Consider the following 121,896-nt stretch of genomic DNA (forward strand, 5'->3'; position numbering starts at 1 on the left):
GGCTGCACCCACCTGTAATCCCATATAATGTTAAGTAGGTTCACAAAATATACCTATATTAAAAACTACCCTGCAAATGTATGTATCATCCATAGACAATAAGACGAGTAACTTGTTTTTCCACATACAACAGTAACAAAACATCTCTATTTAAACAAGGAATTTCAAAATAAAATCAAGCATTGAGAAACACAGTTAACTCTTTTACTTTTTCATAAACGAAGCATAAGGAAAGTACTGTAATTGTCCAAAGATCCATTGTCGAGATTTTGATGAATCTCAACGTTTTAGACCTCAGAATCACAGTAATATTTTTACTTTTTCATAAACGAAGCATAGGGAAAGTACTGTAATTGTCCAAAGATTCGTTGTCGAGATTTTGATGAATCTCAACATTTTAGACCTCTCTGACTTTCTTGTATACGAAGTATAGGGAAAGTATTGGAATCCTCCAAAAATTCCATTTCGAGATTTTGATGAATCTCAACGTTTTAGACCTGAGTCCAAAAATACCATCTCTGGAATTATGTCTGTCTGTGTGTGTGCATGTAAACACTATAACTTCAGTACACTTTCACTTAGATCAACCAAATTTTGCATACAAGTATTAGGAACAAAACGTATATTTCTATTAACTTTAGGGCTATTTCCGTTAACGAGAAGTGGTACTTTACCTTTTATTCATGCAGCTGCGAAGTTCAATATATTCAGCTTTACTTTAAAAAAAATTGTTTCATATATTATTAATTTGAATTATTGTTGATGGTTCTTTAATGTACACAATATAAAACTAAAATTATCATCTTGCGGTTTACTCCTCAAATATCCATCCCCAATTCTGAGTATTCAAGAAAGTCTAGGGGAGTTCACTTCCGATTTATTATTTTCTATGGGGCTGTCAAAGTCCAGTCTTCCAGAATCAATGTTCAATGATCGTCATTACCGTTTTCTCAACTAACCATAGCATTTTCTTATCTATGTTTGAAAGAATGGTGCTAAAATGTAACGTATATCCGGAATACAGTCAAATAATTGCCCAGTTCAAAATAATGTAAATTAGTACAATTTATCTAAAAACTGACAAACAGTAAACCAAACAATGAAGGGGATAATTTGTATGTCTGCATAATTTAGAGGAGAAAATATTTACGATTTGAATTCCATTCGTTTTAGAGTTTAACTTGTGTACAATTCAGATATTACGCATCAAAGAGTCGAATGAATTCTGCATCACGAGCATCAAATGACAGGTGCCACGTACATCTAACTACTTACCCAGTAAAGCACCTTGCGCACCTGCAGTGTCTCCTGCGAAGGTGTGTTCACAGGAATGCAGGCGTGGGGAGGCACAGTCTCAACACACCCAGCAGCATTATTCTTTCGGTCTTAAAGCTATTACAATTTGATGTGACATTTAAACCCAAAAGTAACTGAAAATGTACTGTACTTTTTACAGTAACTGCCGTTTCCTAAAAACTGTATTTCAGGTTCTTGAATTTAGACGAATAACTCCAAAGTGCCCAGAACGGCTAGCGTACCGGAAAAGCACGCGGAGTGTCATTAGCAGCTAAGTTCATTTGTGAATAACAATTTATTTTCAAACCACACATTGCACGGACGCCGCTTCGTTTCTGCATAAACCCTTAACGTCCGTCAAAACATATTTGCTCAACATGACCACTATTGCCTCTGTATACAGATTCGCGTAAGAAAGTCTTAGATTATCTCGTCGATTCGTATTGTTTTCATTACTTAGTTCGTTAGTTCGATGTTCTTTTAATCGTACTAGGCTCCGCGTTTGCGAGGCCGAAATTCTCCAGGATATCTCACTTCTCGTTTTTTCTCGCTCTCTTCCGAACGCTGAAGGTTAAACTTGGCGGCTAAGGAGACTAGTTTCTCTTCACTGCCCCCTCCACAAGCTACCCGCACTATGTCCTACCTGCAGGTGCTCCTGGAAGCGGATGGGAAGTATCTGGGCCATCGTGGCGTCCACTGCTTCTACTCTCAGATGGTTCCTACGGCGACTTCTTCAAACGGGTCCAAAACCCACTGCTTCGGAAAGGTCTTGCTTAGCGTCCAAGAATGGCTGTAGGGGCTGTTTAATGAAGAGGGGGTTTCCTTTGAATTAATATGCTTTATTTCTCTTACAAAGAAACAAAAACAAAAAAAGACGAATATGATAAACTACTCTACTCTACCCGCCCTATGCTTTATTTTTAATTTATGGTTTTCCTCAATGAAAAAAAGCAGTGGCCGCAACCCCGAACTCTGGAAACCTGCAATGGCGGCGGAAACAGCTTCAGCAGAGGAACAATCCGGAAACGACTCTGAACCGGGACTCTGCGGAGGGATACTTTACTCTCGTGCTCGAAGAATACATATCTTTGTCAACCTGTATGGTATCATAATTTTAGTTTTGACATATTTTGAATTCACATTGTTTCTATATGTATAAAAAGTTAAACTCTCCCAGTAGATGTTCTGTTCGTGCTATACTAGTTAACTTTCGGGGTACTATTTTTTTTCTGAATCACCTTCTGATTTTTTGCCACATCATGCGTCCTCGTGAAAGTACGTCATTTCCTGATTGGCGCTTGTCCGTTCAACGACCGTGCCTGTAGGGAGTTGTCACTTTAAGGGGCGGCTGTACATTTCCTGGGAAGTATGTGTAGTCTAAGCAATTGAATCCCGAACCGAACATATAAGAAATTTGCTACTCCGATATCTGTTTACAGCGTTTTGTCTGCAATTATCTCACCATTACATTAATTTATTTTGTATATGTGTATGTGACAGAAGTCAAACAAAAATCAGTATTAGCCGCTCTAAAATACTTAATGAAAATGGTGTACGCTCCGTTAGAGTTTGTACATTCGCTTCTTGGTTTGCCTTGCTGTCACCCATCCATTCATTTTCTGAACCGGTGTATTCCAAAACTGAGTTGTGGGGAGTCTGTCTTGACATTATCGGGTGGACGGCAAGAACAACACCAATTATGAGTGTTTCGGTCTTAAATGTTTTATGGCATTTTTCTGTGTACAGTTTACATGTTCTTAACATTCCTACAGGGGTTTGCTCCCATTTCCCACAGACGGGCAGATTACTTCTTCTTCCTCCTCATTTTTTTTCCCCAACTTCTGTGTGGGGTCGATGTGCTTGATCAACCGCATCTCCAAACAGCTCGGTCCTGCACCTCCTTGCCAGTCAAGCCCTTTCCCTTCAGATCTTTAACTTTATCCATCCACCTACGCTTTGGCCTCCATCGCCTCCTCTTCCCGTGTTATTTCCATTCCTATCACTCTTTTGCCCAGATCTTCATTGCGTCTCTGGTAACTGTAAATCGTGATTTTTGCCGTCCATGGCTGATTCTATCCCAACAGAATCGGCAAGAAACAACCCTGATTATGATTATCCATGTTCATCAGAATAGATCATTATTGCATTTGGAATTTCCATTAGTGCACTTGGTGCAACATACATAAAAAGTGGAAAAATGCGAAAACAAACATTCCTAAGACACTGTTAAGTGAATTAACATATCAACAGGACCCATCCATATTCATATACTGCAGTGTCGAAAAATTTCTTCTTGTGTCCAGAGGTTTTTGTCATAATAGACCACATTCTCTTGCCAGAAGGAATTGTCCAAAGTAGTCCATATGAAGGATGGTTATTGTCAGCTATGATTTTGCTTACCTGACAATACTGATAGCATGTAAATCCTGCAATGATACCAACTGGCAGCCAATCATTTTCTCTGCATTTTGCATGATACACTGCCATCTGACCTTTTCTTTGATTATGGCAACAGCATACTAGACTGTGATGGGGGAAGTGAGAATGAACTCAATGATGGCAGTGTAAAAATGCTCCATCATTGTCTCTGTCAGGTCAGTTGCTGCAAAAAAGCATCCTCTGCTGAGCTTTCTTAATGAGCAAACTGATGTTTAGCTCCCACTTGAGATCCTGAGCAACAAGACTGTCAATGAAGTGGAAACACTCCAGTGCATCTACTGGCAAATTGCACAGTGTTGTATAGTTCAGTGCAGTTGGATTACTCCTGAACTCTATTAATATCTCTGCTCTGTTTTGTGCATTGCTTCAGACTGTACTGATTGCACCAAAACACTAACTACACACTGACCTAAGAGCACCCCCACCACTTAATTTTGCTATATATTGCCTTTGATTCTTGTATGTCTAAGCATTTTCCTCTGATGACAGCTCCTGACAGTGCATCCGGAAAGTATTCACAGCGCATCACTTTTTCCACATTTTGTTATGTTGCAGCCTTATTCCAAAATGGATTAAATTCATTTTTTTCCTCAGAATTCTACACACAACACCCCATAATGACAACGTGAAAAAAATTTACTTGAGGTTTTTGCAAATTTATTAAAAATAAAAAAACTGAGAAAGCACATGTACGTAAGTATTCACAGCCTTTGCTCAATAATTTGTCGATGCACCTTTGGCAGCAATTACAGCCTCAAGTCATTTTGAATATGATGCCACAAACTTGGCACACCTATCCTTGGCCAGTTTCGCCCATTCCTCTTTGCAGCACCTCTCAAGCTCCATCAGGTTGGATGGGAAGCGTCGGTGCACAGCCATTTTAAGATCTCTCCAGAGATGTTCAATCGGATTCAAGTCTGGGCTCTGGCTGGGCCACTCAAGGACATTCACAGAGTTGTCCTGAAACCACTCCTTTGATATCTTGGCTGTGTGCTTAGGGTCGTTGTCCTGCTGAAAGATGAACCGTCGCCCCAGTCTGAGGTCAAGAGCGCTCTGGAGCAGGTTTTCATCCACGATGTCTCTGTACATTGCTGCAGTCATCTTTCCCTTTATCCTGACTAGTCTCCCAGTCCCTGCCGCTGAAAAACATCCCCACAGAATGATGCTGCCACCACCATGCTTCACTGTAGGGATGGTATTGGCCTGGTGATGAGCGGTGCCTGGCATTCACACCAAAGAGTTCAATCTTTGTCTCATCAGACCAGAGAATTTTCTTTCTCATGGTCTGAGAGTCTTTCAGGTGCCTTTTGGCAAACTCCAGGTGGGCTGCCATGTGCCGTTTACTAAGGAGTGGCTTCCGTCTGGCCACTCTACCATACAGGCCTGATTGGTGAATTGCTGCAGAAATGATTGTCCTTCTGAAAGGTTCTCCTCTCTCCACAGAGGACCTCTGGAGCTCTGACAGAGTGACCATTGGGTTCTTGGTCACCTCCCTGACTAAGGCTCTTCTCCCCCGATTGCTCAGTTTAGATGGCCAGCCAGCTCTAGGAAGATTCCTGGTGGTTTCAAACTTCTTCCATTTACGGATGATGGAGGCCACTGCTCATTGAGACCTTCAAAGCAGCAGAAATTTTTCTGTAACCTTCCCCAGATTTGTGCCTCAAGACAATCCTGTCTCGGAGGTCTACAGACAATTCCTTTGACTTCATGCTTGGTTTGTGCTCTGACATGTACTGTCAACTGTGGGACCTTATATAGACAGGTGTGTGCCTTTCCAAATCATGTCCAATCAACTGAATTTATCACAGATGGACTCCAATTGAGCTGCAGAAACATCTCAAGGATGATCAGGGGAAACAGGATGCACCTGAGCTCAATTTTGAGCTTCATGGCAAAGGCTGTGAATACTTATGTACATGTGCTTTCTCAATTTTTTTTATTTTTAATAAATTTGCAAAAACCTCAAGTAAACTTTTTTCACATTGTCATTAAGGGGTGTTGTATGTAGAATTCTGAGGAAAAAATGAATTTAATCCATTCTGGAATAAGACTTCAGTCAAACCACTGAATCTAACTTTCCTTCTAGCAACAAGAGTCCAAATATAATGTAATGGTGGGTTTTGTCACAGTTTACAGTTGATTACCATCATCAACTCCTCCTTTTGACAAAAGTCAACATCAGCCCTGAAAGAGTTAATAAACTCCTGGGTTGCTTTGGCTGTATATTTTGGGCCATTGTCCATCTGTATCATGAAACGCCGCCCAATCAATTTGACTGCATTTAGCTGGATTTGAGCAGACAGTATGTCTCTGAACACCTCAGACTTCATTCGGCTGCTTCTGTCCTGTGTCACATCATCAATAAATACTAGTGTCCCAGTGCCACTGGCAGCCATGCACGCCCAAGCCATCACACTGCCTCCACCGTGTTTTACAGATGATGTGGTATGCTTTGGATAATGAGCTGTTCCATGCCTTCTCCATACTTTTTTCCTGCCATTATTCTGGTAGAGGTTGATCTTGGTTTCATCTGTCCAAAGAATGTTTTTTCCAGAACTGTACTGGCTTTTTTAGATGTTCTTTAGCCAGTCCAATCTAGCCTTTCTATTCTTGAGGCTTATGAGTGTCTTACACCTTGCAGTGCACCCTCTGTATTTACTTTCATGCAGTCTTCTCTTTATGGTAGACTTGGATATCGATACGCCTACCCCCTGGAGAGTGTTGTTCACTTGGTTGGCTGTTGTGAAGGGGTTTCTCTTCACCATGGAAATGATTCTGCGATCATCCACCACTGTTGTCTTCCGTGGTAGTCCAGGTCTTTTTGCGTTGCTGAGTTCACCAGTGCTTGTTTTCTTTCTCAGGATGTACCAAACAGTAGATTTTGCCACTCGTAATATTGTAGCAATTTCTCGGATGGGTTTTTTCTGTTTTCGCAGCTTAAGGATGGCTTTTTTAACTTGCATGGAGAGCTCCTTTGACTGCATGTTGTCTGTTCAAAGCAAAATCTTCCACATGCAAGCACCACACCTCAAATCAACTCCAGGCCTTTTATCTGCTTAATTGATAATGACATAACGACGGACTTGCCCACACCTGCCCATGAAATAGCCTTTGAGTCAATTGTCCAATTACTTTTGAGCCCCTGAAATGAAGGGATTGTGTTAAAAAATGCTTTAGTTACCTCACATTTTTATGCAATTGTTTTGTTCACCCCACTGAATTAAAGCTGAAAGTCTGCACTTCAACTGCATCCGAGTTGTTTAATTTAAAATTCATTGTGGTAATGTACAGAACCAAAATTAGAAAAAAGTTGTCTCTGTCCAAATATTTACGGACCTAACTGTATATAATATATATATATATATATATATATATATATATATATATATATATATATATATATATATATATATATATATATATATACAGGTATATTTATATATATATATATAGTGAGACATCCCGGACACCACCAGTCGGAATCCACATCTTTATAAAAAGCACACGTTTATTCGTCCTTAATAAACACAGTGTCACACAGCACACAATGCACACAGCAATAATCACCCCAAATACTCTCTATCTCAGTCCTTTGCCGCCTCTACTCTCCTCCTGGGAGCTTTGTCCTTCTCCCACTCCTGACTCTGGCTCCTCGACTGTAAGGAGGCGGCCCCTTTTATTCCTGCCCGGATGTGCTCCAGGTGACTGATGACGTCCATCCGGCAGCACTTCCTGGTGTGGCGGAAGTGCTGCCCTTTGCCCCGGAAGCCCTCCGTGCGTCCCTGGCAAGTTCCTCCGCCATCTTGCAGAGTGCGGCGAAAGTAACAATATCCGGGTCCCACGAGGTTTAAAGCGCCCTCTGGCGGTGGCCACAGGTCCCAACGAGTTCGAAACTTCTCTCTCTTTTCCCGTGGTCCTCTCCTGCTCCATGGCGGTTGCCCCCTTGTGGCCCGGAAGCTATTCCCACCACCTTCCGGTCCTTTTAGGAGTCCCAGCCAGGTAATGACCCCGGCCATCTGCAACAATATATATATATATATAGTGATTCTTTGGGAGTGTGAAACTTTGCTGGAATTACATAATTCAGTCAGTTAATTTCACATATTCATCGATATCTAGTTGTGTAAGCTGACACAGTCTTGCGAGTGTGTAACTCAGTTGTCAAGGCTGATATCCCATCTGACTAGAAGTCATGTAATGTGGCATCAGCTTAACGCTTGTGAAAGAATACCCTTGAGAAACTGGTCTAACTGTAATTCAGAGTTGACTTCCATGATGGTTTGCATAAAAAACTAAGATAACCCCAGTGGAACCTTGTTTATTATTGAGCACCTGGTGACTCATTGACTATTTCAGTCTTGTATGGCTTGGCCCAAACAAGTGATGGTCGCCACTGCATGGGTTTCCTATCTCTAAGGGTAAAGGTGGGAGTGTGGTCCAACACCCTTCAGGCGATGGACATACAAAAGACTCTTTCTCCATAGTTGCTTCATGTCAAAGCATTGAAATGGCTGTGTGCTGAATATTTGGTGTTATGGTGGACAGAAGAGTATGCTTTTAAGTCGCAAGAAGGAAAATGTCAACTGTTGATTACAAATTTCAAATGATTTACCAGTCTTAGAAAGGTGGTGCATTGTTTAATAGGATGTTTCCAATTCTTATTGTTCTTAAGTCCTCAGCATCTTGTGTTCAAGGTCAACCGTGGCCTTAGTTGTCAAACCAATGGATTTGTGGCTGTGTGTTGTGGCTATTGAGGTAAACAGAAGTGCTGAACAGCCAACTAATCTGCCCTTGTTTATAAGTTAGCTAAGACAAACACTTGACTTCATGGGCAATGAAGTCAAGAATCCAGGAAAATGTCTAAGAAGAGTCACTGCTGCTCCTCCATTTCAGAGGAGGGAGTGTTCCTTGGATTACTTCCATGTAGGTGTTCTAGGCACAGTTTTTTCAGAAGTGACATGCTGGAAGGACAACCTGGGAGTCTCTGGGAATTCCCTCTATAGAGACAGAGATTGTTGCTGGGAAAAAGAAAGTCTAATCTGTGGTCAGATATGGAGCATATGAAATTATTTATCATGACTTTCTGAAAGCATTTGATAAGGTGCCGTGTGAGAGGTTGGGCCTCAAACTTAACAAAGTGGGAGTTCAGGGTGTTGTTCATAGATTGGATCAGACACAGGAAGCAGAGGGTCAGGATGTGAGGAACCTTATCAGAATCTGGTGATGTTAAGAATGGTGTCCCTCAGGGGTCAGTGCTAGAGCTGCTGCTATTTTTAATATATATAAAGGATTTGGGTAGGAATATAAGAAATAAAATGGTTAAGTTTGTAGATGATACCAAGCAAAGTGCATTGGCAGATAATCTAGAATCAGTTGAATCGTTACAGTAGGAATTGGATAGCATACAGGCTTAGGTAGATTTGTGGCAGATGAAATTTAATGTCAGTAAATGTAAAGTTTTACATGTAGGAAGTAGAAATGTTAGGTATGAATACAAAACGGGAGGTCTGAAAATCGAAAATACACCTCATGAAAAGGATTTAGGAGTCGTAGTGGACTCCATACTATTAACTACCAGACTGTGTTCAGAAGCCATTAAGAAGGCAAACAGAATGTTAGGTTATATAGCACAATGTGTGGAGTACAAGACCAAGGAGGTTATGCTGAAGCTGCATAAAGCACTCTTGTGGCCTCATCTGGAGTACTGTGTGCAGTTTTGGTCTTCAGTCTAAAAAAAAAAGACATAGCAGCATTGAAAAAATTTCTAGAGAAGAGTGACTAGGCTGATTCCAGAACTACACAGGATTAGTTCTGAGGACAGATTAAAAAAGCAAAGCCTTTTCAGTTTAAGAAAAGGAGATTAAGAGAAGACATGATTGAAGTGTTTAAAATTATGAAGGGAATTAGTATAGTGGATCGAGACTGTTACTTTAAAATGAGTTCATCAAGAACACGGGGACACAGCTGGAAACTTGTTAAAGGTAAAATTTGCACAAACATTAGGAAGTTTTTCTTACACACAGAAAATCATAGACACTTGGAATAAGTTAACAAGTAGTGCGGTAGTCAGTAGGACTTTAGGAACCTTCAGAACTAGACATGATATTATTTTAGAAGAATTAAGTTGATTAAGAATTGAGATCCATTCTATTCAGATGTCAATTGCTAAGCACAATCAGTTCAGTGCAGAGTCACAGTGAAGGAAAGAATGAATATAATGATATATAAATGAAAAAGAATAAATATTTTGTTTAAGATCATCACAATTAAAATGCATTAAATGTCAATTTGTTCTCTCATATATGTTGAGAAAAACAGGATTATTGTTTGTAAGAAGGTCATACTTGAAGTAATGTTCATTTTATGATTCTGTACTGATATACTGTAAATAAGAAGTTGTCATTCAAATCCTATGTTTACATCTCTACTAAATTGCCATGCCAATTCGTACATTTACGTTACTGTTCTGTGATTCTGAAGGATCCCTCACAGTTGACACTTGCTATGATTGTGCATAAACAGCAATGCTTTCCCACATTGGCAGCCTCATTTCTCTGACTGTCTCCCATCAATTCTTTGTAAAGAGCTTGTTGATTTTTTATTTGTTGCTCTCAGCAGAGATAGTCTGCAGATGATCACTGCAGGGTTGATTGGCAATGTCTGTTTATCTGTCTTTAATGTTACTTGTTCCATTATAACACATCATGTAACATCCATGCAGGCATTGTCACTGATATGTTGAAGTTGTCTGTGAATGTTGGTTATGGGGGATTTTGTCCTACACATAAGAATCAGTCACCTTGTTTTCAACACAACATGTCCTTGTCAGCTGTTACATGAACTGAAATCCGATCACATAACTGATGCAGGTCACTCACTTGTAAGATGATAGATTGAAATACAAGTTACAGTGCTGCTTATTTCAAATATATCAGGCATTCTTTTGTTCCCAATTTGCTCATTAGTTTTAGTACAGTCCTCATAAAAAGCTTTACTTTGGACAAACTCTGTTACCATCAAGTGGTTAGACTTGTAGATTAAAATTTCCACACACTTGGTACACCAATCAATAATCTTGAATTTGACAGTCTGAATTATTTGTAGGTAGTTTCTACATATATTAGAGTTTTGTTGTGATAGGTTCCTTGGGTGACCCTATTAATCCCTTTATACCATTCATTACATAGAATGGAACAAAATGCTCAGATCCCTGCCATAGCTCTCATGAGTTCCACTACCTTTTGTATCTATCCTCAGGCAACAAGATAGGTCATTAAAACAGGCAGGAGGGAAAGTTACACATTTACTCATCTATAAATTAACTTAAGGTTTGTAATTATGCCAAAATTGTAAAATGCGTGTTGGTAAAATAATACAATACAGTCATGTCTTGCTTAATGACGGCATATATTTTCAACCAGAGCGTCGTTAGTCGATTTTGTCATTAAGCGAGTTGATGTATGGCCGGGGGTGTGCCTCTGTGTCTGATGTCATTTTTGCCACGCTGACTTTGAACATAAGGCAGCTCATCTGCATTGCTGCATTCCATGCGCAGTTCACAGTAAAAACTTTGCTGCACCAGCAGCACACAGGGTTGTGCCCCTGTGTCATTTCATTTATTGTATCTCAATGGAAGCTCTGTCAATAAAGCCCAAAATCGTTAACCAGGACATTTTTCAATGAGTCATTACTGTACAACCTAAATAGCAGTTAATCTTACGTCCATATGCTTACTACCAAGTGGCTGTCTGTCTTTTTCTTTGCTACAGTGTGGCCTTTGAACAAAGAGAGAGAAATGGCCTGGCCTCATCTATGGATGGAGGAGTGTGGAGACCATTTCTCAGGATGGAAAATGGCAGAGAGAGTAGCCTGCCTTTACAGGCCTCATTCATCCAGTTATTGGAATAGTGAATATTTATGTTCCCAGTGACTCAACTCGGGCAGACCGATACACATAAGCATCCTCTCCAATTTGGGATAAACAAGAAAGGTGGGATATACACATCATTAAGTTGTAAACTGCCTTATTAAACCTGCCTTTCAGTTCTTCCCTGAGGGATGGGCTCATATGATAGAAACTGTTCCTGATTCTGCTGCTACAAATAGATTGATTCAAAGTCTTCAATCCCCAAGTTCAGCTGCCATTTAGTTCTTGTTTTGATATTTCAGATAGGAATCTAAATAACTGCATGCAAAATTTATCTGACCTTGTAAGTCATAAATATCTCCAAGCAAGGACTGCTAGTACAGTTTTCCTCAATATTAAGTTTAGATTGTAATTTTACCTTATATGACTCAGGCGCTGCCGAGAGTGGCAGCCTTTTCAGCAGCTCCGTGTATGACTTTATATTTCTACCTTTTTTCTCTTTCATTATTATTTTTTATTGATCACTCCTATCACTTTCTTTTATGTGGATTCGTTCCCTGGACACTTTTACTTTTATAACGTGGACATGGATTTTTATATGTCGAGACTCGTCTATTCAAGTAGTTGTGAATATCTATCTATCTATCTATCTAGATATTCTTAACTAATAACTTCCCCTCCACGTTATACATATTAAAATTTGACATTAATCAAAAAGTATTAATATATATGTTAGATATTATTCTCCATTACAATTTGTTATATAGTATATACAAAAATTAATAATAACAATAATTAATAGTTTTGCTCAAAGCAAAAACCTCACATTTGTAAATTAATTCTCTTCTTCCGGACCATTACATTTTCCATGTGTCCTTGTTTCTGTATTTTGTTTTACTAGAACTGCTGCAGTTGGAATAAAGGTAGATATTTCCGCTTGCTTAGTGCAGTGTCCTAGGAGAACCCTTTCGGCTACAATGTTTTTACTCCAACCACCTTCATTTTTTCAGTGGACTCTTAGATTAATTAAGCAAATTATTATTTTCCAATGTCTATGTTTTGGTGTTAATGCAGAAATGACAAAACTGGGTTTGCTAAATTTTTATTGGATTGCTTTACATGAGGATAACTTTTTATTTACTTTTTTTTTTATCATTTTCATCATCATTATGATTTTTATTTTACTTTTCCAGGTGTTCCAGTTATGTATGCTGTTATTTACCAATATGCACACCAATGGATGTTGACAATGAAGTAGCTATATCCTTTCAGCATTCAGGTTTTATTTTGCCCTGGTGTGTAGTCCAGTCATTTTTAGTTGTCCATATTAGGATACAATCAAAGTAACACATGTGAATGAATAGATCTAATTGAGCTTCTTCTCTCTCCTCTGTCCTTATCCTACTTAACCTTTCATCAGCTTTTGATATCATTATCTACTCCCTGCTTACCTCTTCTCTTGTTAAACCTTCATTTATTTAGTGGTTCTGCTTTGGATCGGTTGAAGTTCTACCTCTCGGAGTCTTTTTGTGTCTCCTGGACTAACTCCTTACTTTCTCCACAGGAACTTTCTACCGGTGTGACTCAAATATCAGCAGTGGGTCCACTTCTCTTTTTTCTCCTTGTTCCTTAGGCAATGTCATTTCTTCTCATGGCTTCTTCATCCAACTCAATGCTGATGATGTACAGATCTTCCTTTCACTTCCCTCTTACAACCCATAGGTTTCAGCTCAAATATTCAGCTGTCTCTCTTCCATCTCTTCAGGAATGAATGGCCATTACCTTAAACTTGACCTTTCAAAGTCAGATATCTCTTACTTGCCCTCTGATTCTCCATTCTCAGACGTGTCTCTAAAACTGTGCAAAGTTAGAAGAATATCAGTTAGATTAACAAAAAGTCATATATTGAAAGCTAACAGCATAGTAAAAGATAATAAATAAGTAAAATTATGTAAATAAAGTAGAATTAAGTGTTAAGGTGCAATAGTGTAGTAATTATTGTGCAAAACCAAAGTTAGACTGGTGCATAGTTAAATGAGGCAGTTTGTTTGTTTACGCTACTGTGATCTTTACTTTCTTTTTTTATATTTTCTAATTTTCCTACTTTCATATCCTTTAACTTTCTCCACATGTGTATAGTGCCGTTTTTTTTTTTGAGCCTTTCTAATTTCCCTGGTTTCATAGTCTCTAACCTGCTCTGCATGTGTTTAGCGCCAACGTTTGTAAACGTCTTTATGAAGTTCTACTTTCTTTTACTCATTGTCTTTTAATTCTGAGCTGGACTGGACATGCTTTTTTTTCAATTCCACTTGTTCTGGGCTGATAATTACTTTCCTTATTTTCTGAATTTGCACCTCGATTATTCTTTTTTGCTCTTTTTTCTGTCCAACGCATTTGAGTCTCTTTTCTTCGCGCTGCTTTCTTCTTCGCTTAGATGTTGACGTTTAATTTATAACATACTGTCCTTATATGCACTGAGAGCCCTGGATCTGTGTGTGCTCAAATCCTTCACAAGACTGAATGTTTTGCTGCCTATTGTCCTATTTGATAGATTGTAAGTAGGGCGTGTCTTTGGTCTCGCTGGTCTTTAAAATGTCTTCCGAAAAGATCACGTATCGTAAACTTGCCTTTTGCTTTCCAGGACAGGATTTCTTTTTATAATAGATAGACATACATCTTCAATGTCCCAATCATGTTGTTTCCTTTTTTTTATCATACTCAGAAGATTTGATGCTTCCCACTAAATATGCTAGACAACTCATTGTTCAGGCACTGGTTCTCCTTCAGCTGGACTACTATAACTCTCACCAGGCTGGACTTCCTTCAGTTGCTTTCAAAGCTGTCCAGCTCATGCAGAATGTAGCTAGTCAACTAGTGTTCTCGTTTTACTACTCTACTCTGACCTCTCCACTACCTTCCTATTACTGCAAAAATCCAGTTCAGAACTCATCTTAACCTTCGGTTCTATGAATGATTCTGCAACTTAATCTGTTCTCATGAAATTAAGTCTCCAATCTGCCTCTGCCTGTCTATTGACCATCCTCCCTCTTGCCAGACATCAAAAGACTGGAGAATGCTTCTCTGTTCTTGCTCCAATGCTGAAGAATGATTCCCTTTTTCTACTTGAACTACACCTAGTTTACTTGTGTTTAGGGCTCTTTTGAAAATATATCTTTTCATTAAACATTTTAGAACTCCGTAGTTTTCGCTCTTACAGGACAGCACTGTTGCACTGACAAGTGTATGGTACTGATTTTGGTCTTAGTCTAATTGCAGGTACTGTATGTAGTAGTCCTGTTTTCTTGTGCTGCCTTAAATTGTTTTCTGTTGCTTTTGATGCTTGCACCTTTGTTCTTGTATGTATTATAACCTGCTTTGTAAGCTACCTTGGATAAAGGCATCTGCTAAATGAATAAATAATATATAGAAGAACAGGAAAAACACAAAAGAGAATGAAACATCTATACTCATATTTCTAATTTTTTTAAACATAAACTTCACACTACTGTGTTTTTCTGAATGCAGAATAAGACAAGATAAAAAGACCAGCTAAGTAAATGAGATCAGTTGGAATTGAAAATGAGTCACTGATTTGTAAAACTGCTTGAAATTAACAACTGCAGCCATAGTGAGCTCCCAGGACTGAACTTAAGAAGTGTTGCTCCAGTGTTCAAGGAATGTTCATTTAGATCATACCCTTCAGGATCCACATATTACTTACTTCTAATCTATGGGACAAAACAAGAGATTTAGATGAACAATTATTGACTGCGTAAGCAGGAATACTTTACACATGTACTGTGGCCTACTCCAGTTCACTATGCGACTCTAGGCAAGTCTCCTTAACTGAGGAGTTCCCAAACTTTTTTAAGCCAAGGTCCACCAAAATGTTGTAATCTCTGGTCTGGGTCCCCCATTAATATGAACCTAATGCTGTGAAGTGGAGCATGATCTTGAATGTTGGTTACTGCTAACAGATGTTGCACTACATGATTTTGGATAATAGTACACCTATTAGTCAAAGCACATGCTTATAAACAGCAGACAAATGACGCATGTGTGATCAAATGTTGTGTGACATCCCTAGGCCAGGAGTTCTCAACCTTTTTCTTTTTTTGGTCAAAAATAGTTGATAGATAGATAGATACTTTATTAATCCCAAGGGGAAATTCACATACTCCAGCAGCACCTTACTGATACAAAAAACAATGTTAAATTAAAGATTGATAATAATGCAGGTAAAAACAGACAATAACTTTATATAATGTTAACGTTTACCCCCCCCGGGTGGAATTGAAGAGTTGCATAGTGTGGGGGAGGAACGATCTCCTCAGTCTATCAGTGGAGCAGGACAGTGACAGCAGTCTGTCGCTGAAGCTGCTCTTCTGTCTGGAGATGACACCGTTTAGTGGATGTTATGTTATGCCAGATTGTGTTTTCTCATCCATGTTTTTGTTTATATTTTTTGTGTCCCTTTTGTTCATATTTATTTTATGTTTATAGAATCCAATTTATGTATTATGGTGTTTCTATGTATAAATCTATGTTCTCCCCATGTCCCTTGTGTTTTGTGGGTGGTACCCAAAGGGGCAGGGCCATACTGATGTCATCATGCCTGAGCCCTCCCTTTGGCAATTTAGGTCAGAGGAGTAGGAAAGTTCGGGCATGACCAACTTAAGTCTATTGGAGTTGTGAGTATTGTTCTTTGTTTATGGATTTATTGGCTTTTTGATATTGTCTAGTGTGGAGGTCCAGCCCCGAACACAGACAGACACCAAATGTCCAAAATCACACATTTATTATTTTCACTCTAATATACAGCACCTCACAATGCTCTAACCAGCCAATCTCAGTCCCATTTTTCTCTCTCTCTCTTCTTCCCTTTCTACCGTCTTCACTCCTCCACACACAAGCTCCGTCCTCTTCCATCCATCCAGCTTGACTAATGGAGTGAGGTGGCCCCTTTTATAATGCCCCGGATGTGCTCCAGGTGCTTCTTGACGATCTTCCGGTGGCACTTCCTGGTGTGGCAGAAGTGCCGCATGAGCACCCGGAAGCACTCCGGATGTGTCTGGAATTTCTTCCAGCTGCACTTTAGAGTGTGGCGGAAGTGCTACAATCCAGGGCTCCACAATTCTTCAGGTGCCCCCTGGTGGTGGCCACGGGCCCCAACGGGGTTGAGCTTTTAAGCTCTGATCCTGTGGCCCCAATGCAGACCAGGGCAACTGCCCTCTTGTGGTCCAGGGGAGGTATTATCCCTCTCCCAGTCCTTCCAGACGTCCCGGCTTGGCAGTATCCCCAGCAGTCTGCCACACTTGGCATAACAGCTACAAAAACATTCTTAGCTTCTTCACTGGAAATCTAATGTTTCTATCTCCTCTGCATCTTAGCAAGCCTCATTTTTCAATCTTACTGTCCTAGAACTCTTAGCAGTAGAGATTAATGGGTCATCCCCTGCATATACTATAAAATGACATGCTCTAGTGGAAATTCTGAGGAGCCAGATGGTCAGTGGGGTCTGAGGTTTAGACCACGTTTCTCTCCTAGGTTTTGGTCAGGCTGTCTTCATTTTACAAGTTTAACAGGGCAAATTTTGTGGGTGAGTTTTACTGTTATTACCATCTTTACAATTGTTTAATGTTGACTGTTAATTTTATGAGAAACCTGTCAGTGGTAATTTTTCCATTGCTTTTTAATTTTATTTACACTTCAATAAAAAAAACAACTGTCAACATTCACTTTTGTTTCTCAGTGCATATTCTTCTGTATTAGTCTGACAGTTTCTAAACCTGTTCGGAAAATAGTGGTATGCCAAAAAGTGTCACCAAAAGTAAAAATATTGTAAAGGTGGTGGACCAGACTTAGGAGAAAAAAAATACAGAAAGATGGAATCACACTGCAACTATAAGCTGACAAAGGCAGCATGTGATGTGTCTAATTAAGACATTATTTTTGGCAAAAATCCATTGGTCTTGACATGTGGCTCAATCCTGTCATGGTTCGGCTCCAAGAGAGGACTGTGACCTAGGACCCACTGTGAGCAGCGGGTGGGAGAGGAGTCTTGCAGCAGGAGTACTGTGAGACAAAGCAGTGGAACTGAAATGCGGCAGAACATGGAGATGCAGGTTCAAATGTTGTGTATCCAGTGATCCTTTTAAAGGCCACTTTTTCACAGTCATTTATTTATTTGCTGTTTAGGTTATTGTGTTCCGTTGGTATCACCTGACAGTTGCTCATGTACAACTGAAGAGCATTTTGAATTTAATATATTAAAAAACTGCATGAAGCAATTTAAAGAATTGTTGTGGTGTGAAATTTTGCATATACGTTGATAAATAGATAATATTATATGTTACAAATAAAGACATACAAATGGTGAAGTGGTGGCTCTGAGGCTAGGGATTTGCACTGCAGGGAAAACTTGGGGGTGGGTGGCAGAATTGGCACGCCAGCCACCATAAAAAAAACTCACACTGTTCCATTACATCGAAACTAGTGTGGTGCTGAGGTATCACCCGTTGCATGGCTGCACTCGGGTCCTAATCTGGGATCCTAAGTTAATTTGTCATGTGGTGCGTGCTCCTCACCTCTATAACACTAATGTCTATTAATGATAAGAAGAGCAATGGTTAAGAACCCCTTTCCCCCTTTAAGGACTGAGTCTTTGTAATTGTATGACAGGGTTAGGGGAAGTTCCTCAAACCGGTCTGGCAAGTGATTCTCTGCAGGACTCTGTCAATCAACACAAACATGAAAGCCAGACTGCCTAGCTGGCAAGCTTCAGCTCAACACATGGTTTTGGGGGGCAGGTTTGAAGGTATTCTGTGCCCCATTGCTCTGAAGTATGGCTGTTTGAAATTGGCTTGTATCAGAAGCCTTTAAGTACCATGGCGCCCTATTGGCTGTAGGGTGTGGACAGAGAATCTATAAATTTGCTTGCTTTACTCCGTTCTCTCTCTCTCTCTCTTACAAACATCTAATGAAAGAGCATCTCACACACCATGAACTGAAAAGGACAACACAATGGAAAGCACAGCTCAGCAGCCATATTGAGACAGGCACACGGCCTGTTCTGAAGAAAGCTGACCAAAAATGAGGACTTAACTAGAGACATTTAAAGTAACTAACAAGTCTGTGTGCCGCCTGAAACTACACATCAGCATTTATCAGGTTGTATGGTTGCCAATATTCAAATGTACGTTGCATATTGTTATTATTTGTGAATATTATCAATAATATATTATTTATAGTGGGCGGCACAGTGGTGCAGTGGTAGCGCTGCTGCCTCGCAGTTAGGAGACCTGGGTTCGCTTCCTGGGTCCTTCCTGCGTGGAGTTTGCATGTTCTCCCCGTGTCTGCGTGGGTTTCCTCCCACAGTCCAAAGATATGCAGGTTAGGTGGATTAGAGATTCTAAATTGGCCCTGGTGTGTGGGTGTGTGTGTGTGTCCTGCGGTGGGTTGGCACCCTGCCCGGGATTGGTTCCTGCCTTGTGCCCTGTGTTGGCTGGGATTGGCTCCAGCAGACCCCCGTGACCCTGTGTTCAGATTCAGCGGGTTGGAAAATGGATGGATATTATTTAAAGTGTAACTTAACTCCTGCTTGTCTTTTATTACACCTAATTGCTGAAGGTTATTCATGTAGAAGGGAAGGGGGGGAGAAGTTATATGGTACAATACCTTATGAACAGTGGTAAGTCTATGAGATTTGAGGCATTCTGACAAAGGCTACATATTAATAATACAAAAGGGGAAAGTAGACTAATATATAGTATTACTCTACCAAGACAAAACAAGAATATATTTAAAATTGGAATTACATTCTTTTAAAACATCACACTGGCCAGGACTACTGTCTTAACCTGCTAGTGATTCCAACATGGAAGTATGGAAACAAATAAAATATTGTAAAACAGTTTGAATAGAGATATTGTGAAAATGTAAAAATGTACTGCACAATGGTGTACCAGTGCCTAATGCTCATGTTTAGTTGGCATCAATTTGCATTAATTTCATTAATGAACACTGGCTGCAAGGCAGGAACCAACAATGAATAAGCACTACCAGTTCACCACAGGACATACTTGCATCAAGTAATACCAAGCCAATTTGGTATCACCAATTAGATTGACCTATGCAACTTTTGGATGTGAGATGAAACATGAGAAAGCATACATACACAATGAGTGAACATAACATAACCGCACAGATGGGCGACTGTGTTTGAATTCAGACACAGGGTTCTGAGGTGAGGTGACCACTGCATGGCATTAATGTTGCCCAGGATATTGGCAGAACATACAGTGCACACCAGTAAATTTTACTTTGATTACCCAAAATTATATCAAATTAATTTGACAGTTCAACTGGGAGACAACTAAACAATGTGAAATAAATGTAAAAGGTAACTGGTAACTGCTGGTGAACATTAGCTTTTATTTAGTAGTAACAAAGTGCCAGCTTGGTATGTCTTCAGCCATGGAAAAATGGACAAAAAGTCACAATAACAAAGGTGTGATTTTATTAAAAAAAAAAAAAAAGAAACCGTGATGATCAAAGGAAAAATATATATTTTCAAACAAATTAATTAAAATGATAATCTGTTGATTCAGAGAGCATTTCTAAATGGGGGCTTACTTTCTTACCTTCCAGTACTATCACAATGATCAGTGCTTCCGTATCTCCTGGCTGTCTTCCCTTCCATATTTCCCAAATACTTGGCCACATTGCGTGACATTCAAGTCAAGTTTATTGTCTGTGTATATAGTACAATGAAATTCAAGCTTGCATGTCTCCTTACACAAAAATAAAATCTAAAAATAATCAACCTTAACATACAACATATACAGTGGCATGCAAAAGTTTGGGCACCCTTGCTTAAGATGTCTTACTGTGAATAGTTAAGTGAGCAGAAAATGAACTCAACACCATTATATTATGTAATTAGGGGCTTCACCCCCTGCTCGCTTTGTTCGCCAACCCCCCGGCCTGCCCTACATGCTAGCCTCTTTGTGGTTCTACCACTCGCGTATGGGGATTTACAATTTAAACAGATTTTTATTTTCATAGGAATTGTTACATATGAATCATTGCAACGTGATTGAATTTCATTTCTTTCTCTCTTTTAAATAAAACGACTTTTTCAAATGTTTGGTCAGAGATTTGTTAATTGTCTTTGCAAAAGCTATTCTAACGGGAAACTGTAAATATTTTAATACGAATGGCATATCAAGATCTCCTTTGTTGTCTAATGTTATCCACAGAAGATGTACTACATTACCTTTCTTGGATACATCCTTCTTTCAACAGTAATTCGTGCATTGTAAGACCGGGTCATTGTTAACGGTTGTGATATTCTTTGGGATATTGTAAGTTGTTGTTGTCATCTTCCGCACGATCATCACCAACTGTTTCAGCATAGTCTATTGATACGCATTTAACCAATTTGCTGTGTAACCGTTCGACATTTTTGGATGCATTTAACTAATTTGATGTGTAACCGATCAACATTTTTGGCGTTAATTCATTTGACTTCCTTGTTTCTCGGTGCTAGGATTGTGCATGTACTCATTTTTTATGTCGGTAACCCTTCATGTTGAAATTCTTCAATAAGATTTGGACATAATATGCCTTCTTTAATTGGGAACTTAAAGTGAGGAAAACGTTAAAACATATAAGAGCTGAGAGCGCAGGAAGTGTGTCTGACAAAAGCATTCACACAAATGAGAATTGAGGTCTTGTTTGAAAATGGAGAGGAGGGCGTGACTTGAAAAAATGTCAAGGCAAAAGTCTTGTCTCGTGGGACTTGAAAAAAATCTCTTTTCCAAAAAAGTCTGGTCTCCAAAAAGTCTTGTTGCGTCGATGGATTTTTTTTTATAATAGAGAGATATATACAATAAGAATTGGTGTTATGTATTTATACATTGTTTGTTATGTTACAATATTTGAATTGAGTGACCGTTCAGTAACCTTACAGCTTGTGGGTAGAAGCTGTTCCTGAATCTACTGGGAAGACTGTAAATGGCCTGGCACTGTATGCTAAAAGCAGCTGTACAGGATGGCTGCATCCTGCTTGCCTTTCGAAGGCAGTGAGGGTTGTACATCAACAGAAAGCAGCTTGGTGCTGGTAATGTTCTATGCCACCGTCACCACCCTCTGCAGTGCTTTACAGACTTGAGCTAAGAAGGGGCTGTACCAGGATGTTAAATTGCCATTGAGAAGGCACTTTCTTGAACACCTGTAGACGTTCATGAGAACAGATGGAGAAGCTCTAACTGCCCTTGGACATCTGAGGAAATAGAGGCACTAGTAAGCCTTTTTGACAAGAGCCAAAATGTGTTGTGCCCTTTACAGTTTGTCAGTTATAGTCATTCCAAAAAATGTAAAGCTAATCAACATCTCAACCCCATCTCCTTAAATGCAAATATCAGTGCGGTCTGCCTTTGATTTCCTGATGCCTATGACTGGTTCGTTGAGTTTGATAACTTTAAGCTGTAGATTGTTGTCCTGGCATCAAGTGAGCAGGAAAATGTCTTGTCCGTAAACAGGAAGAAGGGATATCAGTGTTCTAACTTATGGAAGGTCAGTGTGGAGGATGTGATGCTGCCAGTGCACACATGCTCAGGTCTGTTGGTTAGGAAGTCCAAAATTCAGTTTTAGCAGGTTGAACTAAGTCCTAAATTGAGAACTTTGCTGGTCACATTTGATGTTACAACTATGCAGACTCGGTAGGTTTCAAGCAGTTTGACAGGCTCTAATTTCCACTTACTGTATGGTTTGCTTGCAGTGAGGGCAGACTGCTAATGGTCTTTGGTGCCAATGCACCCCTGAATAGTCTTGGAAAGGCAGAAGATCCAAACCATCATATTTCCTGTCTTCTTAGAAAGGCCATTATGGTCCCATAAGGGACTGTGTGCTACCACCTGTCTGCAAGGAGGGACCTCCACAAGCCTTGTGACACCCAGGTGCCATTTCAACTCCAGCAAACCTCTGCCAGCTGTATAGCCCTTTACCTGTAACAGCTAATAATATCCTATTAGTCCTGTTTTTTCCATTTTTGGTTTAATTCTATTATCTTACTTTATGAATATCTCAGGGGCTGTTTTATACAGGTGAAATTAAATGTGTGAATAAGAGAACACTCTAGATTACGTATCAACACCATTATTTTGCTCAATTTCCAATTTCTAAAGATCTCTCCAAGCTTGTTTTCTGCTCTGTGCCCAGCCCTACAGACAGGCTCTGGCTCCCACAGCCTTGCATTGCATTAAATCAGGCACGGGAATTCGGAGCTGTGCTATTTTAAAAGTGTGTAAACCACCTAATATTTGAGTAGCTTAGATCTGTGTGAATCTCCAGTCCCTCAGAGCAATCGGATCGGTCAGGTTGGCTTTTGTGATGCAATGTCAAAAGAGAAAGTGTGAATATGAGACACATGAGGAGGAGTAAAAGCGCAGGAAAGCATGCTGAGAGTTGCCTTCAAAGGTGGGAAATTATAAAAGCAGACAGGAGGTGAGCAGGCTGCCAGGAAATTAGAGTCAGAGAAGCAGGCTTCACAGGAACATGCTCGGCAGAGAGAACTTCAGTCAAGACAGGCTTAGACACAGAGGAAAGAAGATGAAGGTACGACAACGGGCAAAAGATACTAAATATTCTTACATTTATACTATTACCTGTCTTTGGCAAGTCACATGGCTAGTCAATAACCGAACAAAAGCATTCTCATAATTTTCAGCACTAATATGCAACAGAGTATAAACTAAATGTGGAAAGAGTCCATTTTTAATGGCAACTGAAGAAAAATCAACTTTTTTTTTTTTTTTTTTTAAACCTGTACTTCATGCTTTATTTTGCTAGAATCACACTGCATACTAAAGTGGTTTAATGAACATTATTCTGGAATATCCCGATGATCCTGTTGCTCTCACACTCCCTTCCTCCATTTCCCAAGGTTCAGGGCACCGTTAATGGTGAGACCAAAGCCATCAACCACTATATCTAGCTATGTCTTTGACTTTGCCCCCTCTTCCTCCAAAGATATTCTTTTCATCCAAGCATTCAGTACCTCTTCACTCCCCCAGGTTCGTCCAGCTGTTTCTCTAACTAACCACATAAACCTACCACCTCTTCAACTATCTGTTCTCTAAACTTGGCAGCTTTCTTCTTCTGACTGACATATGAAGAAACAGAAAGAGAGTGGATGAAGAAAGCTTAAGTGCCGCTTATGAAATGCTAACTGCAACGTTTATACACTAAAAAAATACCACAATTTGGTTTGGATACTGTGCGAGTATAATTTAAAAAAACATTAGTACATTTAAAAGCAGGTTTCACAAGCCACACATCTGTTATTTGTTGCATGCTTAGGTACGTACCTGCAGCACATATTAAAATAACAGTTAACTTGCATTCTTTAATAGTGATTTTTATAATAATACAGCAATATAAGACTGTTCAATATCTATGATTAACAGACTGTGAAGACAGAATCTGACATAATTATAGTCAGTGTATTACTTAAGAATCAAAAATGCAGTCATATAGGTTTCTAGTAACAGTAAAGGGTTCCAAACCTGTAAGGTGACAAGGAAAGACAGCAGGGCCTGAAAAAGGTTTCTCAATTTTCAGTCATATCCTGACCAGTAAAGAATACACAAAATGATTTGTGCTTATTTCCTGTTTTACCTTATGATTTTACAAATATTTGATAAGCAGCCTGTCCTAAAAAACAGTCTCTGATACAGTTCTTAACCCAGCTTACACACTCTTCTCCATCTGTACAAATGTAAAAAAGGACAAAAATCATATACAAATATTTTAGATACAGAATGTAAACCAGTGCAGCTTTTTCAGAATTTGTACAATAATCATATTTGTTTGGAGAATATTTTTTTTAATTATATTCCTGGAAAGGTAGCCCAGTTGTGATCAGCCTGAATAAATTGCATGAAAGCTCTCCATCTTCAAAAGAAATTCAAGGAGTCATCTGTGAAGCCAGTGAAGTGACAGGCACTGATGGAACACATCCTGGCATACTAGACCTTGAAGATTATGGAATTGGAGAGTGATGATGTGTTGTATGTTGGACAGATATAAAAGTAACAATTTCACTATACTTGGTAAATGTCAGAATAACCTTGAAATTGAACATAAACCTCAGTGATGGAAACTGGCTCATGACATGTGTTATTTACATTTCCTAGTAAGAAAAAGGCTGGAGTTCATGGTAGAGGCATAAAACAAACTGTTCATTTAGACCAGGGGTAGGCAATGTCGGTCCTGGTGAGCCGCAGTGGCTACAGGTTTTCATTCCAACCCAATTGCTTAATTAGAAACCAATCATTGCCAATCTCAGACCTTATTTAATTTTATGGCTTGTTAGTCTGTGCAATGTAAGGCTCATATAGCGTAGATTTTTTTCCTTTCCAAGGATATCATCCAAATGATATGAAGCCTAAAACAGATCATTTTCAGTCTGTCACATTTTTCTATTAAGTGTTTTATTAAATCAAACAGTGCATGATGAGCACACACAGATGCAATTGGAAAAAAGCTAGCTGGAGAATTGCTGGCTGCTTTGTCTTTTACATCTTATTGCTAATAAGGAGCAATTAAAACACTGAATGCAGCAGTTTAAGATTGAAATAAGCAATTAAGGTTGGAGAACCTTAACAAGCGAGACCACTAAAATGAAGCATCAAAATGTCACTTAAGCAATATGTGCTTCATCAGCAATAATTGAGTTCTCGTTAAGGAACTGGGTTGGAACAAAAACCTGCACATACTGCGGCTCTCCAGGACCGACATTGCCCACCCCTGATTTAGACAGACTCACCTTTACACAATGCACTGGCTTTGAAAACAGACTTTTTGATCAAAGTTGATCCTTCTTATGCTAAAGATTCTCAACAGAAGAAACCCAAGTTTACAAGCCCCTGTTGTGGTGCAGCCTTAAGCTGTAGTGGAAATCTTTGATGGTTTTATTTTTAGTGTATGTTAATAACTATACACTGTATTTGGCCCTTTTAGGGATAATGAGTTTGGTTTTATGGGTGACATATTACAGAGACATCTAACACTAACAAGTGTGGAGGATTGCCGGCTTCCCAATCCGGCCCTCACCCCCAGGCCGCTAGGAGGAGCCCTCCGGACAGCATGATGGTGCCCCGAATGCCAGCAGGGCCTCATGGACTTTGTAGTTTATATACACAGCCCTGCTGGATACCTTGGGGGCCACCGGGAGTTGCTGTAGGGGGGCTAGTGGGCTCTTGCGTGCCCTATAACCCGGGAGTGCGTCACAGTCACGTGACCGGAAGAAATGACGTACTCCCGGGGTGAAGAAAAGGACCGTTTACCCTGACCCGGAAGGAAAACAGACTTGTGGGTTTTGCCAGGAACCATTTCCGGGTCAGGGGATATAAAAGGACTGTGGGAAGCCCAGTACACTGAGCTGAGCTGGGAGGTAGGGTGGCAAGTGTCTGGGCGAGGAGAAGAGAGAGTATTGAGAATTATAGTGTTTATGAATAGTGTGGTGTGGAGAGTGCTTTGTGCACAGTATAATAGTTGTAAAATAAATACTATTTATACTTTTACCTGGTGTTCAGAGTGGTACCTGAGGGTTCAAGAGGTGGACAAAGGGCTTATTTGCTACACAAGGGAAAAGAAAAAGATTTCCGGATAAGTGTGATTAGGAACAAGAGCATGACTAACCTGAATTGGAGTGGTCATATGTTATTAGATCTACAATAAATACCATGTTGAAACACAAAGTTACTTCTAAGTTCACCTGATACCAGAGTACATGGCACAATGTTCAAACTTTCAACTCAAGTAAAATGACTCACTGTTGGCAAAATCGTTTGGAACAAAAACCTGCAGGCACAGGGGTCCCCAGGACCTCTGCTCTACAGTAAGTTTTTATAATGTCACTGCCATAATTCAACAATATGATTACTTATATCAACCCTGAGGCAATCAATTGGTATTAAACACAGTGCACTATTGACTCTTGGGTTGTTTAGCACTCCCACCAAACAGGACACAGTCTTTTTAAGTACAGGTGCTGGTCATAAAATTAGAATATCATGACAAAGTTGATTTATTTCAGTAATTCCATTCAAAAAGTGAAACTTATATATTAGATTCATTCATTACACACAGACTGATGTATTTCAAATGTTTATTTCTTTTAATTTTGATGATTATAACTGACAACTAATGAAAGTCCCAAATTCAGTATCTCGGAAAATTAGAATATTGTGAAAAGGTTCAATATTGAAGACACCTGGTGCCACACTCTAATCAGCTAATTAACTCAAAACACCTGCAAAAGCCTTTAAATGGTCTCTCAGTCTAGTTCTGTAGGCTACACAATCATGAGGAAGACTGCTGACTTGACAGTTGTCCAAAAGACGACCATTGACACCTTGCACGAGGAGGGCAAGACACAGGGCAGAGTGGTGGCTCTGAGGCTAAGGATCTGCGCTGGTATCCTGAAGGTTGCCAGTTCGAATCCCCGTCACTGCCAAAAGGAGATCCTACTCTGCTGGGCCCTTGAGCAAGACCCTTAACCTGTAATTGCTCCAGGGGCGCTGTACAATGGCTGACCCTGCGCTCTGACCCCAAGGGGTATGTGAAAACTAACAAATTCCTAATACAAGAAATTGTATAAGGCGAAATAAGGAACAAAAAAAAAAAAAAAAAAAAGGTCATTGCTAAAGAGGCTGGCTGTTCACAGAGCTCTGTGTCCAAGCACATTAATAGAGAGGTGAAGGGAAGGACAAGATGTGGTAGAAAAAAGTGTACAAGCAATAGAGATAACCGCACCCTGGAGAGGATTGTGAAACAAAACCCATTCAAAAATGTGGGGGAGATTCACAAAGAGTGGACTGCAGCTGGAGTCAGTGCTTCAAGAACCACCGCGCACAGACGTATGCAAGACATGGGTTTCAGCTGTCACATTCCTTGTGTCAAGCCACTCTTGAGCAAGAGACAGCGTCTGGACTGCTGCTGAGTGGTCCAAAGTTATGTTCTCTGATGAAAGTAAATTTTACATTTCCTTTGGAAATCAAGGTCACAGAATCCACGTTGCTTGAGGTCCAGTGTAAAGTTTCCACAGTCAGTGATGGTTTGGGGTGCCATGTCATCTGCTGGTATTGGTCCATTGTGTTTTCTGAGGTCCAAGGTCAACGCAGCCGTCTACCAGGAAGTTTTAGAGCACTTCATGCTTCCTGCTGCTGACGAACTTTATGGAGATGCAGATTTCATTTTCCAACAGGACCTGGCACCTGCACACAGTGCCAAAGCTACCAGTACCTGGTTTAAGGACCATGGTATCCCTGTTTTTGATTGGCCAGCAAACTCACCTGACCTTAACCCCATAGAAAATCTATGGGGTATTGTGAAGAGGAAGATGCAATACGCCAGACCCAACAATTCAGAAGAGCTGAAGGCCACTATCAGAGCAACATGGGCTCTCATAACACCTGAGCAGTGCCACAGACTGATCGACTCTATGCCACGCCGCATTGCTGCAGTAATCCAGGCCAAAGGAGCCCCAACTAAATATTGAGTGCTGTACATGCTCATACTTTTCATGTTCATACCTTTCAGTTGGCCAACATTTCTAAAAATCCTGTTTTTGCATTGGTCTTAATTGATATTCTAATTTTCCGAAATACTGAATTTGGGACTTTCATTAGTTGTCAGTTATAATCATCAAAATTAAAAGAAATAAACATTTGAAATACATCAGTCTGTGTGTAATGAATGAATTTAATATACAAGTTTCACTTTTTAAATGGAATTACTGAAATAAATCAACTTTGTCATGATATTCTAATTTTAAACCAGCACCTGTATATGATTGTGTCAGTCATGAACAATGAGTATACTCATGTACAGTCAGGTCCGTAAGTATTTGGACAGTGACAATTTTCATAATTTTGGTTATGTACGCTACCACAATGGATTTGAAACAAAGCAATCAACATGTGATTAAAGTATAGATTTTTATAATTAACTAGCTGATTACCCAGTGGCTTCACTCAGTGAGTGCAAGGGAAAAAAATAAAATGTAGTCTGTAAGTTATTAAACAGTAAAACATTAACATTTAAGATGTAAAGATACATTGAGTACTACTGGAGTGGTTTCGGGTAAACTACATTTTATAGGCACTATAACAGAACAGGTAAGTAGTACTAACAGCAGGTAAAATGTATTTGGATCATTTCTCGGTAGTAGATCCCTTGTGAAAGGCACTACACAGAGGGTACTGACCTATAAATACCTGGGAGTGCAGCTGGATGATAAATTGGACTGGACTGCCAATACTGATTCTCTGTGCAAGAGAGGACAGAGCCGGCTATACTTCCTTAGAAGACTGGCGTCCTTCAACATCTGCAATAAGATGCTGCAGATGTTCTATCAGACGGTTGTGGCAAACGCCCTCTTCTACGCGGTGGTGTGCTGGGGAGGCAGCATTAAGAAGAAGGACGCCTCACGCCCGGACAAACCGGTGAGGAAAGCAGGCTCTATTGTAGGGATGGAGCTGGACAGTTTGACATCCGTGGCTGAGCGACGGGCACTGAGCAGGCTCCTATCAATTATGGAGAATCTACTGCATCCACTAAACAGTATCATCTCCAGACAGAGGAGCAGCTTCAGCGACAGACTGCTGTCACTGTCCTGCTCCACTGACAGACTGAGGAGATCATTCCTCTCCCAAACTATGCGACTCTTCAATTCCACCCGGGGTTGTAAATGTTAACATTATTCAAAGTTATTGTCTGTTTTTACCTGCATTTTTATTACTCTTTAATTTAATATTGTTTTTTGTATCAGTATACTGCTGCTGGAGTATGTGAATTTCCCCTTGGGATTAATAAAGTATTTATCTATCTATCTATCTACACGACCGCTGTGGTATAGAAATTACATGTTCTATGTGATCGTCCAAATTTCTGCCTGACAACCTTGCACTAAGTGCCTGTTATTTACTTCTTAAAATAATTCATCACAAAAGCAGCCTTGAAAGTTGCGGGGTTTTAGTGACCCAAACTCACCTTAAGGGACAGTAAGTAGTCGTGCAGGGCAATTTACAAACAGAGTCCTGCTTGGATGGCGCCGATTACACTCATTCGCAAAGATTTCCACTCTCCCAGGAGCCGAAGGGGCACTTGAAGTGTCACAAACAGTGCAAGAAGAGAGGACGCTGCCCAAAACTGCGAAGCTCTCGACCCGGCGGAACAGCCCGACATTCCATGCCTCCCAGCATCCACTTTGTTCTCATGACCCCTCGCAGCTGAACGCGGTCTCGTCTTCACATTGTTTACAGCTTGGAGCAGTTAAAAAGTAGAAAGACACAAAGCTGTTTTCCTCATCTCTTCTACTAAAAATGGCGTCCACAAACGAAGTGATTAGTTCCTGTATTATAATATGTTCTGTGCTCATACGTAATTTCCATATCGCGTGGTCATACATAATTTCCGTTTCATACGTAATTTCCATATTGCGTGGTCATACGTAATTTCCAGTCCAAACACGAAAAGAATTTTATATATATAGATTTGTTTACTAAAAATATTGTATGAGCTGTTTAGGAATGACAGACATTTTTCTGCATAGCCTCCCCATTCGCATGAGATCAAAAGTATTTGGACATTTGACTGACAAGCTATTAAATAGCCAGGTGGGAACAGGTTCAACAATATATAATTAAATACTGAGCATGTAAAAGGTCTGGAATTGATTCCAAGTATGGAATTAGCATTTGGAAGCTGTCACTGTGAACTGTCAATATGAGATCCAAACAGTTGTCCATGAAAGTAAAAACAGTTCATCATTAGGCTGAAAAAACAAAACAAACCCATCACAGAGATAGCAGAAACATGAGGAGTGCTCAAATCAATCATTTGGTGCATTCTTAAAAAGAAGTAATGGACTGGTGAGCTCAGCAACACAAGAAGGTCTGGAAAGCCACAGAAGACAACTATCCTTGGTAAAGAAGAACCCCTTCAAAACATTTAGCCAAAGCAAAAAAACTCTCCAGGAGGAAGACCTATCATTGCCAAAGTCTGTAATCAAGATAAGACTTCATGAAAGTAAAGACAGAGGGTTTACCACAAAATGTAAACCACTATTAAACCTCAAGCAAAAGAAGGGTAGATTAGACTTTGCCAGAAAACATATTTAAAAGCCTGTCCAGTTCTGGAACAATTTTCTTTGGGCAAATGAAACTTAAGATCAAAATATACCAGAATGTTGGAAAGAAAAGAGTATAGAGAAGAGAATAAACGGCTCATGATCCGATGAATACCACATCATCTGTGAAACATGGTGGAGGCAGTGTTATGGCATGGGCATGCATGACTGCTAATGGAAGTCTGTCACTAATGTTTATTGATGATATGACTGCTGGCAGAAGTGTATAGGGCTATACTATCTGCTTAGATTCAGCCAAATGCTGCAAAACTGATAGGACAGTGAGCCAAAACATACTGCAAAGCAAACCAAGTGCTTTCAATGGAAAGTAGTGGAATATTCTTCAACAGGCAAGTCAATCAACTAACCTCAACCCAATTGACCATGCATTTCATTTACTGAAGACAAAGTTGAAATCAGAAAGTCCAACGAATAAGCAGCACCTGAAGAAAGCTGCAGTAAAGGCCTGGTAAATTATCACTAGGATGAAAACCTAGCACTTGGAGATGGCCATGGGTTCCAGACTTCAAGCAGTATATTGAAAATGATCGATATATTCATGATTATATTAGGTTGTCCAAATACTTTTGAGCCCTTGAAAATAGAGGTGGGGAGAGAAGGGGCACATGCATAAAAATGTCAGCTCTTACAACATATTTGTCAAAACTCTTGAATTAAAGCTGAAAGTCTATACTTCAATCATATCTTGATTACTTTGTTTCAAATCCATTATGGTGGTGTACACAGCCAAAGTTATAAAAATTGTTTCACTGTCCAAATACTTATGGACCTGACTGTATGATGAAAAACAATGCTCAACCTATGAAAGATGTTTGTCTATTATTCTGACAACTATCATGGTGACCAGCTGGTTAGCATTGCTGGCTTCTAAAATCAGCATCCTGAGTAAATCTTGTACCCAACTGCTGTATATGTAGAGTTTTGCATGTTCTCATTGTATCTGTATGGGTGTTTATACAGGAAGGTACTCCAATGTTATTCATACATCTCAAAGATTTGCATGTTATGTAAATCTGAATTCTAAAGTGGCCTCATATGAATGTTGGTGCGTGCATTTTGCTTATCCTTATGAAACAACATATTTTACCATTCACCTCTGAGATTCTAAAAGACTTAGCAGGTCATATCGGGTGTAGATCTTTCAGTAACTTTATAAAATAAAACCAATTCTGTACAGCTAATCATCCATCTTCACACATTTAAATTTCTTTGAATACCTTAGACTAATACTTTATTTGCTACAAATTTGTATCAGCATGACCTTTTGTTTTCCTCTTTATTCTTTTTCCTTTTAATACTTTTTAGGTAATAATTATGTCTCCCTGTACATGTCAGTAACAACCTGTCATGACAAATTATATACTTTAAAAAAAATTGAATTAAACTTCCAGTCAGGTAGCTCAGGTATTACAAAATAGACTAAAATCTAATTTTGAACGTTATAATGTTTGATAATATAAAATGGTAAAGGCATTCAAAATACTGAAATGGATGTAATACTTTCTTTAAGTAAATACCTAACTCTAAAAATCTATGTAAAATCATCCAATGAATTGCTTAATCAGAAAACACAGGCAACCTTAGAAAATTGGACATCAGCCTAACGGAAAATAAATACTTAAATTATAGACAATATTTTTTAACCAGCTTACAAAGAACATTCAATTAAAAAAAAACTCACAACAGAAAACACTTTAGCATTCAAAGCTGCACAAAGCACAGTTGTTTGTTTAAAGCTTCCCTGAAATGATAAATGTATCCTTTTTCATAAAACTATGTGTTTCTCTGGAGCTGTAATATAAATGTAAGAGCGAAAAATATTAATAGCACCAAATAGGAATATAACATAACTAATCTGTGACTTTATTATTAACAGCACTGATAATATTTACTATTAGTCTGTTGCCCCATATATTTATTTTTCTAGGTAATTAAGATGTCAGATATGGCATGAGGTTCTTTTAATGCATTACAAGAAGAAATTAATGGTAGTATTGAAAATAAGTAATTTTCCACCCCTTGGAATGCTTCCAGCTTCAATTTTCCCTTAAGATGAAGGAAAAAAAAATCAAACTGAAAAGAATTAAATTTAAAATGAATTCACTTTACTAAAGGTTTGATAAAACTTTGGAAAGGGGTATAAAAATGTGTACACTGTCATATGCACAATGTACTCTATATACAGAAAGCTCTTAAAAGGAATATATATATATATATATACACACTATGTATTCATAAAAAAGAAATAAAAACAGCTTCATCTGAAGATTTATTTCAAGGTTCTTGATTTGCAGTTTCACTGCCCTTTTTCCTGATGCCTCTTCTCTGGAGATAACGTTCCCGAGCATCCATTATAGATCTGTCATCATTCCTTTTCTGCAGTTTCCCCCAGGCTCCCTCCTGTGAATCAGCTACAAAGTAAAATATATTACTTTGGGTGATACAACATTAATTATTTCTTTGTTCACTAGAGATGTATAAGACATATGAGGCACATCATGCTGATTACCATTACACTTCTAAAGTCTGGAGCGAACTGCACTTTTATTGAAACAGTGGGTTTATGATGAATTCACATAGCTGTAAATGGGATCAATGTAGCTGTTTTCACTAATAACTTACATAATTGCCAAGTGGTATTGTTGCCGCCTTAAACAAAAGAGGAAAAAAAACCAAAAAAAAAAAAAACGAGTCTTAACAAAGAAGCTAACTAAAATGAAAGAAATTTAATAGGCTGCACTGCAATTGTTACAGCTTTGGACTGTAAACAACAGAGATTCTACATCAGTTCTGATAGCTTATGTACTTTATAACATAATCCTGAGTGAACTGCTTCATTTGAAAGGACTTACACAGTGTTAAGTGTTAAGATCTGACACTGAAAATAAAGCAAGGTCAAGCTACGCCAGTGAAGTGACTGATATTTCACTAAGAAATCTGTTGGAATGTAAACTTGCATTCACAAACAGTCCCCAGTATCCTAAATTCTGAACTTTGTTCTTCATTAACAACATTTAACACTATCCAAAGTAAGTATACATCTATTGAAAATGTATTACATTGTTTCAAATTTATTACATTGTAAGCTGTATGGGGAGAATAAACATTTTTTTCAGGAAGAAAAAGTCATCTAGTAGTGTATGGAAGCCTTATAAGAAAAACACTTTTATTATTCCTCACCTGAATCTTTCCTTTCTGGAATTTCCAATTTCACCACCTCTTCTTCTGCCATTTCATGCCTGGCTACATTACTCAGGTCATAAACATCAATCTCATGCAGCTTAGGCAGTAAGTCCTTGACCCATTCATAGCGGATAGGGCACACAATGCGTACATAAACTTTGGAGGTCACTATCACCTCATGAAAGATAATCCAGTCCAGCTGGAATTCCTGCTCAAACAGCTAGAAGAAAATATTGATTTCAGTGAAGATGCACAATTCTTTGACTGAATGCAGGAATACTATGCTAATAAGATGCACTACAGAATCAGTTTGTAATAATTTAAAAAAAGAGAAAAGCCCTGAAAATATTTGTTATGCAGACTAACTTAGCATTCCCATAAGCAGTATTTCTATAAATTAACAGACACATAATTTCAGCACATAAACTATAAATCTTAGGTTGATACCAGCTTTGTTTAAAATATACTCAATATATTTTTTAAAAACCACAACATTACAATGTCATGCTACTCAAACAAACAAATGCTGTTGTAAGAAGGAAATGAGAGCGAATTATTATTTTGATTAGTCAAGACTTCAGGATGTAATCTAAGGGAAGGAAATGCGACTGTAATTTTTTACAAGTTAGTTTTTGTGTTTCTGCTGCTTAATAATGCAATTATACCTTCCTCCTTTAAATTTAAAAAACATACAAATGGAAAATAGTATTTTATTAACCTGAACACAATAATGTCAAAACAATTTGTCATTTATCTCTTACTGTAGATGATGGATGAATGTGAACCACTGATCCATGGCCATCCATTGTGCAGAAGACCTTGCCGGCAGATCTGTTAATAATGACACAATTAAAGATATTTGTAGAAAATCAATTAAACACACACTTAATTACATTAAAAGTTTTACCTTCTGGCAACATTCATGAAGTATCCTGAGCACAAGCACCTTCGCAGCAGTTCACTTCTGGAACCAGAAAACTGCTCAACTGGGAAATCTTTATTCTTTAAAGAATAGAAAAAAAAACACCAAAAAAATGATGATTTGGTCCAATGCAACAAAATATATTTGTTAGTAACCATAACCTTAAAGGATATCACAAAACTTAATTGCAATTAACACTCATTAAACATCTCTCATGTACCTTCACATCTTCAGCAATAGAAAAAAAAAGAAAAATAAGTGTGCTCATTTAATGACTGTTGTGAAAATAACTGTCTGCTTTCAAACATTCTAGTCATTAGGGTAAGCTGTGGCAAACAATGGAATTGTATCTTTTTAAATCTTAACTTTCTTTTATAAAATGGTTGTGGAGAGCCAGGGCCAATATTAGCATCACTAAAATAATGTCTTTAAAATATTTCCTTGTTATTTTCATCAGTGGTTACATGCAGGTAACATTGGTCACCCAAATCATAATATTCAGATACACCTCACTATTTTAGCAGTGTGACGGGTGCCAACAGTGAGGAGTCAGGATGCACACAGCAGGAATGTTCCTCTCATGCTGCAAGTTATACCTAGATTAGTTTGAAATCCTGTGCTGGCTAAGGCAGCTTAAATAAATGTCACTGTCATAAAGGCTCTTAAAAATGGCAAGTTGGTCATGGCAGAAAAGAACAGACATATGGCAGTTAATAAGAAAAGACCCTGCGTGCCGCTTGCTGTGGCACATGTTTAAATGTTTTCATAAAATAGCCATACGGCAGGCATCCCAGGGATAATGCATAACTTATAAACCTTGGTCAAAAGAAACTGGTGAATAAAAAAATATCAAAGCACCATAGAAAATGTGTGTTTTATTTGATTATTCAATCATATATCACAATGTCAGACAAAGGCTTTATTGACACAATATACAGAACTGGGAATTTCTAGGTCAATGCCACAACTTATCATATTCTTCAATGATATGTAAGCATGTCACTGAAAATGTGTGTTTGAATAGGTTATGAAAGTGTGAGTAACCTATGAACAACAATAGGAAGAAACCACACTTCTACTAGTCTATGCAGTCTCTATGTGGAAGTGTTGCTCTGACAATCGATATTTCAATGAAGAACTATCACAAAACCTCCTTTTTATTTGCTACTATTCACTACACAAATGACAATTTTGCATATATCCCCAACAGTGTTTTTTTTTTTTTTTGCAACAACACTTGCACCAAACACGTTAAAGATGAGAGATATTCAGTCTTTACTGCAATAGAAATTCAGAAATATTTCAAAATGATTTGGTCCTATGCAAGAAAATATATTTTGTTAGTAACCATAACCTTAAAGGGTATTACAAAACATAATTGCAATGAACACGCGTTAAACATCTCTCATGTACCTTCACATCTTCAGTAACAGAAAAAAAGAAAAACAAGTGGGCTCATTTAATAACTGATGTGAAAATAACTGTCTGCTTTCAAACATTCTAGTCATTAGGATAAGCTGTGGCAAACAATGGAATTGTATCTTTTTAAATATTAACTTTCTTTTATAAAATGGTTGGGGAGAGCCAGAGACAATATTAGCATGCATTGTCTCTAAAAGACACCACCCTATCATAATAAATTACGGGACAAAAAGACAAGTTACTATAGCTATAATCTCAGATTATTGAAGTGTTTAAAAAAAGACTCACTGACATAAGATGTACAATAATGTGCAAAAGTTTTAGGCAGGTGTGAAAAAATGCTGTAAACAAAGAATGCTTTCAGAAGTGTTAATCATCTATTTTCATCAATCAACAAAATGCAGTGAATGAACAAAAGTGAAATCTAAATCAAATCAATATTTGGTGTGACCACCCTTTGCCTTCAAAACAGCATCAATTCTTCTAGGTACACTTGCACCCAGTTTTTGAAGGAACTCGGCTGGTAGGTTGTTCCAAACATCTTGGAGAACTAATCACAGATCCTCTGTGGATGTAGGATTCCTCACATCCTTCTGTCTCTTCATGTAATCCCAGACACACTCGATGATGTTGAGATCAGGGCTCTGTGGGGGCCATACCATCACTTCCAGGACTTCTTGTTCTTCTTTACACTGAAGATAGTTCTTAATGACTTTGGCTGTATGTTTGGGGTCATTGTCCTGCTGTAGAACAAATTTGGGGCCAATCATACGCCTCCCTGATGGTATTGCATGATGGATAAGTATCTGCCTCTATTTCTCAGCATTGAGAACACCATTAATCCTGACCAAATCTCCAACTCCATTTGCAGAAATGCAGCCCCAAACGTTCAAGGAACCTCCACCATGCTTCACTGTTGTCTGCAGACGCTCATTATTGTACCGCTCTCCAGCCCTTCGATGAACAAACTGCCTTCTGCTACAGCCAAATATTTCAAATTTTGACTGCTGCCATTTTTCTGCACCCCAGTTCCTATGTTTTCGTGCATACTTGAGTCGCTTGGCCTTGTTTCCACATCGGAGGTATGGCTTTTTGGCTGCAACTCTTCCATGAAGACCACTTCTGGCCAGACTTCTCCGGACAGTAGATGGGTGTACCTGGGTCCCACTGGTTTCTGCCAGTTCTGAGCTGATGGCACTGCTGGACATGTTCCGATTTCGAAGGGTAATAAGCTTGATGTGTCTTTCATTTGCTGCACTAAGTTTCCTTGGCCGACCACTGCGTCTACGATCCTCAACGTTGCCCGTTTCTTTGTGCTTCTTCAAAAGAGCTTGAACAGCACATCTTGAAACCCCAGTCTGCTTTGAAATCTTTGTCTGGGAGAGACCTTGCTGATGCAGTATAACTACCTTGTGTCTTGTTGCTGTGCTCAATCTTGCCATGACATGAAACTGTCTTCCACAACCTCACCTTGGTAGCAGAGTTTGGTTGTTCCTCACCCAGTTTTAAGCCTCCTACACAGCTGTTTCTGTTTCAGTTATTGACTGTGTTTCAACCTACGTGTGACATTAATGATCATTAGCACCTGTTTGGTATAATTGGTTGATCATACACCTGACTATAATCCTACAAAATCCCTGACTTTGTGCAAGTGTACCTATAAGCATTGATGCTGGTTTGAAGGCAAAAGGTAGTAACACCAAATATTGATTTGATTTAGATTTTTCTTTTGTTCGCTCACTTTGCATTTTGTAAATTGATAACAATAAACAATCATTATTTATATTTCTGAAAGCATTCTTTGTTTACAGCATTTTTTCACACCTGCCTAAAACTTTTGCACAGTACTGTACATTAAGTAAAAATGTGGTTCCCTCTCATAAAGGATTACAGATGCACATTTAAGTAGCAGGGACAATAACAATGAAAATGTTTAATGCAAGATAAACAACTACTGTAAATGCACTTACATATTCACAGATTTGAAGATTACCATTACAGTTTGTTCCATCTTTTTTACTACAACTTCAATTTAATTACTAGTTCTTTGTCCTTAGACTTGTTCACACTAAAACTGTCACAAACTTAATTTTCCAGCTTGCTGTGACAGCAAGCAGCATCTTTCGTTACCATGCGTCCAGACAAATTAAGAAAAACACTCACATTCTTAAGTCGTGTGAGGATGTCTTGAAGTTGTGTCTCAACACTAAAAGCTGACTTCAAGGCACGCCAGTGAATGAAGTAGTCTCGGCACCAAGAAGAAGGTGAAACACTAAAATAAATGTATAATTAAGTTAGGTGATGCCTGATTACATATATGTTTTAGTTTTAATTTCTCCTCTTCAATAACTCATTAAATGAGTACACTACTTAAAATGAAAAATATAAACAAGATTTAGAAGAAAGTTAACACCTGGCTTTGCACTCCTCAAAAATGTGCAGCAGTGTAGCAAAGTCATTTGAACTTCCCACCTTCGTTGCCAATTCCTGATGCTTCAGAATTGCTGCCTGTTGCTTGTCTGGATGACCTAAGAAAACCAAAACAGTGGTCTGCTGGGTCATGACATAGTGCCTATTATCAGAGGTCATTAGCCACTTCAAATATCAGTATGTAAACTGATGCATAGTAGCAGGACTAAAATAAATTCTTTCAGTACATCCTAATTGAGAAAAAGTGAAACAGAAGGTTGCAAGACAAGGTGGGATTATCAGAAATTTACAAGGCAATGATGTTTGTCACCATAGCATTAAATACCTATAAGATAAAGAAAAAATCACAAGTACAATGCAATGCAAACAAAAATTGGTATAGCCATTTATTACATCTTCACTTGACTTTGTAATATGATTTCTGCAGAATGCAGGATGTTAACCCATTTTATTTTGCACTACATTCAGTAGTTTTCTTCATTGACTGATACTGACAGACATTGATCAGAATGAAAACAATTTAAACTATTTACCAACTGAAAAATCTCTTGAAGTTTGTTATTTACCAAGCCCTTCCCCAAAACAACTGTTGATACTTGTTTACAGCAGGAACTGAAAATTGTACAACTCAGTGAAACTGATTATCAGCCGGCAAAAATATATGGAAATATATACTATTTTCACTACTTTTAATAACAATACATGTACATAATATATATATATAAGTAAAAGTCAATGTGTGTATGCATGTATATTCCAGCATCACTTCCGAACGGCTGTAGCAATTTTCATAAAACTTGGTACACGTTTCTCATTAGTCGACTAAAAATACTGCAGGGTGAAATCAACCCTAACCCACCCCCTACTGGGTAGGATGGGGGGGTGCTCTTGCAGTCTTGTATGCATGTTATCATCCAGTTGACACTCGGAACGACCACCAGACGGCGAAGTGGAGGTGACTCCCAGCATTCTTTATGTTTGAGTACCACCACGCTCCCGTTGCTTTTCAAATTAAATAGAGTTGGCCGGTTCCGAGCATCAACTGGATGATAACATACATACAAGACTGCAAGACAAGCACATTAGTGAGTCTTTATTGTTTGTTAACTTAATCTTATTCTTAAAGTTGTGTTTTTTTTATTATGTTTTTCTCAAACAATTAAAAAAAAAACACACAAGGGCGAACTGGAGGCGACTGCCAGCTTTCTTTATGTTTGAGCACCACCGCGCCCCTGTTGCTTTTTCAAATTAAATAAGAGTTGTCGGGTTCCGAGCATGAACTGGATGATAACATACGTACAAGACTGCAAGACAAGCACATTAATGTGTCTTTATTGTTTGTTAATTTATTTTTGTTTTTAAAGTTCTTTATGTTTGTGCACCACCGCATCCCTGTTACTTTTCAAATTAAATAGAGTTGGCCGGTTTCGAGTGTCAGCTGGATGATAACATACATACAAGACCGCAAGACAAGCACATTAGTGAGTCTTTATTGTTTGTTAATTTATTTTTATGTTTAAAGTTGTGTTTTTTTTAATTATGTTTTTCTCAAATAATTAAAAGAAAAAAACACTTTAACTTCCTCCCGGGCAACGCTGGGTATTTCAGCTAGTATGTTATAAGAGTAATACTTTAAAGGAACCTGAAAGTAAAAAAAAAAAAGAAAAATTCATGGTTTCATATTTTCATGGTAAACAGGAAAACACAAGCCAAAATCTATCTAACCTAAGACATCCGGCCACCTATCCTCTTCCTTTACATTCTGCAATAGACCAGAAGGCAGGTTAGTGTTTGTGACTTTGGTATAATAAAACAAGGGTCTGGGACTGGATCTGCCACTGGTGACAACAATGTACCTCATTCACTTTGAGGTGTTAAAAAATTAAACTAACATTTAGAGTTCAAATCAATGAGTTCAATTCTACTCATACTCTGAATAAAAACATAATGGCAAGGTGTGTGTGCTAGAAAGCTGAACCAGAGTTTCAGCAGACTATGAATTAAACATATGACTTACGAATTTATTTAATCTTTCTTTATAGAAACTTCTCTTGTATAGAGTTACTCGTGTGTAAAGCATATTGCACTGTGCCTGGTAGTTCACAATATAGTCAACAGGAAAAATAAAACACAATAACATTTCCAAAAGCAAAAACATCACTCATCTACATTTCAATCTATGTTTTTTAAACTATAACACTTAACACTTACCACTTACCTGGGCGAATAAAAACATTCTCCACAGATAACATGGCAGCTAAAGGTAAGAGAATGCTTTCATGGCCAAATGACGCTGCCTTAATTAGTGCCCGAGTTAAAGAAGGGGGCAAAGGGAATTCAATCATCAGCTTTCCTAAAGTTGTAACTTGACCTCTCCTGTAATAGAAACCAACAAGATTTGAACACTAAGCAAATACTTACCTGCCAGTTATAAAAATATACAAATAAAAACAAATATGTTCTGAAGATGAATTGGACATATCCCATATTTCTCTCTTTATTGAGTGTCTTATTAATGTTTCAGATCTGAAATCACAATAAATATTGACAAGATGTATCATTAACCATCTGTCTATTATAAAAAAAAATCTGGGGCAGGAGACGAGGGAGACGAGACGTAATCTTCTTGGAAGACACTTTGACGTCCCGCGAGAGACACTTTAAAGTCATGCGAGACAAGGCAGTTAGACAAAAGGACAGCTGCTGTACAGGCTTTTAAATGATCAATGCGCAGTGCGACAAGCAGAACACGCACCTCGGCATCAGCAGAACAAAGCTAGTAGCTGATCCGTCCGCTTCTCTTTAGCATGCATTCAGCCCCCTCCCCCCCCCCTTCACAACACGAGTGGCACAGACGCAAAGTAGCTGTAGCATATGGGGGGGGGGGGGGTTAGTGGTTTTAGCGAAGCTCCCTACCTACAATTTAAAACATCTAACCTAGCAGTTGTTCGAATGCTTTTGGCAGACACACTTTATGTGCTCCCAGTTCTTAAAACAACGACAAGCGACACGCAGTACACACAGCTCGCCATCAGATAATCTGACCGCTTTCTCCTTAGCGTGCGTTCAACACCCTGCCCCCGTTCACAGCGCGAGCAGAAGAGACACAAAGTGGCAAAAGGACAACAACTGTACAGACTTTTAAATGATCGACACGCAGCGCGACAAACAAAACACGCAGCTCACCAACAGCCACATCTCCTTAGCGTGCGTTCAGCCCCCCCCCCCTTCACAACGCGAGCAGCGTTATACGTCCTGCAAGAGAGAGATTTAACCACGCCCGGGGCTGGAAATAAAGGACAAATATTGTTTTTGCAAAAGTTTTAAAGTAAAAGTGAAAATAATGCATATGTAACAATTCCCATGAAAATAACCCCCTTCACAACGCAAGCAGCGTTATACGTCCTGCAAGAGAGAGATTTAACCATGCCCGGGGCTGGAAATAAAGGACAAATATTGTTTTTGCAAAAGTTTTAAAGTAAAAGTGAAAATAATGCATATGTAACAATTCCCATGAAAATAACAATCTCTTTAGATTGTATACCTGGTAAACCAAACCACGGAGTGGGCGAGCGAAGCGAGCAGGGGGTGGAGCCTCGTAGTAATAAATAAAAACAAACAACAACTTGATTTTAGTCGAAAATAAAAATGTAAATAAAGTGAAACATTGGTTATAAACTGATACATACCAAGGTTATTATAGTTTTGCCTTTTTATATCAGTTTTTATTTCTAGATTTTTTCTGACCTTATTTAGAAATTCAGTTTAGTTTTAGTTTTCCTTCATTGTGTATTTGTAGTTTTAGTTTAGATTTTATTTCACAAAGACATTTCTATTTTATTTTTATATCTATTAGTTTCAGTTTTAGTAATTATGGCATGGAGCTCCTACGGAGTTTAGTTTTGTGTCACAATCAGATAGAACAGTACACTTAACAGATTTGAATACAAGTTTAATGTTAGTGGAAGCTTACTACACTACATGGTTTACTATCTGGTTTTGTTCTTGTCTGACAAAAAACAGCATAATCAAAACTAGATACTGAATATGAACAATTTTACAATTTTTAAAATATTTTCTCATGAAAATAATGGGGGCTTAGGAAGAACAGGGCTCTTAAGACTTGAATCAGTGTGCAGACCCTACCTAGCTGTATTGAGAGAAACAAAGAAAAACAAGCATGTCGTGTCAAAGTTAGGGGCAGAGAGACTTGAACAGTCCAACATAAAGGGCAGTAAACCCATAATGAGCAGAGCAAGAGCAGGTAATAGGAGTACAGACAGGCATAAAATGACAGAGACAGCATCTGAGATTAAGAACAATATACAGTATACAACATTATCTGAACCGGTTTATCCAGAGCAGAACTGCAGGAAACCTGGAGCCTACCCTAGCAGGTTTGGATGCAAGGCAGGAAAAATCCCTGGTATGCAATATGTATGATAAGGCTGATGTTAAGAACAAAAAGAATATGATATTTAAACTATCTATTTTGAGAGAGAGAGAAAACACTGAAAAAAGGGAGACAAATATTTTAAAAAATAATTCTGCTAATGGATTACTTTTACAATATCAGGTATTTTGAGTTGTGAATATGAACTAAAAAAGATAAATTAATAAATAAGGAATAAATACAAAAACCCATTAGTATGTCTAGTTTTACATCACTTGGTTCTCTTCGCCTACCTACCTTTGTTTTTAAAGCAAAAGTGATTGGTTAGCAACAATATGCTGATCTTGTATGATGACCTAGTCAGTCTCTTGATCAGTGCCGTTTTATTTTCAAAAACTGGGAGTGGTCTCCCCTTGACTTTCTTGTATACTCAGCTATGGGGATGGATATTTGAGAAATAAACCGCAAGACAATGATTATATTTTTATATTATGTACATTAAGGAACTATCAACAACAAATCAAATCAAAGTATGTGTTCAGGTAAAGTACCACTTCTGGGTGACGGATTTGGCCCAAAAGTTAATACAGATCTACAATTGTGGTTTAACAACCACATGCCAAATTTCATCCATCTATCTAGTTGCGTTTTTGAGTTATCGTGTTTACACACACACACGCGCGCACACACAATTCCAAAAAACTGTACTTTTGGACTATGGGAGGTCTATAACGCCAAGATTCATCAAAATATCGAGGTCGAATTTTTTCATGATTACTACACTTTCTCTATACTTCATATATGAGAAAGTAAAAACGATTTCTCCTGTGCGAAGTGGCATGTGAATTACTGTCAACAAAAAGCAGTCACCTGAGAAATAAACTGAAAGGTTACTCACTCGTGATTTTTCTGTCCATATGGTAAAGGCTTTGTTGACCAGCACATTCCGATTTCAGCCGTTTGAATTACATCTTGATATACATCAAGTGCAAAGAAAGGCGGCACGTAAATTGCTTTCTATTTCACACGCTTTACGCGTCTGCATTCAGCTTGCTCTGTCACCGCAAATGCTGTATGAACACTTGCCCTCCAGAACCAGCTGCTGTTCACTGGATGAAAATGTGCAGCTTGTTGTGGATGACTTTCTGTTTTACAGTTAAAACTTATAAGGGTTAAAGACTAACGGCAAGAATATTCATTCAAAAACGAACACTAAAAATATTTTAGTAAGTTATTATTTTATTTCAGTTAGTCTTTCCAGATATTTTAATAGTTCCTTTTAGTTTTAGTTTTTCATTTCGGTTTTGTTAATTATTTTATTTTAGTTTACGAAAATGTTTTTTTAATAATAGTTTCAGTTTTGATTTTAGTTTTCGTTAACTATGAAAACCTTGGGACTTACTGAATCCTAGTAATAATTTTAAAAAATTTTATCTGTTCCAAAGTTTAAGAATTATTTTGGTAACTTAAAATTGGGAGCCCATTGGGAGGCAGTGAACTTTACAAAAGAGAAATACTTTGATTAAGTCCAAACCAAAAATAACTGTTTATAAAAACCTACACAAAAGAATTTTTAGTTTATGGTCGCCATTGTTGTTACTTAATTAGGAGTACATTTATGTCCAGTAATAATTAAATATAAACAGTGAAATTTACCTATCTATAGCATCACATTGATACAGCTGTTTAAGGGCTTCCAAAATGAATCTCTCTTCTGGCTTGTCCACATAAGGGAACCTGAACATAAACAAGAGGAAATTCAATAAAGCCTATAAAATCTAAAATGGTATTTTATATGATATAGTGAAAATATGAAAAGAAAAACCAATGCATTTAAACATAAGCTAACATATACAGTGAATTCAGAAAATATTCCATTCCCTTCACTTTTCTGCACACTTTATTCTCTTGTAGATTTAATTTTAAACAGATACATTTGCCATTTTTTCAGTCTATCAGTTTTCATGGTCAGTGGGTTGAATATCTAGGCAGTAAACGAGGGAGATGAGAGCACATCTTACATACAGCAGCCGCACTGTAGGGCAGAAAAGGAAGAAGACATCAGGTGGCACAAGGCCCACTACACCCACCCAAAACTACATCACATACCAGCATCATTACAATATGTATCCATTGGTATTATTTTTTTTTCTCCAACACTGGGTAAATATTTTAAAATGCCAACTTGTATGTGCAGTTTCATGCCATGTTATCCATTTCATAAATAACTACATTATGACTGATTTTACAATATACAGATATACTACACAGAAGGAAATTAATCGATAAGTTTTCATAAGTTAATTACAGTGGTGTGAAAAACTATTTGCCTCCTTCCTGATTTCTTATTCTTTTGCATGTTTGTCACACAAAATGTTTCTGATCATCAAACACATTTAACCATTAGTCAAATATAACACAAGTAAACACAAAATGCAGTTTGTAAATGGTGGTTTTTATTATTTAGGGAGAAAAAAAAATCCAAACCTACATGGCCCTGTGTGAAAAAGTAATTGCCCCCTGAACCTAATAACTGGTTGGGCCACCCTTAGCAGCAATAACTGCAATCAAGCGTTTGCGATAACTTGCAATGAGTCTTTTACAGCGCTCTGGAGGAATTTTGGCCCACTCATCTTTGCAAAATTGTTGTAATTCAGCTTTATTTGAGGGTTTTTTAGCATGAACCGCCTTTTTAAGGTCATGCCATAGCATCTCAATTGGATTCAGGTCAGGACTTTGACTAGGCCACTCCAAAGTCTTCATTTTGTTTTTCTTCAGCCATTCAGAGGTGGATTTGCTGGTGTGTTTTGGGTCATTGTCCTGTTGCAGCACCCAAGATCGCTTCAGCTTGAGTTGACGAACAGATGGCCGGACATTCTCCTTCAGGATTTTTTGGTAGACAGTAGAATTCATGGTTCCATCTATCACAGCAAGCCTTCCAGGTCCTGAAGCAGCAAAACAACCCCAGACCATCACACTACCACCACCATATTTTACTGTTGGTATGATGTTCTTTTTCTGAAATGCTGTGTTCCTTTTACGCCAGATGTAACGGGACATTTGCCTTCCAAAAAGTTCAACTTTTGACTCATCAGTCCACAAGGTATTTTCCCAAAAGTCTTGGCATTCATTGAGATGTTTCTTAGCAAAATTGAGACGAGCCCTAATGTTCTTTTTGCTTAACAGTGGTTTGCGTCTTGGAAATCTGCCATGCAGGCCGTTTTTGCCCAGTCTCTTTCTTATGGTGGAGTCGTGAACACTGACCTTAATTGAGGCAAGTGAGGCCTGCAGTTCTTTAGACGTTGTCCTGGGGTCTTTTGTGACCTCTCGGATGAGTCGTCTCTGCGCTCTTGGGGTAATTTTGGTCGGCCGGCCACTCCTGGGAAGGTTCACCACTGTTCCATGTTTTTGCCATTTGTGGATAATGGCTCTCACTGTGGTTCGCTGGAGTCCCAAAGCTTTAGAAATGGCTTTATAACCTTTACCAGACTGATAGATCTCAATTACTTCTGTTCTCATTTGTTCCTGAATTTCTTTGGATCTTGGCATGATGTCTAGCTTTTGAGGTGCTTTTGGTCTACTTCTCTGTGTCAGGCAGCTCCTATTTAAGTGATTTCTTGATTGAAACAGGTGTGGCAGTAATCAGGCCTGGGGGTGGCTACGGAAATTGAACTCAGGTGTGATACACCACAGTTAGGTTATTTTTTAACAAGGGGGCAATTACTTTTTCACACAGGGCCATGTAGGTTTGGATTTTTTTTCTCCCTAAATAATAAAAACCATCATTTAAAAACTGCATTTTGTGTTTACTTGTGTTATATTTGACTAATGGTTAAATGTGTTTGATGATCAGAAACATTTTGTGTGACAAACATGCAAAAGAATAAGAAATCAGGAAGGGGGCAAATAGTTTTTCACACCACTGTATATTATAAAATGAAAAATTTCTTTCTGCACACTTATAATTTGAAAATTCACTGTATTTAAGTCTGATTAAGTTAATTTTATATTTGTTATGCATATGTTACCTGATGACATCATGAATTTCTAGGCATTTCAGAGTGAGGATTACAGATGTCAAACTGGTTCTCCTTATTTCTGGAACAGTGAACTCCGGCATGCACTTTTTCCAAAACTCCTTACTATAGATGCAGAAGCATTTTCCAGATGATGTTCTGCCTGCTCTTCCTGCTCGCTGCAGGGCCTCGCTTCTTCATTTAGCATTAAAAATACAAGTATTAGTTCAGTTTTTCAGTCACCTCAGAAGTTTAATTGGTCTGTAATGCTAAAATATTCCTCATCCATTTATTTATTTTAATTCAAATTATCAGCAAACCTGTCACTCTCAAAATAAACAACAATGTCAAACGAAACCTTTAAAATCCACCAGTTATTACTATTTTACAAACAACTGTTCATGACAAATCTAATTACTATATGTTTATTAATAGTTCAAGTATTTACAATGTATCAGTTATTTTTCAACTGTTTTAAAATTTGTAACAATACAAATATAGTTCATGTTAAACAACAGATGGTAAAACATACAGATTGTGGCAATGCAAAAAAGGCCATATAATTAGAAAAAAGGACAACAATAAAATAGGAAAAAAAGGTTTGCAGAATGCAAATGTTAAGGGCATAAACTAAGGCAGGTTTTACATTTTAAGTCACAGAAATAGACAAATGCATACATTTAAGAAACAAATTAAATGGTACTAACTTTGAAATGGGAACCACCTCCAGAATATGCATTGAAACTCTTGAGTTGTAGCTTAGTTGTTTCACAAACCCACTATCAACAACATATCTGAATTAAAAAAGAAAAGAATGGCAGCATGATTTGTCTGTATGATTATAAAGGGACAAGCCACTGGATATGACAGGAAACTAAAGGAAAATGGCAAGTTACCTAATTCCATTTACTGTTAAAGATGTAGCTGCAATGTTGGTAGCAACTACACATTTTCTTAAACCAGGTGGCGCAGGTTGGAATATTTTTCTTTGCTGTTCTGTAAATAAAGGTAGATAGAACATTTAAAATGTTACAGAAGATGAATATATTTTTTGGATTGGATTTACTTTATTTTAATTCAAACCATACAACAAGGAGTGCACATCTGAACGAAATTACATTTTTCCAGGCTCCATGTGCAAACACAAACATAAAGATCAGTGCACGTTATAAAACAACAGACAGACATAATAGACAGCATAAACAGACAGAACATATGTAATCCAATAGACACACTGGTGAATAGTTGTAATATGTTCAAGTGACGAAAAACATTAACATAACTTACAGACATAACAGCATTTTAGGAGATAAAAGATTCTGAATATATGTGTTCAAAAAGTCTGTGTGTATGTTCAGGAATTTAACAGTCCCAATAGGTCAGCATGTTGTTTGTTGTTAGATGCAGTTTAGTAGTCTGATGGCCTGTGGGAAGAAACTCCTTGAACCGCATGCTGTGGTAGCATTTCCCAGAGGGCAAAAGTTTGAGCACTTCATGGAGTGGGTGGGTGGGGTCTGTGACTATCTTGGTGACACTCCTAAGGCAGCATGACAAGTACAGATCTTGCATAGATGGGAGGGCGGTTCCAGTGATTTCCTCTGCCATCCTCACCACTCTCTGGAGGGACGTCTGATGCGAAACAGTGCAGCTGCCATACCAGACTGTGAGGCTGCTGGTCAATATGCTGTCTATTGCATCACTGTAGAATGTTGTGAGGACAGGAGGAGGGAGGTTTACTCTCTTCATCCATCACAGAAAGTAAAGGTGCTGCTTGACAAGGAAGGTGGTGTTTGTAGTCCATGTCTGCGATCTGTACCTCCATTAACTTGGTGCTTCTTCCTGGCTCCAGTTTTGTCATGGGTTATAAGCAGAGTATGTGCCATGTGTTTTCTCCCGAAGTCAACAATGATCTCCTTCATCTTGTTGACATTCATTGACATGTTGTTGTTGTCACACCAGACAACAAGTTGGTTCACTTCTTCTCTGTAGGCTGAGACATCATCGTTGATGATGAAGCCCACCACTGTTGTGTCGTCTGCAAACTTGATGATACTATTTGACTTATAATAGGCACAACAGTCATGAATCATCAAACTGAACAACATAAGGCTCAGAACACAGCCCGGGGGGAGTTCAGTGTTCATGGTGGTGGTCTTGGAGATGTTTTTTTTTTTTGACACATACTGTCTGTGAGGAAGTTCAAAATCCAGTTGTGTAATAGGGTGTTGATTAGGGTATCCATTCCCGGACTGATTTATCCATCCCCGGGAATTCGGGAATCCCGCATTTCATTCCTGGGAATACCAGGCTCCCGGGGATGACACAGTGCACAGGCATCTCACATGTGAACAGTTTTAGAACGACCAACACTTATTTTTAATAAAACTATTGCAATATGTTGACACAAATAAAAGACTAACCTTACCTACAAGCAGTTCCTGCTGTTATATAAGTACATGTATCTAGTTAGTTGCAGTAATAAGAGCGTAGAAAGCACAACGTGTCCAGCGCGTGGTCGTCCAGGCGAGAGCGCACCTTCATGCAGAGTACGCCAGCCGCTAAGAAAGCACGCTCTGCCTCCACTGAAGTAGGCGGCACAGTCATCAGATACTGATACACTTGTTCTAAACAACACCCGCGCTTGCCGTTGCTCTGAAACACCGCCATTTCAGCTTTTACTGATGCATCCAGTTTCTTCTGATCATTCTGTGATGGCAAGTTTCTTGGCACAGATAATGCGGATGCAACAGACTGACGCATTGCAATTTCAAGTTGCTGTTCAAAGCTGTTGTATGATGAAGTGCAAGCTGCAGCAATGGCGCCACCTTAATTATTTTCAACTATAACTCTGTTATTTCTTGATTGATTTTTTCACTTTTACACGCTATATATGCGAGCTTGGCCGTTTCCATTTTCCTGGGAATTACAGCAGTTTCAAATGTCTGGGAATCCCGGGCTCCAATGGATTCCCTAGTGTTGATGCCTAGTGGGTCAAGTTTTCTTATCAAGTACTGGAATTTAACTGGATTAAAAGCACCCACACACAACTGTGTTCTTATTCTCCAGATGGGCCATGGTCAGATGGAGTGATGCCAATATGGCATCACTAGTGAAGCTGTTAGGGCTCACAGTTGCTTAGCACATTCCCTGAGTACACACCCTGGTATGTTGTCAGGGCCTACAGCTTTTCGTGCACTCTGTGCAGTGCAGTGTCTTCTGAACATCAGGTGAAATAACCATTTATAGACATGGTCCAAATTTCCAAGGTGGGGGAGGGGGCTGCCCTAAATACCTGTTTGCTGTTTGTGTAAATGTAATGTGTTTTCTCCCCTGGTTGCAAAATCCACATGTTGGAAAGAATGTGGTACAACTGTTCTGAAGTTGGCTTAAAGTCTCCAGCTATAATATAAATACAGTCCACATTAGTATTTTGCATCACAGTGACAAACTGGTACATGGTGGATAGTGTGCCTTTTGTGCTCACACTGGGGGGAATGTATACAGCTGTAATGTTATTAGCTAATGTTAATAGTAATGTTAATATTCCCTTGGGAAGTAGAATGGTCTGCATTTCAGCGTCAGCAACTCTATTTCTTCTAAACAGTGGCTTGAGACAATTTCACTCTTAGTGCAAATACATACATCTCCTCCCCGAGACCTACTACTAAGAGCATGGCCCCTGTCCGCATAAAATGTTGCTAGCCCATTCACATGAATGGCACTATTGGGAATAGTGAATTTAGTGAAGATAAGGGGCATAACAGTTTCCGACTTTACACTGGGTAGTTAAATCTAGTCTCAAATAGTTACATTTTTTTCCAGCGAGTTGATGTTAGATAACAGAATTGATGGAAGTGCAGGTTTACAGGGACTGGCCTTTAGTCTAGCACTGATGCCCACTAGAGTGCTGCATTTGCATGGTCTCTCACACCACTTGCTTCGCTTGCTGCTGCACTCAGTTATGGTAGAGGTCCGCTGCTACACAGATATCTGGATATTCCAGGGGGAAATTTCCCAGTGGGCGGCACGGTGGCACAGTGGGTAGCGCTGCTGCCTCGCAGTTGGGAGACCTGGGGACCTGGGTTCACTTCCCGGGTCCTCCCTGCGTGGAGTTTGCATGTTCTCCCCGTGTCTGCGTGGGTTTCCTCTGGGCGCTCCGGTTTCCTCCCACAGTCCAAAGACATGCTGGTTAGGTGGATTGGCGATTCTAAATTGGCCCTAGTGTGTGCTTGGTGTGTGGGCGTGTTTGTGTGTGTCCTGTGATGGGTTGGTGCCCTGCCCGGGATTGGTTCCTGCCTTGTGCCCTGTGTTGGCTGGAATCGGCTCCAGCAGTCCCCCGTGACCCTGTGTTAGGATTCAGTGGGTTGGAAAATGGATGGATGGGTTTATTTAATAATACTTTTTAAAAAATACACATGTGGGCAGTGGTGAGCATATAAATGGATACCTGATATATGGATTATATAACATGAGCTATTCAAGGTTTTTTAATGCACATTTTGATATTGGTTGCTGTTAATCAACTTGGGTTCCCATTGAAGCCCATTGTATCAATAATTTTATTATCTTTGTTTTCCACAAAAACTTGAGGTTAAACATTTTTCGGAGCTATCACTACAACATAATTAACAAATAGAAAGATGGTAATTTTTGGGGGTAAAGTATTATTCCTTTAAAAGAAATAAATAGAAGGACAAAAAATTAAGAAATATAATCAGTTTACTTACAAATAATAAGGCATAAGACATTTTCCATTACTTAGGTGATGTAAACAATAAAGGTTTTTGTGCCTTACTTGGGAGCATTATGTTACTGTCAACACCCCTGAGACTAAAATTACATGGGTTGCTAACTGTTTAGTTAGGAGCTGTATAACATTTGCATGTCACTTTCAAAACTCACCTCTATTGCAGCAATATGAAACAGCACGCAGATTTGGTGCATAGTTTTGAATGCTCACTGGCAATCAGCCATACAGCTCTGAATCTAGGCTCCAAAGAGGTTGTCAGTGTTAGCCTCAATGGTGTTGTCAACACAGTGACAACTGCCTGCCATTCGTGCCTGGCACTGCTATAACTATGAGATCATCCACTGTCATAACTGTAAGCTTGAAATACACATGTTTAAATAATGTAAGCTCCTTCTGATGTGATTCCAAACCTTGGAGTCATTTTAAGTAAACATTACTACTACACTACTGTGACTAACAGACAGAAACTACCCAAAAGGAAGTCTGTTCTGTTTTCTTCCCTGTAAAGGAACAAATATGGAATACTAGCCTTCCTTTAGGATAGTGCCTAATGGGGGCTGGTTTGAACAAACTCTTGACTATATACTAACAGTTCTATTCCCATCCTCTGGCCAATGAAGTCCTGTCCAATGATAAATTATGTCACTTCTGCTCTTTCTGGGGTCTTCCTCTTCTACTCCCTGAGCTATAAAAAGTTCTACTGCCAGGGCCTTTGATATCATTTAATCAATAGATGGTAAGGAAGACACTGCAGTAGCTCTAGTGCTTTCTAGTAGAGGATAAATCAAACCTTTTAGTTTTTGTTCTTTTGCATTTTCCCAATCTTTTTTAAATAGTTCTCTCAAGTTGGGGGACCTCACCATTTTCTCACATTTACATCTGATTGTTTTGCACTATATAAATAGTTTAAGAAGAGAAAACAATATGTTAAGGTACCATGAAGCTTATCTGAAACAGCCACAACCAAAATTAAAAGCTCCACAGTGTTAATCTAGGGACTTGGGACTGCTGCTCTTTAAAATTACATAAAATAAGTTAAATGCAATTAGTATGTTAATTAAATTTGCAGAAGGCATCAAACTAGGACTATCAGCAAAATTCCTAAAATCAGCAAAATCTTAGCAAAAAATCAGACAAAATTCATATTTGTAAATATATACATGTTTGGATAATGAAGTTTGAGGCGAAAAATGAGTATTGCACATTGGAAGCAAAAATATTTTATACAATTAAAGAATGAGGAGTTTGGAGCTTGAATGTAAGTCTTAAAAGAAAACACTGGAGGTCCATAACCACACAGTTTACAGAAATTGTTAGAAAGACTAAAAACATATTAGATTATACAGGACTCTTTATGTAGTACATGTTAATGGAGATTATGCTTATACACCCAGAATATTAGGAAGCCCAGGCCCCTCATGGACCCCGTGATCATCAGAGGTGACTGTGTGCAGATGGTGCAGACCTATAAATACCTGGGAGTGCAGCTGGATGATAAATTAGACTGGACTGCCAATACTGATGCTCTGTGTAAGAAAGGACAGAGCCGGTTATACTTCCTTAGAAGGCTGGCGTCCTTCAACATCTGCAATAAGATGCTGCAGATGTTCTATCAGACAGTTGTGGTGAGCGCCTTCTTCTACGCGGTGGTGTGCTGGGGAGGCAGCATTAAGAAGAAAGACGCCTCACGCCTGGACAAACTGGTGAGGAAGGCAGGCTCTGTTGTTGGCATGGAGCTAGACAGTTTGACATCTGTGGCAGAGTGATGGGTGCTCAGCAGGCTCCTATCAATTATGGAAAATCCACTGCATCCACTAAACAGTGTCATCTCTAGACAGAAGAGCAGCTTCAGCGACAGACTGCTGTCACTGTCCTGCTCCACTGACAGACTGAGAAGATCGTTCCTCCCTCATGCGACTCTTCAGTTCCACCCGGGGGGGTAAACATTAACAATATATAAAGTTATTGTCTGTTTTTACCTGCATTATTATCAATCTTTAATTTAATATTGTTTTTTGTATCAGTAAGGTGCTGCTGGAGTATGTGAATTTCCCCTTGGGATTAATAAAGTATCTATCTATCTATTCTGTGAAGTTCTGATCTCCATAGTACAGGAAGGATATAACAACCCTACAGAAAATTCAGAAGACAGCAAACAGAAACATTCCAGTACATTGGGTTATTGTCTAGGAGTATCAATAAAATTATGCAAAATATTTTCAGTTTAACTAAAGCAGTTTACTTAAAATAAGTTATTCAACAAAAACTTAGGAGCCTAAAGGGAAGCAAGGGAAGAGTTTATTTGGCATTAAGTTTAGGAAATATAGTGTAATCTGAAAGCAGCACCCGTGGGAATTTCAAATATTAACTAAATCTTTCAGAAACAGGTTAATACAAAAGGACAACATAAGTTGTGATGAAAGGCCTCAAATTTTTCTGAAGTTTTTATGCTTAATTCTTTTTTCTTCATATGTCTGTACCTCATATGTTAGGCCTTTCGTGAGCTGATAGTATTAATAAAGAAACAATATGAACAAGCCACCACAATATTTCTATCAGTAAACTGCACAACGCCAAATTATGGCTGCCATTAATGTGCTGAGCTGCTTGCCTTATTTAAAATGAATGTTAATACTAATTCCAAGTGATGAATGTTAACACCAATGCTCAGTACTTGAAGGTATGATTGCTGTCCTCATTTAAGTAACTTTGTTCTGGATGCCTAGTTAAACTCACTAAGATTGATGTATGAGTGTTGATTTGTTGTTACATTAGGTTGTGATCCGCATGAAAAACAGAGCCAGGTATAAAAGATATGATTGAATACCGTGGAAAATTATTTTTTTGTCTGATGGAAATATTCAAAAAATGAGAATTGTTTTCTCAAAACATAATAATTATCTGTTTTTATATGATAAAAATATTAATTAAAAGTAACTCATTTTTGCATGCTCTTATCTTAAATGTAAATGTGGAAAAGGTAGAGTTACCAGTTGGCATAGATCCATACAGAGGTAATATGAGTAGGCCTTCCAAGGATCGATCTTGCATATCATAGTTATAGTCGATGGCTTCAGCCTTCTGATACAGGAGGTCACAAGCTTTCTCTATTTCAATTTGACCTACGTAGACGGGGAAAAAAAATAGAATTTCATTGATTTTTTCTTATATATTCTGGAGTCAGGACTACCAAGTCAACACACCACCACATAAACCTATGATTTATCATTTATAACACCACCAAAAAACTTGCTGACAAAGTTGATTGGGGCCAGTATATGTTAATGGCACATAAAAATGAAAAAGAGACAAAATCGTAATTAATTGTGCTGTATTATGTAATTTATCCAATTTTATAGAACATTATAAATTCTCTGATTAACCATGCCAGAATTATTACAGGATTTGCTGATTAACACATATATAATAGTTTCATAGAATGTTGTTTCACAAGGCACAAGCACAAGTGCCATAAAACTAGTTTCAACTTTGATGGAACTCTTCTGCAATGTTATCTATTAACTTCTGCAAGTCATTCATTTTTAACCTGATGTTTCTTAAGCTGTCTGCATGAAGAATTAACCTTTCATCTTATATCCCTAAATACTAAGAGCTGGTACTTTTTGTGTAAAACTGGATGGCTGGTGCCTAACATTACTCCTCTAACATCAGGTTCCAAGGCTCTGGAGTCAGCGTGTCATTCTAGCTGGTATCAAACAGGCAACTTAAAGTGTACCCTACAATATCCTTATTAAGGTTGTCAGGGGATGAATAAGGATGTGTTGGGTTGTATGCCTGCCTGGTTGGTGGGGGTGGGGGCTTATTTTTATATTTATCTATTACAATCTTTTTTCCCCACTCACATGTTTGGCTCTGGAACCTGGTTCAATATACTGTACATTTCTAGAATGCATTTCTGTTATATAGCAATAATATAAAATCTCAAAAAACAAATGTATCATTTTCCAGAACAACAGCATTCAGATATGGCATCACCTGGTAAGAGGGCAGGGGTCACCAAAGAGGAACAAATGTTTAAAGACTACCAATATTACAAATGGTTTTGTTTTTATTTAAGAGAAAAAAAAGCAGTGAACATTAGTCAAATGTAGTTTTTGTTTTTACCACTTACTTCCATCTATATATTCATTCATCAACTCACTTTTAAAGTCCAAACTCACTTATCCTCTTAAGTACTTCCTGGTGATGTTTTCTATCCCAGTTTATAAATATATACAATTTTTTCCACAAGGTTTTTAAATCACAAGGAAACAATCAAGACATACAAAGTAATATTAATGGAACTGAAAATGATCAGTAAAGATTCAAAAATGTATTATACATCATAAATGTCCGTTTTCAGTTCACAATGGGGCTACAATGGCCTCTCTACAATACACCACTTTATTAACTGTTGGATAATGCTTCCAGTTTATTAAAATGAAGCTGATGACTATACAGAATAATTTTGTAGTAACTTATAGTTACAGTTTCCTCTTCAGCTGGAATGGACAATAGTTCATTAATTTGTCTATCAAAGTTCAAGATACAATGCCAATTCCAAAAAAGTTTTGACAGCATGGAAAATGCTAATAAAAATACAAAATGAGTGATTTGTACATTTTATTCATACCATACTATATTGAAAACAATAAAACAACACAATATTTAATGTTTTACCTTGTGAATTTAAAATGAACAAACCTTGTGGTTTGGTTTTATCCTGCTGCAAAATACAGAAACGTCACTGGAAAAGATGGTGTTTAAATGGCAGCATTTGTTGCTCCAAAATATATACATATTTTTCTGCATTAATGGTGCCCTCACAGATGTACAAGTTATCCATGCTATGGGCACTGACACATTCCCATGGTATGATAGACATTGGCCTTTAGACCTGACACTGATAACAGCATGGACAGTCCTTTTCCTCTTTGTTCTGGAGAAAACGATGACTGATTTTACCAAAATCTATGTGAAATGTTATAATAATAATATAATAATTGGAACAAAAAACACAGTTCCACTGTGCTACTTTCCATTTCAGATGAGACCAAGCCCAGAGTCGTCAGCGGTGCTTCTGAATATTGTTGACGCATGGCTTCTGCTTAGCGCAGTAAAGCCTTAACTTGCATCTGGTGATGCAGCAGCAATGGTACTGACTGACAAACATTTACCAAAGTATTTGTGAATCCATGTCATGATATCCATTAAAGATACATGATGATTCTTAATCTGGTGACATCTGAGGGATTGGAGATCATGTGCATTCAGAAGTGGTTTTCCGCTTTGCCCTTTTTGTACCAAGATTTGACCAGATTGCTTAAAACCTTTAATTATATTGTACACTTTAGGGCAGGGGTCCTCAATCACAGTCCTGGAAGGCCGCAGTGGCTGCAGGTTTTTGCTCCAACCCAATTGCTTAATAAAAAGCACTTTTTGCTCAAGTAACACTTCTGCTTCACTTTAGTTGCCTCACCCGTTGAGATTTTGAGCCTTTATTGCTTATTTTAGTCTTAAACATTTTTAGTCTTTACATCCCTCGTGGAGCGGATGTGGAGATAGTGGGTGACATCATCCATTCTGCTGTTGCTAAACTACAAACACCCCGAGGCGCTTGTGCTAATCTCTGGAGATTTTAACCATGCGACGCTGGACAAAACATTACCTGCCTTATCCCAGTATGTGGATTGTAACACCTGGGGAAATAGGACTATTGACCAAATGTATGCAAACGTTAAAGACGCATTCAGCGCCACCCCGCTGCCTGCATTTGGGAAAGCAGATCATAACCTGGTTATGCTTCAGCCTCACTACAAACCAAGAGTGAGGGAGCTACCTACAACCACACACTCATTCTGGAAGTGGTCTCCTGAGGCAGAGCAGGCTCTGAGAGACTGCTTTGGAACTATGGACTGGGATATCCTGCAGGGGTCACATAGTGAGAACACTGAAGAGGTTGTTGACTGCACTACTGACTAAATCAACTTCTGTATGGACATTGTAGTTCCAGTAAGAACTGTACGCTGTTATGCTAACAACAAGCCATGGATTACAAGTGACATCAAGGGCCTTTTGAACCAGAAAAAAAAAAAAAAAAGGCGGTGATCAGCGTGAGCTTAAGCGTGTGCAGAAGGAACTCCGAGTCCAGCTCAGGGTGGCGAAGGAGCAGTACAGGAGAAAGACGGAGCAGAAGTTGCAGAATAACAGCATGAAGGAAGTGTGGGATGGGATGAAGATCATCACTGGCTGCAGCTCGAAGCGGGGTGCCACCATCGAGAGAGACGTGGAGAGAGCAAACCTGATGACCAACTTCTTTAACAGGTTTGACCACCCTAACCCACTCTCACCTCAGACTACTGCACTCTCCACGCATCCTTCTGCTGATACCAGCATAGAAGAGAGATTCCCCCCACCCACAATTACAGCAGCCCAGGTAAGCAGAGAGCTGAGGAGATTTCGTGCCAGCAAAGCAGTGGGTCCAGATGGAGTATCACGACTGCTGAAGGCCTGTGTGTTGGAGCTGGGGAGTCCTCTACAGCGTATCTTCAACCTGAGCCTGGAACAGGGAAGAGTCCTGAGGCTTTGGAAAACATCTTGCATCACCCTAGTCCCAAAGGTATCACGTCCTGGTGAGCTGAATGACTTCAGGCCTATCGCCCTGACGTCACATGTGATGAAGACCATGGAGCATCTGTTCCTTCACCACTTGAGGCCACAGGTCCGCCACGCCCTCAACCCTCTGCAGTTCGCATACCAGGAGAAGGTGGGAGCGGAGGATGCCATCATCTATATGCTACACCAATCCCTCTCCCACTTGGACAGAGGCAGTGGTGCAGTAAGAATTATGTTTCTGGACTTCTCTAGCGCCTTCAACACCATCCAACCTCTGCTCCTCAGGGACAAGTTGACAGAGATGGGAGTAGATTCATACCTGGTGGCATGGATCGTGGACTATCTTACAGACAGACCTCAGTATGTGTGGCTCGGGAACTGCAGGTCTGACATTGTGTTCAGCAGCACAGGAGTGTCACAGGGGACTGTACTTTCTCCAGTCCTGTTCTGCCTATATACATCGGACTTCCAATACAACTCAGAGTCCTGCCACGTGCAAAAGTTTGCTGACGACACTGCTATCATGGTCTGCATCAGCAGTGGGCAAGAGGAGGAGTATAGGAACCTAATCAAGGACTTTGTTAAATGGTGCGACTCAAACCACCTACAACTGAACACCAGCAAAACCAAGGAGCTGGTGGTGGATTTTAGGAGGCCCAGGCTCCTCATGGACCCCGTGATCATCAGAGGTGACTGTGTGCAGAAGGTGCAGACCTATAAATACCTGGGAGTGCAGCTGGATGATAAATTGGACTGGACTGCCAATACTGATGCTCTCTGCAAGAAAGGACAGAGCCAACTATACTTCCTTAGAAGGCTGGCGTCCTTCAACATCTGCAATAAGATGCTGCAGATGTTTTATCAGACGGTTATGGCGAGCGCCCTCTTCTATGCGGTGGTGTGCTGGGGGGGCAGCATAAAGAAGAGGGATGCCTCATGCCTGGACAAACTGGTTAGGAAGGAAGGCTCTATTGTAGGCACGGAGTTGGACAGTTTGACATCCGTGGCAGAGCGACGGGCACCGAGAGCAGGCTTCTGTCAATCATGGAGAATCCACTACATCCACTGAACAGTACCATCTCCAGACAAAGGAGCAGCTTCAGCGACAGACTGCTGTCACTGTCCTGCTCTACTGACAGAGTGAGGAGATTGTTCCTACCGCACACTATGCGACTCTTCAATTCCACCCGGGGGAGTAAACGTTAACATTTATGAAGGATTGCCAGCTTTCTACTCTGGCCCTCACCCCCAGGCCGCCAGGAGGAGCTCTCTCGACAGCATGAACGTGCCCTGAATTCCAGCAGGGCATCATGGACTCTGTAGTTTATATGCACAGCCCTGCTGGATACCATGGGGGCCTCCAGGAGTCGCTGTAGGGAGGTTGTCGGACTCTTATGTGCCCTATAACCCGGAGGTGCGTCATGACCACATGACAGGAAGAAACGACGTGCCTCCGGGGTGAAGAAGAGTTTTTATATGACCCGGAAGTGTTCCTAGTCACGTGGACAGAGAGGACGAAACACTTCCGGATCAGGACTATGGGAAATCCCAGATGTCGAGCTGAGCTGGGTGGAAGGGTGGCAACGCGTCTGCTAGTGGAGGATTGGTTATTGATTATTGTTGTTATTATTATTATTATTATTGAGTATTGTGGAGTGGAGGGTGCTTTGTGCACATTTATTATTATTATTACTAATAATAAACCATTATTTGGACTTTTATCTGGTGTCTGACGTCTGGTCTGAGGGTTCAAGGGGTCACGGAGACCTCATTCTATCACACATTATACAAAGTTACTGTCTGTTATAACTGCACTTTTATCACTCTTTAATTTAATATCTTTTTTTTTTATCAGTATACTGTTGCTGGAGTATGTGAATTACCCCTTGGGGATTAATAAAGTATCTATCTAAACAGCTGTATTCTTGGTTTTTAATTGCTCCTAATTAGCAATAACATGCAAATGACAAAAGAGACCAGCATTTCTCCATTTAGCTTGTTACCATTTACACCCATGTGTATTTATCATGCACTATTGGGTTTAGTTAAATACTTGGAAGGAAAGTGAGGAGAAAAAAGTGAAGGACTGAGAATTACTCATCCATTTTAGCCTTCAGATCATTTTGATGATATCCTTAGAAAGGGGAAGAAAATCTAGGATATGAGAATTACCTGACATAGCAGAGTTAAACCTCTAACAAGCCATGAAATTAAATTATTGATAAGAATTGCTTTCTAATTAAGCAACCAGGTTAGAACAAAAACCTGCAGCCACTACGGCCCTCCAGGACTGTGACTGAGGACCCCTGCTTTAGGGGGTGAAATGCCCAAAATCATGCCAATCTGTCTTTGGGAAACATTGTTGTCAAACTTTTAGAGTATTCACTTACGTATCTATTGGCAAATTGCTTATGCTCAACTCATCCTTACTTTTGAAGGGCCTTTCTTGGAGGCTCCTTATACACTAGAACATGATTGTCTCGCCTGTTTAACGTCACATTGTTATTTAAACTTGTCATATCTTTATTAGTACTTAACTAAACAGTCCAAGCTTTTTTTAGAATGTGTTGCAGGCATCAGTTTTAGAATAAACATAAACCTTCAAAAGACAACACAGCTGATTAAGTAAAACACTAAATACCCTGTCTTTATACTGTTTTTGTTTGAATACAAGTCTAATTAAATTTACAAATCACTCCTTTTTGATTTCGTTAGCATTTTTCATACTGTCACAACTTTTTTGAAACTGATGTTGCACTTTTCAAATAGCTGTTGTAGGAAAAAGTGTACGCTGCCCATTCTGCTAGGCTTTTGTGGCACACCAGGGCCTGGTGAGGCAGCAGATTTAGAAGACATCCAGCTGCACCTTCCCCCACTTACATTCCAAACTAAGTGACTGAACTCCAGCTTGTACCAGGATCTTCCTGTACTTCATCTGATAACAAAGGCATAAATTAGTGTTAGACTGAGGTCTTTCCAGGGCCCCCCCCCTGCAAACTTCTTGAGTCTGAAGGTGCGAAGTGGATTCAAGAAGAACAAAGATCTATAATTCAAAGAATAACAACTGGAATGGACAAAACAATTCACCTATGAGCAGGCTCTGATTTTGTTACTGGAAGTGAGTTTGATCCAATCATGACAGGTTTCATGTTTCTTCATAAACTAGTTGCACTCATCCCAACTGAGGACATTCTCTGGACACTCGCTGAACTCCTTAGAGATTTTTTCGGGCACCCTCCGTAGGGGAAAATCTGACCTTCTGAAACTAAAACAGCCAATGAGCTGTTCCCTTTCTGGGGGAGCTGATATGGTAATTCTTGTCTCTTTGTAAACACAAAAGCTGACATCCAGTTTGCCAAGCCAAATCTGTGTGGCAGTAGTTGGAGTCTCCAGAGAGGCAGCCATTACTTTAAAAAGGAAACTTCAGCATTTAAAGTCTTGAGCCAGAAACAGTAATGTTTTTCCCCTATGGAGTTACAGCTGATATAGCCAAGGGCCTAACTGATAAAAGCACTGTACTTCACAAATAAAGGACCCTGCAGCAAAGAGAAAGAGTAAACTTTGATGCAAGAAGAATCTTCCACATAAACCTGGAGCAACAACAAAGCAACAGCTTCACACAAAATCGAACATCACTTTAAAGACTTATTACCATAAAACTATTTATCTGTGCCAAGATAAATTAGAACTCTAAATAATCTAGTCTAGTCTGTTTGCGTTCCTTTCATATATCAATATGCAGTTCTGTTCATAAGTTTACATACCCTGGCAGAATTTGTGAAATATTGACCATTGTTTGGAAAATGTAAGTAATCATGCAGACAGCTTTGTTTTTAATTAGGAAGTGTGCTCAGGTGAAGCAATTTTATTATCACACAATTGTGTATGTCATTTTTAAATCATAATGATAACTGAAATCACCCAAATGGGTCTGATCAAAAGTTTATATACCCTTGAATGTTGGGGCTGATAATATACACACAAGTTGACACACACAGGTTCAAATTAAGGGTAATCAAGGGAGAGTGTCCACACCTGTAACCTCTATGATTGTAATTAGTGTCTGTGTAAAAACAGTCAATTTAAATTCACGCAGTGCTGTATTGACTTTGCTGGATTCCAAGCCATAGGGAAAACAAAAGAGCTGTCAAAGGACCATTGAGAAAAGGTTGTTGAATTCTAGAAATCAAGAAACGGTTATAAAAAGATATACAGAGATCTCAAAATATCTCTCAGTAGTGTTCAAACTCTTATGAAAAAATGGAAGGTAAGGGATTCTGTTGTTACCAAGCAACGGTTAGATAGACCAACCATGATTTCAGCCATAACTGCCAGGATCATTTGTTGTGATGCCAAGAGAAACCAAAAGCAACTTCAGCTGAAACACAGGCTTCCCAACAAACAAGTGATTTTGCTGTTTCAAGATACATAATAAGGAGATACTTGAACAAAAATGAACAGCATGGTTGAGTTGTAAGAAAAAAGACTTTACTATGCCAACACCACAAAACAGCCTACTTACAATATGCCAAACAGCAGAGTGATGAGACGAACACTGAACTTTATGGCCATAACCATACACGCAAAGCCCATGACAAAAAGTACACCATCTCAATTGTGAAGTATGGAGGTGGATCTCTGATCTTCTGGGGGAGTGTGAACTACAGAGACACAGGTAACATAGTGAAAATTAATGGAAAGATGAATGTAGCATGTTACCAGAAAATACTGGAGTCCGGAAGATGCACATGGGACGCACTTGGATCTTCCAACATGACAATGAACCAAAACACAAGGTCAAGTCCATCCTTAAGTGGCTACAACAGTAAAAAGTGAAAGTACTGGAGTGGCCATCACAGTCTCCTGACCTCAATATCACTAAGCCATTTTAGGAAGATCTCCAATATGCAGTTTACGCAAGACAACCCAAGAATGTACAGGACCTGGAGGCTTTTTGCCATGAACAATGGGCAGCTGTTAACACCTAAGAAAATCAAGGGCTTCATCCACAACAATCACAAAAGACTACATGCCATCATTGATGCTAATGGGGGCAATACACAGTATTAAGCACTAAGGGTATGCAAATATTTGAACAGGGACCATCTCATTATTTTCATTATTACTATGTTTTGTTTAATGGTTGTGCTATTCTGTGATGCCTTATAGTTTAATTTGGATTTCATTAAATGTAAATGAAATGTGTTTTGCCTGATCAATCATCTTTTCTTTAAAGTATGGTACACATCTTACAAATTCAGCCAGGGTATGTAAACTTAAAAGCACAACTGTACAGATAAATATATGCAGTTATCATATTTCTATAATCCTTGTATTTATCAATTAAATGTATTATTCTGTTTCTTAAAATGAGTGGCCTTCTGTTACCTTGATGTAATACAACAGAGAAAGGTAAGGTAAATAAAGTAGGAGACTTACCGAATTATTTAATTAACTAGTCATTAAGCCCGTTACAATAACAGGCGCTAGAACAGTAGTGCATAAACATTAGTAGGAACAGTCTATATTAAATGGCAAGGGACTTGGACCTCATTCTTTTTGTTGGTCATATTTTTCTTTGTCTTTCAGCCTTTCTTTTGTTGTTGTTTACTTGCTGAGCTGACTGTTCTTCGTGGGCTGCCGCCGTGTATTGTGTGTCTTTAATTTTCTGTGACAGTAATACTGTCTTGTACATCCATAATATACCTTTAATTTTTTCTGGCGGTAATACAGGCGTGTGTATCGGTAATATGCCTTTAATTTTCTCTGACAGTAATACTGGCTTGTATGTGGCTGTAATATGCGTCACTGTATTGTGTACCTTTAATTTCCTCTCGCAGTAATACTGATTTGTATTTCCGTAAAACATCTGTAACTTTCTCTGACAGTAATATCGCGCATCACACCGTGCCCCTCGCATGCGCACTTCACCAGAAGACACACACACACGGACACCTGGATGCACACAGGGATTTTATTAAAGAGGATTATCAGCATTGCCAAAGGTAACACAGATAATTGCTTAACCAAGTTAAATCTCTTCTTATTTCCACGTTATTATAACTGTCCTTGAGAGGGCAAGTTAAAATTAATTTTTTTTCCCTACACTGCCCCTAAAAATTATTACATAAACTACAGTGATTGTTTATGATAACCTATTATCAAGCTAATCATAGTCTTTTATACATCATTACTCAAGCTTCTTATGATTGCTTCCTCATTTACAGTGTTGCAGGTGACTGGGGGGGGCGACCCGGCCGGGATGCCCCGGAGGAGGGCTTACGCCTCCCCCAGACCGCCCTGGTGGCTATGGGGACCACGGGTACAGAGCTTTGAAGCTCAACCGTGTAGGGACCTGTGGTCACCGCCAGGGGGCGACCCAATGCCTTGAGAGCTGTGGACCTCAGCACTTCTGCCACACCCAGAAGTGCTGGGGGGAAGAGGATCGGGGACACCTGGAGTGCTTCTGGGTGCAGAGCTGGTACTTACGCCACACTGGGGAGTGCCGCCGGAAGCTCATCGGAAGACACCTGGAGCACATCCGGGTGTGGATAAAAGGGGCTGCCTCCCTCCATTCAGGGGCTTGAGTCAGATGGAAGAAGGACAAGGTCTGGGAGGAGGCAAGGAGGCGGCCTAAAGAAGGAAAGGCATTTGTGTAGTGGCCAGGACTTTTGCGGACTTTGGGGTTGTTGTGCACTTATTGTAAATAATGGACGGTGTAAATAAACGTGTTGTGGGTGAGTTGAATGTGTCCGCGTGTCTGTGTCCGGGTCATCTCCACAACAGTATGCGCCTTCTACAATACAGCTCCCTAAATGTTTCCATGATATTTATAAAAAAAGACATACTTATTTTAACGAGACCTTTACTCAATCCATGTTTTGCTCATTTTTAGCTGAACATATCCTCTGCTCAAATCAGTTCAGATCCCATTGTTTTCTTCTCACCAATATTTTCTACCTGGGACCTATGGTCTGTTGTTAAGTGTATGAACTAACCCTAAACCAGTCCTAAATATTAGAATTGTATTTTAAAATTATCATCAGCTTCACGCAAGATCACAGATCTCCTAAACTCTTTGACACTTAAGCTTTTGCCCTCAAATGCTGACTCAGTTTAAAGGAACCTTATAACAAGAGTACATTAGATACTAACCAGTAAGAAACACAAGGATGTCTCCAGCAGGTTCATTAGTGTGCAAGTCAATCACAACCTTGACAACCTGTTCATAAAATAATAAATTATGAGTCCAATGCAGTAAAGGAAAGGCAAAATGGATGCAAAGGAAAATATGTTTCCTTACATCTTTCACATATGCTGAGCTTTCTTTGTCTTCTGGACCAATGAGATTACAGAAGACTGTTGAAACAGGGTAAGTTCTTCCTGGAATGACATAGACAGGGCAACTATCAAAGAATTCTGAAAGTTTCTTCTCCTCCAGCGTGGCTGACATCACAACTACCTTCAACGTGGCTTTTCTCTTTCCATGGCACTTTCGGTGAAAGAATTGCTTTAGTAAACCAAAGAGAATATCCTTAATAAGAAAAAAAAAATCTGTTCAATCAGTTGCACTGGTAAAGTAAAATATAAAACAAAATCATCAAATAATGAAATAAGTACTTCAACGTTATATATTTTAATCACTTTAAAGTATTTTCTGATAAGGGACTTTGAACATTTAAAATCCCCATTCCCTATTTTTCCTAGGCAAAGCTTACAGCATATATTCCATTGCATTACTCAAGTTGCCCTTCTAAACTACATTGCCGCTTTTGTTGTTGATTCACTGCAACATCTATAACACGCATGAGCATGAAACTATTTTGTATAATTTCTGCTATTAGTATTTCCAAATGTAATTATCTAGTCTTTCTGCAATTGCATTCCGAAACAATGTTTAGAATTCATTAACCACAACAATCCTTAAGTAGCACTGTGTAATTGTTCCATGGTAACTGTAATCTAAAACAGAAACATTTAACAGCTTTTTACAAGACCTAGAATGTGAAGAATTCTGAGGGGTGTTGTTTTACCTCTATAAAGAAATATACCTTGACCAAAAATTATATATCCTTACTGTGTTCAGGCTTCTCTCATGAGCTTCATCCAGGATGACAACACTGTAACGACTAAGTTTGGAGTCAGCAAGAATTTCCCTCATCAGGCATCCATCAGTCATATACTTAATGACAGTATCCTGAGAATGAGAACATCCTAAGAATTTAGCTCAACAGACACTATGACAAGGTGCACACTCCTTTACTGAATTAACTCTGCGTTTCTAAACTGGAAAATATAGCAGCAGTGTTGAAAGCAGCACTGCTGTTAAATAAAGCATACAAATTGCTCTATGGAGATAACTGCTTTTTATCCTTAGTATTTCACTGTGCCCCTCATTCTCTTCCATAAGAATTAAGGCACTAACAAGATGCAGTTTGTTCATTTATTTATTTATTTTATTTTACAGAATCATGGCGGTGTAAAAAAAAAAAAAAAAAAATCACAATTGCTGTGGCAAAAACGGAAAAGCAAATGAATAAAAACTTAATTTTCCTGACTTTCAGCAAGATATAATCTGATAAGACATGGAAGGAGATTAAAGCCAGACAGGTCAGGCAGATGGGTACAAGCCAATTAAAGTTTTACATTTAAATCTCAGCTAGAGCAAGGTGGTCATGATTCTCATTTGCATATGCACAAATAACAGTCATATCATAATAATTTCTACTAGCTTAGGTTTTGTTTAAACGATTAGAGAGACAGCCATTTTTAAAAAATTGAAGATAATTCAGAAACTAGTAATATTCTTTGAATCCTCCATTACACCAAACAGTGAACATTGTTTGATTTAACTTGTATCAGTCCTGAGCATGTTCTCCCAACTCTTGCAGAAATAATGTCCTATAAGAACTTGCCATTGTTCACAATTTATTAAATTAATTGCCAAAAAACAGCACAATTAATTACTTGCTGGAAATGCATATTTAACTGAGGTCCACGCTTGGTGCAACAATGTTACCCTGAAATATATAGTATTAGGCCAAGGCAAGACCTCTTTTTTTGTATTATGGCAAGTTACAAGTTAATGAGAAGCCACAAACATTTTAGTTATTTTCACAAAAGCACTCCATCTGAAAAACACCCGTAAGTCAACACTTTTTTGATGTATACTTTTAATTATTAATCAATTTTCAAAATAGTTACAAATACGTGACTTATATAATTATGTATCATCAGAAAATCCTTAGTAAAATCTTAATAGTAAAGATGACTTCTGAACTGATTGCTCACCTCTGAGGTACAATCATCAAACCGCACCTGGTAACCCACACCCCTTCCCAGCTGACAGTTCATCTCCTCTGACACTCTTTGAGCAACAGTAATGGCTGCAACACGGCGTGGCTGAGTTACACCAATAATGCCATGCTTGGCAAAACCTAACAGACCAAAAAGACAATGTTAGAGCTTGGTGAACCAGAAACCAAAAATTATAAAAGTAAACAAATAATACTTTTTACCAGAGCACTTTTTTAAAAAATGGTCCCATAAGGAACTATGTTTCATAATTAAATGGGATAGCATTAAAGAAAGGAAATTAAGATCACTTTATGCTCTTGAAGAATTCTCACTAAACAGAAACTTTATGAATTAAGGATAGTAAGAGAATAATTCCTGCGGTGGGTTGGCACCCTGCCCAGGATTGTTTCCTGCCTTGTGCCCTGTGTTGGCTGGGATTGGCTCCAGCAGACCCCCGTGACCCTGTGTTCGGATTCAGCGGGTTGGAAAATGGATGGATGGAAGAGAATAATTCTGCTGCCTCACATTTTTAGAGTCCTGGGTCCAAATGCAGCACAGGAGTTGTTTATGGGGACTTTCAGAGAAGGACAGGCTGCTTTCAGCTATGTGCAAAGCAGTCACTATGGTAAGTGCACTCATACCCTTTGTAATTCCAAGCCGGCCAACATTTACAAAAATGTTTTTTACTAGACAAAATAAATAATAGGGAGGGAAAAATTCAGGAAGAACTCAAAATAAAAAGAAGCAAACAAAAGCTATACTACCTCTCTGTGCCTTCCTTAACTGGTTTTGAAAAACCTTCTAACTGATTGACTGGCACATCTAAAAATACTTCAATATTCTCTTTAACCTTCATTCTATTTCTTTTTCTCTCCAACATCCATCCATCCATCCATTTTCCAACCTGCTGAATCCGAACACAGGGTCACGGGTGTCTGCTGGAGCCAATCCCAGCCAACACAGGGCACAAGGCAGGAACCAATCCCGGGCAGGGTGCCAACCCACCGCAGTTTCTCTCCAACACTTAATCTCTATTTCTAGAAAAACATTTATTGCTATAGATCATTTTCATATAAAGGATGCAGCTCAAAAAGATTTACAAAATGTCGAAGAACTATTTACATACAAAGAAAAACAAATTAAAATTAGATAAGACAATAATATATTGCATATAAGTTAAGCTGGAAAAAAAACAAAATCTGCAAGGTTCCAGGCCAAAAGACCGCATAGCCCCCACTGGGCATTCTGACTAACACACATGTTCTTAATTTTTTTTTTTTTTTTTTAAAGGGGATCACATGGCAGGTTGGAGTTCTACTTGTTGAGTGCACGTCTTTTCTCTCTACTTAGTGCCACAATCAGCAAGTCTATGGGCCTGATGCATCTTTAAATCACAATCTAGCATCACTTCCAACCAAACTGCAGAATTAATTCCAGGGTTAGGATAGTACTACTGGTACAAAATGGACATCAGGCTTGGGCTTCCTCCATTAGCACCTGGTGTCCATGCCAAAGTCTCAGTCTCAGTTTCTTTAAGAGGACAATGTCTCTAAGAGCAGCATATGAGCCAAGAGCATGTCTGCCACTGCTCTCCCATCACTCGCACTGTTATGCCATTGAAAGGTGCTCTAAGAAAGACAACAGAACTCTGTCAAACTTGCAATGCTCTTCAGTTTCTTTCTTTGTTGCAAACTAATTATTGTACTGCTACTCTAGGAGTTAAAATGATCGCTCATTTTTGTTTGGTTTACCCACAGGTCTTCACCTCTCACCTAGTGGCTTCTCTCAGATCTGGGTGGTACAGTCCCTGTTTGAACCTTTTGCCAACCAGGTACTCAACCCTACCCACCTGGAAGGAAAGTCTGCATTACAGGACTAATATTCAACCAGTGCTGGTTTATGTTTCACAGCTAGTTAATGACCCATAATAAACCCTTGAGGATGGAAATAAGGGATTGCTATTGCCAGGAGTTGGCTGGGGAGGTGAACATCAATGCATATTTAAAAAAAAAACAGAGCCCTGTGTTTTGAAGCAGTAGGCTGGACAAGAGAGAGAGAGAGAGAGAGAGAGAGAGCGAGACGGTGAGTTTGAAGTAATCTTGAAAGAGAGAAACAGATGGAGTTAGTAATCACTAACTTAATACAGGATCAGAGAGGTAAGGAGTGCTATAGAAGTAAAACATTATTTTCTACAAGAAGGTCAGACAGGGCGCTCCTTGGTTGGTATCTTAGAGCAGTTTAATTTGGCTTTATCAGCAAGAAAGTTCTTTCAAGAAAGATAACTAGGTCATCTCATGGACCACATGACGTCCATGAACCAGACTTTGAGAACCAATGGTCTAGAGTTCAAAGAGAAAACAGCATGCTGAAGTGATGTCCTAACCATGCCTCACTATCTAGCACCAGGATACTGGTTCTTAGCCTCCGGGGGCATCCCATACACAAACAGTGCCTTTCATTCTGTACTGTCACTTTTGCTAGTGGATGTTTCATTGCCGAGTCCTGTACCTGTCCCAAGGTAAATTCTGCTGCCTACGTTTCTCTCTTCCCAAGCCCACTAACCATACTCATTTCATTACATCTCCATCAAACAACAGTGTCTACTTTGATCAAGCTAAATTCAACCATTATGCAGACTATCCTAATGTAAACATTTTTTTCTAAACCTTAGATATGGTGCATCAGATTTACAAATATAATTTGATTTTTAATATCAGCCTATAAAAAGAAACAAAGGCATTTCAAATATATTAATACTTTTAAAATAAATAATGTAAATAATATACATGATCTATGCAGCATCTCTCTCTACATCATTTTCTTGCCCTCTTCCTTGTATCTGTGGCAGTATAAGCTGGGAAAACACCATTCACAGGTATAATATTAAGAAGGAGAAAACATATACATTATGAGGATGTTAAATGAGAATGATGTGACAATAGTCTCTTGCTTTGATGTCTATCCTGAGACCATTCGTGGTGAAAGAGTACTTTCATCAGTATGATTTTTTTGCATTACTACATACTGCCACCAGATATTCAATTGTACTTCATAAAATATTCCTAGTATGAGAAAGTACCCATTTTGATAATTATTTAATTCATTTATTAAAGAAGGCTATGCAATATCAATATGTGAAAAGTTATCTCCCTGCAAATTGAAATAACTGGTTACACATCTTTGGGCATCAACCATACTATGAGATAGTTGTAGATTTATAAGCATGAACTTTTTATTACAGGTGAATATTTCAGTAAAGTTTAGGTCTTTTATATGTCATTCTAAACGTTTGTGGACAAACTGGATTTTTTAGATGATTATTCTGTTTTACAACCCGGAGATTTAGAAATTTACAGACTGACAGACCATATACAAGTTTATCTAAGGGTTCTGCTCAGTTTAATAATACATTTATTTATATAGCACCTTTCCCATGCTCAAGGCACTTACAGAATATAAGAAAGAATGGCAGGGTATACAGTATATAGCGTTGTACAAACCAGATAAATAAATAAATAAAGAAGATTACGACAGTGAATTCAAAGAAAAAGCCTAACAGACAACATAATTGATGGTCTAGCACACACACATACAGGTTACATGAGCATCTTGACAGAGAAGTAAAGTGAGAGAAGGGTAATAAAGTCAAGTAGAGCTATAAGCCTTCCTGAACAGATGAGTTTTGAGTTGTTTTTTAAAAGAATTCACGGAGTCAGCTGACCTGAATAATTTTGGTAGGTCATTCCAGAGTCTGGGCGCTATACAGCTGAAGGCCTTGTCACCCATGGAGTGTAGATTAGTGTGGGGCACAACAAGATTGCCAGAATCAGAGGACGTTAGTGGGCGGGCAGGCACATAGTGATGGAGAAGGTCACTGATGTAGTTTGGTGCGAGGTTATTTAAGGCTTTGTAGGTTATTAGTAGGATTTTATATTTGATTCTGTAAGACACAGGGAGCCAGTGAAGACGGAGCAGAATGGGTGTGATGTGCTCGCTGCTGCTGGTTCTAGTAAGGACTCTTACAGCTGAGTTTTGAATAAGCTGGAGCTGTGATATAAGATTAGAAGGGGCACCTGCCAGTTGGGAATTATAATAATCGATGCGGGATGTGATAAAAGCATGGACAAGTTTCTCAGCATTAGAGAAGGAGAGGTAGGAGTGAACACGGGATATGTTACGGAGGTGAAAGTAAGAAAGTTTCTTAATGTGATTTATGTGGGCGGAATAAGAGAGGGAGGAATCAAAAATGACACCAAGATTCTTTACAGTAGAGGCAGGTCTGATGAGATCACCGCCAAGATAGACTGGGAAGGAGCTCATTTTATTAAGTTGCATTTTAGTCCCAATTTGCAGGAGTTCAGTTTTTGTTGCAATTTAATTTTAAAGAGTTCTGCTCCATCCAGGTTTTAATTTCACTAAGTCAGGTTGTGAGCTGAGAAAGCTCTGATGAAGTTCCACTTTTAACATTGAAGTAGAGTTGAGTATCGTCTGCATAAAAATGATAACCCAGTCCATAGCTATGTATAATATGGCCAAGGGGAAGCATGTAAATACAGAAGAGAAGAGGGCCGAGTACAGAGCCCTGTGTTTGTTTCAAATACTGTACAGTATGAAGTGCCATTAGAAACTATGTTCTTAGAATTTCACTCTACTGATTAGACACAAATTTAATAAACTTCAAATTGTGTACTTAACCAAAGTATTCAAACAGTTCATCCTTATTATTTTAATTGGTCTGAATTCACAAGGGGGAGCAATAAAAGTGGCACATATGAAGGTTTCATGTTCAACTATTTTGGACACCAAAAAAATTAAACAAGCATCAAACTTTATAATAATAGTAATTCTTTACATTTATATAGCGCTCTCTACACAGGGAGGACCCGGGAAGTGAACCCACAATCTCCTTACTGCAAAGCAGCAGCACTACCACTGTGCCAAACTTTAGTGTATTTTTTATCTTACACTCTACACTATGACCTACAATAACCTTTAAAAACAGTAGACCAATTCACTGTACAAAAAACTATCAAATAATACATTCAGTCAGGTAGCACATATATTGACACATGCAGTATTGTATATAGAACTGTTTCTGTGGCACCCCTCCACACCCATAATGATACCAAAGAATACAAAAGGTGCAAAAATGACGCATTTTATTAAATTGTTGGAGGTGGCATAGGAAGAAAGCAAAATGACCATGGTAAGCAGAATAAAAAACAATCTTAAAGTACTCTAGGCTTACTTTAAATGCCTACCCCAAAGTACTGCAAGCATTCCCCTTCTAATTTCCATCTCATTATCTCTTTCAATTCTGAAACCTCTTCCTCCCCCCAATGAGCCTTTGCCCTAACTTTATCTCTACCACTAGACTCAAAGATTCACTGGCCTTGGACAGCTTTAACTCTCCTTATGAGGTCAGGTCTGGTCCAGTCTAAAACCATTTCCTGGATTCGGTGCTGGACTATAAAGGCTTGATGCTTCCATGCTATAGTGTCCTCTGGTACCCTTCAAGCCTTGAACAGATTTAATAAGGCCATGCCTCCAAAATAGCTATTTTGTCACCTATCCTCTTAAGAGGCAACTCTTACTCTGCTCTCCATTTTACAATGGCATGGTGCATCTATTGGCCAGAAGGCCTTTTAACATCTTCCATGACATCACACTATCTACACTATGACAGACAGATGGCTGCTGAATAACCTGCACTCTAACCCACTTGGAAGTGCTGTACATTTTCTTGTTCACAATAATTTGTCTACTTATCTGGTACCCCATTTACAGTCTATACAGGGCAATCTGTAAATTCAAAAGATTTACAGCTTCTTGACAGTAAACTTCATAGAATACTTGCACATGGGTGCAGGACACTGATGCCAGCACAAGCTTTTATCAAAGGCCAGAGTTTATCCCAGCTGCAGCATTGGGCACAAGACAGAAGCCAGCTTACCAGCACTGAACATGATATCAGACTACAGTAGGGCACATTTATGCACACACCCACTCTTACACCTATGGGGCCAATTCAGGGTCACCTATTAACATAACACACACATCTTTGGGATGTGGAGGAAAATGGGAAATTTAGGAACATGCTAAGAAAAAACCCACAGAGACAGGTGAAGAACATGAAAAATCATCAAGGTCAGGATTCTGAAGATATGAGACAGACCTTGTATCCTCCTTACTAACTAAAATCACTTTAATTGACTCCAACTAATAAAATGACAGATGTTTTAGCACTAAGAAGTTTCTATAGTCTAAGGATAGAAAAATCAACCAATCATGAGGCAGCAGCGTAATGCATAAAATCATGTGGATACAGATCAGGAACTTCAGTTAATGTTCATATCAAACTTTAAAATGGGGGAAAATGTGATCTCAGTACTTTCCACTGTGGCATGTTTGTTGGTGCAAGACAGTCTGGTTTGAGCATTTCTGTAACTGCTAATCCCCTTGGATTTTCACACAATAGTCTCTAAAACTTATTCAGAACAGTGCAAAAAATAAACAATCAGCCAGTGAGTAGAAGTTCAGCAGATGAGAGAGGTCAGAGGAGAAAGGGCAGACTGTTCTGAGTTGACAGAAAGTTTACAGTAACTCTGTACAACGGTGGTGAGGAAAAGAACATTACAGAATGCGCAACACAGCGAACATTGAAATAGATGGGCTACAAAGGCAGAAGACCATGCAGTCAAGAACAGACAGCTGAGTCTGCACTGGGCACAGGCTCACCAAAACTGGATACTTTAAGATTGGAAAAATGAAGCATGGACTAAAAAAATCTTGATTTCTGCTGAGAGACAAAAATGATACGGTCTGAATTTGTCAAGAACAACAATAATTCATGCACCTAGCCTGCCTTGTGTCAATAGTCCACGCTGGTGATGGTTGTGTAATGTTGTAGGGAATGTTTCTTTGGCACACTTTGGGACTGGTAATACCAGTCAATAACTGAATGCCACGGCCTATTTGAGGATTGTTGCTGATCACATGCATAATCTTCTTGGCCGCAATTTATCCATCTTCAAATGACTATTTCCAGCATGATAATGCACCAAATCACAAAGCAAAAGTCATCCCCAGCTGGTTTCATGAACATGACAGTAAGTTAAGTGTTCTCCATGGGCCTTCCATGATACTGAATCTGAATCTAATAGAACACCTTTGGTATATGGTGGAACGGGTGATTTGCAGCATGAATGTGAAGCTGACAAATCTGCAGTAACTGTGTCATGCAATTGTATCAACATGGACCAGAATCTCAAAGGAATATTGTCAACATTTTGTGGAATCCATGCCACAAAGTACTGAGACTGTTTTGAGAGCAATAGGAGGCCTGACACAGTACTAGTACAGTGTTCCTAATAATATACTTAGTGTATGTATATCTTGAAGAACTCAGATCCTGAACACAATTTAGGAATTACAATAGCAGCAGAAAATGCCCCAGTATTTGGCAAGTAAACAATTAACTCTATTCACAGCTTACTTTCAGAACTGCTGAAGTTATTTAACAATTCAAGATGCTGAATGAAATTTACAAGTAATGTTGTTGAGAGAACAGAACATACATATTATCCATCTCAAGAATTGTATTATTTTACCTGCTTGGTGCAAGTACTGGGGCAGCTGTGTTGTTTTTCCACTTCCAGTTTCTCCAGTAACAATGAGGATAGGGTACTTCTTAACAGCATTAATCAGCTTCTCCCTGTGCCCACTGATAGGCAGTTGCAGAGTGTCCAAGTCACTTGACATCTTCTGGTGCTGCAACTTTCGTGTTTCATCTCCAGATGACATCTATCAGGAGCTTCACAATAGATGAGGACTCAAAAATTTAGTATTAATTTGAGAAATAATATATTGATTTAAAATTATCCTTCCATTGGTCAACTCTTTACACTCTAATGCAGAAGGGTACTTTATGACTTTTAAGAGTGACGAGAACAAAACGTAAACAAAAACTTCTTCACACTGAAACAGAAAGCGCAATTCTCACAAAAATTAAACACACATCTAATAATACATATACTGTAACATTATGAAATACTCATCAGTGAGACTCCTTAGTAATAATACTCCAGTAAGAAGTGCATTCAGTCCATATTTCCATTTGCCACATTAGAAAAAATGATACCACTCTAAGATGATGTTTCCAGCATATATCACCTTTAAACAATGCCCTAACCGCAAAGTTAGATAATATCATCAAAACGGGAGACAAAAAAAAGAATATCCTTCCTTAAAAAAGGAAGAAGTGAAAATAATTTAATGTTACAAAAATAATTCTATCCTTCAACAGGAGGTCACTACCATCAAGAAAAGCCTATGAAGCACTTACAGGCAAAATGAAGGAAAGCAGCACTATCCTGTACAGTTAAAATAGGTTTGCATAGTGACAATCTACTACAAACTCTCCTAAATCCTTAGAAAGCTTTGTCATTTTGCTGTGTTTTGGAGAAAGACAGCCTTTCAGAGGATATCCCTCTAATCACGTTTTATATCTTAAGATTGTGTACAGAAGAATCAGTACTACAGTCAAACACTGGTGAAAAACCATTGCTATGTGAAGATTATCCATTCAATTATTACAGAGAAAAATGGTGACACTGTTGTTTCATGTGGAGAAACAAGCACTGTCTGTATAAATAAGATGCACCGTCTGTGTGAAAGTACCTTTTTCTGGGGTGGTCTGTCTACTGCCTAGCTCAACACAGCAATTATACAATTTAGACATCACATTTTTATCCACTTAATTACTAGTGGGAACAATGGTGACCTTTCAGATTTTCTCAGTCAAACAATAAATGTACACACAGACACTCTGGGAGCCTTTCAGCTAGGTGGGTAGTGTGACTCCACATATATTAGATGAAAGGAGGCGCCGGGCTAAAACAAAAATGAAACACAGACAGGATAACAAAGCACAAACCAGCCAGCTTTATTTTGCTGGCGGATGGCAACTCCCACATACAGTACATGTACAAACGGAGAAGTAATCTCTGGGTGAGGCGCCTAATAACTATTAAACAAACTATGCTACACAGATACGAAGAGGCAAATCTTTTAAACAAATTCTACTTTGAATACCTACCAATAACTTTCATTTAGCCAGAAGCTCTAAAACATAGAACAATGCCAAGTTCGGTAAATTACATAATGCGTTCCATAAATAAATAAATAAGAATAACGTTAAAAGTTATTTTGCAACCTGTACCCCTAAACTGCAGCTCTTTCTGCCTATAATAAAGGAGTGTCTTGGATAAGAAAACCAAGAACCACCGGTTAAAATAAATAAATACAAAGTAAGTGCAGCACTATTTTTGAAGTATGATACCCACGAGTGTGTTGCGCTAACTTCAACGAGGATCTACTGTACTTCTTTCACTACATCAGTGGCGCCTCTGAGACTAACTGTCAGCTCATTCACGTGCCCCTTCACATCTTTTATGTGTCCATTCAGACAGTCTGGTTATAGAAGTGATACAAGCACAGTGATATCATGATGGCAACGTTTATTGAGAGAAGCCGGATCTTATGCACGACATCAAAAGAACATGACTACTTCAAAAGCACAGCCGCCCTCTACATACATATTTAAAAAAATGTAAAGTGTTAAGAGGAATAAACTGTACAGACACAACTGTACTGGAGTGCATGTATACAAGCCAGTAAACGCACAGACAACTGTAAACAGGGCCGGTACATTTTGGAATTAAAGGGCACGTTTTTAATAAACGAACCTACTCACCTCAAACAAAACTACTGTAAATGTGTAAGTATGTACACATAACAATGTTACTTTTTCGATAACGCGCACGGTGATTCCCAAAACAATGCGGCTATTTGTCAGTCGCGTGATAGTGACGTCATCGCGTCGACTTTCCTTTACAGTGTTGCAAAATCGGCTAGATTGATGGATAATCTCGAATGATATCATGTAAAGTCCCGAACCCGAAGAAGCTAAAAAGCACAACATGTATATTTGGAATAATAAATACAGCATCCTGTTCTGAAAACTCTTTTAATGTAATTCAAGCGTAGATCGTACGATGCTGGAGCCTAGCCCATCACATTATGGCAAAAAATTGCCGTCGATAAGATGCCAGCCCATCACAGGGCACACTCACGCTCTTGGTAAGGTCCAGCAGCGACGGTTAATTCATACACTTACACACATACAGACAGACCTCACAGAGCAGGCTTGGAAAGCCTATTATCCTCAACTACTCGTCTTTGGTTAGACCTTTAAGTTCACGCGTGCAAATCTTGAAACGAGAGGCAAAAGGACTGCTACAACGTGTCACCTGTAATAAAACATCCAAAATTCAAGTTTCTTTTTAAAATCATGGAAAAACCTATTCGATAATAACAATAGTGATACAACGAAGGCAGATTACTTTGCTGAATGTTAAAAGCACTTTCATTTATATTTCCCTAACTCCACATGACTTCCCCTTAACCTCTTACAAAAAGCTCCAAGCACCTTCACTCATTTACATGTAAAATAGTAACAGAAAAGTAAAAACTATGTAACACACATACAACACACCATGTCTATTTAGATATACAGTAGTAATATGTATATACAGTAACTACTTTATTTCTACTGCTGTTAAAGGAGAAATACAGGAATGTCAATCAAGCAAATGAAGTAAAATGTAAGGATATAAAAGAAATTGTGCTAGCAGTAGCTTTGGCCAGTAGACATCAGAGGAGTAATAAAACAATATTCACTCCAGGTAACTGCCCTGGAGAAAATCAACATTAAGGAGCAGGTGACCCACTTAATTGGATTAGGAAATGTGAGATGTATGTTGATCAAGGTTTGTTTAATGTCCATCCATCCGTTATCAAACATACTTAATTCAGTTTACGTTTATGGTGGTTGGAACCATCCCAAATAGCACTGGCAACAATGTGGGAACCAAGTCTGTGTAGGGTGCTAGTCAATTGCAGGGCTCACTCACATAAAAACTTAATATAAACATCACTAATTAATCTTTTCTGCATTTCTTTGTGATATGGGAATAGTAAGGAGTACCCAGAAAAACAAAACAAAAAATATGCAGACACTGGCGAACATGTAGACTTCACTCAGAAAGTATTCACCCTAGGATTTGAATCCACTATTTTAAACAACTTGATGTACTAGGGTGTTGTACCGTGTTAGCCATTATGAATGTAGAGAAAAGCCAAGCAAAATGACACCTTTTATTGGCTAACAACTTGATCAAAATATCTGTTTTCTCTGTTCCATTGTAGAGCAAGCGAGGAGACAACTGAGGAAGCTTACCCATAGGAAAAGCTGTGGGACCAGATGGATCCAGTCCTCGAGTTCTTAAGGCTTGTGCTGACCAACTTTGTAGTGTCCTCTGTCACCTGTTCAGTCTGAAAGTGCTGCTGCTGTGGAAAACATTCTACATTGTTCCTGTTGCAAATAAGGCAAATAAGGCAGGCGCTACTTCTCCTAATGAATGCAGACCAGTGGCATTTATGTTTCACATCATTAAGACCTTTGAAAGAGTATATGAGTCCTCTTGTGGTAGATGACCTGGCCTATCGGATGTAGAGAAAAGCCAAGCAAAATGACACCTGAAGAAGGGGCCTGAGTTGCCTCGAAAGCTTGCATATTGTAATCTTTTTAGTTAGCCAATAAAAGGTGTCATTTTACAATACCCTAGTACTACTGGCCTATCGGACAAAGATTGGAGTGGAAGATGCAATTATCTATCTGCTCCACAAGGCTTATTCTCACCTGGACAAAACTGGCAGCATTGTGGGGATTGATGTTCTCTGATTTATGCAGAACCTTCAATGCCATTCAGCCATCTCTGTTAAGGGATATGCAGGTGAATGAGCCTGTGGTGCCCTGGACAATGAACTGTCCTAAAGACTACAGTTTGTGAGAGTCAAGGACTGTGTTTCTGATATGAATGTGAGCAACACTGGAACACTACAAGGAACAGTCCTGTCTCCTTTTCTCTTTACTCTGTAACACTTCAGACTATAACATATCACTAAGTCATGTCACTTGCAGAAATTCTCAGAAGATTCTGCATTTATGGATTGTATTTATAAAGGAGATGAGACAAAGTATAGGAGTCAGGTGGAGAAGTTTGTTTCTTGGTGCAAAGAGAATTGTCTGCATTTTAACATCAGCAAAACCAAGGAACTGTTTATTGACTTGCACAGAGTCAAAAAGCCTCTAGATTCACTATTCAAGGAGTTGATGTAGAGATGGTCCTCTCCTACAAGTACTTGGTTGTCCACATTGTCCAATGACAGATTGGAGTGTTTTTTGGAACACAAAGGAACTACATGTATATATGAAAGGACAGAGCAGTCTCTTTTTCCTTAGGAGTCTGTGTTTGTTTAATGTGGGAAGTGACATCCTTAACATCTATAACTCTGTGATGGCCAGTGTGATTTTCTACACTGTGGTGTGCTGGGCTGGTAAGAGAAGCTCATCGTATCAAGAAGCTGATTACAAGGGCAAGTTCAGTTAATATTATTAGTTTTTCCTTGTGGTGCAATAACTCCAGAAAGGGGTGGTTTGTAGCCATGATGCAAACAATGAGGAAAATGGTTGGGCAAAGAAGAAGTTAGATGTTTTGAGCAGGAAGCAAACTTGCATTTCTTGGTGGGAACAGTAGCAGGCTAACCACTATCAGAACCTGCTTAGTGCAGTTTCTTTGCCAATATGTCTCAGTATAGTATTTCTTGTCACTCACCCTGCGCCCATGGTGGACAAGACTGCAGTTATACATGATAAAACTGACTTATGATGAGAAGTATCTTTGTGCCAAATTTCAAATCTATTCCTAAATAAGCAAAGGTGTACATAAATAACAGGCCAACAAACTGAGATGGTTTGCTGTTTTCCAGACTCCACTTCTTATATGGTTGCCCTTGACATAAATTTAATTATTAACACTGTGGTTTTTTAAATTAGTATCCTTCTTTTCAGTTCTGTGAACAATGACTACAGCTATCTCCACCTAAACCTGCAGTTTAAGTAAAACTCTATTACATAAGAGCATTTTTTCTACATAGTCATCTGCATTACCTCTTAGACCATGGAGCCTTATGTCTACTTTATATAAAATGGATATTAAACCTTTTACATTTTTTTGTCTACGTACTGTTATTAAAAGTTAAACATTTTACATGATGTACTATTTACATCCACCAAAGCTGGAATTTCAGTAAGTGTGTGCAGATTTGTAATATCCACTACATATTAAGTTTCAGATTATCTTTATACCTCTTCTTTTGCTTATTAAACAGCTCATAATGACACTTTATAAACTGCCCTCATGTTAATTATCCTGAAGCTACAAGCCATTAAATGTGAGCCTGTCACTGTACTGTTACAGCACTACTCCCACAGATAACAGTAATGCTAGTAATTTAAGCTGTAGCAGTTCTTCTTTATCTTCGATGACTAGAGGGCTTATTCAGTGGTAGAGGCTATCCCACATATACCTTTGTGATAATCCAAAATAGAGAGAAACTTCATTTTTACCAACAAATATTTAAAAACTGCTATAAATGATGCTTTATTTCCATATGAAAAATAAACAATGTCTTAATTTTAGCTTGCATAGCACAGCTACTGTGTGAAATAATGCAATGGTTAGCACTGCTGCCTCACAGTACTAGGAATTCATCTTAAAATTCTTACCACAGTCTTCATGTTCATGTCTACTTTTCTATCCCAAAACCAGCATATTAAGTGTACAGTGGCTTTCCATGACATTGTCATAAAAAATATGGGCTCAGAAAATAGACAGCACTTATACTGATACAAAAACAGAAGACAAAATCTAGTCCTATATCCAGATTTATTTTTTAAGGAAACAAATGCAATTTCAGTGTGGTAGCTATTGTAACAACACATAGGTAAATTTATATTTTTGTTCTTTTCAAACACAATAGATTTTGTCTGTGTACAGACTGTAATTTTTCCTTTCACATGCTAAAGGCATGCATTTTATATTGATTTGAAACTGTGCGAGTAGCTGTATGTGTTCTTGTGTGTACCCTGCAGTAGACAGACTCCCTATCCATGGTTTGATCCGCCCTTGCTTCGAAGGCTGCTGGGATAGGCTCTACTTTCAACCACCCAAACACTGTGTTGGGTTATACACCTATGGAAAAAAATGGAGGCTTGGTTGGGATCTGTGGCAGATCAGGAAAATAATAGGTTTCACCCAAATGTATGCTTAAGATCCCATGCACAGAAAAAAAGTAACAGACTACTAGAAAAACATTGATAATGGGCATTAACATGGCTGGTATAGAAAATTACTTTTAGGGGAAAATACCATTTAAAACAGACATTGACAGTATAAGTTTCCCCTAATGTAATAAAGTACATTCACCTGCTAATGCTTTCAAAGTATTTCTTTAGTATTTTCAAACCTGTTTAATCCAAATATGGGGTCATGAAGGCAGCAACCAAACCTGGATGGCAATGTGAGAAGAACACCAGAGTACCTGAAGAGAAACCTCCACAGGTACAAAGAGAATGCGGATGCTCCATACAAGCAGTGGCAAAGCCAGGATTTGAACCCAGTGTCCTGTAGCGGCAAAGCTCCACTGCTAATCACCGTGTTGCCTGTTTGTTGCTGTTTTGTCAAGGACAGAGATCATCTACATTTATAGTTATTTGCTTAGCAGATGCTTTTATCCAAAGAAATTCACAAAAAAGGTCAACATAAATGAGTAAACATCAGTCTGGGGGACTGTCTGGGAACAAGTGTTAAAGGATAAGGTTGCAAAATTAACTCACAACAAGTAAATAGTTCAGAACAAAATGCAAGTGATTTACAGTTTGAAGGTTACAAACCCTAACAGCTAATATCAGTTAGACAAGAAATTCACCAAACAAGAGTGTCTTTAATCACTTTTAAACACATGGAAGGAGTCACAGTTTCGACTGAAGGAGGACAACTCGTTCCACTAGCTAGGAACTACACACTTTAGATTTGATGCCACCTCTGGGTAGCATCACCAGATGTCGTTCATCAGCAGAAAGTGGGCAAAGAAGGAGCATCGAACCTCACAAGTGTCTCTTTATATATACACAGTACGTCCTAACCCACTCACTACTCTGTAGACACCCATCAAGGGATTTGAACTTAATATGTGCTGCTAAAGAAAACCAATGTAGTGATCTGAAAAGAGGAGTGTCATGTGCCTGCCGCAGCTGCTTGAACACCAGATGTGCTGCTTCATTTAGCCAACCCCCACCCCTCCCGCCAATTTCAGATTTTTTTTCCTTTGCAACAATGTCCAGAAAAATGTTACATGTGCAGCACATTAACTTCTCATTGTTAACATAACAATCTGAAAGTGGTAAACCCATAGAAAGGACAGTTGTCTCCATAACATGCTGACACAACCCTTTGTGATTATATTAATAATTACATGAAAATGCACAAAAAGATTGATAGTTTTTGTCCATTTTATTTTAAAAGAAAAATTAAAGAGATTTAAATATTACTAAAATATGCACATGTTGTCATTAACATTACTGTTGCTCTTCAAACATAAAAAACCTTTTGAAAGGTAAATAAAAAACAAAGTTTTTTTTAGGGTTTAGAGTTAAGTCATGCCTAATCTTCAATTGAGTTTATAATTTGTGTAAAAGGATTATGGTTTATCCTTTTCAAGTTTATTTGTATGGTCACATAATTATCAAACTATACATAAATGTAAACATTTACTGTTTGCTGCTTATTTGTTTGTAAAAATGTATATACTTTACCGAGCACATGCAGTAAATGTTATTCTTACCAATCATTCATTTTCAAGCTTCCTTTTCTTGGTTGTTTAAAGCTTATTTTCTTCATAATATTTTTATGATTTCACAACAGAAGAGCCTTCCTCTTCCTATCTTGTATGTCATTTAAGCCCAGGCTAATGCTTTTTGCTGAACTTTTCCCTAATTTTTCAGACTTTTTGCACTACATTCCAAGGTGGAAGCAACAGGAGATACTTTCCTTTCAGCAGATCCTTTAAAGAATGATAAACAAAACCATGACACCAAAACATTTTAAATAGTCCAATGTGTGCCCTCTCAGTGTGACCTGTTGTGTGCTCAATTTTCCAATAACAATACTGTAGTACGCTCCCATCTTCCTAGAAACCAGACAGTTCCAGATTATTTTCCCTCTGTGCTCTGCTCTTGGGTCAAGTGAAGATTTATTTCACAGAAAGGATACTCATGCGAGAGATACGGCTATTTATGTTTCTTTTTTTTCTTTTTGGTGTTTGTCTTTCCTGCATTGTTCTCGCACTGTTCACCTTCACCAGGGCTTATTCCTGGTTGCTGCACTCCTGAACATTCAGGCTCAAGTACTTTTTTCTTTTTTTTAGACTCTACAATATTGCCACAAATTGGAAATCCATTATCACTTAAAATGTCAGTATCATCAGTCTTCTTTGCATCTGAAGGTTGAGCTTTCTTTGTTGGTTTCTTCTTTTTTGTCCTATTTTCTCCAACACTACTGTCAAGCCAAGTTTCATTTTCATTGAATGCATTGCCATTAATATCTGCTTGCTCTTCCAGAACATGTGGTTTACCCAGTTTTTTCTTTTTATGAGCAGACTTACTTATACTGCAGATAAGCATAGTGCCACTTTCAATGGATGTACTATGAGCAATGTTGCCTGCCTCTTGCGCTTGAGAGACAATTGACTGCTGAAGGTTCTCAACTCTTTTATTTTTTCTGTTTTTCCCTTTATCAGTCCTAAAAGGCTCTGGGTCATTTAGATCATCTACAACTTGATACTCATGTGTTTTATTATTTTTTGTCTTACCATGTTTTCCATCCCTGGAGCCAAGCGAAGGTTCATCTTCAAAAGTTACATTATTAACAGTGTGATGTCCCTCTTTCTCAAACATTTTATACTTAAATGCTTTATCCTTTGTAGTAGACTTTCTACTTTTATAGCTAAGTGTAAATCCATTTTCCCTAAAAGCCTCTTCAGCAGCAGCACTTTCTGACTTACAATCTACTTTCTTCCCTTTTTCACTGTTTATTTCATCACAACTGCTAAGCACAGATTCATTTTCAATAGATGTACCACGAATATTAGTTTGAACATCATTGTGCAGCTCTTTATCTTTGTTCTTTTTTTTCTTTTTTCTGACAGAATTACTTGCACTGGTCTTACAAGGAGTTCCAATTTCAACAAGTGTACTATCAACTATGTCATTTACCTCTTCTTCTTGATGGACCTCTGATAATTTAGGATCCTGGACCTTTTTCTTTTTTTTCTTTTCCTTTTTACTAGCAATAGGCCCAGAGTCATTTAGATCATCTGTAACAATAGGCTGCTGTTCTTTGTTTTTTACCTTCTCAAGTTTGTCAAAAGCACTGCTCCCACCTTTCTCTTGCTGGTGCCTTAATAGTTTATGCTTATATACCCTTTCCTTTGTAGTATAATTCCCAGCTTTGCAGGTAACTGAAAATACACTTTCCCCAAGTACATCATCTTCAGCCACAACACTCTCTTTTAAATCTGATGTTAGAGCTGCTTTTGCCCGTTTCTTCTTTTTCCCACTATTTAATTTAACACTGCTAATGAACAGAGATTCGTTTTCAATTGATGCACCATTGATAGTACTTATAACATCATGGTGTGCCTGTACATCTAAAACTTCATATTTGTTAATTTTTTTCCTTTTTCTGACGGATTTATCTATATAGTTGCTTTCAACAAATGAAGTGCTAACAGTGCCATCCACCTCTTCCTCATGCTGTTGCCCTGGCAGTTCAGAGTCCTGAATACTTTTCTTTTTATTCTCTCCTTTTGTACAAACAGACACAGCATCTTTTAGTTTATGCATGTCTTTGGACTCCCTTTTTTTATTTTTTATGTTCTCAGGTTCTTCTGTGCAGGTATTAAGTAGAAGTCCGTTTCTGACAGGTTTACCATTTGCAGTGCTCTCTCCCTTTTGACAGACCCTTGATGGTTCAGGCTCTTGTTCATTAGCTGTTTGATTAATAGAACTAAGCATAGATTCTTCAGCAATAGGACATGACTGTCGGGATCCTTTTAAAGGTTTCTTTTTTTTGGCACTAGTTACAACTACATTGTTTGCCAGCAGAGTTCCGTTATTGAAGGATGCATCACCATATTCTACTATATTACCTTGGTGCACATGGACACCTAATCCTTCAGCTTCGAGCCATTTTTTCTTTTTTTTGAGAGACTCTCTTTTGCTGCTGCTAATCATTTTCATTTCATTTTCACTGAGCACAATGTTAGCAGTGTTATTTTCCTCTTCTTCTTGCTGGATGTCTGACAGTTCAGCTCCCTGGACCCTTTTCCTTTTCTTGTTTTTTTCTTTACAGATTTTAGGCTCTTGTTCTTCATTATTCTTTACGGTCCCAGGTTTTCCTATATTGACATTAAGCAGATCTCTATTTTCAAATGATGTACTGTCAAGAATGCTCTCTAACGCTTCATGAATCCTTGATGCATCAGGCTGTGTTTCAGTATTACAGTTAGGCAGAGATTCACCCTGTCTAAAAATACCTTTATCAGCAGGATCTGAAACAGGTACTCTTTTCACCTTCTTTTTTTTACTACTTGCTTCTACATTATTGCTAAGCAGGGACTCATCTTCAAAGGATGGTAAACCATTTGCAGTTTTAGTATCTTGTTGCATGTGCACACTTACTACCTCAGCTTGATCCCCAATTTTCCTTTTCTTCACAGATTTACCCACAGTGCTACTAATCAAAGTTTCATTTTCACTGAGTCCACTTTGAACAGTGTCTTCCACCTCTTGTTCTTGTTGAACAGTCAACAGGTGAAATCCCAGTTCTGTATTATTTTCCATCCCAGATATTTCTACTGTTGTGCTACATGGGACTCTGTTCTCAAGAAACTTGTCTCCATCACCACTTTCCTGAGCTAGGTGGGGATTCCATATGTGCCTTCTAGTTTCTTCCAGTGTTAAATGCTTATTTTGTCTTTTCCTTTTTTTGGTGAATGTGTCACTCACCATATTGCCCTCCAAAGCATCAAAATTGCTTGTAGTCATTTCTTTATCATCAGACTGTACCAAGCCCAATTCAGTCACTGGCTCTTGTTGCATTATTTCACCAATATCCCTATTTTGGTTTTGTCTGTCTTTGTCCTGAAGAGTACACACTTCCTTTGAAATAACATTTTCATGAAACCTCTCCATTGTCATAACCATTCCCCTGATCTCACTTTGGCATAGCAGTTTTTTCTTTTTCTTAATAGGAAGCCTTTTTTCTTTAACATTTACTAATGATACTGGCGTTGACTTGTCTTGACTGTTAACTCTGGCATCTTCAAAACTGCCACAGGTCACTTCAAGACTGTGAAAATCTGAATTTTCCAAGTTACTACCATTGACCTCCTGAGTGCCTCTTGGTTCCTTCTTTCTCGATTTTGCCTTACTTGTTAATTTATCATCCAAAGTCCTCCTGTCTGATAATGTACAAATTTCTTTTGAGGAGGCATCATTTCCATTATGTCCACATTTATTTCTCTTTTTACCATTCTTCTGCCCATAGACTTTTGAATTAAAAATAAAATTGCTACTTTCCTGAAACAAAGTTTGGAAAAAATTAGAAAAAATAACTATTTTCCTTATGTGATACATGGATAATTAAAACACACGAAAAAGCAAAAAATCCTAACAAATTCATAATAATTTCCACAGATTACAAAAAAAAAAAAAATTATACCAAAGCCCATGTGGTTAATACTTTCGCTCTTCAGTGAGGATGATATGCAAGGTTTATTTCTTATGTTTAAAGATACATATTTCTCACATTGAAGTTATTTTTTCAACAATCAGAGTATGCATTAATTTGCAATGGACAATTCTGTTGTTAAGTGAAAAGTTTTTTTATAAATTAAAAAAGTACTGTTTTTTATCTTGCAGTTCAAATATGAGGTTGATGGGGCATCAATGGAATGCTAAAAATGCTTTAATACATCAATTTTTCAGTGAAAAATGTTCATGAGTACTGATCCGCATCTTAAGATTATAACCTATTGTATAACATCGAATTCCATTTTACACAAAAAAAAGTTTGCAACATTTTGCTATTTTGAAAAAGTTCCGGGTGTGATCTTGATCTCATTGACTGCCTTCTTCTGTGATCTCATTTCATTCCCAGGGGTATGGTTTCCCGTTGCTTGTTTCATTAATGCTGAAATTACTATTTCTGCTGAGAATAATTTGAGCGTATAGGGCAAGGCTGGTGCCCCCAACAAAATTTTTTCAAAACATATTTTATCTATATACATTTTTAATGCAAGTGTTTTACATAATAAAAACTAACTAAATAAAAATTGCCGGGCTAAAATATGTAAAATGTGACACTTTTCCTGGCCAGCAACACACTGTAATTCTAACTGCACGTTTGCTGCAGAGATTCAGTTCCTAGACTCATTAAATTCAACTCTTCTATTGATTAGTTCAATGGTTTAACATTTACATGTGTTTTTTACCCCTGCAACATCATGCATTGCCTTGGTGCAGTTTTATTTTATCTACGCTGAAGTGTATTGTTAGTTAAATATTAAGCTGATAGTGAATCAATGGCATTACCTAAATGGCCTTGATAGGTGCATACAGTGGTAGGCTAAGCTATTGATGAGTCCTTTTCAAATTTGTATGTGTACATTTATTTTTTTATGATCTTTCATTGCAAGAAATTGTACATTCAGTGCTGTTTGTTGGGTTTTCTGCATGTATGAAACTATGCATTTAAATGCGCTACCTTATGTGTGCTTGAAAGGTTTACCCTCTACTTGGTTTTTAGGGGTTATTGAGTCCTGGCTCAGTTTAAGATTTTTCTCAAGATTTAAACAAATAAGTTGTAGTTTTATCCATACGCACATCTATAATCTACCTGTGTCTGGGGATGTGGGATAAAATTCAATGTTCACACAAGAGGAATGTGATAACTCCATATAAACAATGGCCATGCATGAAATCCAATCCAAGGGCACTAGATCTACTGTACATATGAGCTACTCATCTATACAGTATTCAGTTTGTGGATCAATACCTGAGAATATTCTTGGCATGAAAATGGATGTACTCAGTAATATGTAAGGCACTGTATTTTCACATTTGCATTGACGCGTTGCAGACCCCATTTTTAACCAAAAGAGTAGAGAATATTTTAATGTTTATAAAAAATACTTCACTTAGGAACACACATTTTTCTATAGCAAATTATTGTACACAATGACTATAAAATAATAATTTGGACTTGAAAGTTATCTTTTGACATAGCATGCCAGCTTTTAATTGCTACATGTCCTAGTGATATACAGAAAACTTGGCTTGTTAAGTCTTATAGCCTAGACTGAATTAACATGGTGCAGTTTAGGCACTGAATATATTCCACAATTGTTCATCTACTCTCTATATATACAATCCTAAGCCTAAAAGTGCAAGATTTTGTGCAACGATTTTATGTGACGTTTTTATGTCATGTTTTTTGTCATGCTTAAAATCGGCCTTATTTTAAAACCTACATATATATGTTTGGTGTCATCCTTTTCAGAATTTATCGAAACTTTAATGTGATGTTGTTAGATTTTCAGATTCTTATTCTGTTTTTAAATTATAAACTAAAAAATATCAAGAACTCACGTCCCGTGAGACGAGACATTGTGCCAAAAGATTTAACCATGCCTGGGGCCAGAAATAAAAGACAAAGAGTAGGACAGCTGCTGTACAGGCTTTTAATTGTTCGAAGCGCCGCACAAGATGTAGATCACGCGGCACGGCAGCAGCAGCAAGCCAGCAGCTCATCGAGTAAAGAGAAACTGTATTTGTTTCCCATTGTATCACCGTTTATGAGGGGGTTTTGGAGGAGCGACCATATCTCCTTGAGGTGCGTTCATCCCCTCTCTTCACAACACAAGTGGTAGAGACGCGAAGTGGCTGGCACGTAGCGCAGGCCAGGGGGGGTTGGCGAGCAAAGTGAGCAGGGGGCGAATCCCCTAGTATTTATATATAAAAAGAAGTCAACTTACAACAATTTTTACATCACTCTGCTCTTCAGCATCTTCAGAAACCGTTGTATTTCTAGCCAGGGAAGGGGAGGGAAAAAAAAAAAGAGGAAATAAATTAAAAAATGTGTTTTTCCAAAATACTACAAAAGTTTATAATTTTACATATACACACACACACATATATGAATGCAAAATATAATATTAAATAGTTGAAATGAGCAAAAACTATACACATTTTAAACACTGGCCAATATTTGCTGCATGAGAAGTTATACTTTTGGACTATTTCATATTATTTTGTTGTTCTGAAATCAGGCTCTTCTATGGTATTTATAGAAATACTACAAGGCCAAATTCTCTGAATTTTTTGCATTAGAATTTTTTGTTGTGTAGAGAATATATTCAATAAACAAACAATCTGTGGAAAACGAAAGTATGACTTACAGTTGAGGTTTAGGTATTCTAAAGACATGCATGGTGGAGAGAGACCTTGATAGAGTAAGGAAAGCCACAGACAGCTTAAAGAAATAAAGACTCTTGAAATAATGTACATCTGACATTACTGGGAAAAATAAGAATCTCTTGTTTCCTTGCATCCACAGTCTAGCATCCTCACACACATACAGATACAGTACATATGATTGATTATCAAAAGATATACAGTACAATATAATTAAATGAACCTCATGTCCATTCTATCTGTCATTGATCCAGCTTAATCAGCTGAATAGGGTTTGAGGCCTGGAGAATTATCTTCATACTGTCTGCAGAAATCAGCCCTAGACATGGGGGCTAATTAATCACAGTCCCCAATCAGGCATGCACTCAAACAAATAATAATTTAGAGTGGCCAAATAATACATATCTAAGGGGCATGGTGGTAGATGGAGACTGGACTACTCACACGGAAACTTCACATAAACAGCGTCCAGGACGAAGTTTGCATCAAGGATTAAGGGCTGCAAAGACCAACAGGGCAATCATAACTTCACATAGCCCCTTTCACTCAAACAAAGTAAAATACAGGCACAGATATAATTTAAAGCAGTGAGATAAAAATATAATAGAAAATCATTCAGATACATGATAAAACTTGAGGAAATAAATCTGTGTTTTTGTATGTTCACTGTTGTTCTTAATTAAATCCAACTTACTCTAGCTCTATTGGGGAGATAGGGATATTGTCATCCAAACACTTGTGTTTTTGGATCATCACCGATTCTTTCATTTTTCCAAAGGTCAAATTTTTCAGAGATACTTGCAAGTGGTTTTGGAATTTCTTTTCTTTCATGTTCATGCAAAATCCAAAAAGTGCTGCTTGCTGCAAATGTAAAAACAAATGTTGGAAAATGTATGCAATTACATCAAATCACTTTGGAAAAATCTGTAAGTGTAAAAGCAGAAATATGACTAAAGTAAATTCCCTATTATATAAAAACCTTTATGCATGTCAAAATAACTTATAGGAAAAAAAAACATATATGCTGGAAATAACAGTCCAGCATGGATCCTAAAAATGTGAATGTAAGGCGAGTTAATCAGCCTGCCTAAAGTCAGCTTCACAGATAATTCTGTAGTCTTTCCACCGGACTGACTAGAATAAAAGATACTGTCTGCTTGAATTTCTAAACAAGTCATGAGTGAAGGTCACAAAATATTTTTTCAGAATTGTATCTTTCTTCTAGATAATGACTTTTACACCAGCTTAGCAAGTAACAACTCCCTGTTATTTTCAGTAGATTTTTGAAACTACTGAAAAATCAGTAAAGTTTACTACCTTACAAAAGACCTTCTGACTGCATGGTACAAGATAAAAATGTAACATTTTAAACTAGTTAACATTTTTGCAAGTATGATAACATTTTTTAATCATACCTCGTACGTCAACACCATCTTCAATGGCAAATGCTTTAACCCATAATTGTTCTCCACAAAAGGAAAAGTTAAGCCCCTCCATTTTACCCGCCTCTTCTGTTCTGCCGAACTGATGGAAAACTGATGTCTGTTTTTCAGCCTTACACTTGGAGTCTTCTTTTTTTTCTTCTTCAGAGGTCTCTGTGGTAGAATGGCATCCTCTTCACTGCTCTTACTAGAACTACTTCTCCTGCTAAGATTGATCGGGCTGGCTGTGCCAAATGTGGTGCTTGCAACCCTTCTTGCTGAACATCTTTTTGGCTGTGGCACACACTGTGTGAGAAACAAGCTGCTGTCTGAATCTGAACTGTCACTGAGAAAACAAAATATAATTCTTATTGTGGGAAGCACAGCTCTATGTAGTATAATAAAGACAATCATTCACCCAATTATTACTTATGAAAGGTCCCCGAGGTCAAATATGTTTGGGATTATTAAGAAATCATAGTTTTCTTTAAAAAAATGCATATTACTAAAATTATTGCATAGGTAGAGTAACATAAGTTCTTGCTGGCATAAATGTAAGTAGTTTTATTTAGTTAAATTGTATATCAAGTGCTTAGTGCTGTGCTTCATGCGTCCAGCATTGTGGGTTTGAATACCACACTCACTTGCATTCATTGTAGACATTAAACTTTCTCTCCATATATGTGTTATTAGGTAAATTAGAAATTCCAAACTAACCCTTGTAAAGGTGTGTGTGTGTGTGTGTGACGGAGTGCCCTGGGTTGTACAGGTACCCTGCCAAGGGTAGTTTCCTTCCATGCACCTAGTACTGCCAAGATCATTTTAATATGGACAAAGCTTTCTGAAAAAAATCTGCTATGTCCAGGAGTCTTTCACAGTGTATGTGCATCCCATACCTTTTAAAAGTTGGGGATCAGACACAAACTCTTTAATTAGTGTTTTTTCATTGTTCATCTAATATTTTCTGTTATAATATTTACAAAGCTTTACTTTTCTTGTTGGAAAATTATTGAAAAAATTGTGCCAGTATTTACAAGTGATGTACAACCATTACCACCTAAATACAGTCAATGGTATGCCTTTATTTTTCTTGAGCTTGAGACCACCTTAATATTTATTTTGAAGTAAACTTCTAGTGTTGCATTCACATGAATTTAGAACAGCATTCTCTAATTCTTAAAAATAAATAAAATATTAAATAAAAATAAAAAGTTACCTCTTTGACAGATCCACAGCAGAGGATATCATATCTGACTTAGGTGTTACTATCAACAGCTGTTTTCTATCCTTAGGTGGAGTGTCCATAATGATCTCTTCACTCTCATATTGTGCATCATTTTTGGAGAGTAGCACCAAGTCATTTTGCTGTGAGGGAACCTGTCCCTCTACCATATCCAAAATCAGCGTCTCATCACTATCAATGTCATCCATAATATTACAGTCAGTTTATTCTTTATATTTCTAAAACCACCAGCTAAACAATGGTATCTGTGGTGTCTTACAGTCTTTTGGAATTTGTAAAGCAAATAATGACATCAACAATGCTGCCAAACAAAATGGAAAAGGAAAAGGTGGCAATTTCCTGGATTTTACACTAAAGAAAAAAGAAGCAAAATTCCTCAGCGAGCTGCATCTCCACCAACACTGATCCTAGGATGAAAGTAAAAGAGAGCAATTACAACCACTCCTTATGATAATATTTCCTCATTGAAAGTGTCAGGAGTGTACACCCTGAACAACTCACTGTGGCTTGATAAAGTTAACACTTAAAACTTTCAAAATAGATATTTTTATGCTTAATCTATTGTAAAAAACAGTTTTTACTTTAACCTTTTATTTTCAGTAAATTCATGTATTATTTGCAAACTTGATAAGGGATATTTGATCATTTACGTTTGCTGTAAATTTAAACAAAGAAAAATTACATTTAAATTATATTTATATTTTACATTCTCACTCCTGCCTAATCCAGGTCTCGCTAAATAAAATTAATGGTCCATTGAGTAAAAGATAATGGAAGAGCAACACCTCATTTCCATAATTATACATGTTATTGTCATATCCTGGAAAGAATGTGGATATATTTCAAGTGTCCAATAAAAGTACAATAGCTGAACAAAGCAGAAATTTCTGGCCATACAGAAATACATTTACAATAGCTGAACAAAGCAGAAATTTCTGGCCATACAGAAATACATTACTAGTTACTAAATGGAATAAAAAAAATAAAAAACTATGGTTCTGATTATAATTTGAAAAAAAAAAAAAATATGTGCTGTAAGTCAAGATTTCAATAAGCATCTATCTTACTAAACCACAGTTAATTTATGCACGGCGGATGCACCGAGGCGCATGCGCACTGCAACCTTGGCGCCCGCCCGAGAGTCAAGAGTCAAACGCACGCATGCACACTGCGGCCTTGGCGCCTGCCCAAGAGTCCAGAGTCAGTAGGCGGCACCCAAATAACACAACGTGCTGCGCCATAGCGCCCGCCTCAGAGTCAAATGCAGCGGCTTCCCAGAGTCAGTAGGTGGTGCCCAGACAACACAACCTGTGAGCGCCCAAACAACACAACCTGTACAGTCATGGATACAAACAATGAACGAAGGCGCCCACACAAAGTAATCGCTTTAGTTCAAATAGGGTTAGTGAATTAAATGGAAACTTTACCATGCCTATGACCTGTGAACTACACCTGAGGTAAAGCGTGCATGCCAGGTTGTATGGCTGCCCGGACGCGACCGCCCACACCACCGCATATACCCTCCAAGATATTTTTACTAAACGACAGTTTAATTTATGCACGGCGGACGCACCGAAGCGCATGCGCACTGCGCTGCGGTGCCCCAGAACCAAACCCAGCGGCTTCCCAGAGTCAGTAGGTGGCGCCCAAACAACACAACCTGTAAACTAAACTTGCTCTAATCCACTGTGCCAGCAGTCTGTGTGGCATGTTTGAATCACATAACGGTAATTCAGTAACAGAGAAACAAAAACGAGACCGCATGGATAAAAACAATAAACGGAGGCTCCTACAACGCGCCTCACAAACACCAGAAGCAAAGAAGTCACGGCTCCAAAACGAAACACAAAACCGAGCCCGTATGGATGAAAACAATGAACGAAGGCGCCTACAACGCGCTTCTGAAACACTACATGCAAGAGAGGCACGGATCCAAAAAGAAACTGCAGAAGGGCTACACAGTGTTGTTAAAAAGGTCAATTTAAGCTGACTCCGTTGGATAAGTAAAAGCTTTATAGAATGCATTCGATCCTACAATAGTTCATTTGCCTTTGCATCTACCGGGGTAAATATCAAGCCACCACTTGGGAATGGCCCATACTGCTTTCACATGTGTGGACAAATATTGCATCGGATTGGAACAGTGCACCCTGTGCCAAATCACCACCGCAAATGTGCCCAAATGTACGTGTTAGATCTAGATGACGCAGTTTATCAACGAATGAACCTTCCTAAAAACAAGCAATACACAGAGCTAATAATGAGAAACGTAGCTGAAGTCATAAACAATCACCCATTAGCAAACTCTATAAAAATGCTACATGAGGTTGGAAAAGAAGCCAATACAAAAGTAGGGGCGGACGGTGTGGCACCAACTAAAATTGCCGTAGTGCTAATAAAGGACAAAGAACAGGATCCGAGACGATACAATGTTCCCATCGTTAATGAAGTGGCAATTGTGTCTCAAAGTAAAGACGGTGAGCCTCCGTTTCACCGCAAAAAGAAGCCGCTTTAGTACAAATATGTTTATTTAATTAATTGAACTTTCCCAGGACGCACCCACCCTCCATGATATTTCATCCCTCCAAGTATCGAGCTCAACGATTTGTAATAAAACCGAGCCTGTAGTTCCCAGAGTCAGTGCGTGGCGCCCAAACACCACAACCTGTAAACTACACCTGCTCTAATCCACTGTGCCAGCAGTCAGTGTGTGTAAGTTGGATTATGCTTCCTAACAGTAAACGACTTCTAACTAACGACACAGCCACAGAACAACAAAGACGAGACCGCATGGATAAAAACAATACACGGAGGCTCCTACGACGCGCTTCAAACACACCAGAAGCAAAGACGTCACGGCTCCACAATGAAAGAGCTCAACTAACGGAAACAGAACCAGATGAGTCACAACTCCAAAAAGAAACCTCTTTAGTACAAATATGTTTATTTAATTTAATGAACTTTCCCAGGACGCGCCCACCCTCCATAATGTTTCATCCCTCCAAATATCGAAGGGAAGAGAAAGTGATTGCCATTCTTGGATTTGCGATTCTTTCGAGAATCGCGGGCTTGCTGGTGTTTAGCAGAAGTGTAAAAAAGAAAAGAAAAAAAAAAGACATAATTGGAACTGTGCTGTGGTTCGAAGTCAACAATTAAATATTAAATACCTACCCTGAATAAAAATTATACAAAACAGAAATTGAAAGAAATGTAAATTAGTTTAAAGACATTTTATTATTATATTAATAAACATAATTTTCTGCTGCAGAAGTTTTTGTTTGACTGGTTTACATAGTATTTGTTCAAAGAGTGAAGGAATGAATTCAGTCGTGCACTACTTTTTAATTACATTATTATATTTTTCTTCTTCACGATGCATAAAAAATATATAAATATTTAAGAATGTCTGCTAATAAAAGCAGGTACATAGATACATTAACATTAGATGAAATTTAGAGTTTGTTAACATGTTTATTTTTCTGAGAGGATGTGCCCTGTATGCATCTAATGCAGAAACTGGCAGAACATGCAACCATGTGTTTGCCCTAATCAATTCTGAACCATAGAGGTAATATAGGCAGGTGGCCATGGTGTTTTTTTCTCCCCATGGTAGATGGAATGGAAGCATAGTATGTGCTATCTAAAATCATTAGGTTCATTTTCTTAGGGGAGCTGACAGAAGTCAATGTCCCCAGTACAGGATTCAATCTAGGACTCAAGCAAAATGGCACTTATTTTAATGACAGTAATATTGTATTATTTATAGAAAGATTGCCAACAAATCCCAATATAACGTACATCTCTGCCTTGCCGCTTGATCCACTACTATTGTTTTTTGACAAATTTAAATCTGAATTTGTCCATAACTCATGATGTTACACACAGACAACTGGCAATGCTACTATGATGATTGAAAACTCTGTCTAAAAGCTTTGATCATGAAGGTATGCACAAAGCACTTTATCTCCAGTTCCTTGGGGAGTATCTCTTTTTCCCCATCTAAAATACAAGTTAAAGGCCTTCTTGTAGAAACCATAGAAAGAAAAATATACAAATTTCACAGAGTTAAAACAGAAACTGAAAACCTCATCATATGCTTAATGCTGTGCTACTCATAGCATTGCTCTTCACAGAGTTTTGCAGCACTGCTCTGTGTCCAAAGAGTTCATTTATAGATCATCACAGTCCATTATAGCACAGGCTTGTAAATGAAGCAGATTGCAGCTTGCATTTAATGTGGTGTCTACAGTCCCAAAACAATAATTGTCCACTCCATAACAGAAACCAACAGATACTATAAGAAATTTTACAAACTATGCAAAACACAATTGGGTAGTAAAACTTTTTTTTTTTTTTTTTACATTAAGCATGGCATTTCCTTCAGGTACATGATACTGCATATCAGCATGTTCTGCATTCTCATAATATTTTGCATAAAGATGTCCCTTCTAGTATCTGTCAAGCATCCTCACTTAATTTCCAGCAATGACAATCAGCATGTGTGTGTGTTTTGCACGAAAATTTCTGCAGAATAAACTATATTGGTGACAATTTTCAGGACCTAAATTAGTAAGGTGTCTGGGTCTGAAACATGTACTAATTAACAGGTAGCAAGGTGCTCATGATTTTCCTATTGAGTGGCTAAGGCAATAGAGAAAAATTGGTTTGTGTAATTTAATTTTAAAATGCAATAATCATTTAGAATATTAAACCTAAAAATAGACTTAGTAAACAATGGTGTTTACGATTACTGAATTTGTATGCGAGAAAGAATTTCAATGTTCTGCTGACCTACAGAAATGAAACAAACTAAACTGACAGAGAGCAATGCCTATATTGCCTTCTGCTCATTTGTCTTTAACTAAAAATTGTAGCCCTTGTGCCGAAGAGTGCCAATAACAAGCTGGCACATAAGCAATTTAACTAAATGAGCAAAAGATAAATTTACTTAACCCATGCAAGTTAACATTACCATTAAAGCAAAAGCAATGACAGGCTTGTATGTAGTACAAGGTTAAAATATTCAAAGCAAATGCATTACCTTCCACATATATTTTGAGAGTTCAGTCAAAATGTATGCTTATTTCTTATGCTGAATTCAGACTTAAGACAAAATTGAACACATACAGAAAGTTAAATTTTAATTCTATGTGTTCCGCTATCCCCCATAAGTAGTGGGACAATTGACAATAACCAGGTGAGTGGAGAAAAACAAAACCAGCACATTCTGCTTCACCAACATAAGTATCAACAATGAATCACAGGTATACAGTAATTATTCACTGCAGATATTTGGCTCCTTATTTTACTGTTCTGTATACCATACTTCTCATTCTAGAAAGATACATGCAGTATATTTTTCATGTACCAAAAACTCCCAGCTATGCTAGAAATACTGTATATACCACAAATTGTCATTACAAAGTCTTGCAGTTTCCATCATGATCAGCAATCTCCCTGTCCCCAGCCAAACTCTGTACCACTAATGTTTCACTGCATTAACTCTATAAAGTACTTGTTAGCCTTTTATATTTGTCTCCCTGATGCCAGTACAACAGCATTATTTCCACATTCTCGTCATTTTTGCTAATTATGTTTTTATCCACGGGATTGTATCTGTTCTGTTGTATGGAATATGTTCAAGAGTCAATGTTTTCTTCTGTACAATCGTTATTCTTCTGGCATGCAACATATCTTATTTATTTAATCCTTCTAATCTGCTTTCTGGTAAGCACCACCACTCTTATGGATACTTTAAAAAAGTGAATATGAAAACAGAGGTTAGTCTTTTGTTTGATGATCTCTATGATGTTAAAAAAAATTGTTAAAAGCAGAGAAAAGATTATTGCATGATTTGCATTTTAAGTAATTTAAGAATATTGGAATTTAATGATCAGTTCAAGTTGTTTTTGGAAAAACAAGTTTTCATGTTGATGCAGATGCTGTACAAGTTTTCTTTGTGTCAGATATGCACAACTTAGTTTGCTTTGTCTGAGAAAATTCAGCTGTCTGCTCTAACCTACAGCATGGTCAAACTTGTGTTTTAATGTAGTTGTAGGTAGAAACTTATGTTAATTATGAAAAAAGTGTCATTCTTGCAATGGTTACACCTTCTGCCTCACAGCTCCAGACCTTTCAGGTACAGACCGTTCACCGTCTGTGTGGAGTTTTCAGCTTCTCCTTGTGGCCCTTCAATTTCCTTCCATAACTAGACAAAAAAAAATAGATTTACTGTATTAGAAACTCTAAATTCTCACTGTATGGCTGCGTGTACACGTCTTCCAAAAACTTGGTGCAAAACGACAAATTACAAATGACTGTAAAATGAATAATGACATACATTTCAAAATGCTGGTATGAAATGTTCATTCAACAAAATTAACAACGTTGCCAAATTTAAATTGAACAATATAGGCAATAATATTTCATTTATCTGCTTTCTAACACTCAGTTCATGTTTGCGACAAGATGGTGTCTATTTTGGAAGAGAACCTAACCTGGATTGGGTGCCAGTTCACTAGAGCACTCACACATTGCTAATTCTGAATGGCCAATTAACTTACCATCCTGTAATGGCTCCTGTTGGTGAACTACAATCTGAGAAGAAGTGCCTATTACATTGTTGATTTTTATTGAGCACAGCATAATGTTAGCTGATGAGAATTCACTGTCCTCATTGTGTGTTTACGTACTGCACCAACTAACTGGCATCCAATTTTAAGTTGCATCAACCTATCTATCCACCCATCTTCTCAACCTGTTTATCTAGGGCAGGAGTGTGAAAAAGCTGAAGTACATCAGGCACAAGGCAGGAGCAACACCTGGACTGGGTGCCAGTCCACCACATGGTGAACACACACACACACTCATAGGCCAAGCATCACTAATCCACCTAACCTGCATGTCTTTGGACTGTGGGAGAAAATCATAGCACCTAGAGGAAAACCACATGCACATGAGTAAAACAAGCTTACTGCATGCAGAAGCACCAGAGACTCCTTGTTGCAAGGCAGCAGGACTAAACTGTCTGAATTATAATTTGAAAATAAATATACATTTTGGCAAAGCGCTAGGCACAGTTGTACATTCTTCTGAAATTGCTTTATTACACTTACATAAAAATTATACTTCAATTAATTTCCATTCTTAAGAATTAAGAAGAATTTAACACACACAAACATCAGGGGCCAATTTAGCACTTACAATACACCTGAACATGTTCACTACTTTGAGATGACATTTGGCTACATGGGACTAACATTACATAATATTAGTTGCATCATGGATAGCCTCCGATGACTCTGAAATTCAAATATATTTTCTGGCAATCAGTGTCCTGTTTAAGGTCTACAAAATAGGACAGCTGCAATGAAGCCCCCAACACTACTGCAGCACATTTGCTCAGGGTTTAAAAGGCAATGTCTCGTTTTTCACCATAATGATATTTAGTAGACAGTTGGCTTATATTTATTAACAATTAATGGTGCATGCTTGAATACATAGCAGTGGCTAGTATTATCCAAGTGTTACATCATATGTTCCATCTAAAAAAATCATGTCAGAATAAAGTTTATTTAAATGTCACACTATAAAAAGCATAATTCTTTATTACCTGCACAACTTAACCACTATTTTCCCTCCACAAATGCATGCAACATTTTGTCCAATAAATGAGTAACCCTAATATCACTTTAGTCTTCTGACACATTTGTTTACTTAAAAAGAGGTAGGATATATTTCTTATTTATGACCAATTACAGCACTCATGGTTGAATGGCTCTTAAGGAAATGATTGACAGCTTTTGTCACATTTCAATGCATTTTTGTCGACTAGTATGTTTGGTGGCCATTGTTCTACTTTACGCAGGCTATTTGATCCATTTGTGTATTAGAGAACAACAATTTCACACATTCAGTATATCTGGCAAAGTATTAAAATTTTACAAGATTCTGCATTAAATGATTCCCATTTTGAGCAAAACTGTTTTAAAAGTCTTATAATGGAATGATTTTTTGCCTGGATAAAAAACAAACGGTGAGAATTAAAATACTGCTACCAATGCATTCATAAAATAAACTAGTTTCTGGTTTAAGTGGGTATTTACAGTAACGTTCAACAAAACCCATATAATTTTTGTGAATGTGTATTTTGAATACATTTAAAATGGGCACTCATTTTCCATTCCAGCAGGCTTTGTGCACAATTAACATTTCCACAAACTGGAATGGATAGCTGTCTAAATCCTAATGGATTTAGATGCTCCTTCCATAGCACACATAATTTAATAACCTGATATTAAAGAATAGGAATATACCATCTTTTCTTCTTATGAGCCTAAAGGGAGGCATAATATTGACTGAATATTTGATTGAATATGGGCCTATTCATAAAATGTCTGTGTTTTCTTTTAATTAACTAATTACATGTTCAGTTGTACGAAAGCACAACAGGTTATTACTTTATCTAGGTATACCAATAAATGCTGGAGGGGAGGGCTCTTACTTGTGGGATTTCCTTTTCCACATTGAAAAATTATTTCTCTTTTTCCACCTGTAACAACTATGTTTACATCGTTAATATAGCCATTGGTGTACACTACTGTCTTGCATTGTTATTGGTGAAATAGGTGTATGAAAGATAGATAGATACTTTATTAATCCCAAGGGGAAATTCACATACTCCAGCAGCAGCATACTGATAAAGAATAGTATTAAATTAAAGAGTGATAACAATGCAGGTAAAACAGACAATAACTTTCCATAATGTTAACGTTTCCCCCCCCCCGGGTGGAATTGAAGAGTCGCATAGTGTGGGGGAGGAACGATCTCCTCATTCTGTCAGTGGAGCAGGACAGTGACAGCAGTCTGTCACTGAAGCTGTTCCTCTGTCTGGAGAGGATACTGTTCAGTAGATGCAGTGGATTCACCATGATTGACAGGAGCCTGCTGAGTGCCCGTCGCTCTGACACTGATGTCAAACTGTCCAGCTCCATGCCAACAATAGAGCCTGCCTTCCTCACCAGTTTGTCCAGGCATGAGGCGTCCTTCTTCTTTATGCTGCCTCCCCAGCACACCACTGCGTAGAAGAGGGCACTCACCACAACCGTCTGATAGAACATCTTCAGCATCTTATTGCAGATGTTGAAGGACACCAGCCTTCTAAGGAAGTATAGTCGGCTCTGTCCTCTCATGCACAGAGAATCAGTATTGGCAGTCCAGTCCAATTTATCATCCAGCTGCACTCCCAGGTATTTATACAGTAGGTCTGCAACCTCTGCACACATTCACCTCTGATGATCACGAGGTCCAGGAGGGGCCTGGGTCTCCTAAAATCCACCACCAGCTCCTTGGTTTTGCTGGTGTTCAGGTGTAGGTAGTTTGAGTCGCACCATTTAACAAAGTCCTTGATTAGGTTCCTATACTCCTCCTCCTGCCCACTCCTGATGCAGCCGACGATAGCAGTGTCATCAGCGACCTTTTGCAAGTGGCAGGACTCTGAGTTGTATTGGAAGTCCGATGTATATAGGCTGAACAGGGCCGGAGAAAGTACAGTCCCCTGCAGCGCTCCTGTGTTGCTGACCACAATGTCAAACCCGAGACGCACATACTGAGGTCTGTCTGTAAGATAGTCCACGATCCATGCCACCACGTATGATTCTACTCCCATCTCTGTCAGCTTATCACTAAGAAGCCGATGTTGGATGGTGTTGAATGCGCTAGAGAAGTCCAGAAACATAATTCTTACATACAGACGTAAAGTATTCTTTGTTAATTTAAACCTTCTAATAGGTAACTATTTTTCACCAATCAGACCTTACAATCAAGCAGACACACGTTTATAGCTGAAATACTTAGAAGATAATTGTTCAATTCTAACTCTTCAGCAACATTTTATTAATGCACAGCATGTACATATGACTATTTATAGTTACATTATGAGCATCAATAGACTTCAGGCTCAGATTTTAAATCCAAGTTCATCCATTCATTTTTGGAATCTGTCCTTAACAGGGCTGGAGAATTGGAGCACCAAGCACACTAACTCTGGACAGTGTGCCAATCTTTTGCAGGTCACATTCACTATTTATTCTAACAACAATATCTTTATGATGTAGAAACTAGTGCTGGGCGGTATGATCAAAATTCTATATCACGGTATTTTTCAAAATTATACCGGTTTCACGGTATTCAACAGTATTTTTTTCCCCATGCAATAGTGGATGTTAACCACATTTTCCACTGCAATTACTGCAGTAGATTGGCTAAGAATAACCTGTTCCATTGTCATGAGAATTGTGCATTGTAAAAGAAAACATTTTAATGTGCACACAAGTATTAATACAGGTTTGCATGGCCTAATAAGGTGATAGTTTTCAAGGGGGTGGCACTAATGAAGAGAAGGAATCACATTGCATGACAGTTGCAGTCAAAATTTAGAACCTTTTTATTGAACAAATTTTGCAAACAATTTAAACTATAAATTTGACAACATATTTTCAACCATCCAAAGAGGCATTTAGACTTAGTAAAATATCCAGAGGTGCTTGTCAAAAGTTGTATTGCACTGTATATGTCTTATAAAAGGAATAAATAGTAAATATTTTTTGTAAACCAACTACGCTTTCTGTTAATGTTAACAATCTCTGTCCACTGACATGTTAGCTATATTGATTGGAATGCCGTTGGTTATCTCAATCCACCGCTTGCTTTTTTTGTCGTAGGCAGTCCTCTAGCAAATGCGTCTACAAGTAACGTCTGACTTGAGTGTCCTCTAGCTTTTTCAGTTTTACCTGAGGACATGGAGGGTGCCAATCTTAGTTCCATACATTTATGGTACTCCAAAGCATGTTTATGGCTAAGGTGGTGCACAAATTGCTTGTGATGCCACCTCTGGTGACAACTTTAGCTCGACAGCATTTGCAGTAAATAGTTGTTTGGTCCACATCTGACCTTTTAAAGCCAAAATATCTCCAGACAACAGACACGGCTCCTTTTTTCGGCAAAAGTTCTTCTGTGTCATCATGTTTAACTTTATTGTCTGCTACAGCTTCAGTTTCGGAATGTTCTCTGTCCATTTTCACTGTGCAATACCTCCACTAACACATGTACTCCGTTGCATGCGTGTTTAGTGGTGTAGCAGTGAAAAAGGTACCCCTTAAACAGTTTCCCACTGCCTCACGTTCTGAACATTTTTTAGGCTATTTAAACCGGTATTGTGGTATGGATTTTTCTTATATCATAACAGAAATAAAAAATGGTTTTCGGTATGAAACGGTCTACCTCCCAGCACTAGTGGAAACCACGTAAAACCCAAGCAAACAACAGAATAATATGTAGATACTAAACTGACTGTGAATAAACCAGAATTTAAACCTAGGATACCCAGAGCTCTGAGGCAAAAGTATTGCCCACTGGGACACCATTGCTACCTTGAAATTTTCTTATCCAAGATACGTCTAACGGAAAAAAAACAAGTAAAAAAATGTCAAAATAAAAGGATATTACTTCAACAAAATATAAGAAAATGTATGTTAGGTTAATTAGCAACAATGTGTTCATTCTGTTTGAGTACTGTTTATACACTGCAACAAAATGGTGCCTCTTCCAATGTGGGTTTTTACTTTGCACCCTATGCAACTAGGTTAGTATTTGGCTTGCCACAAGCCTGAATTGAATAACTAGGCATAAAATGGATGGATGGATTGGATTCTTTAGACTTCAAATTAAGAAAATCACAGAGTAAGTTTAGATAATCTTCCCTAATGATCATTAACACTAAAAACATAAGAAAAAGTGCATTCAGGACATGATCAGGCAGACATAGATGCATTTTTTAATTACTCAAATATCATTCCACTCTTAATACATTAATTATTTAAAATTTTAGGCATGCCTTTCTTGATGTTATAAGAGGAGTGTAGGACTTATTTAAACAACCAAACAGTTGACTAAAATGTACTTTTGAAAATGAAAGGTAACTGTTTTTACCAATATCAAGATCAACTCTGTTGGATTCAGGAAAGGACAATCGTTATTATATAGTTTGTCTTATTGCTGATATTTTAAATTGAAACAAATTATGTGTTTGAAAGACATGAGTACAGCTAAAGATATGTAGCAGAAAAAAAATTAATAAAATAGCAAAGGGTTATTAGGATTAAATACCGTACTAGCAAAGGCTTTTCTGCATCCAAAGACAGTAACACCTCTGGTAAGAGTCGAATGCAGTTATCTATTTACAATGCTACACAGATTAGGATTTTCTCAATTATATTTGTACTAGGGGGCTTCGCTCGCCAACCCCTGGTGTTGGGTAACCCGAAATACATTGATGTATGTATGAGATATACTGGAGTGTAAAGGTGTAGATGACGAACAAAGGAAGTAAAGAACCCATAGCATGGCACATTAGAAAGATTTATTGGAATATTTCTTTATACACAACATTTGTAGTAAAGATGGTGTGTTGTCCTTGAATGAGTTTTCCTTGGTATGGAGTATCTACAACTTTAACTTTAATGTCAGATGAACGCCGAACTCTTGAGAAGGCTACATAAAGTTGTCCATGTCCAAGTACAGGCTCAGAGAGGTATATGCCAACTCTGTCCATGGTTTGTCCTTGGGATTTGTTGATTGTCATGGCAAATGCAGGTTTAATGGGAAATTGGCATCGCTTAAGTATAAAGGGTAATTCCAGGTCAGAACTTGTACGGTCAACTGTAGGAATCAAAACAGTATTCTTAGAATGTGATCCTGTAAGTACTTTTGTAGACTTAGCTAATGGGTGACTGTTTATGACTTCAGCGACGTTTCTCATTATCAGCTCTGTGTATTGCTTGTTTTCAGGAAGGGTCATTCGTTGATAGATTGTGACATCTGGATCTAACACGTAGATTTGTGCATAGTTGCGTTCGTGATATGGTTCAGGGTGCACTGTTCCAATCCGATGTAATACTTGTCCACATACGCGAAAACAGTATGGGCCATTGCCAGCTGGTGGCCTGATATTTACCCCGGTAGATGCAAAAGCAAATGAACTACTGTAGGATCCAATGCAGTCCATAAAGTTTTTACTTTCGGGTACATTGTTAGTTAGAAGCTTCCGTAGATATTCAGGAAAGTCATCTAAAGGAGGCAGTCTAACCTGACCCTTTTGACAACAACGTGTAAACTCATTAGTTGTAGTGCCAGTTGTTTCTTCAGGGAAGTTAAGTGAATGACAATGACAGCAAATGATATTCATTAATCCTAATGAATGTTCATTAATAGTGGACTCATTACAGAATGCGTTGTCAGCTAATTGGCGGAATTGTTTAGCGGCTGTTTGTCGTTCCTTTCTTTGCCGTTTATGTATTGCCTCTGCTGTTTGAGAGTTGAGTTGTAGGCGCCTGCTTTCATTAATTGTATTTAGGCGGGCTCGTTTCTGTATGTCTGTCAGTTGAGATGTTTCGTTTTGGAGCTGTGACTCCTTTGGTTGCGTTGTTTGAGAAGCGCGTTGTAGGCGCCTGTGTTCATTGTTTTTATCCAGGCGGGCTCATCTTTGAACCCGTGCCTGCTTTGCTTCCGCAGTTTCAGATGCGCGTTATAGGCATCCATGTTTATTGTACTTGTCCATGCGGGCTCGTTTTTGTAGCTCCGTTAGTTGAGCTGGATCGTTTTGGAGCCGTGACCGTGACTCCATTAGTTATCCGTTGTCTACCGTTAGTAATATGGATAATTACACTTACTGTTAATACGGAGCGTTTTCTGTGGTTGTACTGTTAATAATGCATCACTGTAATGTGATTCACATATGCTATATGGTTTGAACGTGTGAGGATGCTGAACGTTTAATACGGAGAGTTCGTTTATTCTTATTACCCGGACCATGCTGTGTAGTGTGGACGTTTAGTTCAGAAGCGCGTTGTAGGCGCCTGCACCTTTCGTACTTTCTCGCGCCTTCCGTACTATCTTTGTGGACTCCGTAGTGTCTTCCGTTTGACTCTGGGGTGCAGTGCAGAATCCTCTTTTCTGTGTGGCGTTAGTTGAGCTATTTCGTTATTGAGCCGTGACTCCTTCGTTAGTTGAGCTCTTTCGTTTTTTGAGCCGTGACTCCTTCGTTCGCGGTGGATCAGACTTCGCTTGCGGTTTATGAGACGCGCGCTGTAGGCGCCTGCGCACTATGTCTCCTGCGTCCATCGCCGTGTACCTGGGTCCGTGCCTTCCGGTTTACCATTCTTGGTTAGTAATATGGATGGATTAAACTACTTCATACTAATTTACAAGCCTCAGTCTGCATTAATAACACAAACTCAGACTACCTCAAATCAGGATGAGGTACTCAACAAGGATGCCCACTATCACCAATGCACCTTGTGTCAGCCAATCGAGCCATTAGCTATACATTTCCAAAAGAAAGCAGAGATAAAAGGGATTATCAGAGAAGGACTTGAACAGAAAATATCATTAGATACAGATGATGATGCTTTATATATCAGATCCACAATCATCTATACAATTAATCTTAGACATGTTAGGAGAAATTTCCAAAAGAATTGTGGTTTCTAAATTAATCTGAATAAAAGTGTACTTTTCCATGTCAATTCTCTGGCACATCATATTATTATTCATTCCGAAAATCAAAACGTTCTCAATATTTTGGCATAAACCCCATAAGTAAATATAACTATCTTTTCCCCTATAATTTTTGAAGTACTATGGATAAAATCAAACAAGATGTTAACAGATGGTCTGCCCTCCATCTCACATTAAATGAACACCCTCCCTAAGCTGCAATACCTATTTCAGAGTGTCCTTATATACATAAACAGATCATTCTTTAAAAAAATAGATTCAATTAGAACATCAATATCTGGAATGAAACAGTCATATCAAAAAGGTGACTGTACAAAGATCTAATGCAGAAGGAGGCATGGTGCTACCTAACTTTCAGTTTTACTACTGGGAACCAAATATATGCAGAATAAAATTTTAGTAATCAGCAGAAATTCATGAATTCACAGCAGCCTGTCTTGCAATGACAAACACATTCTGTTCTAAATCTTCCTTGTATGCACTGCTTTGTGCTCCAATCAACAGTAACTACCTCCAATTTACCAGAAATCCAGTCAACTACCAATTATTTAAAATATGGAACACTTAAAATATGGAACCAATGCAAGATGCATTTGAAGGTGGAAAAGCTATCTGTTCTTCTTTTTCTGCCTTCTCAAACAAACCCATTGTTTAACTTATAGACAATGCTGGGAGGTGAGACACATAGAGATCACTTTATAGACAACATATTTGTATTTTATAAACAATTACAATCAAAATGTAACTTTCCAGCTACACACTTACTTCCTATATACAAATCAGACATTCTGTTAAAAGAAATCTACCAAACCCACCACATTTCACACCCATATCAATTTCAGAGGCCAAACTGGTTAGTTATGCTGAAGATTCAGACAGCATTTCAACAATATATAAAACAATTTAAAAAAAATGTACCTTTCAAAGATCTTAGGGAATGGTGGAAAAGGGGCCTTTTATCTTGTTTAAAATTGTCCACAAGACCCAACTTGAGAGGGCTGCCATCTAATTTCAGCATCCCTTGGTCATTTGCTCTGGGAATGTATTAAATTAACATTGTTTTGAGCAAAAATCTTTGAACACTTCACAGACCGACTCAGTGTTACAATCACTGCTAATCCATTAACAGTGATATCTGGTGTACTCCCAGATGGCATTAAAGTGCATAAGGGTAAGCTGATGGTAATAGACTACTCATCACTCTACTACCACGTAACTTGTCTTGCTTAACTCGAAGATTCCAATGCACCATCCATAACTCAACTGATGTTCAATATTATCTTAAAATAGAGAAAATTAAATTCTCTCTTGCAGAATATGTAGAATTTTTTTAAAACATGGAAAGAATTCATTAATGCTATTTTAAACTATGCATGATGAGTCTATGATCGACTCTCTCCTATTATGATTCATTTTATTATATTTAAAAAAAAAAGTGTTTTTTTTTTGCTCTTGCTCTGCTTGAATATTGTTTTGCTTCTTTCTTTTTTATACTGTTTATTCATTTTGAAGTAAATGGATGTATCTGTTATTGTTAAATAATTGATTCAGTAGCATGCAATTGTAATGTTCTGTTTTTTTTTTTTTAAATAAAAGTAAAAATGGAATACATTTTAAAACACTAAACACCTGTAACTTTTCATTAACCATACATTAATGCTACATAAATGTAATAATTTACAGGGAAACTTGAATTGTAATAAACCAAAGCCAAAATTACCATACTGCGTACACTATTGACACTTTCAAAATTCCATTAATAGTGTGGTGTGATGGACATTTTCTTGTTTCTTACTCCAATTTTTAACTACCTAAAATAGGTCTCTACAGTGCAGAGGAGTATCTGGACTAGTCTCGGTGTGGTGCTTTTTCCAAAGAATAACGGGCAACTCCACATTGCCAGAGTAGGTTTCCAAATGTGCAGCGCCAGTACCTGCCAAGCCCCAGTTGCGGCAGTTTTGTTTCCACGTGTGATGATTAAGTTTACTGTTAGTTTCAAGTTGACCCTGCGTGTGTGAGACATCACAGGTGAGAGTGCCCCGTGATGAACTGATGCCTTGCCCAGTGCCACCACCATTGAATCGGGCTCACCGCGATCCTGAACGGGATTAACCAGATTTCATAATATTATGCTAATAATCCATTTAAAATAGGAAGCTGACTGTCTCGGCTTCACTGTGTGTAAGGCACAAATACGTGTTGCCATGTTCCCATCGCAGAAAGCGATTTACAATAACAGGCAGATATCATAAGGCAGCAAAAATGTCAACCAAAAAAAACAGGTAAATTAACCAGCACATGTCATGTATAACTATAAGGAAACTCCGCGAAATCTCACACAGGCACGTCAACAACTTGCGAACTCTACGCATTCCAACCCAGTATTGTGGAGCTCCGAAAAGGTGCAGTACAAGACATACTAAGTATTTTATTACGATTCTGTACTACTGTCGATCAAAGTATCAACGGAATATAACGCAATAACCATAATTTTAAGACCTTTAGTGGCAAGGAGAAAACCCAAACTCTAAGCGAAGATAGGATTAATACTCACGCGTTGTTTTAATGCGGGTAGCAGACACATTCATAAAGTTTTGTATACCACTGGTTATGTTCCCAAATTGTCGAACCCACAACTAGTAAAAGACAATACAATGCCTGTAGACCACATCTACACTTTTCTTCTTTTACTTACTCTATTATATTATCCAATCGCTACGCTAGGTTTTAATTTGCATCGCCTTCTTCTGCTACTTGAAGCAGATTCGTCATTACAGAAGAGGTAATTTGGCTGTCTCACACGCTGCCTTTTTTAAACACTTAATATGGTCTTGACCAGCATTATTTGAGAGCCCTTTCCTGTCCCGCTATTATTATGTAAAAGCTTGACTGTATCCTTTATTGTTATTATTGTCACCTCAAAAGAACGCAGTTTCGCTGTTAGTTTAATCAAACTATATTACCCACAATTCTTAGCGGAAAACAGCTTTTCAAAGTCTGGCAAATCAGAAACCAGCTGTGGAAAGGAAAATGGCGAAGAAGCTGTTCAAGTGTGAGTAAATGTGCACGGGTTTATTATTTCAAATGGCACCCTAAGCACTTGCACCCTACGGTCTTCCGCACTTGACGAAATAATGAGGGTGCAAAATCGAGGGTGCACAGTGCACACTGCTTGAAAAAAGGCGCATCGGCGAGAAGATTCGTGTTAAATATAACCAAAAATATTACGCTTGTGTGAAAAGTGGGGCATTTTTTACTACAACGTGTGTGGCTGTGTAGCAAATAGATTAATTCAACGCGTTTTTTTACCGATGCCGTAGATTCTCAGTGCGCCCTCTTCTGAGAAGAATTTCTAAAGGAGGACGAAATCTCGGAGTGAAGACGTTCGTGTTGCATTTTACATTTTGCACTGATAGATTGATAGATAGACACATTGTTATCATTTAAATGTTTAAATTGAATGGAAATTTTAGAATTATCACAAATAATTTAGAAAAAGTACCCGGGCGCCTTTAAACAAAAATAACTTTTTGTGTCAGATGTGATGCTTGTAAGTAAATGCACTAAAAGACGATGAGCGTCCACAGAATATTTGGAGGTGAGTTGCAAAATTTTCTGTCAACCACAAAATAAAGAACCGTTCAATGACCAATAGAACTAACATGAAATACAGGTACACAGTATATTTAGTTAATACTAAACAGCAATATTAAAAATAACCCCAAATTACATATCATTTCTTTATTTTAAAAGTACTTTTTCACAATTAGCATTTCAGTTAGTGATATTGCAGTAAACAGGTAAAGTCTAAAATTATGAGGTTGAATAGAGAAGACATAGCCGGATCTACCATCAGGATGAATTGGTTTTCTTCTTGCAAAGAAGCCTTCGCATATGCGAGAGAAAAAAAAGCCAATTAACTGAAAAGGTTAACTTTTTCCAATACAGTCTAGTTGCAGACCTCCAGAGCTCTGTACGTTGAGGAAGAAGTGGTCGCTTTGCATCATACTCTGTTGGATACTCCTGGTACAGTATATGGTTAAGATTAGGATTGTGGGAGGGTACTCATTTCAAGTCAACCAAGTGACAAAAACGTGTAAACCATTTGGCTGCTCAGCGGAGCTGCTGAATGGCGGGGTTGTGGAGGTACCCAACCCTTCTAACGTTTTCACGCGCTCCGCTATCCAGCACATACTTCAGTCCCGTTTCGATCCTCGCTATCACACATATGTTAAATCCGACATAAATAAAAAAGCTTTTTAATCCTTAACTACTCGAACCATTTCGCATCTCATAGTACTCGTATGGCGTACTTTATGCACCAGTGTTAAATGGTTATTTATATGCACGCTGTGAGGTTGGAATATTTTTAAATTGTACACGTTTTTAATGCAATTTAATACCATATTAAAGTATAGTATGACTAAGTCTAGGACTATCTGAATATAAACCTGATCCACTTCTCCAGTGTTCGTTCGTCACCGGTCACAATTTCATCCACTGCAGGATTTGCACATGTATCCTATTTCACTTAAGTTGTTGAATGTTCTTAGCACACAGCGACTGCAAAAATAACATCTCGTCGTTGTCATACATACGTAAGTACCCGCGCGGTGCACCAAGTGCACCATATGGAACATGTGACTACTGGAGTGAAACCATTGCGACACTGTATTTGTGATGAATCAAGCTGAGGATAGCTGTCAGATGTTGCCGGTAGGTTCAAGGAAAAAGACTTTGGGCAAAAATAACTGACATTGGTGTACAAAATACACCAGCCCGAGTAGTTAAGGGTTAAAGAAAATTATGCGTCGTTGGTTGACATTGGAGGGGCATGATCAGAGCAGGTCACTCAGATATTTTACGGTGTCGCAAAAACACACGTTTTATGTGAATGGCCATTCAAAACAAGAGCACCGTGCAGTGAAAAGAAAAGTAAAAGAAGATAGAAATAAAAAAAACGATACCTGCCATTTAAACAAGTAAATAAGAGTAATGAGTAAGTATTTTAAACAAACCTTAAATACTGCAGCTGACCCTATTGTGTATATTACCTTAGTTCCCATTCACATCTAAGCGTTTTTCTTACGCTTTAGTGCTATGCCAGAACACCCCTAAACCGCTGGTAAAGGTATCTGCCATTGTTTTTAATAACGATGTTCACACCTATGCATTTTAGCAGCGACCGGTTTAGAAAACTCTTACATAAAGCAGTTTTCGGAGAAACGCTTATTTCATTGAAATCAATTGTAATCCCCATGAAGCGCTGATAAAAGAAAACAAAAGAGTTTTGGGAGTGTTCCTGGATCATTGACTTTAGAAAAAAAAATGCCATTATTGTTTTGCAGACGCATTCACCGATCTTGTAGTGAACGCTGTTGAGGGACAAATTAAGGAACGTCTTGCAATCAAGTGACAGGAATTGAACAAAAGTTATTGGTATACTGTACATTTAGTTTTATTCAGGTTAAAGTTTAGCACAGATGTTTTAACAAATGAGCAGAGTGGTACCGCAGAGCTCTTCCTCAAATCGCCACGTGTGATTTGCATATGTCCGTGCATTTCTGGATTGACCGGTATTATTGAGCGTTCTGAAATGAGTATTCTTATTACCCGTTTTAACACTGAATACTTAAAATGTGTCAGTGGTCCTTCTCAATTATGAAAATAGGCTTAGACCTTTGTGAAGTAAATAATATAACTCTCCAATCTGAGCCCCGGTGAACACTGGCCATTGCTTCACCAGATCACATTGTGGAAAATATCTTAAAAAATAAATGGATTAAAAATAAACATATACTTAATTAATAACTTTTCTGTTACCTGACTCTTTTCTGCTTGGCTGTACGACTGACCCAGAAAATGATCGCCGCACCGTGTACCATGTGTACTTCTTGCCATATGCTCAGTGCTGCGGAGGGCTCTAAAGTGAGCAGATTAAATTTACCCCTTAGCACATGCAGGATTAAATACAACATATCTTAAGTTTTTTTGAGTTGATTATCTCTCTGATAAACCCTTCCCTTATGACCGGTTTACGCGCTTGCATGATGTTGCACCGACAGCTGCAGGTATGTTTTTGCGACATAATGCAATGCATGTTTATTTCACATAGCACTACTTGAGTGCTTATGTGCGTATTGACAGTCGTGTGTAATTATGCAATTTTGCAGGATGCTGCTTGCTTTATAGAGCGTTTAGAATTGTCCTCTCGACTGTCTGCTGTGCGGCGGCACAGACTGCACCCAAGGCACTCACGACACTCGCTCTTCTGTACAGTGATCGCCAGGAAAATTTAATGTCGTAGAACAGGGGTAGGCAACGTCGGTCCTGGAGTGCCACAGTATGTGCAGGTTTTTGTTCCAACCCAGTTCCTTAACGAGAACTCAATTATTGCTGATGAAGCACATATTGCTTAAGTGACATTTTAATGCTTCATTTTAGTGGTCTCGCTTGTTAAGGTTCTCCAACCTTAATTTCTTATTTCAATCTTAAACTGCTGCATTCAGTGTTTTAATTGCTCCTTATTAGCAATAAGATGTAAAAGACAAAGCAGCCAGCAGTTCTCCAGCTAGCTTTTTTCCAATTACATCTGTGTGTGTTCATCATGCACGGTTTGATTTAATAAAACACTTAATAGAAAAATGTGACAGACTGAAAATGATCTGTTTTAGGCTTCAAATCATTTGGATGATATCCTTGGAAAGGAAAAAAATCTACGATATAAAAGCCTTACATTGCACAGACTAACAAGCCATAAAATTAAATAAGGTCTGAGATTGGCAATGATTGGTTTCTAATTAAGCAATTGGGTTGAATGAAAACCTGTAGCCACTGCGGCTCACCAGGACCGACATTGCCTACCCCTGTTTTACATCTTATTGCTAATAAGGAGCAATTAAAACACTGAATGCAGCAGTTTAAGATTGAAATAAGCAATTAAGGTTGGAAAACCTTAACAAGCGAGACCACTAAAATGAAGCATTAAAATGTCACTTAAGCAATATGTGCTTCATCAGCAATAATTGAGTTCTCGTTAAGGAACTGGGTTGGAACAAAAACCTGCACATACTGTGGCACTCCAGGACCGACGTTGCCTACCCCTGTCGTAGAAGACATTCTTTAAACACAACACAGTCACCTCACAACACGACAATAATACCTCACAACCTACAAAGTGGAGATGATGGCAATCGTATTTTCACCGCAAAACGCATAATTGAAAACGCTGGAAAAACGCTTGAATACACCCCTAAAAGCTCAAAAACTGCATGAAAAATGCTTCCAAAACGACTACTCTTGGAAAAACGCCAAGCAAACTCTGGAAATTTACAACACTTGAGTATGGATCGGCTCTTACAGATAGTCGAGAGGATGGCATCAACTCGCAGCCAAAAGTTACCAACATAGACGCGAACAAAGATTTGGCAAATAATGAGGCAATAGCTGGAGATCAAACTTACATAACAACGCCATGCCTCAGCACACCCACTTGCATATCTCCCTTTTATCACATTGTGGCATAAGCCTTTTAAAATATTAAATTTATCCATTAAATGCCACCGTAAAAAAAACCTCACACTGTTAAAAGTGTGGTGCTGAAGTGTCACCTCGGGTCCCAATCCAGATGTTTCGTTGTGTGGTGGGTGCGGCAACGCGCTATCAGCGCATGCTCCCAATCTATACTAAATAACATATCAGAACAAAAGCTCAATTCCAGCACACGTGATGTTGCAATCACCAGTTTGTTACCTTCATTGCAATGCACGAAAAAGTATTAAAGTAAGGCGAAGTTGACCGGATATAAAGTTTTTGACCTTTTTCTACTTTAATTCTTGTATCCGATTTATTATTTTCATTCTGTGCTACCCGTCCGGTATGAAATCTAAATAACCAACGTTAGACCTCGGGTTAACGTTTGTAGTGCACCACGCAATGAATATGTCTCTGTTACCATTTGGTATTAAATCAGTGTTAATGTTTATCTGTTGAAAATGACAAATGCAATGATTTTATTAATACAAATGTTTGTGATATGACACCTTTTGGAATGACAAAGACATGGCAATCAGACCGACAGACAGGCAGGTACACCTACACTTATCCTTTTTCAAGGTGGGTGTGATACTCTTAATTTATAAGTATGTGCGTGTGTCTTGTGAAGGTGTTTCCAGCAAAAGTATAATCCCATCTTGATGCTAGTTAAATCACTGTTCTGTAGTCGGCATTTATTTTGTCCAAACTTTTTAATAACGTTAACAGTTCATACTTATGCTCAAGAATATTAGTTAGGTGAACACATTAGCAAAATAGCTTTTTAAAAGAATGGTTATTTAGCTACTGAAAAACTGAACTTTGTTTTTGAGTGGCTAGTGGAGTGGGTGGTGGAAGGGCAATTACAGTTACACTCTTCTCATCCACTTCTTTGTAATTATTTTGTATTTAATAATAAGGAAAACATATTAGGGCGGCACGGTGGCGCAGTGGGTAGCGCTGCTGCCTCGCAGTTGGGAGATCTGGGGACCTGGGTTCGATTCCCGGGTCCTCCCTGCGTGGAGTTTGCATGTTCTCCCCGTGTCTGCGTGGGTTTCCTCCGGGCGCTCCAGTTTCCTCCCACAGTCCAAAGACATGCAGGTTAGGTGGACTGGCGATTCTAAATTGGCCCTAGTGTGTGCTTGGTGTGTGGGTGTGTTTGTGTGTGTCCTGCGGTGGGTTGGCACCCTGCCCAGGATTGTTTCATGCCTTGTGCCCTGTGTTGGCTGGGATTGGCTCCAGCAGACCCCCGTGACCCTGTGTTCGGATTCAGCGGGTTGGATAATGGATGGATGGATGGATGGAAAACATATTAGTGAAAGATCAAAAGCACAACACTTTTAAAATAGCGAAAGCACCAAAGTCATGAGGCACGCCTGCCTGTGGCGCACTCTTGGTCTCTTGGATGGTCAATTTGCATATTTTGCTGGCACAGGAAAGAAAATTCAGAATAGGCGGTTTCGATGTGCACAATGAACTTTGGATGCAAATATAGCAGTAGTTTTCTGAGAGAGTGCCTAAAAATAGTGAATGACTGGTATAAAGTTAAGTATTTAAAACCCGCAATGCAGAGTAAAGGTAGAAAACACAGTATGATTAGTAGTTTTGCCATGGTAATTTCAGTCCAAATCCAATAACGCAAAGACACCCACCAATACTGAAGAAATACAACTTGGCTTTCTAGGACACCTCATCCCGCGGACGACCATGAGGTTAGTGATGGTGATCAACTATCTGAGACACATCTCTAAAGAAGATTCTGTGTTAATTTACTTGTGGCATCCATTCACACATGCAGGCATAAAGCACATTACTTGTAGCTGCGAAGAGACCGTTCATCACTTTAGCAATACACCTACAGTGTAGGTACCATACATGTAAATAAAATACATTCTATTAGCCCCAACTCAGCTCAGGATCGATAAGCATTACAAAAGGTACTGAATGTGGCACAGAATGTTATAGCCCCCTTCTCTTCAGGGCATACAGCATGCAACAAATGTTATCTTAGAGGCGCAATCAGTACTATTCCACACATAAGCCATCCTGCACACTAATCTTTCTTCTTCCTCCTCCCCCTCTTTTCTAGTAAACACTATGGAACAATTAGCACTCACACCAGTAGGATTGGTGCTGTGTATAATACAGCATATGGGATGCATTCACTGAATGTTACTGACACTTGTCTGTGGTAAACTTTCAAGTAAAAATCTTATTGTCCTGTGCCTGCATAGCAATAAACTTGGACTTGAACACATCTGTGCAGGTGTACGTATTATCATATCCTTTGGATGTTTTGAGCAATATGCCACAATAAATTATACAAAGTGCAAACTGCTGGCAATTGTAAACAGATTAATTGTTAAGGGTAAGTTTTGTCCTTCTTTTCTATGAACTGGTAGAGCCCAAAGTCCTATATTTTATTTGGGTTGGGAGAAATGAAGGTAAGAGTTACAGTATTCATCTGCATTAAGGATACAGTTGTACCCCTGCAGACTATGAATTTATGTCTTTGAGCATTCAAGTGTGCAGTTTGAAATAGTCCTGCAACAGGACTTTTGAACATTTTGTTTTTTGGTGACAGGTAAAGTGTTAGTAATATTGGTAAAGTCACCTAAGTCTCTATAAAATAATATATAAACACCAGACAAAAACTGACATAGTTATCAATTTTCTAAAAGAAAAGGGGCAAAGGAGACAACATCCATCCATCCATCCATTTTCCAACCCGCTGAATCCGAACACAGGGTCACGGGGGTCTGCTGGAGCCAATACCAGCCAACACAGGGCACAAGGCAGGAACCAATCCTGGGCAGGGTGCCAACCCACCGCAGGAGACAACATCCTTTTTTGCATTATTACATGACACGGAAGAGTGTGTATATCAGTAATCAGTAAGTGAGCAATATCTGCCTGTTCCCCCTTGTCAAAATAATTTTGGTTACCCATTGTGACAAGCAGCATTTGAAAAAGTATGAGGTAGAATCTAATATACAGTTTAGGATTCAGAGACAATGGACAGATGTGGTTAAAATCATTATTCTATAGACCATGACTATGTGAGCCATCCCCATCCTGGTTTGCCTGTTTATAACATAACACTACATGGATTAAAATAAATAAATAATCAAATAAATAAATAAAATAGGGGTGGGCAAAATTAGGTTTACATTTGTTCATATGGAAAAAAAACATGCAGGTTATTATTATTACAATAGCTTTATTAGTGCATTTAGGTACAATCTCGTTAGTGACCAAAATGCCGGCCATCATTATTTACACATTATTGTAGCCTACTTGCTACACTCAAGTACACTTTAATAATAATAAGAAGACAAAAAGGAAGACATATAATGCAAATCAATAATGCAATAATTAAGAAATAATAATACAAGAATAAACTCTGTGTTTCGCATACTCACAACTGTAATCCTACATTTGCCAACCCCTGTATATAACCTCTATTAATTCGCCACCAATGAAATGTGAACAGTAAAAAATATTTTTCAAAGATTGAAAGTGTGAGCTCTTTAAATATTTATACTAAAATAGGACACATCTGCAAATTACAGAGCAATAACCAATGGCAAGAAAAATTCACTGAACCGAGAGTGAAATAACTGAAAACAAGAACATAAAAAAAGAAAAAAAGGGCCGCCACAGCAGCCCCTTCCTGTTCATCCTGCTGATAAAGCATACTTCCTCACAGAGTTGTATCCTCTTGCTTTCTCAAATGATTGTGGTTACTACATTTGATACTGTACAATACATGTACTGTAAACAATTATAGAAATAACACAAATATCAAAAACAATAAGATTTGACATTAGTTAGATTTATCTGCTATAAAATCATAAAATTTCACCTAGCACTGACTAAAGAATACTTGCAAAGCGACTGAATAATATATTCATAGTCACGAGTTTTTCACTATGTAAAGAATGTTCATTAACAACAAGAAGAATGAGGCAATATACAGTATTTATTTACTACATAATATGAAAATATGAAAATTGGAAGAATCTCTTCATTCTAGTCCCACTTTTGGATTGTGTGATATAGGTTATAATTAAATTAGCAATAGCTATTGTTATAATGGATGTGTTACTGGTAATTTACAGTATGATTTTTGTTACAAAATGGAATGGCAAATATAAAAAAGGTATAAAATACATAGAATTATGTGTATATCTATCAGTTAACTCATCCTGAAATTCATGTTGATTTTTCACAATTAACATCACATAGCCTAATCCTAATCTTAGCAAGGATGTAATTGTTTTTCTGTTAATGCACAGGGACAGATGAACAGACATACCAGTTCATCCATCTTAGAATGGAGAATGAAAATCAGTTCACAGGACATCGAAATTCATCTGCACATGGATTTGAGTTTGTATTATTATATTTTTTATAAGTAAGCCCTAAAAAATCTAAAAATGTACAGGCAGTATCTATTATGATTGTATAGTTTGTGTTATGCAAGGAAATTCTATTTTTATCCTCTTTGCTTCGTGCTGTACTTACATTGTTCAAGCAGAATATCTGAGATAAGGTCCAAGTAAATGATATTTGTTGCAGAACACACTTATGTATTTATTATTCATGCCGTGTCATTTCATCCTTATTATTAATCTGATATGCCCTGCGGTGGACTGGCGCCCTGCCCAGGGTTTTTTTCCTGCCTTGTGCCCTGTGTTGGCTGGGATTGGCTCCGGCAGACCCCCTTGACCCTGTAGTTAGGATATAGCGGGTTGGATAATGGATGGATGGATGGATATTAATCTGATAACTCTGTAACAAGTATATATTTTCTGATTACTATTTATCTCTGCACAGTCCTTGAGGAGTACTCATGTACTGTACTGTAAAATTCTTCTTCATTTCACATTGGTGGGCACCTCATACTAGTATAATTTCGTATTGCTTATAGACAGCAATGCTTTGTGAAACTGTAACACTTAAAAAAACATGAATTACAATATTAATATTGCCACACTATTATGTGTATAATCTGTAAAATTTTGTGTCAATAGTGAAATCATTAAAACCATGGGTTTGGACAACCAATTGACTTGCCAACAGGCAAAAAAGAAGTGGGAGAATTTGAAGAAAAAATATAAGGTACAACATAAAAAAAATATTGTTAATTTTCTAGTAAATAAAAATCTGCCTTTCAATTATCGTAATGGTAAATAACTGTAGAGGTATAACCATAAAATGCTTTGTAGGCAAATCTTTCTTTGGAAAAAAAGTTTTTGCTTTATATATTTGCAATGGAAAAAAAACATATCCATGGTTTTGATCTTTTTGTTGTTTTAATTATTTATAGGATTTATTACTTTCTGGAAAGGAATCTGGGACAGACTCAGAAAAAGCCACTGCTGCAATATGGCCGTTTTTTGCTGCTATGCACAAAGCAGTTGGCCAGAGGCCTTCAGTAATTCCTCTTAATTTAATCGCTTCAGCAGAGGGCGTTTCACCCCAAGGAAACAATTCTGTAGCCCAGTGCCCAACTAAAGGGCTGGCTTCAGAAGGCAATCAAGTACATTTGGCAGAAATAGTCAGTGATGCAGAATCATCCATGGAAAAGGAAACCAATGTTAACGCACACATAGAAATGGATGTGCCCATTAAACAGTGCTCAGCAGAGCATTCAGATCTTCTTTCTAGGAAAACATATAGACAAAACATACAGAAAAGGAAAAGTGATGACGTTTTAGAATTTCTGAAAACAATGTTTGAACAACAAGAAAAAAGGTTCAGAGAAGCTGAAGAGAGGGAGGCGGTAAGACAAAAAAGAGCTGATGAACAGATGGAGAGAATGTTAAACATTTTGGAAAAAATTGTGGAGAAAATCTGATTATGGAGAAATTGTGAAATTGTGCTTAGAACTGATGCCTCGTCTCGCAGGTTGTAAAGTCTGAATTGAAATCCTGAACTGGTCACTGTCTGTGGAGCCTGCTTGTTTTCCCTGTGTCTTTGTTCATTTTCTTTGGAATACTCAGTTTTGCATTAGATTAAGCATGTTTAAAAATGGATGGGTAAAATATGCACATATACATTAAATGAAAATGACCATTTTGCTATTCATTCGTTGTCATTTGTGTTTTTTTTTTCCTTTTGTTGCCGGAATGTGAATATTATATCGATATCTATTGGTGCACAGAAGCCAAGAAAGTGGGTTTCATAATTTTGAAAAACAAAATGCTTAGTATACCTATGGTAAAATAATTGAGTGATGAATTTTAAAAGAACATGTTAAGGTTCAAAACTTTTTAAACCTGGAAGCACTAACCAGGGTAGATTTATTGGTCCTTTCGCCGTGGGTTTAAATGACTTGTTTTGATAAAGCATGATGTTTTAGATAAACTGTTAGAAAAAAATGAAATGCATTAAATTTAAGACAATACTTCATGAAAAGCCTGTATCTTTCATCCCTTTTACCACTTAAGAACAAAAATCATGAAATGCTTATTATTTCTTTAGAAAGATGCTAGATAGAAGCCATCATTGTAGGTAGCAAAATGTAAGTATATGGCCCTGATACTAATTAGGTAAGCTCAAGCAAAATCATCATACGTGTCCATGCCAGGAGGTACATCAGTATACTGCTGTGGTGTATCATGGGATAGTGTTATGTGTGTAAAGAGTGTCCCAGAAATATTTACTTTTAGGGCATGGAAACAGGGAAAAATCATGTGGGACATGTAACCTTTATTAAATGAAGATCTCTCATGTGATAAGTAACAGCAAGAGATGTCCATCACAACATACA

At 38.2% G+C, this 121,896-nt stretch overlaps 4 protein-coding genes across 10 annotated transcripts in view; 1 reads left to right on the forward strand and 3 right to left on the reverse strand.

Moving 5' to 3' along the window:
* Positions 1–2,315, reverse strand: part of LOC114655660 (clathrin heavy chain 1) — a 188,272-nt gene extending 185,957 nt beyond the window's left edge. For both annotated transcript variants that reach the window (XM_051931312.1, XM_051931311.1), the window contains exon 1: positions 1,940–2,315. In XM_051931312.1, coding sequence (XP_051787272.1) covers positions 1,940–1,981 — 42 coding nt within the window. In that variant the 5' untranslated portion in view covers positions 1,982–2,315. The remainder of the gene's footprint in view (positions 1–1,939) is intronic.
* Positions 2,316–32,904: 30,589 nt separating this feature from the next.
* dhx40 (DEAH (Asp-Glu-Ala-His) box polypeptide 40) lies at positions 32,905–77,728 on the reverse strand. Of its 2 annotated transcripts, none has more exons than XM_051931313.1 (18): positions 77,604–77,728; positions 75,460–75,662; positions 67,844–67,989; positions 66,630–66,749; positions 65,856–66,044; positions 65,708–65,774; positions 54,928–55,059; positions 48,084–48,183; positions 47,895–47,981; positions 47,200–47,382; positions 44,828–44,908; positions 40,997–41,154; positions 38,762–38,876; positions 38,512–38,620; positions 34,912–35,006; positions 34,766–34,835; positions 34,002–34,224; positions 32,905–33,232 (listed from the first exon to the last, which is right to left on the reverse strand). In XM_051931313.1, exons 2-18 carry the CDS (start codon positions 75,650–75,652, stop codon positions 33,096–33,098), a joined length of 2,205 nt encoding a protein of 734 aa, XP_051787273.1. In that variant the 5' UTR covers positions 75,653–75,662; positions 77,604–77,728; the 3' UTR covers positions 32,905–33,095. The 2 variants fall into 2 exon arrangements, with proteins under 2 accessions (XP_051787273.1, XP_028662635.1); XM_028806802.2 differs by having other exon boundaries at positions 65,856–66,086.
* Positions 77,729–81,684: 3,956 nt separating this feature from the next.
* Positions 81,685–110,295, reverse strand: LOC114655663 (uncharacterized). 4 transcript variants are annotated; one of them, XM_028806810.2, is made up of 6 exons: positions 110,281–110,295; positions 92,985–93,418; positions 91,763–92,114; positions 91,042–91,208; positions 89,909–89,960; positions 81,685–87,452 (listed from the first exon to the last, which is right to left on the reverse strand). In XM_028806810.2, the coding sequence occupies exons 2-6, from the start codon at positions 93,197–93,199 to the stop codon at positions 84,102–84,104; spliced, it is 4,137 nt and encodes a 1,378-aa protein (XP_028662643.2). In that variant the 5' UTR covers positions 93,200–93,418; positions 110,281–110,295; the 3' UTR covers positions 81,685–84,101. The 4 variants fall into 4 exon arrangements, with proteins under 4 accessions (XP_028662643.2, XP_028662644.2, XP_051786183.1 ...); XM_028806811.2 differs by lacking the exon at positions 110,281–110,295 and adding an exon at positions 110,140–110,274; XM_051930223.1 differs by lacking the exon at positions 110,281–110,295 and adding an exon at positions 99,159–99,227.
* A 250-nt stretch (positions 110,296–110,545) lies between these two features.
* Positions 110,546–121,211, forward strand: LOC114655664 (uncharacterized). 2 transcript variants are annotated; one of them, XM_028806813.2, is made up of 4 exons: positions 110,546–110,637; positions 119,417–119,510; positions 120,155–120,242; positions 120,451–121,211. In XM_028806813.2, the coding sequence occupies exons 1-4, from the start codon at positions 110,616–110,618 to the stop codon at positions 120,979–120,981; spliced, it is 735 nt and encodes a 244-aa protein (XP_028662646.1). In that variant the 5' UTR covers positions 110,546–110,615; the 3' UTR covers positions 120,982–121,211. The 2 variants fall into 2 exon arrangements, with proteins under 2 accessions (XP_028662646.1, XP_051786184.1); XM_051930224.1 differs by lacking the exon at positions 110,546–110,637 and adding an exon at positions 116,446–116,830.
* The last annotated feature ends 685 nt before the right edge of the window (positions 121,212–121,896 follow it).

Source organism: Erpetoichthys calabaricus, chromosome 8 (genome assembly GCF_900747795.2).
Source record: "Erpetoichthys calabaricus chromosome 8, fErpCal1.3, whole genome shotgun sequence".
Taxonomy (NCBI): Eukaryota; Metazoa; Chordata; class Cladistia; order Polypteriformes; family Polypteridae; genus Erpetoichthys; species Erpetoichthys calabaricus.

Bases quoted from the DNA above. Each gene is read 5' to 3' on its own strand.
- dhx40 (XM_028806802.2), bottom strand. From the start codon at position 75,652: ATGTCATCTGGAGATGAAACACGAAAGTTGCAGCACCAGAAGATGTCA. The intron at 66,750-67,843 runs GTGAGCAATCAG...TCTCATTCTCAG, and splicing joins TTGATGATTGTACCTCAGAG to GATACTGTCATTAAGTATAT. The intron at 47,383-47,894 runs GTTAGTACCATT...TGCTAAATGAAG, and splicing joins GAGGTGGTTCCCATTTCAAA to AAGCGAGGCCCTGCAGCGAG.
- LOC114655663 (XM_028806810.2), bottom strand. From the start codon at position 93,199: ATGGATGACATTGATAGTGATGAGACGCTGATTTTGGATATGGTAGAG. The intron at 92,115-92,984 runs GTAACTTTTTAT...TTGTTTTCTCAG, and splicing joins GCTGTGGATCTGTCAAAGAG to TGACAGTTCAGATTCAGACA. The intron at 89,961-91,041 runs GTAAGTTGGATT...TTCCCTGGCTAG, and splicing joins ATCTCCCCAATAGAGCTAGA to AAATACAACGGTTTCTGAAG.
- LOC114655664 (XM_028806813.2), top strand. From the start codon at position 110,616: ATGGCGAAGAAGCTGTTCAAGT. The intron at 110,638-119,416 runs GTGAGTAAATGT...GTTAATGCACAG, and splicing joins GGCGAAGAAGCTGTTCAAGT to GGACAGATGAACAGACATAC. The intron at 119,511-120,154 runs GTTTGTATTATT...TTGTGTCAATAG, and splicing joins TCATCTGCACATGGATTTGA to TGAAATCATTAAAACCATGG.